Source organism: Spinacia oleracea, chromosome 4 (assembly GCF_020520425.1).
Source record: "Spinacia oleracea cultivar Varoflay chromosome 4, BTI_SOV_V1, whole genome shotgun sequence".
NCBI classification, from domain to species: Eukaryota; Viridiplantae; Streptophyta; class Magnoliopsida; order Caryophyllales; family Amaranthaceae; genus Spinacia; species Spinacia oleracea.
Genome location: NC_079490.1, coordinates 144,168,388 through 144,312,566, shown reverse-complemented (window position 1 = coordinate 144,312,566; position 144,179 = coordinate 144,168,388). Strand labels below are relative to the sequence as shown.

At 36.1% G+C, this 144,179-nt stretch overlaps 7 protein-coding genes, 5 long non-coding RNA genes, 2 other non-coding genes and 1 pseudogene across 17 annotated transcripts; 5 read left to right on the top strand and 10 right to left on the bottom strand.

The window, feature by feature from the left end:
- Positions 1-7,091: 7,091 nt before the first annotated feature.
- Positions 7,092-11,267, top strand: LOC110795725 (pectinesterase-like; annotated as a pseudogene).
- Positions 11,268-16,243: 4,976 nt separating this feature from the next.
- LOC130459254 (uncharacterized) lies at positions 16,244-21,773 on the bottom strand. Its single transcript, XR_008918523.1, has 3 exons — positions 19,298-21,773; positions 17,484-17,561; positions 16,244-16,587 (listed from the first exon to the last, which is right to left on the bottom strand). It is a non-coding gene; the product is annotated as an uncharacterized lncRNA (long non-coding RNA).
- Positions 21,774-30,915: 9,142 nt separating this feature from the next.
- LOC130460201 (small nucleolar RNA R71) lies at positions 30,916-31,022 on the bottom strand. The gene has a single exon (XR_008920142.1). It is a non-coding gene; the product is annotated as a small nucleolar RNA R71 (small nucleolar RNA).
- Positions 31,023-35,048: 4,026 nt separating this feature from the next.
- Positions 35,049-37,283, bottom strand: LOC130460013 (uncharacterized). Its single transcript, XR_008919809.1, has 5 exons — positions 37,212-37,283; positions 37,073-37,133; positions 36,871-36,996; positions 36,160-36,224; positions 35,049-35,164 (listed from the first exon to the last, which is right to left on the bottom strand). It is a non-coding gene; the product is annotated as an uncharacterized lncRNA (long non-coding RNA).
- A 4,272-nt stretch (positions 37,284-41,555) lies between these two features.
- Positions 41,556-43,790, bottom strand: LOC130460072 (uncharacterized). Its single transcript, XR_008919972.1, has 5 exons — positions 43,719-43,790; positions 43,580-43,640; positions 43,378-43,503; positions 42,667-42,731; positions 41,556-41,671 (listed from the first exon to the last, which is right to left on the bottom strand). It is a non-coding gene; the product is annotated as an uncharacterized lncRNA (long non-coding RNA).
- A 4,271-nt stretch (positions 43,791-48,061) lies between these two features.
- On the bottom strand, positions 48,062-50,296 carry LOC130460008 (uncharacterized). Its single transcript, XR_008919804.1, has 5 exons — positions 50,225-50,296; positions 50,086-50,146; positions 49,884-50,009; positions 49,173-49,237; positions 48,062-48,177 (listed from the first exon to the last, which is right to left on the bottom strand). It is a non-coding gene; the product is annotated as an uncharacterized lncRNA (long non-coding RNA).
- A 10,775-nt stretch (positions 50,297-61,071) lies between these two features.
- On the bottom strand, positions 61,072-63,306 carry LOC130460019 (uncharacterized). The gene is made up of 5 exons (XR_008919826.1): positions 63,235-63,306; positions 63,096-63,156; positions 62,894-63,019; positions 62,183-62,247; positions 61,072-61,187 (listed from the first exon to the last, which is right to left on the bottom strand). It is a non-coding gene; the product is annotated as an uncharacterized lncRNA (long non-coding RNA).
- A 5,598-nt stretch (positions 63,307-68,904) lies between these two features.
- LOC110795726 (DDRGK domain-containing protein 1) lies at positions 68,905-73,652 on the top strand. The gene is made up of 9 exons (XM_022000740.2): positions 68,905-69,070; positions 69,300-69,435; positions 69,708-69,810; positions 70,051-70,154; positions 70,904-71,005; positions 71,090-71,248; positions 71,564-71,620; positions 72,701-72,737; positions 73,183-73,652. Exons 2-9 carry the CDS (start codon positions 69,316-69,318, stop codon positions 73,383-73,385), a joined length of 885 nt encoding a protein of 294 aa, XP_021856432.2. The 5' UTR covers positions 68,905-69,070; positions 69,300-69,315; the 3' UTR covers positions 73,386-73,652.
- Positions 73,653-74,370: 718 nt separating this feature from the next.
- Positions 74,371-77,182, bottom strand: LOC110795746 (COBRA-like protein 10). Its single transcript, XM_022000766.2, has 3 exons — positions 76,242-77,182; positions 75,325-75,944; positions 74,371-75,236 (listed from the first exon to the last, which is right to left on the bottom strand). The coding sequence occupies exons 1-3, from the start codon at positions 76,924-76,926 to the stop codon at positions 74,442-74,444; spliced, it is 2,100 nt and encodes a 699-aa protein (XP_021856458.1). The 5' UTR covers positions 76,927-77,182; the 3' UTR covers positions 74,371-74,441.
- A 5,940-nt stretch (positions 77,183-83,122) lies between these two features.
- LOC110795727 (uncharacterized) lies at positions 83,123-92,318 on the bottom strand. The gene is made up of 11 exons (XM_022000741.2): positions 91,640-92,318; positions 91,003-91,098; positions 90,392-90,495; positions 88,307-88,581; positions 88,024-88,146; positions 87,129-87,217; positions 86,579-86,684; positions 86,291-86,388; positions 83,986-84,243; positions 83,610-83,693; positions 83,123-83,421 (listed from the first exon to the last, which is right to left on the bottom strand). Exons 1-11 carry the CDS (start codon positions 91,733-91,735, stop codon positions 83,407-83,409), a joined length of 1,344 nt encoding a protein of 447 aa, XP_021856433.2. The 5' UTR covers positions 91,736-92,318; the 3' UTR covers positions 83,123-83,406.
- Positions 92,319-110,726: 18,408 nt separating this feature from the next.
- LOC110795728 (PWWP domain-containing protein 3-like) lies at positions 110,727-112,769 on the top strand. 4 transcript variants are annotated; one of them, XM_022000744.2, is made up of 2 exons: positions 110,727-110,944; positions 111,519-112,769. In XM_022000744.2, the coding sequence occupies exon 2, from the start codon at positions 111,551-111,553 to the stop codon at positions 112,496-112,498; it is 948 nt and encodes a 315-aa protein (XP_021856436.2). In that variant the 5' UTR covers positions 110,727-110,944; positions 111,519-111,550; the 3' UTR covers positions 112,499-112,769. The 4 variants fall into 4 exon arrangements, with proteins under 4 accessions (XP_021856436.2, XP_021856437.2, XP_021856434.2 ...); XM_022000745.2 differs by having other exon boundaries at positions 111,509-112,769; XM_022000742.2 differs by having other exon boundaries at positions 110,727-110,955.
- Positions 112,770-113,567: 798 nt separating this feature from the next.
- Positions 113,568-114,923, bottom strand: LOC110795747 (uncharacterized). The gene is made up of 4 exons (XM_022000767.2): positions 114,630-114,923; positions 114,465-114,554; positions 114,216-114,312; positions 113,568-113,835 (listed from the first exon to the last, which is right to left on the bottom strand). Exons 1-4 carry the CDS (start codon positions 114,859-114,861, stop codon positions 113,697-113,699), a joined length of 558 nt encoding a protein of 185 aa, XP_021856459.1. The 5' UTR covers positions 114,862-114,923; the 3' UTR covers positions 113,568-113,696.
- Positions 114,924-119,303: 4,380 nt separating this feature from the next.
- Positions 119,304-120,432, top strand: LOC110795749 (early nodulin-like protein 9). The gene is made up of 2 exons (XM_022000768.2): positions 119,304-119,621; positions 119,752-120,432. Exons 1-2 carry the CDS (start codon positions 119,441-119,443, stop codon positions 120,207-120,209), a joined length of 639 nt encoding a protein of 212 aa, XP_021856460.1. The 5' UTR covers positions 119,304-119,440; the 3' UTR covers positions 120,210-120,432.
- Positions 120,433-120,838: 406 nt separating this feature from the next.
- TRNAK-CUU (transfer RNA lysine (anticodon CUU)) lies at positions 120,839-120,911 on the top strand. The gene has a single exon. It is a non-coding gene; the product is annotated as a tRNA-Lys (tRNA).
- A 6,288-nt stretch (positions 120,912-127,199) lies between these two features.
- LOC110795729 (protein disulfide isomerase-like 5-4) lies at positions 127,200-143,702 on the bottom strand. Its single transcript, XM_022000746.2, has 15 exons — positions 143,414-143,702; positions 142,300-142,390; positions 141,490-141,584; positions 139,264-139,321; positions 135,308-135,492; positions 134,419-134,476; positions 132,561-132,601; positions 132,341-132,415; positions 130,529-130,585; positions 129,536-129,602; positions 129,274-129,420; positions 128,765-128,989; positions 127,836-127,988; positions 127,672-127,749; positions 127,200-127,592 (listed from the first exon to the last, which is right to left on the bottom strand). The coding sequence occupies exons 1-15, from the start codon at positions 143,452-143,454 to the stop codon at positions 127,515-127,517; spliced, it is 1,449 nt and encodes a 482-aa protein (XP_021856438.1). The 5' UTR covers positions 143,455-143,702; the 3' UTR covers positions 127,200-127,514.
- Between the last annotated feature and the right edge of the window lie 477 nt (positions 143,703-144,179).

The following is a 144,179-nucleotide window of genomic DNA, read 5'->3' as shown; positions in this document are numbered from 1 at the left end:
ATATATGTCTGCCAATTTCTTCATGAGTGTGGGGGCAGCGATCTCACTAGGGCTACTCATAAGGTCGGTCTCCACGGTCCTATTGAAAATACCAAGAGCATCATCAAAGGCCGGTCCCGGACTATCAACACCTGAAAGCCGAAGAAGCGAATCCTACAAACCAGAAGACTGCAAACGGGATGCAAGAAAAGCATAATGCTGAACATCACCAGCTGAATAAACACCCAATCCTCCATAAGAATAAGGCAAGGTGGCAAGACGTCATTGTCAGTCACCGAACCCAGGTCCCGAAGCAGTCACGATACGCTCTAAAGAAGCCCGAAGAGCCACATCAAAAGATAATTGGCCTCTTCGAAGAGATGAGGCGGACAAGTGCGCATAGCAAAGTAGAGTTTAGAAACTCCAGTACACGCACGAAGAAGCAACAACTCACACTGGGGATCATTAAGCTTAGCTACAGCATCCATCAACACAACGGTCTTCGACACACGCTGCGAACCAACTCCTTACAAAAAGAGGAATCCGTACTGACTGGACCACCAAGAAACTTAACACCAAGCGCAGGACGAGCAATATCCGTAGGAAATACACCCTCTAGACGACTGCGTGGGTCCTCCGAAGGCCAGAAAACCTCTGTCTTCTCCACATTAACATGGAGACCTAAATGAGGATCCACCTCCAAAATCAACTCCAAGACCTTTCCAACCACCAAAGTGTCGCCAACGATAGTGCCATCGTCCAAGTACCAAGCCTGAAGAGATAGATCAAAAGAGTCTCTGATTCGACACACCAATGGATGTAGAACCAGAGAAAAAAGCAAAGGGCCGAGAGGATCCCCTTGCTGCACACCTTGACAAGACCACAAGGTATGCTCCCCATAATACAACCGCGCTGGAGAAGAGTAGCAGAATTCCACCCAACGCGAAAGAGCAGGACAATGTAGCCGAACCTCACGCAACAAAGCCGATCGATCAACTAAATTGAACGCATTCTGAAAATCCACCAATAACATAGAGAGGCCAACATCAGCCCCTCGAGCCTCAACCAAACGATTGACAGCATGGAGAATGGCCTCACCACCTGCTGGAACCCCAACTCTAAACTGAAGCCCTCCTAAGTAGTTTCCTAAACGCGGACCAATCAAAGCAACCCTGACCTTAGAAACAAGGCGCCTCCAAATAGTGCCCACAGCAATAGGCCGAATACCACCACCAGGCTTAATAAGTGGCGTAAGAGGAGCACTAGCAATATATCCTCCAAGCTCACGAGGACACTTTCCAGCAAGAAAGAGATTAACTACCCGAGTTATTATTATTATTATTATTATTATTATTATTATTATTATTATTATTATTATTATTATTATTATTATTATTATTATTGTTGTTGTTGTTGTTGTTGTTATTATTGTTATTGTTGTTGTTATTGTTGTTGTTATTGTTGTTGTTCTTGTTGTTGTTATTGTTATTGTTATTATGTCCAGATTATGACCGATATGTACAAATCATGTTCAGATCATAACCGATAGGTTCAGATTATAACTGATCTTTACATATCATGTCTAGGCTGAACCGATATGCCAAGATCAAAACCGGTATGATTAGGTCATGTCCATATCATGACTGATCTGTACAGATCATGTTTGATAATAATTATACTTCTACATCAAATCGATATGTACAGATCATGTGTAGATCAAAGCTAATATGTCCAGATCAGAACTGATATGTACAAATCATGTCAAGATCAGCACCGACCTATACAGATCATGTATAGAGAACCAATCTATCCAGATCAGAACCAGTATGATCAGATAATGTCCGAATCATAAATGATCTGTGCAGATCAACAGGGCCGTCTACGGTAATTTGGTGGCCTTGTGCTAAGTTTATAACTAAAGTCTATATGAGGCCCCTAAAATATCAAACAACAATCATTCATAAAACCAAAATCAGGAAAATACGCTTCCCGGCCCCTAAAATATCAAACAACAATCGTTCATAAAACCAGAAGTAAGATAAGTGCAGGATCTTCATTGAATGCTGTCAAACAAAAAAAACTTGAATGCTTCCAATAACGAATTTTCCCTCTTTGAATTGAACTTTTTTTTAAAGTGTGGATATTGATACTTGAGAGATCTTGATCCATATGACCATATATAAACATTTTTTTTTTTTGGTAAGCAAGTATTTGTATATATTATGCACAACAATTACATAATAGAATCAAGTGGAACAACCCTCCACTGAAACAAGAAAACAGGCAACAAGCCAAGCAAACTACCCTTCAACAAGGGTGCAAAACCAACTACTGTCCTTAGTGCTAAGAGCTTTAGGCAACACAGAATGTAACCTATGACAAGCATTACTCTTAATCATGCTACACACTTTATCTATGCAGCTAATCTGATTGTTCCACAAAGAATTGTTCCTTTCTTTCCATATATGATAGACAGTACACCAGACAAAGGTATAATACACCCCTTTTCTGAACTTGGAGATGTGCCTCCTGTGAATCCATCTAATCAACTGAGGCAAACTGCAATTAGTGAGACTAATGTGCAGAAAACTGGCAATGTGAGACCAACACTGATAGCTAAAGTGACATCCAAAGAACAGATGGTTATGGTTCTCAGTAGCAGCACCACACAGAAGACATAAATCATCCATAGACAGCCCAAACTGTCTTAATCTGTCTTTAGTGTTCAATCTTTCTAAAACAGCTATCCAGGTGATGAATCTATGTTTAGCTTGGCCTAATCGACACCAAACAGCATCAGCCTAGTAAACTTTTGCAGCAGTAGGAAGAATCAACTTACCATATGCTTTTTTGATTGAGTATTTCTGAATAGAACATAACTGAGCCTCAGACAGATGAGCTTTCATCAAATCTCTAACATAACAGATAGACTTCCAGTACCAGCTATCTGTGTTCTTGGGGGAATAATCCCACCACTGCTCCCCTTTGATGTATACACAGAGAATCCACCTAACCCAGATATTATCCTTCTGAGTAGCAATCATCCATACATGTTTTCCCATGGCAGCTAGGTTCCAAAGTTTTAAGTTAATAAGCCCCAACCCACCTTCATTATTTGGTCTGCACAGCTGTTTCCAAGCTACCTTACCAGGGCTACTAGAATCAGCAGCACCCTTCCAAAGAAAACATCTACAAATGTTATTGACAGATTTGAAGATACTCTTGGGAAGAATCATAATCTGAGCCCAATATGTTTGAATAGTCATCAAAACAGATTGCACCAAGGTTAGCCTGCCAGCAAAAGACAGATTTTTAGAACTCCATGCTTTGATTTTGATACATATTTTTTCCACAATTTTTTCACAATCAGCAATACAAATCTTCTTTGAACAGATTGGAATGCCTAGGTATCTAAAAGGAAAAGAATCCTTAGCAAAACCAGTCATGTCCAGAATTCTCTGCATTGTGGAATCACTCACACCAGAACCATATACTGAAGTTTTAGAAGGGCTTGCTTTTAAACCAGTGGAGAGAGAAAACAGCTGAAAGCCTTGCATCAACATGTGTACTGAGTTAAAATCTCCCTTGCAACACAGAATGATGTCATCTGCAAAACACAGGTGATTCAGTTTGATCTCAGTATATCTGGGATGAAATTTGAACTCCTTCTTCTCACCAACCAACACCAAAATTCTGGATAGATATTCAATACACAGAACAAAAAGTAAGGGAGAAAGAGGATCACCCTGCCTGAGCCCTCTTTTCCCTTCAAAGAAACCATGCAAAGAGCCATTAATGGACATAGAGAATTTAGGAGACCTCACACACTGCATCACCAATTGAGTGAACTGAACAGGAATTTTAAGGGAAGTCATCATTTCTTCAATGAAATCCCATTCAACAGAATCATAGGCCTTCTGAAGATCAAGCTTAATCAAACACCCTGCAGAGTTGACTCTCCTTTCATACCCCTTCACTAAATCTTGACAAACCATGATGTTATGTGCAATAAATCTGCTATGCACAAAGGCACCTTGGTTTTGAGAGATCAGATTAGGAAAAACATTTCTCAACCTATTGTATAGCACTTTAGAAATGCATTTGTACAAAGTATTGCAACAAGAAATAGGTCTGAACTCTTGAACACTCTCTGGACATTTCCCTTTAGGGATGAGGGTAACACTTGTAGCATTAATCTCCTTCAGTAATTTCCCTGTGTTCAAAAAATCCAGAATAGCCTTGCTTACATCATCACCAATTTCCCCCCACATACCTTTAAAGAAAGCACTCCCAAACCCATCAGGACCAGGAGCCTTCACACCATTAATATCCCACATTGCTGCTTTAATTTCATCCTTGGTGAAGGAATGATTGAGCAAACTAGCCATCTCATCAGACACCAATGGCCCTTTGTTCACTACTGCTTGTTTAACTGAGGTTCTAGCATCCCCTTGTGTGCCCAAAACCCATTTATAATATTCTAAAAATACATCAGGAACTTGACCAGGAGCAGAAGTCCAGTTACCATGCATGTCTTTAATAGAAAGAATTGCATTCTGCACTTGTCTTTGTCTAATAGACCTATGAAACACAGCAGTGTTCTCATCACCCTCCTTTATCCACACTGACTTGGCCTTGTGAGCAAGAAAACTCAACAAAGCTTTATGAGCAGCCAAATACTCCTGTTGAGCTTGTTTTTCTTTATTAGCCATCTCAACATCAGTAGGGTTTTTGTGTAATTCATCTTGCAGCTCCTGCAGAGCCTGAGCTGTTTTAGTTTCCTTGGCCTCAATATCACCAAACCCCTCCTTGTTCAACTTTTTCAAAGCAATTTTTACATTTTTCAGTTTCTGAACCACCTGATACATGGGAGTGCCAGTAACAGACATATTCCAAGCAGTCATCACAATGTCTTTGTATTGAGGAGCTTCTTGCCACATGGGAAAGAACTTGAAGGGCTTTTTCCCTGCTGCCAAATGAGGGTAAACAGAAACAATGCCAGGGCAATGGTCAAAGTAACCCTCATTTTTAAAACAAACCTCAGTATTTGGATAATGAGTGAGCCAAGCCTGATTTATCAAAACTCTATCCAGTTTAGAGAACACTCTCCTACTGCCTTGTTGTTTATTATTCCAGGTGAAAAAATTACCATTTAGTTTAGCATCCACCAAACCACAAGTATTAACACAGGACTGGAAATCCTGAATTTCATGTAATCTAACTGCACTACCCACTCTCTCATCTGTGTTGAGAACACAGTTAAAGTCACCCATCAAGATCCAAGCATCATTAACTGAACCAGCAATAGAGCAAAGATCTTTCCAAAGAGCAACTCTATCTTGTTGAGATTTATGAGCATATATAAGACCATATATAAACATAAGAAAATATATCTGTCGAAAATCTTAATTTTAGGTGGTTTTTTGAGAAAATGAACTAAATGGATTGAAAAAAATTGAATTCTTCACGAAAAAAAGTGAGATTTTCTGCAAATGACTTTTCGTAATTGCATAAAAGGGAGAAATAAATAAATAAAGGACTTATATATGAGAATTAATTATTTTGGAAATTGAATCATGGGAAGGAGAGAGAATTGGAAGAGTTTTATGTTTTGGGATTTGCTTTTGGATGTTACAGAGAATCAGAGTCACGGGGAAGCAAAGAAAGAAGAAGGGTTTGATTTTTTTTTAAAAAAACTTTATCCATCAGTTTATATATTTTTGGGCCTCTAAATTTTTGGGCCCTGTGCCATAGATCCGTCCAGACCTCCCTATGGCAGGGCCTGCAGATCAAAACCGATATGTGCATATCAGAATCGATCTATACAGATAATGTGCATAGCCGACATGTCTAGATTAGAACTGATCTGTACAGATCATGTCCATATATGTGCACTGTGCAGATCATGCTCATATTTGTGTAGATCATGTCAAGATCAGAACCGATTTATACAGTTCATGTCTAGAACTGAACCAATATGTCCAGATCAAAACCCATACGTCCAGACCAGAACCGGTTTCTCCAAATAATGCCTAGGTTAGAACCATTATGTCCATATCATAACCGGTATGTCCAGATCATGTCCAAATCAAAACCGATCTATTCAGATCATATCTAGGTCTATCTAACATATGTAATTGTTAAATACTGACTAAAGCCAAATAAATAATGTTTAATTTATAACAACAATATTATAAATTTGAATAAAACTTATATTATTGTATATCATTTTATACTACAAGAATTTGTATCTTTAACGACAACCTAATTACGACGGATCAAAAATCCCGTCGCAAAAGCCTTTTCCGACGGGGCTAACAATCAAACAAAGACGGAAAAACCATCGCAAATGTCTTTTACGACGGGTTAACGACGGAATTTTTCATTAACGACGACCCCCTTTTATGACGGGTTGACGACAGAAAATCCCGTCATTAATCAACGATTATTGGCCTTTAGCGACGGAATTTTCCGTCGTTAATGGTATAATTTTTTGTAGTGAATTATATTAATAATTGTAGTTTTTATTTAAATCTTAATTATGAAAAATCAGATCAGAACAATTTAGATCATATCAGAACAGATAAAATAACTTCATATCAGATTATAAAAAATAAGTTACATCAAATTAGATCAGATCTGTTCAGTTCAGTTCAAATCATATCAGATTAAATAAGGAAAAACAAGGTGAACTAAAGTAACTTTATTACATGATATTAAAGTAGCACCTAATCATCATTTTGTTATACGGAGTAATCACCTTCCCCTCCCTTTATTAGCTTTAATACTTATCTCCACGAATTCCAAAAGTAGTGAGTTATTGACTATTCAAATCCATCCATGTCTAAAGATACCGGTACGAGATAAATAAAAGCCCTTTCACCACCTACAAATATCTTGAAGAAATCAATGTAGGTTTATCTTCTTGTTTGGTACTCCGTATTGTTCATTTTATTTTATTACTTCAAGGATTATAAAACCAAAACTAAAAATTGACAATGATATGGAACACAACTTTAATCGTGTAAAATTAATGCAAGTTTTATGGTTACCCGTAATATCTTTTTTCACCTTTTTTAATTTAGAGATAGCCATAAATCATAAACATAAATCGATCTTAAAGTCATCGATACTAGTCATTATTCCGTCTCTTATAACTCTAACGAACAAAACTAGTGGACATCTAAAATGACCCGTTTCCTTCCTATTTAAGCTACACCCTCAATCCCCAATCACACAATCAAACGAAAATATCCTGAAAAAAATGGTTAGTTCGGATCACTACCAATCTCTTCTCAACCCTCCCAAAACCACTAAACAAATAAGCTACAAATCCTTCTTCTTTATTATCCTCTCAGTTGTTACCTTTGTTATCTCATTTGTATACCTTTGCTTATTGATAATCCCAACCACCACCCACCACACTAATCTTTGTGCTAATTCTCACGATCACGACTCTTGTTTTCTTTTGATCACTGAGGCAATCTCCGACAAGGCCGCGCGGTGGACGATACCGTCCACCCGCCGGGACATACTGGGGTACGTACTATCAGCACATGTACTACAAATAAACAAAGCCATTAGTGGAACTAGAAGCATCAATGTTGTAAAAGGAGCTCAAGTTGTAGGAGATTGCCTAGAGCTCATGGATTTGTCACGTGACCGAGTTCAAAACTCGATCGACGCATTGTCTAATTCTAATAAACTACTTAATGCTAATGATGTTACTACATGGTTAAGTGCCGTGTTAACTAATTATGTTACATGCTCGGACCAACTCGAAAATTATTCACATTTATTTGGACTAAAGTCTATAATAAATGAGTTAATTTCTAGTTCAAGGATAATATTGGCTATTCAAGCAAATGTGTTAGGGGGAAATAATTATAATCTTTTAGGAAGTGGTAGGAGAAAAATATTATTGTACCCGTCTTGGGTAAGGAGGAGTGACAAGAAGCTCCTTGGAGTGTCGGGGAGTGAAGTCACGGCAAATGTAGTGGTGGCGAAAGATGGGAGTGGGAACTTTACGACGGTGGCTGAGGCGGTGGCGAGTGCTCCGGATAAGGGGAAGAAGCGGTACGTTATATATGTGAAGGAAGGGGTGTATGAAGAGATTGTTGAGGTTGGGAAGAAAAAAAAGAATGTCATGATTGTTGGTGATGGGATGAACTCGACTGTCATCACTGGGAGTCTTAATGTTTTTGATGGCAATACTACTTTTAGATCCGCTACTCTTGGTAAGATCTCTTCATCTACTTTAATCTCTCAGTAGCTAGTTTTATATTACCCCCGTTTCAAAATGATCGTTTTAATCCGTTTTAAATATTCTTTACATGCTTTAGTCTATTTTTGATATGAAACTTTACTATCTTACCGTTCATACTATAATATTTATTTATTTATTTTTTACATTCATGCCCATTTTACAGTTTGTCACTTACTTCATCCATATTTTTATTATATTCACCTATTTTTTTACAATTTTTTCTGAATATTTGTGCAAAAAGTAACCATAAAGAAAATTGTAGAACCACTACAAGAAATTGTACTATTAATGACGGGAAATCCCGTCGCAAAAAGCCAATAATAGTTGATTAACGACGGGATTTCCTGTCGTGAACCCGTCATAAAAGGGGGCCGTCGTTAATAGAAAATCCCGTCGTAAAAGACATTTGCGACGGTTATTCCCGTCATTGTTTGGTTGTTAGCCCCGTCGCAAAAAGCTTTTGTGACGGGATTTTTGACCCGTCGTAATTAGGTTGTCGTTAAAGATACAAATTCTTGTAATGAACGGAGGTAGTACTTTTTAATTGAAAAAATGAATACATGTACTCCATATAAAAATTGAAGGTGTGGCATTAATTAAGCCCGATTTCAATCCGCTGAGTAAAAGATCAAGCAATAGCTAGGGGTGAAATCATCTCACTTGTTCTTTGGTCAATTTGTCAAGTTTCGTGTCGAATTTGTTTTTGGTTTATTAGGGTTGAAATAAGTGTTCTCAAGTACGGGGTATTAACTTCTATTGATTGACCTAAAAAGTTGTGTGGACATTTGGGAAGCATGAGCCTCGTACTCATTCATTTAAAATGAGAGAGATTTTGAGATTCATTGAAGATAACGGATATATTTAAATAACAATTAGATTTTTAGGTGAAGTTTACACTATTTAAGATTAACGGATATGATGAACTAGTGACTATAGCTATGGACTGTGGTTATCTAAAGATGAACATTTCCACTTTTCATAATTCAAAGATGAACTAGTTTTTCAGACTAGTATAGTAGCATACTAGCATGGGTGGGGTATTGTTGTCCAAACATGATTGAGAATGTAACTGTTTCTAATTGTTTATCATTTTCGTTGTAATTAATTTTACTTAGTTAATAATAATAAAAGCGTCAGTGGTCCGTGGGTCGTCTTCATTTTGATCAACTCCCCATTTATCATGACAAGATGTCCATTAAAGGCATTCCAGGCATCCCATGTTCAAGTTTTGACTAATGATAGAGATAAGAACAACTTTTTCTTTAATAATAGGTTCATAGGTCCAATTTATTCTAATTATTATCATGAGTGTGGAACCTGCATGTGGATGCTATAGCGCGCATGCTGTAGTAAAGAGAACTCTTGGAACATCAGTTAAGACTTAAGAGTGTAGTAGACCCTAAAATAGTGCAACCCTCTTTTTATAGATTGGCTGCATTATTGAACATTTTGAAGTTTTGAACTATGACTACATACGTTTTGCTCCATCCTAATCAAAATGAGAGAGTCATCAAATCCTCCGTCTCACAATATTCGTATCAATTGTACGGTACTCAATTGATAGTTAAGCAAAATTGTACGTACACAAATTGTTGGATAAATAAAGAATTCAAATGAGACTATGAGAGAACAAAAATGAAGCTTAGAAGATGAAGGTGTGTGAAGTTATTAGTTACTCATATAAATTATACGTTTATTAAAGAATTACGTAGTATATTATAAGTATATTAAGTATAAGTATTAGATCTATAACGTACGTTCAAATTAGATAAAACATTGCATAAATTTGGATTATAAAGTTTTGATGGTGATACCTACCTAAAACCTGAGACCGACATAAGTTATTTGTAGCTCTCTTTACCCCCAAAAACATGATACGTGAACGAACAAGTTGGGGTAATCGTATTCTACGGAAGAAACTTTCCATTTATTGTGGTACGTATGTTGATTGAATTGTTGAAAGAGATGTAATACTAGAAAGTAGAAACTTCCTAACTGATCGATTTGCTTTACATATAATTAATTTCCAACAAATTGCAGCGGCAGTTGGTGATGGATTTATACTCCAAGACATATGCATCCAAAACACCGCCGGGCCAGCGAAACACCAAGCAGTCGCCCTCCGTGTATTCGGTCATAAACCGGTGTAAAATCGACGCCTACCAAGACACCCTCTACGCCCATTCCCTAAGACAATTCTACACATACTCTTCTATTTCAGGCACTGTAGAGTGTAGACTTTATATTTGGTAACGCTGCTGTTGTGTTCCAAAATTGTGACATAGTAGCACGACTACCTATGGCATCCCAGAAAAACATGGTCACTGCCCAAGGAAGGACTGATCCTTTCCAAAACACGGGGACCTCGATTCAGTATTGTGACATTAAAGCTAGCCCGGACCTAGCACCGGTCCATGAAAAGTTCCCAACGTTCTTAGGTCGGCCTTGGAAGAACTTCTCAAGGACCGTTGTGATGCAATCGAACATCAGTGACCATATTCATCCTAGGGGTTGGTTTGAGTGGGATGGTGATTTTGCATTGGACACATTGTATTATGCTGAATACATGAACATTGGATCAGGTGCTGATACAAGTAAGAGAGTCAATTGGACTGGTTATAATGTTATTACTGACCCGAATGAGGCAAGGAGTTTTACTGTTGGTGTTTTTATTCAAGGACAAGAGTGGTTGGATTCTGCTGGAGTTACTTATGTTGAGGGGCTGTGATTAGTCAATGGAGAAAGGGCCAATTACTCCTTTGACCCCTCCATCTCAAACAAATTGTCACGTCAACCTTGTTATGATCGAGAATCCAAAACTAGTAATGCCGTGACAACTAAATAATTTGGATGGAGATCGATAGTACTATTTTTATTAAGAAATAACTTTCTTGTTGAGATATTAATTTATGTTTGGTGTATTGTATATTTGTATCGTATTGTAGTTTCAATTATTCTATGATAGTTAAATGGACAAGACAAGAAATCAAGGGAAAAAGAAAGACTTTGTCCGTGCTCTAAATTCTGGACTTATGGAGTATAAACTTTACTCTAAATTCACTATAAAATACTCCGTATAGTCCCCAACTTATTTGTGGACACAAAAAGCTACACTTAAAGATAGAAGTATAAACGTTATCCTAGAATCACTGTTACGTGCAGTCGATTTGTAACATTTAATCAACCTCTTAGTTGATTCTATAATTCTTTTCGATTTCTACACAAGTTTGTCCCCAACTTATTTGTGTCACAAAGTAGAAAAACTTTTGTGTAAGACCGCCTTGTTGACAGTCATGTGCCAGCATGTGCTGACATCAGCATGAAATTTTTTGAATTTTTTACGGAGTATTTTTTTTTGAATTTTTTTTTTTGGATTTTTTTTAAGGTTTAGCTAATTGGACTTCAAACTTAAGTAATTGGATTTCAAGCTTAACTAATTGGATTTCAGGCTCAATTTTTTTTTTCCGAAAAAATACAATTTCGAAAAAAAAAAATCGATTTTTTTTAATTAAAATTAAAATTTTCAAATGTTTTTGGTACTAACTAAATAGTGTAAAACATAACTAAAAGTAATAAAATCAAAACTAATTGAATAACAAAATCGTTAAGGTATAAAAACAAATAGTTATTATTTTTAAACAAAATTATTATTAACTAAAACTTATAAAATCTTAACTAATTGATTTCATTGCTTAACTAATTGGATTTATTGCTTAACTAATTGGTTCAGTGCTTAGCTAATTGATTCTGTTGCATAACTAATTGGTTTCGTTGCTTAACTAATTGAATTTCAAACTTAACTAATTGGTTTCAGTGGTTAACTTAATTAGTTCCAATGCATAACTAATTGCTTCTAGTGCTTCACTAATTCGTTTCATTGCTTCACTAATTGGTTGCATAATAGGTTACATTGAACTAATTGGTTCCAAAGCTTAACTTATTAGTTTCATTTTTTAACTAAATGATTCAATTGCTTAACTAAATGGTTTCAATGCTTAAAATTTTGTATCTTAAATAAAACTCTAAAATTCGTTAACTAAAACTCAAAAATACATAACTAAAACTCAAAATATCTTAACTAAAACCAAGAAAATCGTAACTTAAACTCCTGAAATCATAACTAAAACTAGAAAATTCTTAACTAATACTTCTAAAATTTTCTATACTAAAATCTATACAAAAACTCATAAAGTGATAACTAAAACCCATAAAATTGTAACTAAAGCCCTAAATTGAAACTAAAAAATAGGTAACCCAAAAAACCTTAACTAAAACCAAGAAAATCGTAACTAAAGCTTAAAAAATCTTAACTAAAACTTAAATTATATGCTTAACTAAAACAAAAGAATTATGAACTAATTATTTCAATCTAATATGAATTATAGCTAAAACGGAATTACTTTTAACTAAAATGAAATATTCTTAACTAAATATAACAAAAATGTAACTAAAATGAAATTATTCTTAACTAAAACCAATTTAATCATGACTAATATAAATGAATAAAATTGTTTACTTTTACGATACAGATTTGGAAACTAAATTACATTTATTTGCAATTTTGCCACCCTGCCCTGTCTCACTCCCCTCCATGCTCGCCTAGCAACACAGCAGCAGGAGCACCAGCAAAGCAACCACATAAACGTCAACATCACCGACCAACAACGTCAACACATCTCAAGCAACAGAAACCGGGGGCGGCCACCAACCACTAGACGAACAGCGGCAGAAAACAATCGAACCGGGATTACAACACCTTTGCTCCTCCGCGAACAACAAGAACAACAACAACACCGACCACCAGCCGCACCGAATAGCCACCTCTGCCGGCGACTCTCCTCCTTCCTTCGCCGCTCAATCTCTCCCCACCTCGAGATTTCCTAGACCACATAACAAATCAATCAAATACAGATAAACCTAAATTTTTAAATCAAACAAATTAATCAAAAAATTGAAAAATAAAAAACCTAAAAGAATTGAAAACATCAAAAACCTAAACGAATAGAATAATGGAGAGAGATGGAAGAGTTCACTTCACATTTGTATCGCCGCATCCCTTTCACCTTCGTACCGCCGCAGCCACAACCGCATCCATCTATGTACCTCCGCCTCCCCCTCGCCCCGTCCCGCGAAACGCAACCAACAAGCTCGACATCAAAGCGACCAAACTCTTATCATCACGGAAGGAACAGATCATGTGGTGGATGCTCCTTCACACCTTCGATCAACAAAATGAATCAAATACAAAAACTAAAATCAACAAAACTAATAAAATAAAAATCTAAAAAATAAAAAACCTGAATTAGAAGAAAGAGTGAGGTGGTTGGAGGCGCCGGCACAACTGCATCACCGACCTTCTGCAGCGCGCAGCCGCAGCTCCACCACCACCACCTCTTGTCAACCTCGATTCTCTAGAAACTGGCCTCCATCGTCAAGCTTGTTCTCGAATTCTCCCGAAACGTCGCCGTCAACCTCGATTCTCCAGAAAGGTTGCCGAATTCTTGTTCTCGAACCTTCTCCGGCGGAAATTTCGCCGGATTATTGTTCTGTTCTCGAACCTTCACCGTCGGAGAAGATCCTTTAGCTTATGGAGACGAGAGAGAGGGGGCATGGTTTAGGAGAGAGAGGGGGCAATGAATTAGGTATAGGAAAGTAAAAGAAAGTGAGTATATATATGTCTGACGTCAGCAATTATGTGGCATCTTGAGTGCCATCAAGGCGGTCTTTTATGTAAGACCGTCTTTTACAAAAGTTTGTACACAAAGTATACTAGATGAAAACTACACTTAAAGATAGGAATATAAATGTTATCCTAAAATCACAGCATGTAAAATAACTTCAATAGAATTTAGCCAATCTTTAAATTGATTCAACGGTTCTTTTAAGTTCCTACCAAGTTTGTCCAAAGGAATTAAACACAACTTAGTTAAGTCGAGAAGAATACGAAACGGGAATGGAGTCAAATATAAGTCTTATTTGTTTATTATTTAGTTTCATAGTTTATTTAGAACTGTAATTAGAAAACTAATAGTATTTTGTTATGTAATAATCTCTAGAAATATTTAGATTTGGGGAGTAAGTATAATTCTAGTAGACCAGGGTTTCTAGTATTACCTATAAAAGGGGGTCATACATTGGCGAGATGAATCATCAATTGAGGGGTTATTGTATTATTTTGCAGAAACTTAATAATACGATAATATTTGAGGGGAGAAAATCTAAATTTTCTCATAATTGCTTGTGTCTTTTATTATTGTTTTTGCCATTTGTTCTACATTCTATTTGTAGGATTTTTTCTTAGTCGTTCGTGGCACGCGTTTGATTATAACGGTCCCCAATTTAATTATTCATGTCGATGGCATGACAAAATAAGTTCGTTAAAATCTACACTTAAATAGAAGTATAAGAATATAACCTTAATCGAGAATCACTTTAAGCAAGTAAAGGTTGCAACATTTTAATCAACCTCTGATCGAAATGATTCTACAATTATTTTCACTTTCAACTCTAGTTTTTCCATAGTCTTATTTTTGTCACAAAATAAACTAGATGAAAGCCACATTTAGGCAAGTTTATCCCTCAGATTTACCACCAATCTTCAAACTATGTCACATCAACTTTCCACCAAATTTTGTTATTATTCAGAAGACTCTTCTCTGTTTTTACACATTATCCCCAGACTCGCCTCAGACTCAACTAAACTCCTAAAAACGATAATTAAATATGATAAAGTATGGTGATGTGGTATAATTTGATTTGATTGGAGAAAAAATAGAGTCTTAAGTGAGTCTTGGATATTTAAACTCACTTCATTTTAAACTCATTTCAAGACTTGCTGTAATCTTTTACCACATTATTCCAAGATTTAGACCCGAGACTCACCTCGAGATTCAATTTAAGATTTGGGATAAACTCACTCTTTAGAGATATGGAATTCTAATAGAACAAGATATCAAATCGGGGGGGGGGGGAAGACGTTGTCCCAATTCTATTATTGATACTCTCCGCAATTGACCAAACATTGTTTGTTTATGCAATATTTACAATTTCAGACCACAAATTTGATGAAATTTAACTAATATGAACTTATTTATGTTCCCTAAAAAAATGATCTTATTTATGTACATTTTTTTTTCCCGAACTTATCTAATGAACTTATTTATCTTGAAATGAGTTGAAATAATATGAACATGACATACATGTTCTTTAAGTTATGCCCTGTTTTTTAGAGTATGAACTGAAGTGAACTGAATGTTCATGAACTGAATTGAACCGAACTTAACTTAATTGAATAAATAATAAATAATAAATAAATAAAATAACAATTAATAAAATAATTATTATTTATTATTTATCAATTACTAAATCTATATAATTAAAGGAAAGTGACGTTTAATGAGAGGTGAGCAAACCCCCAATACTCTCTTCTCACCTATGCCACATCAATTGCCACATCATACCCACTTAAAAGACATTAATCAATTCACAACTTCAATCAAGCATTAAGCAAGCAAGAAAAAAAAGGAGAATTTAAACTAGCAATAAAAGGAAAATAACCATTCAAAAAAGGAAATAACAAATCTATCTCTATTGTATAAGTGAGGAGCTGAGGTATTTTAGTAAATCCACTTTTGGTGTCACCCTTGGTTTACTAAACTACCCTCTACATACAAATAATTAAATTCAATTACAAAAATTTATTATTAAATCATTTAAACAGCTACATAGTAATTAATTAAAAAAACCAGAAGAATAATTAATCTCTATTCTATAAAGGAACAGCTGAGGTTAAAATGGTAATCATGCTTTTCGTGTCCCCTAATAAAAAGACAAAAATACCCTCTGCTCTTACAATTACATATTACTGTAAATTTGATAATTTATTATTTTAAAATACTGATTAATTATTGGTTTTAAAACTGATAATCTATTTTTGTCTACTTAGATGTTTAATCGTCAATTTTGGTGTCAATCGATCACATTCAATCAGGCAAGAATCCTGTTATTCTGTAAATTTTCATAAACAGAAAATCTGTCAAAAAAGTCAAAATAAAGAGAAAATAAGGAAAGTCACGCATATACACAGCCAAGAAAATCATGCATAAACCCACAACCAAGAAAATCACGCATAAACCCAACCAAAAATCACGCATAAACCCAACCAAGAAGATCTTATTACAAATTATCACAGTTGCAAAAATTAAATCATATTGACATTCGACTGAATTAAATCAAAATCAGTCTACACCCAGAAAACTAAAACCGAAAAATCCCAGAAAAATTCCATCACCATTCCTCTTCAAGTTGCGCCAATACACGTAAGTAATATCTTCTTCTAATTCCTTGCAAGCAAATAAAAACAGAAATTAAACAATTTTTATTTTAATAATCATTTGTGAATTTCTATGCATAAACATAATGTTCTTTTTTTAAGATTGTTGCTGTGTAGATTGAATCTGTCTAACTAAAACACTTCCGTTTATTTTTTATGCAGATTTAAAAAATATAAGGTATTTAATATGCATTCTTTTATTAATTTAATTAATTAGTTTATATTTTAATTCTTGCTTTTAATTAAATAATCTCTTATTTGATTCTAATCTCCAATTGCAGATTTCAAAATAGGATTTTGGGAGTGTAATAGCTTTTGAAAAGACATAGCATAAATTTGTGTTATTGGAATTATAAATTGAAAAACACATGACTTGCATCGGTTTTATGCAGATTTTAAGTTGGGTTTTAAGTTCATAACAAAATATAATGATCAACAACATACGGTATGTGACCCATCAATCTCTTAAACAAAAAGAAGAGTAATATGTATGATTTTAGTTATTTTAATTAATTATTTCAGATTATTCATGCTTTTAATTAAATAATCTCTTATTTAATTAAAAGCATAGATTATATTTTGATTAAATATCAGAAATAATCTACAAAATAAATCCACTTCTAAATAAATCTAAAATCATGAATTAAAATCATAAAAATATGAAATAAATAATGATTTTTGCAGGTTTTATTTATTTTAATTAATTATTACATTTTAATTAATTAGTCATATGCATGATTTTATTTATTTTAATTAATTATTACAGATTTTACTATTTTAGTTCATGTTTTTAATTAAATAAATTGTGATTTGATTTTAATCTCTAATTTCATATTTTATTAGGTTCTAGGAATGCAATACACTAAAAAAAAAAATCCAGTAAAAATGACACATAAAAATACGGACCTTCTCATAGTTAATAGAGAGGAGGGGAGACTAATCCGTGCAGCAAATAGATGATAGAATAGTTTTGTTTTGTTGTACCTACATAAACATTAAAAAAACCATTAAATTTCTGCTTTGTAAACATAGACAAGCGAACAACTCTAAGAAAATATTTCACAAAACACACTACTGCAAAAATAATCGTAACATGCATGTTTCTTTTGAGCTTTATTCCTGGTTATATATTGTTTTATATATGTCATCTAAAATAATTCAAAATCTAACAAAAAAACACAGTTAATCTGTTAATGAATCAAACAAGAACCTCACCACCACAAACTAACCAAAACCCAAAATAAATTGCCAGAGATCAAGCATAAAAAACTATTAGATCTCTAGCTAAGGACATATCACTAAATTATGCATAGCGAGCATCAAAAACTATTACTGGACTAAAAAAACAACAAACATATACCTACAACATGGAGATCTTCCAATAAAATTGGTTTACACAATAGCTTCACTTTAGTCTTGATAGCTAATTCTAATTTTATCATTTATTTTCTACAATAAGCTTCTGATAATACATCTCAAGAATACTAACATCAAGAAGCCACTGTTGTAAAAAAAAAAACATCAAGAAGCACAAATGGGGCTTTTTTTTTGGTAGTTAAGAAAATATTATAAAGAAACCTAAAAGGAAAAAGTTATATACAACCTACCAAACTAAAACAAACAGACTACAATGAATTGCACCAAACTACCTAAAGAAACCTCCTAAAAAGACAAACACCTAGAAACAAACAAACCCACCACACACAAAAGAAATCACACCCTTCCAAACTAACATCAGGAAGCTGCAAAATAACATCAAGGAGAGTCTGCCACTGCAGTCTCCAATCACTCATTCAAACCATAACAGCCAAAACCCAAACAATAAGTTGCAGACTAAAACTTACAGATACCAAAACCAGCAGTATACCTGCAGCATTGCACCAACGTAACCGCTCCAAAAATAATTCCCACCAGTCAGACATCCGTCTACAAGAACTCTATCCCAGCGACATAAGCGTTTCATTAAAAGCAACTAAACGCTAATGAGACTCAGACTCAAACAAATCAAAAAAATAAAAAAAATGTCCAAAAATTATATTCCAGTCTAACGCAAATCGGACTCAATTCAAATCCAAAAAATTTGGTTCTTACTTCTTAAGCATAATTACTTGGTAGATGACAATTTGTGGATTCGGCAAAGCCTAGACCAAAAAAATAAAATCACCAATTAACCTATGAAATCACTAATTGGATCTCCAATTAACTTAGTTATCACATGCAAAATCACCAATTAACTTAGTTATCACAGGCAAAACCTCACCAAACTTAAACCACAACAAAAAGACAATAAATCAAAACCAAACAAAAAGATCTGGAAATTAGAATTAAACTACATAAAATTAAGCAATATTAAAATAAAGGTACAATAAATTGAACCTTTCCCATCGCCTCGCCATCGCCTCGCCCAACAAACCATAGTGGACACGACATGGGAACAAAAAGTGCAAAAATATATATATATAGTTAAGCGAAAAATAAGCACACGAACCCCAACTAAAATTAGTGAAATTAATCCTAAAATTAAACACTAAATAACCAACAATTTCCACAAACCAATATTTTGCATGAGGTAAAATTCGATTATAAACCCAAAAAAATCATTCAAACAAACCCTGTGAAAACCCAATAATTTCCCCCCAAACACTTGAAGATAATAGATATACACCAAGGAAAGATCAATAAATAAAACGCTAAATCAAGTTTAAACTATTTCTGCTCACCATTTCTGCTAAAGTGTGCGAGATCCAAGAGTTGGCGATGCATGCGAGATCCAAGAGTTTATAATCACCATTTTGGGTACAAATGGTTGATTGAACTTGATAAAACCCAGAATTATATAGATTATTTTTGTGAAATCCGAAAATAGAGGTGGTTTCCAACAATGGCGACGAAATATGAGGGGATAGAGAAGAGAGGAAGGGGAGAGACGAGAGATGGATCCAGAAAATATGAGGGAGTAGAGGAGAGAGAAAGAAGATAGACGAGATCCAGAATGGGATAGAGGATAGAGAAAGGAGATAGACGAGAAGAGAGAGAAAGAAAAATGGAAATATGAGGAGAGAGACAGGAGATATGGGAAGATAGAAACAAGAGAGGGATCTAGAAATATCCAGACTGAAAAATTGGATAAAAATAATTATCAAAATAAAATTAAAGCATTTTTTTTGGTTAACAAGCATAAAAAGAAAATATTTAACTTACTAGATTAGGTCCCGTGCACGCATGGATATTTAAAAAATATTATTTGACTATATTTTTTATAAAAAATTTTAATTGAATTATTTATTCCTTAAATCTATTGCGTAATTAATAATCTCGAATGTACTCATTTTATCATATAATATACAATTTTAACCTACTACGTATTATATATTTTATATGTTTAACATTATGATATGGCTAAAATATTTGATATATTTGATATATTTAATATGCTAATTTGACCAATATATTGATTAAGAATATTTTCTATTATAGATATGACAATTTGACTAAAATATTACCAAAATTTTCTAATAATGGCATATTCCATGATCCTATATTTTTTTTTTCCATATATTAACATTTATATAAAAGGAGAGAAAATAAAAAAAAGAATAAAGTAGATATGCATGTCTTTTTAGGAAAGAGTTTTTGGCGGGAAATTTTTTCACCAGAAGTGACATGTGTCATTCCTGGTGTCTCTTTTAGTATATAGTAATAGATTCTAAATTAAATTAAAGCCTTTATAAAAGGAAAAGAAAAAAATCCATTTTAATCTAAATAAAAGCTTTAAAGAATTTGCTACTCCTACTTCAATTTGGAAATTATAATCATGGATTTAGATAATGTTGTAACATTTCCTTGAAAGCCTTAATTAATTGACTTATTGATGGTAAGGGAGCAAAATTACATTTACAGTAGGTATTTTGGTACAAATATAATGCGATAATCATTTATGCATAGAGGGAGTAAAAGGGTATCCTATAGTGAATCAAATTCATGCAAATAACTGAAATATAATAGCCAGTTTTAGTCCCTTTAAAACCCCATGCACCCATTAGGCTTTCTTTGAGAGAGTTATCAAATCGGGTCTTATGATTAGGAAGTAGATTTAAAGTTTTATTTCTTATTAATGTTAGTTAATTCTTATTTTCCCTAAATATTTCATTACGAAATATTAGTCGTGTTTCTAAGTACTTCAATAAATTTTATTTTAAATACATACTTTACAATAATGTCGCGTGCAAATTGCTACTTTAGGGGCATTAGTTTTTTGTCATTACAATTAAATTTATTCAACTCCGTAACTTATTTTTATGTGATATGAATATTCATATATTTTGTAATTTTATGTAATATTTCTTTTATTCTAAAATATTGTTATATGATGATTTTTAATTATGATTTTTTCAATTTGGTAAATGTGGTAAATGTTTTTTGGATGTCGAAGTAAATGTTTTATATTAGCCAATTTTATTATGTTAGTCAATTTTATTATGTTATTTTTCTATGACACAACTTTTTTTTGTCTTTTTTGTATTTTTTCGTAGGGTGAGGGCGTAGAATGTACTATTTTCTCGGCTCATGTTGAAAACTTCATCAAAAGGTTTCAGGATGGTTCATTTATATACGGAAGTTTTTTCTTTTGATGATCAAACTTTGTATACTATTTTTCTTATTATTATTTGTGGTGATTAGTTGCAATAACACAATATTAATTTATTTATAATCTCGCACGCATCGCGTGCATATAAAACTAGTTAGACATAAAATAACACCAACACAAACCCACCAAATATATTTAACATTATTTCGAACATCATATCAGCAACAGAATGTATACAAACACTTTTTAGATCTATAAAATCACTAATAAATCAACATAAAATCTAAAAAAATCGATGCCAAAAAGAAAAGTGGAGAAAATAGATAAGGAAAAGATGGTATACATTGTCGTGAACGCCGAGAATAACAGCGGCAGAGGATGAGAGATGGATGGGAGTCCTCCAAATCGAAAATCAACAATGGGAGTGACACCGCCGATTAGAGGTGGTATACAACTAAAACACGGTGGTTTTGTTGGAGGGTTTTAAGTGGAAGAATCAGAATAAGGGAGGAAATGAAGAACAACTGCGGTTCTGGGAGGTGGAGTTGAGAGAAAAAATTCATTTGGGGTTTTTCTTTCTTATTTTACTTTTTTCAGAAATTAAATTTTTCTTTTACCAAATTATTTTAATTTCCCCCTTCAAATTAATTAATACGAAGTATTGTATTACCAACAAAATACTCCCTCTGTCCCTTAATACTCGAACCGTTTTGACTTTTTACACTATTCACATAATTCACTTTGACCCTATTTTATTTTTAGTATATAAAAATAAATGTTAGTATATAATATATTGTTGGATTCATCTTAATATATATTTTCAAAATATTAATAATTTTATAAATTTTTATAATATGTAATTAAAGATATTGGTGGTCAAAGTTGTACATTGACAAGCGTGTCCAGTCAAAACGGTGCGAGTATTAAGGGACGGAGGGAGTAAGCTCTTACTCCATATACTTTACTCCCTCTATCCCTTTTTATTCTTTACGTTTGACATCATGCACGTGATTTAACAACTAACTAAAGTTGATAAAGATTCCTCCCTTTTTTTGAACATTGCAAATTACGTTTAATAATAATGTTTTCACTTTTATCCAAAATATGACATTGAGAAAGTGTGAGAGATATAATGTCATAATGGGAGAATTTTAAAGGTTTAGTGTCCTAATTATTTTAACTAATTAAAAGTATCACTTACACGATTTTTGACAGAATATTGAGGACATATGATACACTATAAAAGGAAATATTATAAATACAATAATATGACTCATATTGTATTTAAAATAAAATACCACTTTTTACATTTATGCAGCCTAATGGACGCACTCGGATCTTGTGAAAAATAATTCAATATGTTTTAATACAATTTTTTTTGTGGGTGTTACTCCAAAAATTGAAATTTTAATCTGGGATATTCTTATAAAGTTAGTTCTTATGAATGGGTGGAGGATTGCATGTGGTTACGCAACATTGCAAGCAAAATAAACAAGTGATCGAAACACTGCAATGTTCAATATCTTTACTTTGCTATTACAATTTAGATTTTTTTTCCTTATCATGTAAGCGCATGAGTGTTACATAATTTCACTTTAGATACTTTTAATATAGATGAATAGATGATGCATAATACGAAGTATTTGTTTAGATAAACTTTGTAAACATTTTTTTATTACCTATTATCCGATGTAATAAAATTAACAAAAAAATTGGTTTTATACTCACGCACGCATCGCGTGCTTATAAGACTAGTATTATTAAAACAGGGTGGTGAGGAATGTGAGATCTCCAAAACACAAAACACAATCCCCCAATACTCTCTTCTCACCTATGCCACATCAACTGCCACACCATACCCACTTAAAAGACATCAAATCACAACTAGCATTAATCAAGCAAGAAGGAGAATTTAAACTAGCAATGAAGGAAAAAAAAAATCGATCTATATTATTAAAACAGAGTAGTGAGGAATGTGAGAGCTCCAAAACTTCAACCATCACCTCTCATGCAAAGTTATTTAAGGAAATTCAGACAATTAAAAAAATCAGCAAAAATCTTGGCACAAAATTAATTGAGAGACTAAATTGCAAATAAGAATAATTAAGATACTAGGCAAGAAATAATAAGGAAACAATTTTAAAATACACTTTCAAATTTCGTCAAAAACATTAGGTGCGAAATGGAAACATTATTGTTATTTATTTGATCAAGTAAAGTCTTTTTATCATGTACGTAGTACTCTTTTATAACCGATCCAAAATAACCTACACATCTCTTTTATGATTAATGACATAGCCTACACATTAATCGGTCTTTTATGATTAATGTATTATCTATAATCAATTTTTTATCAGAGTACATGTATGATAATTATCAGAAGACAATATTATTTTTTGTATTATTATTGTTTTGTTTTTTTTATGTGTAGGAGATGAATATAAAGTATACACCATATCGATCACTATGTTACACTCGCTATACAAAAAGTCAACTTGAGAGTTCGTTAATTAATTTGTTGTGGTTGGTCAATGCACATTCCAAAGATATGATAACGGTGGAAAAGTTCTACGTAGATGGAATTTGGTGTTCATGGATAATATATGTATGACTGAAATCCTAATATATATTCATATTTTTAAGGCCTTTTTTAGTTTTAGAACTAAATATTTAACTTTCAACTTTTGTAGGGTGGTGAGGTGCAAGTGATTTTGTTTGATAATATTATTGATAAATATGAAAATCATGAAAGAAGGAAAAATGTATTCTATTGCCGATTGATAATGTCATTAGATACGAGTTATAAATATGTTTCGGATAATTATAGATTGAAATTTGGTAAGAAACCTGAAATCTTGGAGGTACTTGATGATGTTGAGGATATACCGCGATACAATTTCAGATTCAAAGTCTTGATAGCGTGGCACAATACTTTAACAAGAAAAATCCACCACACATTGGTATGTACTCTTTTTTGAGTTTAAATAATGTTATATCCTTTTAATAATATAGATAATTGAGTTGGATTAGCATCAAAATTAATTAAAAAACATGTCAACAATGTGGAGCTTACTTTACAAAATTAAAAATTGTGTTTACGTTAGTGGGTTCATCCTCTCAAGCTGTCTAACCGAGATAATAAATTCATTAAGTTTGTGCATTTGCATATGAGTTTGTCTAATTAGACTAATTCCTAATCACTAACTGGTGAACGAGTCGTCGGAAAGTGAGTTAAATATTTATTGGTTTGGAAAATTACGAGCAGACCATTTAGTTAGTTTTGGTATTACCACACAATAAACATTGTAGTTAACATTGTCGATTAAGATATTTGTTATACTTTTTATAGGTACTCGTGCAATAGCATGGACACATACTAGTATTAATTAGTTACTAAATAATAATAATAAAATGATAAATAATAAATAATAAATTATAGGAATTAACAATAAATTAATAGTAAATTAACTTATACTTCATCCGTTTCTGAAAGTTCTTTACACTTTGGAATACGTATCCAAAATATGAAAACTTTTGCACCACATTCTCACTATTGTATATATCAAAATGTTACATGTAAGATTTTGTTAGATTGGTATAGGTATGTATTTTCGGAATATCAACTTTTTATAATTTTTTCACATACGAAATTGGATATATTAGTAGTTAAATATTGCATTGGAATCCGTACAAATAGTAACTGTAAAGAACTTTCTGAAACGGAGGTAGTATATGAAAATAATAATAATAATAATAATAAATAATAATAATAATAATAATAAGAACTTTCTGAAACGGAGGTAGTATATAATAATAATAATAAACGGCTTTGTTGCGTGAGGTTCGGCTACATTGTCCTGCTCTTTCGCGTTGGGTTGAATTCTGCTACTCTTCTCCAGCATGGTTGTATTATGGGGAGCATACCTTGTGGTCTTGTCAAGGTGTGCAGCAAGGGGATCCTCTCGGCCCTTTGCTATTTTCTTTGGTTCTACATCCATTGGTGTGTCGAATCAGGGACTCTTTTGATCTATCTCTGCAGGCGTGGTACTTGGATGATGGCACTATCGTTGGTGACAGTTTGGTGGTTGGAAAGGTCTTGGAGTTGATTTTGGAGGAGGGTCCTCATTTAGGTCTCCATGTTAATGTTGAGAAGACAGAGGTTTTCTGGCCTTCGGAGGACCCACGCAGTCGTCTAGAGGGTGTCTTTCCTACTGGTATTGCTCGTCCCACGCTTGGTGTTAAGTTGCTTGGTGGTCCAGTCAGTACGGATTCCTCTTTTTGTAAGGAGTTGGTTTCGCGACGGGTGTCGAAGACTGTTGTGTTGATGGATGCTGTAGCTAAGCTTAATGATTCCCAGTGTGAGTTGTTGCTTCTTCGTGCGTGCACTGGAGTTTCTAAACTCTATTTTGCTATGCGCACTTGTCCACCTCATCTTTTTGAAGCGGCCCAAGTATCTTTTGATGTGGCTCTTCGGGCTTCTTTAGAGCGTATCGTGACTGCTTCGGGACCTGGGTTCGGTGACTGGCAATGGCGTCTTGCTACCTTGCCTTATTCGTATGGAGGATTGGGTGTTTATTCAGCTGGTGATGTTCGGCATTATGCTTTTCTTGCATCCCGTTTGCAGTCTTCTGGTTTGCAGGATTCGCTTCTTCGGCTTTCAGGTGTTGATGGTCCGGGGTCGGCCTTTGATGATGCTCTTGGTCTTTTCAATAGGACCGTGGAGAGCGACCTTATGAGTAGCCCTAGTGAAATCGCTGCCCCCACTCTCATGAAGAAATTGGCAGACATATATTTCACGAAGGTTACTGCTGATGCGGTATCCGCCTACTCCTTATCTTCGCGTCATGTTGCCCTTTGGAAATCCCAGCAGGGGGATCACTCCTCAGCTTGGTTGCGGGCAGTCCCCATCTCGGGTTTAGGCCAGACTATGAACGGTAAGACTTATCGTTCGGTTCTTTGCTATCGGTTGGGTATTCCGTTGTTCTCTGATTCGACGTCGTGTTCTGCTTGCTCTCGGGTTTTCGATGGGGATATTTATGGGGATCATGCCGTGTCTTGTGCTGGGATCGTGGGTATCAAACATCGACATAATGTTGTTCGTGATACCCTTTTGGATATTTGCTATCGGTCGGGGATTTCTGCTCGAAAGGAGGTTGATGTTGGGCTGACTAGTGAGAGTGATGGAGCTCTTCGTCCTGCAGATATATTGCTTTATTCTTGGGATGGCGGTGTAGATGTGTGTGTTGACTTGACTGGGTCTTCACCTATGACGCAATTTGGGTTGTCAGACTTCGTTCCGGGTCGGGTTGTGGCGGTTGCTGCGCAGCGGAAGCAGGCTAAGTATGCGGCACGTTGTAGGGCTTTGGGTTACGGTTTCTTTCCTTTTTCCTTCTCTTCTTTTGGGGAGTTAGAGAAAGGGGCTGTTTCGTTGCTGAAGCGGGTCCAGACGTACTCCAGGGCTCAAGACATAGGGGCACGGGCAGCTGCCCACATTTTCAGCAGGATCGGGTTCGCCATAGCTAGAGGAGTGGGGGCCCAGATTGTATCTCGGCTCCCCACCAACTTCTTGTAGTTTACTTGATCTTTGTAGCTTGTTAAGCTTGTACGTTTTGGTGGTTTCCCATAATAATAATAATAATAATAATATTATTATTATTATTGAGAAAATTTGCATTGATGATCCGTTTGGAAAGAGCTATGAACAGGTGATTTTGTATGACTGGTTCCCACCGTTCTGTAAACATTGCAACGAGTCTGGCCATGACTGCGGGAAAGTTGTGCAACCTGTGAGAAGGGGTGTACAATAAAGGAAGCAATAGAGACCTAAAGTTGTGGCTAAGGGCATTCCTATTCTTGGTGAGCAGGCACCACAAGCTGCTGCTACTCAACCTTCCATGGCTCAAAATGCTGCTGCTCAAAGTGCTACTACTCAAAGTGCTACTGCTTCTATTCCTGCAACTGAAGGGCCTGCTGAAACTTGGGCAATGGTGGCACGGAAATCTGCTTCAAGACCTGTACAACAACAGAAGGATAAGACTCATGTGATTACTGGAAATGCATTCGAGTCCTTGAACACAAAGGCATCTGGAAGCTATCATGGTGCGGCTATGCTTGATAATGAGCAAACTTGGGGCGGGGACCCTTTTCCCTTTGGTGCATCATGAAATTTGTTACTTGGGATGTCAGGGGGTGTAATAAACCCCATAAGCAAAAAGAAATTAAATCTTTTTTGCTAAAGAATAGAGTTGATGTGTGTGCATTCTTAGAAACGAGAGTTAAGCTTGGTAAGTTTGATAGAATAAAATCCAAAATAATTCCTAGATGGAATGTTATCCATAATTATCAATACGCTAGTAATGGTAGGATTTGTTTTACCTGGAATCCTAAAGTGGTGAATGTTACTTTTATTGATAGTTGTGAGCAAGCAATCTGTGTCAAGACTGAGATTATTGGCACTGATATTTCATTCATTATTATTGTTGTGTATGTTTCTCTCAAAAATTGTACTACAGTGCAATGAGCCATTACTTATTAGTGGTGATTTCAATTCGGTCTTGCTTACTGATGACAGATTGAATGGAGGTGTTATTACTTCTACTCAGATTAGGGATTTTGAGCAGTGCATTCAGACTAACGAATTATTTCAAGTGCACACAGTTGGTGCTTATTATACTTGGTGTAATAATCAGCTTGGCTCTGACAGGATAGTTTCCAGAATTGATAGATGCTTCGCTAATCACCTCTGGTTAGACAAGTTTCACATGGTGACTGCTGAAGTCTTGGATAGGAATGTTTCCGACCATTGTCCTATTCTGATAACTTTGAAAACACTCAGGTGAAGGGGCATAATCTGTTCATATTTCTTAATGCGTTTACTGAGGCAGAGGAGTTTTATGAAATTGTTGATGCAAACTGGAAACTTCAGCAACATCGGCACGCTCTCTTGGACATTTGGTTTAAACTGAAGCACTTGAAACCTGATTTGCGGCAACTAAATGTCAAACACTTCAAGGGTGTGACTCACAAAGTTGAGAATCTGAGAGAAAAGTTAAAGCAGACCCAGTATGCTCTACAATTGGATAATTTTAGTGACCATCTCATTACTGAAGAGAAGGAAGTTTTAGAAAGTTTGGAGAAATGGAGTTTGATTGAGGAGAAAATCTGGCAGCAGAAGTCAAGAGTGGACTGGATTCAGCTCGGTGATTCCAACACCAAATACTTTCATGCTTTTATGAAGGAGAGAAGAAACATAGGGAAGATAGTAGTAGAGCTTGTTTGCAAAGTTCAATTAAAGAGGAAGTAGTAGGGTTCTATAGAAAGTTTATGGGTACGGCTGCTCAGAGTATACCTATGGTTGACAAAACTATTGTTGAGAAGGGGCCTTTCTGCAGGATCATCATCAGGCTGGTTTATGCGCTCCAGTTTCAATTTTGGAGGTTAAACAAGCGGTTTTTTTATATGGATAAGTGTAAAGCCCCGGGGATTGATGGGTTCACTGCTCACTTTTACCAAATTAAAGTACATGGCACATCACTGGTGGTAGTGTTGTTGTAGCCGCTCAGGACTTCTTCACCTACTGTCAGATGCCTGATATGTGCGTTTTATATATTGTTTTCACCCCCGTCCCTTAGTACTTTTATGCGTCAAATGAGCTCCTAGGAGCCATTTTAGTACTAATCTGTGTATTTAGTGTGCCTTGAGTTTCAGGATTACTTAGTGAGAAATTGGTCTTTTTAGGCCCGTTTCTTGATGATTTAGGCCACCACACGATCCCGAGGGAGTTCAGGACGACTTTTGTTGACTTACGGGAGCCCAAGATGTTCATGATCGAGCCCCAGAAGTTAGACTCGGTGTTGCGGACGAAGGGCGGATCATTTAGCGCTCCGCCCGGTGGATTGCCCCTCGCCCATCGGGCGAGCAAGCATAAAGGAGCAGGAGTAGGCGCCCGACGGGCGGATCTTCGCCCGGTGCCCGTCGGGCGCCCATCAAAGGCAGCAGCAAGGCATTTTCTCTCTTCGCCCGGCGGGCGAGAGCCGCCCGACCGGGCGCGTGCAGATGGATTCGAAGTGTCTCCCTACGCCCGTCGGGCAGACCTGCGCCCGTCGGGCGGATTTCGAGCTGGTCGCCCGACGGGCGGAAGGCTGCCCGACCGGGCAACGACAACCCTGGAGCCTTTAGCGCGCGGTTTTATTCCGGTTTTCTCTTATGTTTTTAGGCTAAACTATAAATATAGCCTTTGTTAATTTAGTGAAACACCTTATTATCTTATTTTCTAGTATTAAGCACTTAGACTATTTTCTTAAGCTTAGTTTTTCTCTCAAATTTAGTTCAAAACACTTAGTTTCAAATTCAATAAAAATTCAAGCTTCCAATTTCCTTTGCCATTCAATTAGGTATTGTTCCTTGCTTTCATTCATTGTGTTGCCTTAATAATGCTTTCGATTATGTTAATTGCTTTGGTTATTGTTAATATGCTTGAGTAAATCTATTTTCTAGGGTTTGGGGATCCATGAATAATATGAAGGGACATTGAATAATTGTGATTGTTGGCATTGTAATTAATTCCTATTGATTGGTTATTATTACTATACAATTAGATTTGCGCAGGTTTAATTATGGTAGTTTGGCAATATCAAGTTAAGATTCGAGAGATGCAATTTGATGTTTAGGCTTGTGTCAATAGGTGGAATTAGAGTTAATACGTAGCGAGAGCCCGTTAATTCTAAGTCTATGATTAGTATCGATTCGAGAGAGCATGCTAATCTAATTAATTGCTTTGTTGATTATTGTGATTGTTTATCGTCCTGGATTGTTATTTGTTGGTGAACCTATACCCTAGATCCTTTAATTCCTGAATTCTTAATTGCTTAATTATCGTTCGTAGTCTTAGCATACAAACCAACCAATTCTTGTTTCCCAATAGTCTAGTTTAGTTGATTAATAGTAGAAAGAACACTGTTTCCCTGTGGATTCGATCCTGACTTCCCTTGCTACCTAGCTAGTGGACCTTAGGTTATTTTTGATTAGGTGATACGACTTTAGCCTGTCAAATTTTGGCGCCGTTGCCGGGGAAACGGTTTTATTTTCTGTTGTTGATTACTTATCCTAGATTATTGTTTGTTACTACTCAAGGAACTCACGTTCCTTGAGACCGGATCTCACATTGTTTTGTAGTCTTTGTCTATGCCCAGGACCGTAGGTACTAGTAATCTTACTCCATTCGATCCTGAGCCCGAAAGAACCTTTCGTAGACGAAGAACTTTCATTGCACATTGTGGGAATTACTCTGATTCTGATCATAATATTGGCGATCTTTTTCCTTCAGATACAGATACAGTTTCAGAGATAGAGATGGGTGACGAAAATCTGATACCGCCACCTACCCCACGGCTTACAGACTATTCTAAGCCAAGTCTGTCCATACTACCAAAGGCGATCATGCCTTCTATTACAGCTGAGACCTTCAAGATTGAGCCTGTATTGATTAACATGATCGAGAGACGCCAGTACGGTGATGAACCAGGTGAAGATCCAAATCTTCACATTCAGTCCTTTATCCAATATTGTTCCACCATCAAGCAAAAGGGATTGACTCCGGAGCAGACCATAGAGATACTTTTTCCGTTCTCTTTGAGTGGGAAAGCTAAACTGTGGATTAATGGGTTGAATCGGGCGGCTTTGAAAATCAATAATTGGGAATCCTTGGCTCTTGCTTTTTATGTTAAATATTTTCCACCTGAGAAAACGGCTCGTCTGAGGGGTCAGATATTAGGTATCTCACAACAAGCGGATGAGAGTTTGTTCGAGGTCTGGGAGAGATTCAAGGATTTGCAAAGAGAGTGCCCGCACCATGGTTTGGAAGATTGGTTCTTGATTCAGCAGTTTATAATGGTCTGGGCAATGAGTCTAGATGTTTGTTGGATTCAGCTGCCAGTGGGAGGTTCATGCAACTTGAGGTGCCTAGAGCTATGGAGGTGATTGAGGAGATAGCCATTCACAATGCCCAGTATGGAAATCCTAGAGGTCTATCTAACAGGGGTGGTAAGCATGATTTAAATTCTATTGAACAATTAACTGCCCAATTGACTGCTTTACACTATAAGTTTGATAATATGCAAGCAGCCAATACTCAATCTGCCCAACCTGCTAGTGTAGCTGCTATGAGTGCCCAACCTGCTACTGTTTGTGAAAGTTGTGGAATGTCTGGTCATTATGCACCGGAATGTAGGAGCTCTGTTGAACAATGTCACGTATTTCAATCCTACAAGCAAAATAACCCATTCTCCAACTCTTACAATGAGGGCTACAAAAATAACCCTCTACTATCCTACAGGAGCAACAATATCCTGAACCCTCACCAAGTCCAACATCCACCACAACAACCATACCAACCCTACCAACCACGGAACAACTACAACCAACAGTCTAGTGGACCACCTGGGTTCCCTAGACAACACACATCACCTCCACCACCACCACCTCAAACCACACAGCCTGACCCTATGCTAGGAGAGATGAGAAACATGATGCAACAAATGCAAAAATCTCTAAGTGAAAAGGATGCAAAAATTGATGCTCTTACTGCTCACAACAAGATCATTGATACACAGTTGTCACAGATGGCTACTACTATTGCAGGGAGGCCACCAGGCCAACTTCCTTCACAACCCGAAAATAGGGAGACTGCTAATGCAATTACATTGAGGAGTGGTAGGGATTATGATGGTCCTTCTATGCCGGTTGAGGTTGATTCCGGGGTGTCTGCTAGTGATCTGGTCAGTGAGGAAATCCCGAAGATAGTTATGGATGGAAAGGAAGTTGAAAAGGTAGTCAATGAGAATGAGGCTACAATTGAGGTTAAGAAGGGGGCGGATATTCAAGTACCACCTATTGCACTCCCCTTCCCAAACCGACAACTCAAGAATAAGCTAGACAAGCAGTTTGGCAGATTCTTGGAAGTGGTAAAAAATTTGCAGGTAACGGTTCCTTTTACTGAATTAATTTTACAGGTTCCTGCTTATGCTAAATTCATGAAAGATATTTTGACCAGGAAACGTACTTTTTGTGAGGTAGAGACTGTAGCTTTCACTGAGGAATGTAGTGCTTATTTGCAAAACAAGTCTCCACCTAAACTTAAGGACCCCAGGAGTTTTTCCATCCCATGTAACATTGGCACCGTGTTTATTGATAAAGCTTTATGTGATCTAGGTGCTAGTGTGTCTGTCATGCCTTTGTCTGTCTGTACTAAACTGAATATGGGTGAGCTTAAGGTTACCAACATCACTCTACAAATGGCCGACCGTTCTGTCAAATACCCCTTAGGTGTTTTAGAGGACGTCCCTGTTAGAGTAGGTAAATTCTATATACCTGTAGACTTTGTAGTATTAGACAAGCAGGAGGATTCTCAAATTCCCTTAATCTTAGGTAGACCCTTCCTTCACACGGCGGGGGCGGTAATTGATGTTAAAAGTGGGAAATTGACATTGTCTGTTGGGGATGATAAGGTGACTTTTAATCTGAATAGTGCCTTAAAAAGTCCCATGCTAGAGGAGGAACAATGCTATCGCATAGATGTAGTTGATTTTATTACTCGTGATAACGTCTCCCAAGTTCTCGAAAGAGACCCTTTGGAGGCAGTGCTTTGTTGTGAGTCTTCTGCAGGTGATAGCAGTTTTTGGAGTGCTGAAGTGGATGCTCTGGAGTTGGCTCTTAATGGTGGAGAATCTGAGCCGGAGAGCACCAAATTGAAGAGGTTAGTTCGGCCGGTTTGTTCTGTTAAAGAGGTAAAGAAACCCGAACTTAAGCCTCTTCATGCTAACCTTTAGTATGCGTTTTTAGATAATGAACAACTTTGCCCTGTGATCGTCAGTACTGCACTTGATGCAGACCAGTTATCCCAACTTCTTATTGTGTTGAAAAGGCACAAAAAGGCCATTGGGTACAGTATTGATGATTTAAAGGGTATTAGTCCTGACTTTTGTATGCATAGGATACATCTAGATGAGAATCATAAACCATGCATCCAACCCCAGCGTCGTTTGAACCCTGTCATGCAAGATGTTGTAAAAGCTGAAGTTATGAAATTGCTTGATGCGGGTATTGTGTATGCTGTGTCTGATTCTAAGTGGGTGAGTCCTGTTCAGGTAGTGCCTAAGAAAGGGGGGACAACTGTGGTGAGAAATGAAAAAAATGAGTTGATACCAACTAGGGTAGTCACAGGTTGGCGCATGTGCATTGATTATAGGCGTCTTAATGTTGCTACTAAAAAGGACCATTTTCCCCTTCCCTTCATTGATCAAATGTTAGAAAGGCTAGCCTGTCACAAGTTTTTCTGTTATCTGGATGGTTATTCTGGTTTCTTTCAAATCCCCATACATCCAGACGACCAGGAAAAGACCACCTTCACCTGTCCCTATGGTACCTTTGCATATCGTAGGATGTCTTTTGGTCTGTGTAATGCACCTGCTACTTTCCAACGTTGCATGATGAGTATTTTTCTGATTTTATTGAATCTATCATGGAAGTGTTTATGGATGATTTTAGCGTCTATGGTACTTCTTTTGATTCTTGCTTGCTAAATCTGACTAAAGTCTTGAAAAGATGTGAAGAATGTAATTTAGTCATGAACTGGGAAAAGTGTCATTTCATGGTTACTGAAGGGGTGGTTTTGGGACATTTGATATCTGATAAGGGCATTCAGATGGATCGAGCTAAGGTCCAAGTGATTGAACAATTACCCCCTCCAGTTAATGTGAAGGGTGTTAGAAGTTTTCTTGGTCATGCGGGGTTTTATCGCCGCTTTATCAAGGATTTTTCTAAAATTGTTAAACCACTTACCCAGCTCCTCCTCAAGGATGCCCCGTTTGTGTTTACTGATGCTTGTCTTGAAGCCTTTGACAGGATTAAACAGGCACTGATTTCGGCTCCCATCATTCGTTCTCCCGAATGGGATCTCCCGTTTGAGATAATGTGTGATGCAAGTGATTATGCAGTTGGGGCAGTTCTGGGTCAGAGAAAGGAGAAGGTTTTACATGCCATCTATTATGCAAGTAAGACCTTAGATGAAGCTCAAGTTAATTATGCTACTACTGAGAAGGAGCTTCTAGCTATAGTCTACGCCTTGGATAAATTCCGCACCTATCTGATTGGATCCAAGGTGATAGTCTATACTGACCATGCGGCCCTTAAGTATCTGCTCTCTAAGAAGGAAGCCAAGCCTAGGCTTTTTCGATGGATACTACTGCTACAGGAGTTCGATCTAGAGATCCGCGACAAGAAAGGGGCTGAGAATGTGGTTGCAGATCACTTGTCTAGATTGAGGTATGACGATGGTAAGGGATCTACACCGATTGATGATTCATTTCCGGATGATCATTTACTTGCACTTGCCAGTCAGTCACCATGGTTCGCAGATTTTGCTAACTACATTGTAAGGAGAATTCTTCCGGCCGATCTTTCATATCAACAGAAGAAGAAATTCCTACATGATGTCCGGTTTTACTTTTGGGACGACCCTTATTTGTTTCGTGAGACTGCTGAAGGGTTGTACAAGCGTTGTATTCCAGAATGGGAAGTTCAAGGTGTTATCAGTAGGTGTCATTCTTCACCTTATGGTGGTCACCATGGACCGTCTATGTAACACCCCGACAATTCCCTCTTTTCTAAAATAACCTTTTAATATAAAACGTAGAGAATTATCAAGGCATTATCGCCCGTGTGAAAACGTATCGGCTTATTCAGAATTTTGCAGCGGAAAACATAATAACTAACTTTAATAATTTAAATAAGTCAACTACGGAATAAAATCTAAAATCAACCAACAAAACAAAGTCAACGTAATTAATTAAAACAAAGTTCGAGTCTCTTTAAAACAGGCCAAACAAATTCAACATCAAACTTAAAACAAAACAATTTAATAACTACACAGCTCTTCAATCCCGAACCCCATGATGCATCACCTTCAAACCTGTAATGGACGATGCTTATTGATCCCTAGAGACTGCTCACCAAGATTGGGTCATCACAGGATCAATAAGGCATAGCCATGATCAACATGCACAAGCAAAAGCACGTAATCAGCAAAGCTGAGTACTACATACTAAATCAATAATAATCCTAACATGATTCTATTAAACGAATAATCCTAACATGATACTAATAACGTAAGTAAGAATAACCAAGACACATTCACTTTCAAATCACAGTTGACTAGACTAGACTGGACTAGACTTTCATAACATCAATATTATTTTAGTTGAAATAGACAATGGACCGAGTTGTCCATCCAGAAGTCTTCACTAAGGAAGACGAGGTACGGGCGCGACTCCGTAACCTCAGTGACCTGCGATATCGAGGAACGTTTTAATAAAAATAGAACACGGTGATCAATCCGGTCCCAGAAAAGGCCATGGGCTACCACCATGAACCCCAACTCCTGTTTGTCCGTCACTTTAGACGTGCACAGTCTAAAGCTATTGCTACTCAGTTTCACTTTACATGATTTACAAATTGAGACTCTGTTATGACTCAATAATCACATAAGGCATACAATCCACATTCGTTCACAACTGTTTTTATCTTGGAATTAAGTAAGTGATCATAAAGGCATCAATCAAGACTCATTCCAAGTTACCCAACCTTTCCTTTAACCATGATCAACCTTGTATATGGGTATAAAGTTTCAACTTACTAAACAAGGTCCACCGCCCTCATAAAGTAGTGAAAAGCTAAAAAAGGAACAATAATCAATCGATCCAAACCAACATATAGAATAATCTAGTGTTCCCAACCAACATGTTTGTATCAATCATCCATACTAACATGTTACAGTTCTCATAGTGCAAAATAAGTTCAATAAGTTTGTCCAACAGTATTAAACATGCACATTCCATATAACCAAGTTCGTCCATAATATCAACATCACCAAGTTCAACAACAAATTCAACATGGTTTCAACAATTAGCACACATTCCAAGCACACAGGTATGTACGTACCTTGTGTAAACAAACTAATACGTCACTTTAACACTTTCAAAGGTCGCCTAAAGAGAATTCTCCGCCTAAAACAACCAACACATATTCCCAATCAATTTCTAATCATTCACGACTATAATAAAGCATTCTAAATACATCCTAAACATATTTAGAACCTTCCCCAATATCAAAACTTGAATATTTGATTTCCTAGAATCATAATTATTGAATTAGTGATTGAAATTCGTTGAAAACTCTTTGCAAACATCGTACTTTAAATTTTCAGCAATATGAACTCATTTAAAAACTTCACCAAGGCCAATTTACGTTCTTAGAACATCGAAACAATAAATTTAATAAACCACAATCGTCCTACCATGATTTACAACCATTAAAACCTTAAAATTCATACTTTAATAATTAAAACCATTATTTCAATCAAATCGCATAATCCGAATATTAATAATTTAATTATATAAAACATAAAATCTGAAATTTATAGTTAAACCATAAAACTATAATTTAATCCAATAAAACATTAATTTAATTTGTAAACATAATTGAAAATCTAACTTAAATATTATTAACAAACTGAAAATAAATTAGTTTATAATATATAATCTGAATTCTAAATATAAATTATCAAAACTAATAATTTAAATCATGAAAACCTTAATTAAATTATTAAAACATAAATATTACATTAATTAAATAAAAGGGTAAAGAATTAACCAAAAAAAGAGAGGAGAGGGGAGCTGCTGGCCGGCAGGCAGGGCGGCGCGGCAACAGTGGGCGGCGACGCTGGTCGGAGGAGTACGGCGGAGGGTGTCAGCGTCCGCGCGATGGTTGTTGGTGGTGCTGTGCAAGAAAACAATTAAGGAGGGCAACGAAAGGGGAGAACGAAGCAAGAGGTGAGAGGAAGGAGGTGCTTTACCGGCGGCGAACAATCGTTATGGGCGCGGCTGGTGGCGCGGTGGTGGTTGCTGCGAACGAAACTGCGAGTGAGGAGGAGGGATGAAACAACAGAGAAAGAAATAAGGGAGAAGGAGAAGAGGAGGAGGTCGAAACCTTACCAGTGGCGTGATGGTGGTCCGACGGCGAGGGAGGCTGCAGCAACGAAAGTGAAGGCGGGAGAGAGGAACGGCAGTGAGGAGGGTGTTTGATGATGTACGTGATTTTGAAGGAGGATGGAAGGGTTTTGGTTTGCCTTGTTTCCACGTGAATTTGAAAAGAGAAAGGGAGTATTGGTTTGGGTTTTTGTTTATTTTTGGTTTGGGCTTTTCCCACTTGGGCTAGGAGTAGGATTTAAGTTGTTAGAATCCAAATTATTTTGATTTCCTAAATCGTTAAAGAATTTAAAAATGTAATTAACTAAAATAAATATACGTTAATTATATATTTATTATTAAAATTCGTAAATTCTATTAAAATATAAATAATATACGTTAAAATATATTGATAAAATTTATAAATTTACGGGGGATTACAATCTACCCCTCTTAAAAGAAGTTTCGTCCCGAAACTTGACACGAAATTTCCCACATTTTTCCGAAAAGCTTTTAACTTATTCTTACTAGAGAAGTACTTGTGCCACCTACGTGCACTCTTTTGTCAACTCAAAGCTGTTTGTGTTACTCATGAACACCTTTTTTTATGCGGAGAGTCTATTTGCTTTGCCTAAACTCGTAAAATTTGCTAAAATAAGTAATAAAATGCATAAAAATTCCATAAATAGGTAAAAAAGCGCGAATTTCTATCGCATTCTACCCCCCTTAAAGAAAACGAGTTACGCCCTCGTAACTCACCTCAGGGAATATCTAACCAAAATTCTCTTTCGACGAATTCTATCCTCAAAATTCCTATTTCACTAAAACTACTCACTTTAGACTTTTCACAACAGATGACGAAACAAAAGAACAAGTTACCACGAATTAAATAATGCTTAACTTGCGCGGAGTTAATAGAAAAAGTACCAGAATCTATATCGGCAGATCGTTCATCCTCATTCTGATTCATCATGTACAACTTTCCTGGAGCCTTATTCGGGTTGTTGTTATCATTTGCAGGCTTATTATAGTTCTCTTGATTGTTTTGTGCCCCTCCAGGCTTTGAATTTTGACCTCCAGACTGGTTAAACCTCACTTGGTTTCCACCTTTATTACTATTTTGTTCCTTTCTGTGCTTAGTGAAGCACTCATACTCCCTATGTCCCCTTTTTTGACAATAGTTGCAGGTCACTAATTCTCCGTTGCAGTTCTTACCAGGGTGATTGCTACTGCACATCTTGCAATGATGCACTCTCTTAGATTGGTTCGAGTTGTTGTGGTGCCCCTGATTGCTTCTTCCTTGAAAATTTCCATTTCCACTCTCATTCCTATTCACGTTTCTATTCTTCTTGAAATTTTCTCGGTTTTTCCCAGCATCAAACTCTTTTATTTTCTCCCCAACAACATTTTTCTTGTCCCTTCTAGACTGTAAACCATGAATATGGGCGGTTCTCTCATACACATTCTCTAAAGGTGTAAAGGTTTCTCCACCTAATCCCAACTGGATCTCATCGGTCAATCTTTTCTCAAACATCTGTGCTTTTATCTCCTCTGTGGCTACAACCTCAGGTGCAAACTTCGACAGCGCTATAAATTTGTTATAATATTCAGCGATGGTCATACTCCCCATCCCAATGTTTATGAATTCCTGCGCTTTTCGTTTTGTTATAAAAGGAGGATAAAACTTTTCCCTCAATGCAACAACAAATGAGTCCCAATTAAATCCCTCGGCAGTACTTAGCCTAGTTTCATTCTCTCTCCACCACAGATCGGCTTCATCTTTTAGGTAAAGGACAGCTTGACCTACTCTCATACTCCTAGGGCAACTCACAGCCTCAAACAGTTTCTCAAACTCCCTAATCCAATTTTCTAAGAAGGTAGGGTCTGATTGCCCCTTGAAGTATGGTGGTTTAACCCTAGCAAGTCTTTCAAACATTTCCCCTGCAGAATTGGGGCGCTCAGTTCTTTCCTGAGTCAGCTTTTCCGCCAAGAGGCGAATAGCAACGGCTAGATCATTGTTGTTGGCCATTCTAGAACGTGACCTGCAATTAGTATACTCTACTTTAGGTTCGAAACATCACCTATACGTCATCCCATACAATTTAATACTTGAATTGACCATAAAGATTGCCTCAACCAACAATGTTCACATTAATACACATCATCTATGAAGGCACGACAATCGTTTACGAAGGTGCAACGATCGTCTACAAGATGCAATAATCATTGAAAAATAATCATCCTCAATAATTCACGAAAGACATTCACACACTGCACATAAGGCATAACATTTTGAATCATATTGGTCATGAGGGTCTAGATTGGCCCTCACTTCCTTTATGTACTCAAATCATTTAATATTATTGTGGCAATTAAATTGATTCACAATTCACACTGAGTATGCACCCAATAGAAAAATTAATCCATGACGTACTACCTAGAGGTTGGGGTATTATGGAATCCTCAAAATAGAATAAAGAACAATTCCTTGAAAACTTTAACTTTTATTGCTAACTCCATAGAGGTTTATTACATCCTTGAAAATAATAAAGAATATTTCAAACTTCAATAAACTTAAACCTTAAACAGTTGTAGCTTTGCTACTTATTCTTTAAAACATAAAAAAGAGCTAATTAACTATTTATGACTTCAAAATATTTGTGGCCTCTTGCCTATCCATCGCTCCTGAAAGCTTTAGGAGTGACTTTAGATCTCAAGATCATCGAACTCTTCTTCAGGGTCTTCATCGGGGTCTTCCTCAGGGTTTGCATCTTCTTCCATGTCTTCATCTTGATTAGGCTCACTTGCCATCTCCTGTTCACTTTCGAGCTCTTCATCTGAATCACTAGAAATCTCAATGGTTGGCTCATGGGCCACTGGGTTAGGATTCTCTGCCTCAACATCTACATTCTCATTCTCCACAGCTACATCATTTTCCTCTAGGTCATTATTTACACTTACTCCCATAGGTTCTTCTGTAACTGCATCTCCAACATGACTCCCTACGATTTTACCGTCTCTAAACCCACTTTCTGCCGCCTCAATAATGGTGGTCAGAATTTCTGAATCATATTTCCATCTACCATCCCAAGTCCCATACTTAGCCAAGTTTGGAGTTCCATTATCAGAATGCATGTCTTTAAACTTTTCCTTGAGTTCTAGGTATGGAAATTTGTTAGGTAAGCAATTAATGATAGTGGCTGCTATGGTATCCTTTCTCATTAAGATAGGTTGCCCTTGAACTTTAGCATGATATTCACATCCAAACACAATTTTCTTCACGTAAATGTCAGGGGTTCTATATTAAGTTTCTCGAAGGATCCTATGTTGGTATACTTGGAAAGAAACATTTTATTCCTGAAATAAACAATTACATGTCTCACTAACGATTTTCCAACCAAATCATAAACAAAGTTCAATAATGCAATAAGTTTGGTGGAAGCAAACAATTCTTTATTCACATTTAAATGTAACATTAAACAATTAGCACACGCACGTACATAACAATCAATTTCTTATTCTAGCATTGACTAGCTACTAATGCACATATAATTCTATCTTATATGCCCTTCTTATACTACCCATCTCACATAACTAAAGCATTGAAATAATTTAAATGACAAAGTAAAAGAACGATAATATAAGAAAATTATAACATAAAATAATAACATAAATATAAATATAAAATAGATAAAGTAAAATAAATTAAGGAAATGCGTATCGAATAAACTCGAAAATAAAGTTATTAATTCAAAAAAAGATTTATATTTCCTAAATAACGAATTCTAACTCTTGAAACAACATAAAGAAAAAAATTTGAACTTCTAAAAAAAATTGTACTCATTTTTTTTTTTTTTTTGAATAATTAATAATAAGAAAAAGAATAAAAATTTCGAAAGTCACTTTAATTCGAATAAATAATTTGATTTCGAACTTAAATAAGAAATATTATATACTTTCAAACAAGATAAAAGGAAATCGGCCTCCCCAAAAAAAAGTACCAATTTTTTTGAACACTATAATACGTAGAAGCTCGATTTTTAAGAAATTTATTTTAAATAACTAGATAGTTAGGCGCCTAAAATTTTATTAAAGTAAAACCTTAGCTTCTAGATACCACTTTGTAACACCCCGACAATTCCCTCTTTTCTAAAATAACCTTTTAATATAAAACGTAGAGAATTATCAAGGCATTATCGCCCGTGTGAAAACGTATCGGCTTATTCAGAATTTTGCAGCGGAAAACATAATAACTAACTTTAATAATTTAAATAAGTCAACTACGGAATAAAATCTAAAATCAACCAACAAAACAAAGTCAACGTAATTAATTAAAACAAAGTTCGAATCTCTTTAAAACAGGCCAAACAAATTCAACATCAAACTTAAAACAAAACAATTTAATAACTACACAGCTCTTCAATCCCGAACCCCATGATGCATCACCTTCAAACCTGTAATGGACGATGCTTATTGATCCCTAGAGACTGCTCACCAAGATTGGGTCATCACAGGATCAATAAGGCATAGCCATGATCAACATGCACAAGCAAAAGCACGTAATCAACAAAGCTGAGTACTACATACTAAATCAATAATAATCCTAACATGATTCTATTAAACGAATAATCCTAACATGATACTAATAACGTAAGTAAGAATAACCAAGACACATTCACTTTCAAATCACAGTTGACTAGACTAGACTGGACTAGACTTTCATAACATCAATATTATTTTAGTTGAAATAGACAATGGACCGAGTTGTCCATCCAGAAGTCTTCACTAAGGAAGACGAGGTACGGGCGCGACTCCGTAACCTCAGTGACCTGCGATATCGAGGAACGTTTTAATAAAAATAGAACACGGTGATCAATCCGGTCCCAGAAAAGGCCATGGGCTACCACCATGAACCCCAACTCCTGTTTGTCCGTCACTTTAGACGTGCACAGTCTAAAGCTATTGCTACTCAGTTTCACTTTACATGATTTACAAATTGAGACTCTGTTATGACTCAATAATCACATAAGGCATACAATCCACATTCGTTCACAACTGTTTTTATCTTGGAATTAAGTAAGTGATCATAAAGGCATCAATCAAGACTCATTCCAAGTTACCCAACCTTTCCTTTAACCATGATCAACCTTGTATATGGGTATAAAGTTTCAACTTACTAAACAAGGTCCACCGCCCTCATAAAGTAGTGAAAAGCTAAAAAAGGAACAATAATCAATCGATCCAAACCAACATATAGAATAATCTAGTGTTCCCAACCAACATGTTTGTATCAATCATCCATACTAACATGTTACAGTTCTCATAGTGCAAAATAAGTTCAATAAGTTTGTCCAACAGTATTAAACATGCACATTCCATATAACCAAGTTCGTCCATAATATCAACATCACCAAGTTCAACAACAAATTCAACATGGTTTCAACAATTAGCACACATTCCAAGCACACAGGTATGTACGTACCTTGTGTAAACAAACTAATACGTCACTTTAACACTTTCAAAGGTCGCCTAAAGAGAATTCTCCGCCTAAAACAACCAACACATATTCCCAATCAATTTCTAATCATTCACGACTATAATAAAGCATTCTAAATACATCCTAAACATATTTAGAACCTTCCCCAATATCAAAACTTGAATATTTGATTTCCTAGAATCATAATTATTGAATTAGTGATTGAAATTCGTTGAAAACTCTTTGCAAACATCGTACTTTAAATTTTCAGCAATATGAACTCATTTAAAAACTTCACCAAGGCCAATTTACGTTCTTAGAACATCGAAACAATAAATTTAATAAACCACAATCGTCCTACCATGATTTACAACCATTAAAACCTTAAAATTCATACTTTAATAATTAAAACCATTATTTCAATCAAATCGCATAATCCGAATATTAATAATTTAATTATATAAAACATAAAATCTGAAATTTATAGTTAAACCATAAAACTATAATTTAATCCAATAAAACATTAATTTAATTTGTAAACATAATTGAAAATCTAACTTAAATATTATTAACAAACTGAAAATAAATTAGTTTATAATATATAATCTGAATTCTAAATATAAATTATCAAAACTAATAATTTAAATCATGAAAACCTTCATTAAATTATTAAAACATAAATATTACATTAATTAAATAAAAGGGTAAAGAATTAACCAAAAAAAGAGAGGAGAGGGGAGCTGCTGGCCGGCAGGCAGGGCGGCGCGGCAACAGTGGGCGGCGACGCTGGTCGGAGGAGTACGGCGGAGGGTGTCAGCGTCCGCGCGATGGTTGTTGGTGGTGCTGTGCAAGAAAACAATTAAGGAGGGCAACGAAAGGGGAGAACGAAGCAAGAGGTGAGAGGAAGGAGGTGCTTTACCGGCGGCGAACAATCGTTATGGGCGCGGCTGGTGGCGCGGTGGTGGTTGCTGCGAACGAAACTGCGAGTGAGGAGGAGGGATGAAACAACAGAGAAAGAAATAAGGGAGAAGGAGAAGAGGAGGAGGTCGAAACCTTACCAGTGGCGTGATGGTGGTCCGACGGCGAGGGAGGCTGCAGCAACGAAAGTGAAGGCGGGAGAGAGGAACGGCAGTGAGGAGGGTGTTTGATGATGTACGTGATTTTGAAGGAGGATGGAAGGGTTTTGGTTTGCCTTGTTTCCACGTGAATTTGAAAAGAGAAAGGGAGTATTGGTTTGGGTTTTTGTTTATTTTTGGTTTGGGCTTTTCCCACTTGGGCTAGGAGTAGGATTTAAGTTGTTAGAATCCAAATTATTTTGATTTCCTAAATCGTTAAAGAATTTAAAAATGTAATTAACTAAAATAAATATACGTTAATTATATATTTATTATTAAAATTCGTAAATTCTATTAAAATATAAATAATATACGTTAAAATATATTGATAAAATTTATAAATTTACGGGGGATTACAATCTACCCCTCTTAAAAGAAGTTTCGTCCCGAAACTTGACACGAAATTTCCCACATTTTTCCGAAAAGCTTTTAACTTATTCTTACTAGAGAAGTACTTGTGCCACCTACGTGCACTCTTTTGTCAACTCAAAGCTGTTTGTGTTACTCATGAACACCTTTTTTTATGCGGAGAGTCTATTTGCTTTGCCTAAACTCGTAAAATTTGCTAAAATAAGTAATAAAATGCATAAAAATTCCATAAATAGGTAAAAAAGCGCGAATTTCTATCGCATTCTACCCCCCTTAAAGAAAACGAGTTACGCCCTCGTAACTCACCTCAGGGAATATCTAACCAAAATTCTCTTTCGACGAATTCTATCCTCAAAATTCCTATTTCACTAAAACTACTCACTTTAGACTTTTCACAACAGATGACGAAACAAAAGAACAAGTTACCACGAATTAAATAATGCTTAACTTGCGCGGAGTTAATAGAAAAAGTACCAGAATCTATATCGGCAGATCGTTCATCCTCATTCTGATTCATCATGTACAACTTTCCTGGAGCCTTATTCGGGTTGTTGTTATCATTTGCAGGCTTATTATAGTTCTCTTGATTGTTTTGTGCCCCTCCAGGCTTTGAATTTTGACCTCCAGACTGGTTAAACCTCACTTGGTTTCCACCTTTATTACTATTTTGTTCCTTTCTGTGCTTAGTGAAGCACTCATACTCCCTATGTCCCCTTTTTTGACAATAGTTGCAGGTCACTAATTCTCCGTTGCAGTTCTTACCAGGGTGATTGCTACTGCACATCTTGCAATGATGCACTCTCTTAGATTGGTTCGAGTTGTTGTGGTGCCCCTGATTGCTTCTTCCTTGAAAATTTCCATTTCCACTCTCATTCCTATTCACGTTTCTATTCTTCTTGAAATTTTCTCGGTTTTTCCCAGCATCAAACTCTTTTATTTTCTCCCCAACAACATTTTTCTTGTCCCTTCTAGACTGTAAACCATGAATATGGGCGGTTCTCTCATACACATTCTCTAAAGGTGTAAAGGTTTCTCCACCTAATCCCAACTGGATCTCATCGGTCAATCTTTTCTCAAACATCTGTGCTTTTATCTCCTCTGTGGCTACAACCTCAGGTGCAAACTTCGACAGCGCTATAAATTTGTTATAATATTCAGCGATGGTCATACTCCCCATCCCAATGTTTATGAATTCCTGCGCTTTTCGTTTTGTTATAAAAGGAGGATAAAACTTTTCCCTCAATGCAACAACAAATGAGTCCCAATTAAATCCCTCGGCAGTACTTAGCCTAGTTTCATTCTCTCTCCACCACAGATCGGCTTCATCTTTTAGGTAAAGGACAGCTTGACCTACTCTCATACTCCTAGGGCAACTCACAGCCTCAAACAGTTTCTCAAACTCCCTAATCCAATTTTCTAAGAAGGTAGGGTCTGATTGCCCCTTGAAGTATGGTGGTTTAACCCTAGCAAGTCTTTCAAACATTTCCCCTGCAGAATTGGGGCGCTCAGTTCTTTCCTGAGTCAGCTTTTCCGCCAAGAGGCGAATAGCAACGGCTAGATCATTGTTGTTGGCCATTCTAGAACGTGACCTGCAATTAGTATACTCTACTTTAGGTTCGAAACATCACCTATACGTCATCCCATACAATTTAATACTTGAATTGACCATAAAGATTGCCTCAACCAACAATGTTCACATTAATACACATCATCTATGAAGGCACGACAATCATTTACGAAGGTGCAACGATCGTCTACAAGATGCAATAATCATTGAAAAATAATCATCCTCAATAATTCACGAAAGACATTCACACACTGCACATAAGGCATAACATTTTGAATCATATTGGTCATGAGGGTCTAGATTGGCCCTCACTTCCTTTATGTACTCAAATCATTTAATATTATTGTGGCAATTAAATTGATCCACAATTCACACTGAGTATGCACCCAATAGAAAAATTAATCCATGACGTACTACCTAGAGGTTGGGGTATTATGGAATCCTCAAAATAGAATAAAGAACAATTCCTTGAAAACTTTAACTTTTATTGCTAACTCCATAGAGGTTTATTACATCCTTGAAAATAATAAAGAATATTTCAAACTTCAATAAACTTAAACCTTAAACAGTTGTAGCTTTGCTACTTATTCTTTAAAACATAAAAAAGAGCTAATTAACTATTTATGACTTCAAAATATTTGTGGCCTCTTGCCTATCCATCGCTCCTGAAAGCTTTAGGAGTGACTTTAGATCTCAAGATCATCGAACTCTTCTTCAGGGTCTTCATCGGGGTCTTCCTCAGGGTTTGCATCTTCTTCCATGTCTTCATCTTGATTAGGCTCACTTGCCATCTCCTGTTCACTTTCGAGCTCTTCATCTGAATCACTAGAAATCTCAATGGTTGGCTCATGGGCCACTGGGTTAGGATTCTCTGCCTCAACATCTACATTCTCATTCTCCACAGCTACATCATTTTCCTCTAGGTCATTATTTACACTTACTCCCATAGGTTCTTCTGTAACTGCATCTCCAACATGACTCCCTACGATTTTACCGTCTCTAAACCCACTTTCTGCCGCCTCAATAATGGTGGTCAGAATTTCTGAATCATATTTCCATCTACCATCCCAAGTCCCATACTTAGCCAAGTTTGGAGTTCCATTATCAGAATGCATGTCTTTAAACTTTTCCTTGAGTTCTAGGTATGGAAATTTGTTAGGTAAGCAATTAATGATAGTGGCTGCTATGGTATCCTTTCTCATTAAGATAGGTTGCCCTTGAACTTTAGCATGATATTCACATCCAAACACAATTTTCTTCACGTAAATGTCAGGGGTTCTATATTAAGTTTCTCGAAGGATCCTATGTTGGTATACTTGGAAAGAAACATTTTATTCCTGAAATAAACAATTACATGTCTCACTAACGATTTTCCAACCAAATCATAAACAAAGTTCAATAATGCAATAAGTTTGGTGGAAGCAAACAATTCTTTATGCACATTTAAATGTAACATTAAACAATTAGCACACGCACGTACATAACAATCAATTTCTTATTCTAGCATTGACTAGCTACTAATGCACATATAATTCTATCTTATATGCCCTTCTTATACTACCCATCTCACATAACTAAAGCATTGAAATAATTTAAATGACAAAGTAAAAGAACGATAATATAAGAAAATTATAACATAAAATAATAACATAAATATAAATATAAAATAGATAAAGTAAAATAAATTAAGGAAATGCGTATCGAATAAACTCGAAAATAAAGTTATTAATTCAAAAAAAGATTTATATTTCCTAAATAACGAATTCTAACTCTTGAAACAACATAAAGAAAAAAATTTGAACTTCTAAAAAAAATTGTACTCATTTTTTTTTTTTTTTGAATAATTAATAATAAGAAAAAGAATAAAAATTTCGAAAGTCACTTTAATTCGAATAAATAATTTGATTTCGAACTTCAATAAGAAATATTATATACTTTCAAACAAGATAAAAGGAAATCGGCCTCCCCAAAAAAAAGTACCAATTTTTTTGAACACTATAATACGTAGAAGCTCGATTTTTAAGAAATTTATTTTAAATAACTAGATAGTTAGGCGCCTAAAATTTTATTAAAGTAAAACCTTAGCTTCTAGATACCACTTTGTAACACCCCGACAATTCCCTCTTTTCTAAAATAACCTTTTAATATAAAACGTAGAGAATTATCAAGGCATTATCGCCCGTGTGAAAACGTATCGGCTTATTCAGAATTTTGCAGCGGAAAACATAATAACTAACTTTAATAATTTAAATAAGTCAACTACGGAATAAAATCTAAAATCAACCAACAAAACAAAGTCAACGTAATTAATTAAAACAAAGTTCGAGTCTCTTTAAAACAGGCCAAACAAATTCAACATCAAACTTAAAACAAAACAATTTAATAACTACACAGCTCTTCAATCCCGAACCCCATGATGCATCACCTTCAAACCTGTAATGGACGATGCTTATTGATCCCTAGAGACTGCTCACCAAGATTGGGTCATCACAGGATCAATAAGGCATAGCCATGATCAACATGCACAAGCAAAAGCACGTAATCAGCAAAGCTGAGTACTACATACTAAATCAATAATAATCCTAACATGATTCTATTAAACGAATAATCCTAACATGATACTAATAACGTAAGTAAGAATAACCAAGACACATTCACTTTCAAATCACAGTTGACTAGACTAGACTGGACTAGACTTTCATAACATCAATATTATTTTAGTTGAAATAGACAATGGACCGAGTTGTCCATCCAGAAGTCTTCACTAAGGAAGACGAGGTACGGGCGCGACTCCGTAACCTCAGTGACCTGCGATATCGAGGAACGTTTTAATAAAAATAGAACACGGTGATCAATCCGGTCCCAGAAAAGGCCATGGGCTACCACCATGAACCCCAACTCCTGTTTGTCCGTCACTTTAGACGTGCACAGTCTAAAGCTATTGCTACTCAGTTTCACTTTACATGATTTACAAATTGAGACTCTGTTATGACTCAATAATCACATAAGGCATACAATCCACATTCGTTCACAACTGTTTTTATCTTGGAATTAAGTAAGTGATCATAAAGGCATCAATCAAGACTCATTCCAAGTTACCCAACCTTTCCTTTAACCATGATCAACCTTGTATATGGGTATAAAGTTTCAACTTACTAAACAAGGTCCACCGCCCTCATAAAGTAGTGAAAAGCTAAAAAAGGAACAATAATCAATCGATCCAAACCAACATATAGAATAATCTAGTGTTCCCAACCAACATGTTTGTATCAATCATCCATACTAACATGTTACAGTTCTCATAGTGCAAAATAAGTTCAATAAGTTTGTCCAACAGTATTAAACATGCACATTCCATATAACCAAGTTCGTCCATAATATCAACATCACCAAGTTCAACAACAAATTCAACATGGTTTCAACAATTAGCACACATTCCAAGCACACAGGTATGTACGTACCTTGTGTAAACAAACTAATACGTCACTTTAACACTTTCAAAGGTCGCCTAAAGAGAATTCTCCGCCTAAAACAACCAACACATATTCCCAATCAATTTCTAATCATTCACGACTATAATAAAGCATTCTAAATACATCCTAAACATATTTAGAACCTTCCCCAATATCAAAACTTGAATATTTGATTTCCTAGAATCATAATTATTGAATTAGTGATTGAAATTCGTTGAAAACTCTTTGCAAACATCGTACTTTAAATTTTCAGCAATATGAACTCATTTAAAAACTTCACCAAGGCCAATTTACGTTCTTAGAACATCGAAACAATAAATTTAATAAACCACAATCGTCCTACCATGATTTACAACCATTAAAACCTTAAAATTCATACTTTAATAATTAAAACCATTATTTCAATCAAATCGCATAATCCGAATATTAATAATTTAATTATATAAAACATAAAATCTGAAATTTATAGTTAAACCATAAAACTATAATTTAATCCAATAAAACATTAATTTAATTTGTAAACATAATTGAAAATCTAACTTAAATATTATTAACAAACTGAAAATAAATTAGTTTATAATATATAATCTGAATTCTAAATATAAATTATCAAAACTAATAATTTAAATCATGAAAACCTTCATTAAATTATTAAAACATAAATATTACATTAATTAAATAAAAGGGTAAAGAATTAACCAAAAAAAGAGAGGAGAGGGGAGCTGCTGGCCGGCAGGCAGGGCGGCGCGGCAACAGTGGGCGGCGACGCTGGTCGGAGGAGTACGGCGGAGGGTGTCAGCGTCCGCGCGATGGTTGTTGGTGGTGCTGTGCAAGAAAACAATTAAGGAGGGCAACGAAAGGGGAGAACGAAGCAAGAGGTGAGAGGAAGGAGGTGCTTTACCGGCGGCGAACAATCGTTATGGGCGCGGCTGGTGGCGCGGTGGTGGTTGCTGCGAACGAAACTGCGAGTGAGGAGGAGGGATGAAACAACAGAGAAAGAAATAAGGGAGAAGGAGAAGAGGAGGAGGTCGAAACCTTACCAGTGGCGTGATGGTGGTCCGACGGCGAGGGAGGCTGCAGCAACGAAAGTGAAGGCGGGAGAGAGGAACGGCAGTGAGGAGGGTGTTTGATGATGTACGTGATTTTGAAGGAGGATGGAAGGGTTTTGGTTTGCCTTGTTTCCACGTGAATTTGAAAAGAGAAAGGGAGTATTGGTTTGGGTTTTTGTTTATTTTTGGTTTGGGCTTTTCCCACTTGGGCTAGGAGTAGGATTTAAGTTGTTAGAATCCAAATTATTTTGATTTCCTAAATCGTTAAAGAATTTAAAAATGTAATTAACTAAAATAAATATACGTTAATTATATATTTATTATTAAAATTCGTAAATTCTATTAAAATATAAATAATATACGTTAAAATATATTGATAAAATTTATAAATTTACGGGGGATTACAATCTACCCCTCTTAAAAGAAGTTTCGTCCCGAAACTTGACACGAAATTTCCCACATTTTTCCGAAAAGCTTTTAACTTATTCTTACTAGAGAAGTACTTGTGCCACCTACGTGCACTCTTTTGTCAACTCAAAGCTGTTTGTGTTACTCATGAACACCTTTTTTTATGCGGAGAGTCTATTTGCTTTGCCTAAACTCGTAAAATTTGCTAAAATAAGTAATAAAATGCATAAAAATTCCATAAATAGGTAAAAAAGCGCGAATTTCTATCGCATTCTACCCCCCTTAAAGAAAACGAGTTACGCCCTCGTAACTCACCTCAGGGAATATCTAACCAAAATTCTCTTTCGACGAATTCTATCCTCAAAATTCCTATTTCACTAAAACTACTCACTTTAGACTTTTCACAACAGATGACGAAACAAAAGAACAAGTTACCACGAATTAAATAATGCTTAACTTGCGCGGAGTTAATAGAAAAAGTACCAGAATCTATATCGGCAGATCGTTCATCCTCATTCTGATTCATCATGTACAACTTTCCTGGAGCCTTATTCGGGTTGTTGTTATCATTTGCAGGCTTATTATAGTTCTCTTGATTGTTTTGTGCCCCTCCAGGCTTTGAATTTTGACCTCCAGACTGGTTAAACCTCACTTGGTTTCCACCTTTATTACTATTTTGTTCCTTTCTGTGCTTAGTGAAGCACTCATACTCCCTATGTCCCCTTTTTTGACAATAGTTGCAGGTCACTAATTCTCCGTTGCAGTTCTTACCAGGGTGATTGCTACTGCACATCTTGCAATGATGCACTCTCTTAGATTGGTTCGAGTTGTTGTGGTGCCCCTGATTGCTTCTTCCTTGAAAATTTCCATTTCCACTCTCATTCCTATTCACGTTTCTATTCTTCTTGAAATTTTCTCGGTTTTTCCCAGCATCAAACTCTTTTATTTTCTCCCCAACAACATTTTTCTTGTCCCTTCTAGACTGTAAACCATGAATATGGGCGGTTCTCTCATACACATTCTCTAAAGGTGTAAAGGTTTCTCCACCTAATCCCAACTGGATCTCATCGGTCAATCTTTTCTCAAACATCTGTGCTTTTATCTCCTCTGTGGCTACAACCTCAGGTGCAAACTTCGACAGCGCTATAAATTTGCTATAATATTCAGCGATGGTCATACTCCCCATCCCAATGTTTATGAATTCCTGCGCTTTTCGTTTTGTTATAAAAGGAGGATAAAACTTTTCCCTCAATGCAACAACAAATGAGTCCCAATTAAATCCCTCGGCAGTACTTAGCCTAGTTTCATTCTCTCTCCACCACAGATCGGCTTCATCTTTTAGGTAAAGGACAGCTTGACCTACTCTCATACTCCTAGGGCAACTCACAGCCTCAAACAGTTTCTCAAACTCCCTAATCCAATTTTCTAAGAAGGTAGGGTCTGATTGCCCCTTGAAGTATGGTGGTTTAACCCTAGCAAGTCTTTCAAACATTTCCCCTGCAGAATTGGGGCGCTCAGTATTCCTGAGTCAGCTTTTCCGCCAAGAGGCGAATAGCAACGGCTAGATCATTGTTGTTGGCCATTCTAGAACGTGACCTGCAATTAGTATACTCTACTTTAGGTTCGAAACATCACCTATACGTCATCCCATACAATTTAATACTTGAATTGACCATAAAGATTGCCTCAACCAACAATGTTCACATTAATACACATCATCTATGAAGGCACGACAATCGTTTACGAAGGTGCAACGATCGTCTACAAGATGCAATAATCATTGAAAAATAATCATCCTCAATAATTCACGAAAGACATTCACACACTGCACATAAGGCATAACATTTTGAATCATATTGGTCATGAGGGTCTAGATTGGCCCTCACTTCCTTTATGTACTCAAATCATTTAATATTATTGTGGCAATTAAATTGATCCACAATTCACACTGAGTATGCACCCAATAGAAAAATTAATCCATGACGTACTACCTAGAGGTTGGGGTATTATGGAATCCTCAAAATAGAATAAAGAACAATTCCTTGAAAACTTTAACTTTTATTGCTAACTCCATAGAGGTTTATTACATCCTTGAAAATAATAAAGAATATTTCAAACTTCAATAAACTTAAACCTTAAACAGTTGTAGCTTTGCTACTTATTCTTTAAAACATAAAAAAGAGCTAATTAACTATTTATGACTTCAAAATATTTGTGGCCTCTTGCCTATCCATCGCTCCTGAAAGCTTTAGGAGTGACTTTAGATCTCAAGATCATCGAACTCTTCTTCAGGGTCTTCATCGGGGTCTTCCTCAGGGTTTGCATCTTCTTCCATGTCTTCATCTTGATTAGGCTCACTTGCCATCTCCTGTTCACTTTCGAGCTCTTCATCTGAATCACTAGAAATCTCAATGGTTGGCTCATGGGCCACTGGGTTAGGATTCTCTGCCTCAACATCTACATTCTCATTCTCCACAGCTACATCATTTTCCTCTAGGTCATTATTTACACTTACTCCCATAGGTTCTTCTGTAACTGCATCTCCAACATGACTCCCTACGATTTTACCGTCTCTAAACCCACTTTCTGCCGCCTCAATAATGGTGGTCAGAATTTCTGAATCATATTTCCATCTACCATCCCAAGTCCCATACTTAGCCAAGTTTGGAGTTCCATTATCAGAATGCATGTCTTTAAACTTTTCCTTGAGTTCTAGGTATGGAAATTTGTTAGGTAAGCAATTAATGATAGTGGCTGCTATGGTATCCTTTCTCATTAAGATAGGTTGCCCTTGAACTTTAGCATGATATTCACATCCAAACACAATTTTCTTCACGTAAATGTCAGGGGTTCTATATTAAGTTTCTCGAAGGATCCTATGTTGGTATACTTGGAAAGAAACATTTTATTCCTGAAATAAACAATTACATGTCTCACTAACGATTTTCCAACCAAATCATAAACAAAGTTCAATAATGCAATAAGTTTGGTGGAAGCAAACAATTCTTTATGCACATTTAAATGTAACATTAAACAATTAGCACACGCACGTACATAACAATCAATTTCTTATTCTAGCATTGACTAGCTACTAATGCACATATAATTCTATCTTATATGCCCTTCTTATACTACCCATCTCACATAACTAAAGCATTGAAATAATTTAAATGACAAAGTAAAAGAACGATAATATAAGAAAATTATAACATAAAATAATAACATAAATATAAATATAAAATAGATAAAGTAAAATAAATTAAGGAAATGCGTATCGAATAAACTCGAAAATAAAGTTATTAATTCAAAAAAAGATTTATATTTCCTAAATAACGAATTCTAACTCTTGAAACAACATAAAGAAAAAAATTTGAACTTCTAAAAAAAATTGTACTCATTTTTTTTTTTTTTTTTGAATAATTAATAATAAGAAAAAGAATAAAAATTTCGAAAGTCACTTTAATTCGAATAAATAATTTGATTTCGAACTTAAATAAGAAATATTATATACTTTCAAACAAGATAAAAGGAAATCGGCCTCCCCAAAAAAAAGTACCAATTTTTTTGAACACTATAATACGTAGAAGCTCGATTTTTAAGAAATTTATTTTAAATAACTAGATAGTTAGGCGCCTAAAATTTTATTAAAGTAAAACCTTAGCTTCTAGATACCACTTTGTAACACCCCGACAATTCCCTCTTTTCTAAAATAACCTTTTAATATAAAACGTAGAGAATTATCAAGGCATTATCGCCCGTGTGAAAACGTATCGGCTTATTCAGAATTTTGCAGCGGAAAACATAATAACTAACTTTAATAATTTAAATAAGTCAACTACGGAATAAAATCTAAAATCAACCAACAAAACAAAGTCAACGTAATTAATTAAAACAAAGTTCGAATCTCTTTAAAACAGGCCAAACAAATTCAACATCAAACTTAAAACAAAACAATTTAATAACTACACAGCTCTTCAATCCCGAACCCCATGATGCATCACCTTCAAACCTGTAATGGACGATGCTTATTGATCCCTAGAGACTGCTCACCAAGATTGGGTCATCACAGGATCAATAAGGCATAGCCATGATCAACATGCACAAGCAAAAGCACGTAATCAGCAAAGCTGAGTACTACATACTAAATCAATAATAATCCTAACATGATTCTATTAAACGAATAATCCTAACATGATACTAATAACGTAAGTAAGAATAACCAAGACACATTCACTTTCAAATCACAGTTGACTAGACTAGACTGGACTAGACTTTCATAACATCAATATTATTTTAGTTGAAATAGACAATGGACCGAGTTGTCCATCCAGAAGTCTTCACTAAGGAAGACGAGGTACGGGCGCGACTCCGTAACCTCAGTGACCTGCGATATCGAGGAACGTTTTAATAAAAATAGAACACGGTGATCAATCCGGTCCCAGAAAAGGCCATGGGCTACCACCATGAACCCCAACTCCTGTTTGTCCGTCACTTTAGACGTGCACAGTCTAAAGCTATTGCTACTCAGTTTCACTTTACATGATTTACAAATTGAGACTCTGTTATGACTCAATAATCACATAAGGCATACAATCCACATTCGTTCACAACTGTTTTTATCTTGGAATTAAGTAAGTGATCATAAAGGCATCAATCAAGACTCATTCCAAGTTACCCAACCTTTCCTTTAACCATGATCAACCTTGTATATGGGTATAAAGTTTCAACTTACTAAACAAGGTCCACCGCCCTCATAAAGTAGTGAAAAGCTAAAAAAGGAACAATAATCAATCGATCCAAACCAACATATAGAATAATCTAGTGTTCCCAACCAACATGTTTGTATCAATCATCCATACTAACATGTTACAGTTCTCATAGTGCAAAATAAGTTCAATAAGTTTGTCCAACAGTATTAAACATGCACATTCCATATAACCAAGTTCGTCCATAATATCAACATCACCAAGTTCAACAACAAATTCAACATGGTTTCAACAATTAGCACACATTCCAAGCACACAGGTATGTACGTACCTTGTGTAAACAAACTAATACGTCACTTTAACACTTTCAAAGGTCGCCTAAAGAGAATTCTCCGCCTAAAACAACCAACACATATTCCCAATCAATTTCTAATCATTCACGACTATAATAAAGCATTCTAAATACATCCTAAACATATTTAGAACCTTCCCCAATATCAAAACTTGAATATTTGATTTCCTAGAATCATAATTATTGAATTAGTGATTGAAATTCGTTGAAAACTCTTTGCAAACATCGTACTTTAAATTTTCAGCAATATGAACTCATTTAAAAACTTCACCAAGGCCAATTTACGTTCTTAGAACATCGAAACAATAAATTTAATAAACCACAATCGTCCTACCATGATTTACAACCATTAAAACCTTAAAATTCATACTTTAATAATTAAAACCATTATTTCAATCAAATCGCATAATCCGAATATTAATAATTTAATTATATAAAACATAAAATCTGAAATTTATAGTTAAACCATAAAACTATAATTTAATCCAATAAAACATTAATTTAATTTGTAAACATAATTGAAAATCTAACTTAAATATTATTAACAAACTGAAAATAAATTAGTTTATAATATATAATCTGAATTCTAAATATAAATTATCAAAACTAATAATTTAAATCATGAAAACCTTAATTAAATTATTAAAACATAAATATTACATTAATTAAATAAAAGGGTAAAGAATTAACCAAAAAAAGAGAGGAGAGGGGAGCTGCTGGCCGGCAGGCAGGGCGGCGCGGCAACAGTGGGCGGCGACGCTGGTCGGAGGAGTACGGCGGAGGGTGTCAGCGTCCGCGCGATGGTTGTTGGTGGTGCTGTGCAAGAAAACAATTAAGGAGGGCAACGAAAGGGGAGAACGAAGCAAGAGGTGAAAGGAAGGAGGTGCTTTACCGGCGGCGAACAATCGTTATGGGCGCGGCTGGTGGAGCGGTGGTGGTTGCTGCGAACGAAACTGCGAGTGAGGAGGAGGGATGAAACAACAGAGAAAGAAATAAGGGAGAAGGAGAAGAGGAGGAGGTCGAAACCTTACCAGTGGCGTGATGGTGGTCCGACGGCGAGGGAGGCTGCAGCAACGAAAGTGAAGGCGGGAGAGAGGAACGGCAGTGAGGAGGGTGTTTGATGATGTACGTGATTTTGAAGGAGGATGGAAGGGTTTTGGTTTGCCTTGTTTCCACGTGAATTTGAAAAGAGAAAGGGAGTATTGGTTTGGGTTTTTGTTTATTTTTGGTTTGGGCTTTTCCCACTTGGGCTAGGAGTAGGATTTAAGTTGTTAGAATCCAAATTATTTTGATTTCCTAAATCGTTAAAGAATTTAAAAATGTAATTAACTAAAATAAATATACGTTAATTATATATTTATTATTAAAATTCGTAAATTCTATTAAAATATAAATAATATACGTTAAAATATATTGATAAAATTTATAAATTTACGGGGGATTACAATCTACCCCTCTTAAAAGAAGTTTCGTCCCGAAACTTGACACGAAATTTCCCACATTTTTCCGAAAAGCTTTTAACTTATTCTTACTAGAGAAGTACTTGTGCCACCTACGTGCACTCTTTTGTCAACTCAAAGCTGTTTGTGTTACTCATGAACACCTTTTTTTATGCGGAGAGTCTATTTGCTTTGCCTAAACTCGTAAAATTTGCTAAAATAAGTAATAAAATGCATAAAAATTCCATAAATAGGTAAAAAAGCGCGAATTTCTATCGCATTCTACCCCCCTTAAAGAAAACGAGTTACCCCCTCGTAACTCACCTCAGGGAATATCTAACCAAAATTCTCTTTCGACGAATTCTATCCTCAAAATTCCTATTTCACTAAAACTACTCACTTTAGACTTTTCACAACAGATGACGAAACAAAAGAACAAGTTACCACGAATTAAATAATGCTTAACTTGCGCGGAGTTAATAGAAAAAGTACCAGAATCTATATCGGCAGATCGTTCATCCTCATTCTGATTCATCATGTACAACTTTCCTGGAGCCTTATTCGGGTTGTTGTTATCATTTGCAGGCTTATTATAGTTCTCTTGATTGTTTTGTGCCCCTCCAGGCTTTGAATTTTGACCTCCAGACTGGTTAAACCTCACTTGGTTTCCACCTTTATTACTATTTTGTTCCTTTCTGTGCTTAGTGAAGCACTCATACTCCCTATGTCCCCTTTTTTGACAATAGTTGCAGGTCACTAATTCTCCGTTGCAGTTCTTACCAGGGTGATTGCTACTGCACATCTTGCAATGATGCACTCTCTTAGATTGGTTCGAGTTGTTGTGGTGCCCCTGATTGCTTCTTCCTTGAAAATTTCCATTTCCACTCTCATTCCTATTCACGTTTCTATTCTTCTTGAAATTTTCTCGGTTTTTCCCAGCATCAAACTCTTTTATTTTCTCCCCAACAACATTTTTCTTGTCCCTTCTAGACTGTAAACCATGAACATGGGCGGTTCTCTCATACACATTCTCTAAAGGTGTAAAGGTTTCTCCACCTAATCCCAACTGGATCTCATCGGTCAATCTTTTCTCAAACATCTGTGCTTTTATCTCCTCTTTGGCTACAACCTCAGGTGCAAACTTCGACAGCGCTATAAATTTGCTATAATATTCAGCGATGGTCATACTCCCCATCCCAATGTTTATGAATTCCTGCGCTTTTCGTTTTGTTATAAAAGGAGGATAAAACTTTTCCCTCAATGCAACAACAAATGAGTCCCAATTAAATCCCTCGGCAGTACTTAGCCTAGTTTCATTCTCTCTCCACCACAGATCGGCTTCATCTTTTAGGTAAAGGACAGCTTGACCTACTCTCATACTCCTAGGGCAACTCACAGCCTCAAACAGTTTCTCAAACTCCCTAATCCAATTTTCTAAGAAGGTAGGGTCTGATTGCCCCTTGAAGTATGGTGGTTTAACCCTAGCAAGTCTTTCAAACATTTCCCCTGCAGAATTGGGGCGCTCAGTTCTTTCCTGAGTCAGCTTTTCCGCCAAGAGGCGAATAGCAACGGCTAGATCATTGTTGTTGGCCATTCTAGAACGTGACCTGCAATTAGTATACTCTACTTTAGGTTCGAAACATCACCTATACGTCATCCCATACAATTTAATACTTGAATTGACCATAAAGATTGCCTCAACCAACAATGTTCACATTAATACACATCATCTATGAAGGCACGACAATCGTTTACGAAGGTGCAACGATCATCTACAAGATGCAATAATCATTGAAAAATAATCATCCTCAATAATTCACGAAAGACATTCACACACTGCACATAAGGCATAACATTTTGAATCATATTGGTCATGAGGGTCTAGATTGGCCCTCACTTCCTTTATGTACTCAAATCATTTAATATTATTGTGGCAATTAAATTGATCCACAATTCACACTAAGTATGCACCCAATAGAAAAATTAATCCATGACGTACTACCTAGAGGTTGGGGTATTATGGAATCCTCAAAATAGAATAAAGAACAATTCCTTGAAAACTTTAACTTTTATTGCTAACTCCATAGAGGTTTATTACATCCTTGAAAATAATAAAGAATATTTCAAACTTCAATAAACTTAAACCTTAAACAGTTGTAGCTTTGCTACTTATTCTTTAAAACATAAAAAAGAGCTAATTAACTATTTATGACTTCAAAATATTTGTGGCCTCTTGCCTATCCATCGCTCCTGAAAGCTTTAGGAGTGACTTTAGATCTCAAGATCATCGAACTCTTCTTCAGGGTCTTCATCGGGGTCTTCCTCAGGGTTTGCATCTTCTTCCATGTCTTCATCTTGATTAGGCTCACTTGCCATCTCCTGTTCACTTTCGAGCTCTTCATCTGAATCACTAGAAATCTCAATGGTTGGCTCATGGGCCACTGGGTTAGGATTCTCTGCCTCAACATCTACATTCTCATTCTCCACAGCTACATCATTTTCCTCTAGGTCATTATTTACACTTACTCCCATAGGTTCTTCTGTAACTGCATCTCCAACATGACTCCCTACGATTTTACCGTCTCTAAACCCACTTTCTGCCGCCTCAATAATGGTGGTCAGAATTTCTGAATCATATTTCCATCTACCATCCCAAGTCCCATACTTAGCCAAGTTTGGAGTTCCATTATCAGAATGCATGTCTTTAAACTTTTCCTTGAGTTCTAGGTATGGAAATTTGTTAGGTAAGCAATTAATGATAGTGGCTGCTATGGTATCCTTTCTCATTAAGATAGGTTGCCCTTGAACTTTAGCATGATATTCACATCCAAACACAATTTTCTTCACGTAAATGTCAGGGGTTCTATATTAAGTTTCTCGAAGGATCCTATGTTGGTATACTTGGAAAGAAACATTTTATTCCTGAAATAAACAATTACATGTCTCACTAACGATTTTCCAACCAAATCATAAACAAAGTTCAATAATGCAATAAGTTTGGTGGAAGCAAACAATTCTTTATGCACATTTAAATGTAACATTAAACAATTAGCACACGCACGTACATAACAATCAATTTCTTATTCTAGCATTGACTAGCTACTAATGCACATATAATTCTATCTTATATGCCCTTCTTATACTACCCATCTCACATAACTAAAGCATTGAAATAATTTAAATGACAAAGTAAAAGAACGATAATATAAGAAAATTATAACATAAAATAATAACATAAATATAAATATAAAATAGATAAAGTAAAATAAATTAAGGAAATGCGTATCGAATAAACTCGAAAATAAAGTTATTAATTCAAAAAGAGATTTATATTTCCTAAATAACGAATTCTAACTCTTGAAACAACATAAAGAAAAAAATTTGAACTTCTAAAAAAAATTGTACTCATTTTTTTTTTTTTGAATAATTAATAATAAGAAAAAGAATAAAAATTTCGAAAGTCACTTTAATTCGAATAAATAATTTGATTTCGAACTTAAATAAGAAATATTATATACTTTCAAACAAGATAAAAGGAAATCGGCCTCCCCAAAAAAAAGTACCAATTTTTTTGAACACTATAATACGTAGAAGCTCGATTTTTAAGAAATTTATTTTAAATAACTAGATAGTTAGGCGCCTAAAATTTTATTAAAGTAAAACCTTAGCTTCTAGATACCACTTTGTAACACCCCGACAATTCCCTCTTTTCTAAAATAACCTTTTAATATAAAACGTAGAGAATTATCAAGGCATTATCGCCCGTGTGAAAACGTATCGGCTTATTCAGAATTTTGCAGCGGAAAACATAATAACTAACTTTAATAATTTAAATAAGTCAACTACGGAATAAAATCTAAAATCAACCAACAAAACAAAGTCAACGTAATTAATTAAAACAAAGTTCGAGTCTCTTTAAAACAGGCCAAACAAATTCAACATCAAACTTAAAACAAAACAATTTAATAACTACACAGCTCTTCAATCCCGAACCCCATGATGCATCACCTTCAAACCTGTAATGGACGATGCTTATTGATCCCTAGAGACTGCTCACCAAGATTGGGTCATCACAGGATCAATAAGGCATAGCCATGATCAACATGCACAAGCAAAAGCACGTAATCAGCAAAGCTGAGTACTACATACTAAATCAATAATAATCCTAACATGATTCTATTAAACGAATAATCCTAACATGATACTAATAACGTAAGTAAGAATAACCAAGACACATTCACTTTCAAATCACAGTTGACTAGACTAGACTGGACTAGACTTTCATAACATCAATATTATTTTAGTTGAAATAGACAATGGACCGAGTTGTCCATCCAGAAGTCTTCACTAAGGAAGACGAGGTACGGGCGCGACTCCGTAACCTCAGTGACCTGCGATATCGAGGAACGTTTTAATAAAAATAGAACACGGTGATCAATCCGGTCCCAGAAAAGGCCATGGGCTACCACCATGAACCCCAACTCCTGTTTGTCCGTCACTTTAGACGTGCACAGTCTAAAGCTATTGCTACTCAGTTTCACTTTACATGATTTACAAATTGAGACTCTGTTATGACTCAATAATCACATAAGGCATACAATCCACATTCGTTCACAACTGTTTTTATCTTGGAATTAAGTAAGTGATCATAAAGGCATCAATCAAGACTCATTCCAAGTTACCCAACCTTTCCTTTAACCATGATCAACCTTGTATATGGGTATAAAGTTTCAACTTACTAAACAAGGTCCACCGCCCTCATAAAGTAGTGAAAAGCTAAAAAAGGAACAATAATCAATCGATCCAAACCAACATATAGAATAATCTAGTGTTCCCAACCAACATGTTTGTATCAATCATCCATACTAACATGTTACAGTTCTCATAGTGCAAAATAAGTTCAATAAGTTTGTCCAACAGTATTAAACATGCACATTCCATATAACCAAGTTCGTCCATAATATCAACATCACCAAGTTCAACAACAAATTCAACATGGTTTCAACAATTAGCACACATTCCAAGCACACAGGTATGTACGTACCTTGTGTAAACAAACTAATACGTCACTTTAACACTTTCAAAGGTCGCCTAAAGAGAATTCTCCGCCTAAAACAACCAACACATATTCCCAATCAATTTCTAATCATTCACGACTATAATAAAGCATTCTAAATACATCCTAAACATATTTAGAACCTTCCCCAATATCAAAACTTGAATATTTGATTTCCTAGAATCATAATTATTGAATTAGTGATTGAAATTCGTTGAAAACTCTTTGCAAACATCGTACTTTAAATTTTCAGCAATATGAACTCATTTAAAAACTTCACCAAGGCCAATTTACGTTCTTAGAACATCGAAACAATAAATTTAATAAACCACAATCGTCCTACCATGATTTACAACCATTAAAACCTTAAAATTCATACTTTAATAATTAAAACCATTATTTCAATCAAATCGCATAATCCGAATATTAATAATTTAATTATATAAAACATAAAATCTGAAATTTATAGTTAAACCATAAAACTATAATTTAATCCAATAAAACATTAATTTAATTTGTAAACATAATTGAAAATCTAACTTAAATATTATTAACAAACTGAAAATAAATTAGTTTATAATATATAATCTGAATTCTAAATATAAATTATCAAAACTAATAATTTAAATCATGAAAACCTTAATTAAATTATTAAAACATAAATATTACATTAATTAAATAAAAGGGTAAAGAATTAACCAAAAAAAGAGAGGAGAGGGGAGCTGCTGGCCGGCAGGCAGGGCGGCGCGGCAACAGTGGGCGGCGACGCTGGTCGGAGGAGTACGGCGGAGGGTGTCAGCGTCCGCGCGATGGTTGTTGGTGGTGCTGTGCAAGAAAACAATTAAGGAGGGCAACGAAAGGGGAGAACGAAGCAAGAGGTGAGAGGAAGGAGGTGCTTTACCGGCGGCGAACAATCGTTATGGGCGCGGCTGGTGGCGCGGTGGTGGTTGCTGCGAACGAAACTGCGAGTGAGGAGGAGGGATGAAACAACAGAGAAAGAAATAAGGGAGAAGGAGAAGAGGAGGAGGTCGAAACCTTACCAGTGGCGTGATGGTGGTCCGACGGCGAGGGAGGCTGCAGCAACGAAAGTGAAGGCGGGAGAGAGGAACGGCAGTGAGGAGGGTGTTTGATGATGTACGTGATTTTGAAGGAGGATGGAAGGGTTTTGGTTTGCCTTGTTTCCACGTGAATTTGAAAAGAGAAAGGGAGTATTGGTTTGGGTTTTTGTTTAGTTTTGGTTTGGGCTTTTCCCACTTGGGCTAGGAGTAGGATTTAAGTTGTTAGAATCCAAATTATTTTGATTTCCTAAATCGTTAAAGAATTTAAAAATGTAATTAACTAAAATAAATATACGTTAATTATATATTTATTATTAAAATTCGTAAATTCTATTAAAATATAAATAATATACGTTAAAATATATTGATAAAATTTATATATTTACGGGGGATTACAGTCTAAAACAAACGCTAAGTTGTCACAATGTGGTTTTTACTGTCCTACTATGTTCAAGGATGCACAGGCTTTTATTATGGCTTGTGATGCGTGCCAGAGGGCCGGCACTATTTCAAGGAGGTATGAGATGCCACAGAACGGGATCCTTGAGGTTGAGATTTTTGATGTGTGGGGAATTGATTACATGGGACCATTCCCATCGTCCAAGGGTAACTTGTATATCCTTGTTGCTGTAGATTATGTGTCAAAGTGGGTGGAAGCCGTTGCCTCACCTACTAACGATGCTAAGACAGTCATCTCCATGTTCAAGAAGATCATTTTTCCTAGATTTGGGGTTCCACGCGCTTTGATCAGTGATGGAGGGTCACACTTCCATGAGAGGCATCTGGATGCGCTCCTGCGCAAGTATGGGGTTTATCACCGCACTGGGCTAGCCTACCACCCTCAGACGAGTGGTCAAGTTGAGGTCTCCAACTGAGAGATCAAATCTATCCTTGAGAAAGTGGTGGCAAAGTCTAGGAAGGATTGGAGCGATAAGCTAGATGATACTCTATGGGCATACAGAACCGCCTTTAAGACACCTATTGGTACCTCCCCGTATCGATTGGTGTATGGCAAGGCGTGTCACTTACCAGTAGAAATGGAGTACAAGGCTTATTGGGCAATCAAACAGCTCAACATGGATGCAAAGCTAGCCGGTGAGAAGCGGTTACTTCAATTGGGTGAGCTCGATGAATTCCGACTACAAGCCTATGATAGTGCCCGGATTTACAAGGAAAAGACCAAGAAGTGGCACGACAATCACATTTTTCATAGAGAGTTCGCGGTGGGCGACAAGGTTCTACTTTTTAACTCTAGGCTTAAGTTATTTCCTGGAAAACTTAAGTCTAGGTGGTCTGGGCCGTTCACCGTGACTATGGTAAGCAAGTTTGGGTCTATTGAAGTAGAGAATGAGAATGGTGAATGATTCAAGGTCAACGGACAACGTCTAAAGTTGTACCATGATGGGGCTACTGTAGGAGTGGTTGAGGTCCATCACCTCAACCCCTCCGCCTCATAGACTGCCCGACCGGGCGACGACAACCCTGGAGCCTTTAGCGCGCGGTTTTATTCCGGTTTTCTCTTATGTTTTTAGGCTAAACTATAAATATAGCCTTTGTTAATTTAGTGAAACACCTTATTATCTTATTTTCTAGTATTAAGCACTTAGACTATTTTCTTAAGCTTAGTTTTTCTCTCAAATTTAGTTCAAAACACTTAGTTTCAAATTCAATAAAAATTCAAGCTTCCAATTTCCTTTGCCATTCAATTAGGTATTGTTCCTTGCTTTCATTCATTGTGTTGCCTTAATAATGCTTTCGATTATGTTAATTGCTTTGGTTATTGTTAATATGCTTGAGTAAATCTATTTTCTAGGGTTTGGGGATCCATGAATAATATGAAGGGACATTGAATAATTGTGATTGTTGGCATTGTAATTAATTCCTATTGATTGGTTATTATTACTATACAATTAGATTTGCGCAGGTTTAATTGTGGTAGTTTGGCAATATCAAGTTAAGATTCGAAAGATGCAATTTGATGTTTAGGCTTGTGTCAATAGGTGGAATTAGAGTTAATACGTAGCGAGAGCCCGTTAATTCTAAGTCTATGATTAGTATCGATTCGAGAGAGCATGCTAATCTAATTAATTGCTTTGTTGATTATTGTGATTGTTTATCGTCCTGGATTGTTATTTGTTGGTGAACCTATACCCTAGATCCTTTAATTCCTGAATTCTTAATTGCTTAATTATCGTTCGTAGTCTTAGCATACAAACCAACCAATTCTTGTTTCCCAATAGTCTAGTTTAGTTGATTAATAGTAGAAAGAACACTGTTTCCCTGTGGATTCGATCCTGACTTCCCTTGCTACCTAGCTAGTGGACCTTAGGTTATTTTTGATTAGGTGATACGACTTTAGCCTGTCAATGCCAGCTCAGGTAAATGGTACCTTGGTCACTCTAGTTCGCAAAGTTGAAAATGCTATGCACGTGAGAGAGTTTAGGCCTATTGCTTGTTGTACCGTTCTTTATAAAATTATCATCTCTAAAGTGCTAGATAATAGGTTACAAAATATTTTGCCTAGTATTATTGATGGCAGCCAGTCAACTTTTGTTAAGGTTAGAGTTATTTCAGAGAACATTATCCTTAGTCATGAATTGGTGAAGGGGTACAATAGAAATCACATTACTCCTATATGATCAAGATTGATCTCCAAAAGGCGTATGGCTCAGTTGAGTGGCCTTTTGTAAAATATTTGCTTCTCTTTCTTGGTTTTCCTGGAAAATTTATTGACTGGATTATGGAATGTTTGAGCTCTGTTTCTTATATGTTTAATGTTAATGGTGAAGTCACAGAGCCTTTGAGAGCGAAGAAAGGGCTTAGACAAGGGGATCCAATCTCTCCATATTTGTTTGTCATCTGTATGGAGTATTTAAACAGGTGTCTTTCTTTGTTGAAGGACAATGCTCTGTTTCAGTATCATCCTCGATGTAAGAAATTGAACATCACTCATGTCTGCTTCGCTGACGATCTGCTTTTATTCTCGAAAGGTGATGTGAAGTCTGTGAGGGAACTTTATAAGGCCTTCCAACTTTTCTCCGGTCCTTCTGGTTTGAAGGCTAATCTGAACAAGAGTTCAGTTTATTTTGGTGGAGTTTGTCCAGAGGTGCAGAACCATATTCTTGAGGAGTTCCAATTTTTGAGAGGAGACTTCCCTTTCAAATATCTAGGAGTCCCTCTTTTTACAAAGAAGCTTTTAATACTGCAGTATCAACCTTTGATTCTTAAAGTTCTGCATCGAATCAATTCTTGGATTGCAAAACTGCTCAGTTACGCTGGAAGACTAGGATGTTCTGCTGAATATTCAAAGTTATTGGAGCCAGGTATTTCTCATCCCTAAAAAGGTTCTTCATATTATTCAGAGTGATTGCCGTTGCTACCTTTTGTCTGGTTCTGCAGATGTCACAAAAAGGGCTCTGGTTGCTTGGGATAAGTCTGTCTCTCTAAGGTGGCTGGGGGGGTTGAATATTACTGATTTAGTTGAATGGAATAAGGCATGCTTGTGCAAATTATTATGGAATTTGCATAACAAATAGGATAAGATGTGGATAAAGTGGATTCATTGTTATTATGTGAAAGGTCGAAATGTTTTGCAGATTGATACACCAAAGTAGGCTTCTTGGATGGTGAAGAAAATTGTTGGAGCTTCACGTTATCTTAATACTGTTAATCTGAGTGTTTTTGATCTTGCTCACTTTTCAACTAGGAAAACTTATAATTTGTTGCGGGGTAGTTTTGAGGATGTTAGTTGGAAACGGCTGATTTGTTATAACCCTTACCCTCCCAAATGTCTTTTTATTGGGTGGTTAGCGGTGCTGTGAAGGCTGACTACTTGTGACAGATTATTGAAGATTGGAGTCCAGTGTGATACTTTATGTTGTTTATGTAAGCAAGAGCAAGAAGACATTGATCATATATTCTTCTCGTGTTCTTGGTCTACTGCTCTTTGGAGTAGAGTTTTAAATTGGATTGGTTGTGATAAACAGGCTGGTAGTTGGACGTCTGAGATTAATTTTGTGTCTGCCCATGTTGCTGGGAACGTGGCTAAATACCAGGTTTATAGGATGACTTTATTCAGTTCTGTCTACTTTGTGTGGAGGGAGAGGAATCAACGGCGATTTCAGAACATCGAAGGTGATTTAGATAAAGTGTTTAAGGAGATTCAAATAATTGTTTATAGCAGATGTTTTTTTTATTTAAAAAGCTCAGAAATGTTGGGCAAGAGTTGTAAGTTGTTTGGGGTCTTAGCAAAAGGAGGCAATCCTAGATTGGTTGTCTTTGCTAAGGTGTTTTTTGCTCCCTCTTAGTTTGTTGGTGTTTTGTGTTTTCTTTTGGTGTTTAGCTTGTATTAAGTTTCCGATTGATCAATGAAATTAAATAGTTTCAAAAAAGAAAATTAATAATAATAATAATAATAATAATAATAATAATAATAATAAATAGTTTCGGCATTATGCTTTTCTTGCATCCCGTTTGCAGTCTTCTGGTTTGCAGGATTCGCTTCTTCGGCTTTCAGGTGTTGACGGTCCGGGGTCGGCCTTTGATGAGGCTCTTGGTCTTTTCAATAGGACCGTGGAGAGCGACCTTATGAGTAGCCCTAGTGAAATCGCTGCCCCCACTCTCATGAAGAAATTGGCAGACATATATTTCACGAAGGTTACTGCTGATGCGGTATCCGCCTACTCCTTATCTTCGCGTCATGTTGCCCTTTGGAAATCCCAGCAGGGGGATCACTCCTCAGCTTGGTTGCGGGCAGTCCCCATCTCGGGTTTAGGCCAGACTATGAACGGTAAGACTTATCGTTCGGTTCTTTGCTATCGGTTGGGTATTCCGTTGTTCTCTGATTCGACGCCATGTTCTGCTTGCTCTCGGGTTTTCGATGGGGATATTTATGGGGATCATGCCGTGTCTTGTGCTGGGATCGTGGGTATCAAACATCGACATAATGTTGTTCGTGATACCCTTTTGGATATTTGCTATCGGTCGGGGATTTCTGCTCGAAAGGAGGTTGATGTTGGGCTGACTAGTGAGAGTGATGGAGCTCTTCGTCCTGCAGATATATTGCTTTATTCTTGGGATGGCGGTGTAGATGTGTGTGTTGACTTGACTGGGTCTTCACCTATGACGCAATCTGGGTTGTCAGACTTCGTTCCGGGTCGGGTTGTGGCGGTTGCTGCGCAGCGGAAGCAGGTTAAGTATGCGGCACGTTGTAGGGCTTTGGGTTACGGTTTCTTTCCTTTTTCCTTCTCTTCTTTTGGGGAGTTAGAGAAAGGGGCTGTTTCGTTGCTGAAGCGGGTCCAGACGTACTCCAGGGCTCAAGACATAGGGGCACGGGCAGCTGCCCACATTTTCAGCAGGATCGGGTTCGCCATAGCTAGAGGAGTGGGGGCCCAGATTGTATCTCGGCTCCCCACCAACTTCTTGTAGTTTACTTGATCTTTGTAGCTTGTTAAGCTTGTAACGTTTTGGTGGTTTCCTAATAATAATAATAATAATAATAATTGAACTGAACTGAACTGAACTGAATGCTCCTAAATTGTCATATCAAACTGTAAGTAAACCAAATAGAACCTGGCGTTATTCGTACAGCCGTACCAACCCGAACACCCGATTTGGACTCGAGGAGAATTGCTCAGTCGAACAATTAAACACGTCGTTTCGCTTGATGTCCTTCCCAAATCCGGCATATTCTGCTTCTGATAGAAATCGCTCGAGCAAATAAGCTCCATATTTGCAAGAAAGAGAGAAACAGCACGGTTTTGACTCTTAAGCTCGTAATTCGATCACTCCACTTACCTAGCGTTCAGTGCAATTCCAGGTAATTCTTATTAAATTTCATTTTTTTTCAATCACTTTTTCAATACCTAACTTCGTTGAATCATCCAATCTCCCTAATTAATCCGAACAATTTATGTATTAAATCTCGAAATAACTAATTAATACATAAACCCTTTAAAATAATTGAACAATTTCCGACAATTTTGCTGTATATGAGCTGAAGTTTGATTGTTTTTATTGATGAAGTAATTGTAATTTTTGATGGGCAGTTAGTAGAACTGAAAGATGGATGATATTTTGGTTGCTGTACTTTCAATGCTGCTTATATTTGGTTTAGTTCCGTTGTTTTTGTGGAAACGTCGTCAGGATTCTAAAGCTGCTGATAGGCATGAAGAAGAGCGTCAGGTTCTCCCATCTCTCATCCTTTTAGATGAAAACTAGTAGGTCGTATTATACAATGGGTTTATTGCATATATAACATGTTTACTCGCCCTCGGTACATACAATGGCCTTTGCATAGTTCATTTTTCCGTTGATTTGGAGCGTCTGAGTCTATTGTATTACTCCAGTTGGACACGAATGAGTTTAGGTGTTGGAGAAAGAGGGGATTTTGTTGAATTTGGATTTGGAAGGTTATGAAAATTTGATGGTGAAATACTGAAATGCAAATATTTCAGGCTCCTCAGGGTGAAAATGTGGTTGGCGCTACTGGGGCTCGTCGTATGCGTAGGAGGCCAGCGGCTAGGGCTAGTACATCTTCAGCTGCAGCAGCTGTTGAAGGTTGGTTTTATTTCTGATCAAGGTTTATGTGAGGTGTTTTTATACTTTTGATGTTGCTCTTGATTGCTTATACTCCGTATGTGTTGTTAGTTTTGGAAATGATCTGTTTAGATTCATGTGAAGTTTCTATTTTGTACAAATTAAAGTTTTCTGTAATGTGCTACTTGAATGGGATGCTGTTTGAGGTTGTGAAGTACTCGTGATGGATAATGGTGTGGTTTTTATATGATGTAAATGCAGAGATAGGTGATGAGAGTGATGATGAGGACGCGGAGGTTGAGAATGAAGCTAGGGGAGCAAGGAAAAAAGATAAGAAACGACAAGAACGTGAAGCACAAAGACAGGTGAAATTAATTTTGCTCCCTCATATCTATACCTAGTCTATAAAAAGCGAAACCATAGCTTATTAGATGACACGTGTCATCTCCTCCTCTTATCCATCAAATTGGTTTTTGACTTTTTCTTTTTATTGTTTGGCTATATTTTACAACTTAAACGCATCTTCTACTTAGTCTTTCTCATTCAACATCAATTCACCAACAGTCCAATATATTTAGTCTCTTCCACTTCATCTCCCCCTTTTAACACTCAAAATTAATTAACCATTTAATTTAAATATTCTTTCCACCATCAAATTTCACCTCTATTTAAATGATATATTGTCACTAAAATCACAAGTCGTCAATAAAATTATAACTTTAAAAGATGGCTAAACAACCACAATATAATTGCCCGTTCTATGAACGGGCTCAAGAGCTAGTTTAAATTAAACGCCATAGAGTTGTTTTTCTTATTCTCAACGAGTGCCGACTACCGTTTACCTAAACAATAACTAATATTGATGAACTGTCACTATTGTTTTTTCCAGCTCTTTATTGCTAGTTGAATTTTCTTTTATATGCGCTACAACCTTTGTCTGTTTACCTATGTAGCTGAAATGTGATGTTTTTTACCAACTAAAAAACGGAAGAAGCTTTAGCGTTACTGTATTAGTGTTTGTTGATAATCTAGTATTGTTCAGCTATCTGTCAAAGTTACTGATATGTCCATTTCCACTTTTCTTCATTGTTTCTTACTGTGATCGTTCTTGAAGGCTGAACAAGCTTCACGCGACTCAAGGCTACACAAGCAAGATCGTTATGCAGAATCACGAAGAAGGAAAGACGAAGAACGTGAAGCAGAAGAGCAACGGCTGGTATGCTTCACTTTAACCATTTGGATTATTTTCTGAATCTCTTGTGGAATTACTTAGTTAAATAATATGGCTCTTCTTATCTAGGAAGAAGAAGCTAAGGCTCGACAAGCTAAGGAAGAGGCAGCTGCTGCATTAGAGTTTGATAAGTGGAAAGGGGCATTCTCAATTGATGCTGAGGGCACCACAGAAAATGAAGCGCAAGAGAGTCAGGATTTACTTTCTGACTTTGTGGAATACATTAAGGTAGCTCTGGATCTCTGATCCCTTCACGAATTTTTAAAATTTTTGTTGCATTCTGAAGGCTAATGTGTGAAAATATTGAAAATTCATTCTTAAAGGGTGCCTTTTTAAGCTTATCCTTATATTCCCTTTCCGTTTCTCATTTTTGCACAATTTGAGATCATAGTCTGAATGTTAATATGCAGATTATTGTAAGATGTTATATTAGATATTTTGGGAACATGTTTGCAAGTATGCAATCTAGTATTACAGCTATATCTCGCTATCCATGCTCTCATACTTCATTACAAATATTAATATTATTTCCCATCATTACAGAAGCAAAAGTGCGTACCCCTGGAAGACCTAGCTGCAGAGTTTAGGATGAGGACTCAGGTACATCAATCATCTTATTTTGCAATCAACACTTCACCACTCACTACTCACTACTCCCTCCGTTCCATAACGATGTTCCAATTTCTAATTTTCACATTTGTCAATGCACATTTTCTATTTACAAACTTTTATATAAGGCGGTCTTATACAAAAGACCGCTTTGGTGTCATATAAGTTAAACAATGGAACTAATTAGTTAAGTAATGAAACCAATTATTTAAGCACTGTAACTATTAGTTAAGAACTGTAACCAATTGGTTAAACAACAGAACTAATTTAGTTAAGCACTGAAACTAATTAATTAAACAAAGGAACCAATTAGTTAGGCAATCAAAGTGGTCTTTCCGGTAAAGGGGTCTTACACAAAAGTTGTCGTTTTCTATTATTTATATCTCTAATTATACATTAGCAAAATTTTAAATTTTGATTTTTATTAAAATACTCATTGAAACGAATCAAATAAGACCTCACATGAATATGTTTTTTCTTATGTATTGGAAATAATGGAGAAGATTTTCTTCAATTGTGTATAGTGTCAAAATTCTAAATACATCATTATGGAACGGAGGGAGTACTAAGCGTACTGGACTGGAGGAAAGAAAGTAATAAATAAAGAACAGAGTTGTCAACTGAAGTGTCAGATCCTAATTAGTCTCACTCAGTCACGCATACTTAGTGTCATGGCATAAAATTGTTTGAACAATAAAGTAGAGTTCGAACATAGATTAAACTTTTTTTTTTGTAATCATTTGGTAGCCGATTTTTTGTTTCTCAAACTCAGGTACTTGTGTCGGACGTGTGTAGTTATTAATGTGTCCAATTCGAACGTTTAATATAAAAGCTTCTTGTTTCTACTCTAAATACAAAGTGTCCTTGTCCGTCCTTGTCCATGTTAGAGTTGTGAGGATCTGGCACTCGTTATTGAGGTCAAATGAAGAGACCGAGTAATGTAGAACTATTTTTTATGCACGCATTCCCTGTTTTATCTGGGAATTCATCTGCTATCTTACTTTTGATTTGCTTCTAGCTCTTTATACCTGATGTTCCACTTGCTAATGTACTAACTTTTGTTCTACACAGGAATGCATTAATCGTATCACAGCCCTAGAAAAAATGGGTATGTATTATAATTATTTTCTTCTTTGATTTCCTCTTATCGATTTTCTTGGGATTTATTGATTGCATACCAGAAAGAAGGCTGAATCATCCAGTACCTTTTACGAGCCCTTTTGTTGTAGTAAATAGTAATTCATATGCTAGTTTTTGATTCCTTACTATGGTACTACACTGCTAGTCTTGCCTGTTATGCTCTGTATTAGGCCTTAATACTTCAATTTTGTCTGTTTAGAGAAATTTGGAGTATCCTCAGCTGATAGTTTTCATTACTTTTTATTGAGCTTATGCTTATAATTTCTTGCAGGTATGCTGTATGTTGGTTCAATCCACAAGGCACTTTTGTAGTTCTATGTGAAAGTTCTGAATTATGTCTGAGTTGAAGAAATTTAAATTATTATTTACGATGCAGTTTTCTCAATGAAAATATTATGTTCTGAAAATTGCAGGAAGGCTTTCAGGCGTCATGGACGATAGAGGAAAGTACATATATATCTCAATTGAAGAAATGAAAGCTGTTGCTGATTATATTAAGCGTGAAGGCAGGGTTAGCATATCACATTTGGCTAGCAAATCCAACCAGTTCATTGACTTGGAGCCTAAAGTTCAGTATGAGGAGATCGTCAGTGTAGATGAAATTGTAGCCGCTTGATTTTGCACCTAGTTCAGAGCGCTCGACTTACATGGTAGCAGAAGAAGAGCAGCAGGAAACATGAAAGAAAATAGGTGACTAACTTGTTTCACGTCTTTGTTCAGTTTTGCGTGTATGTAATTACACCAGTAAAAAGAGAGAAATAGGTTGGGAAAATGGGTTAAAAAAAAGAGAAAAGAAAAGGGCTTTAGTAAACTCCAACCTGTTAATGTAACATCAACTTAGATATTGCTTCTTCTTCTAATCAAGAATTACTCTTACTCGAAACGAGGGAAAGGTTCTGGTTTTTTGTGCTTATTGTATAGTCGTTTTGCAAGTCCAATATAATATCTGCTGGGTGGATAGTCTTTTGGTACTCAAGATTTTGCATCATTTTTATTGGTCTCTTTAGGATAAATAAATTTCGAAAGCAAGTAATCTGAACTTATTAGTGACTAGCCATTATACGAACCAAATTTTCTTTATCTAGAACTTATTGGCTCATATTTAAATGTGTCAGCACTTGTTGTGCCTTATCTGAATTTTTTTTTCCTCGAAACCTATTGCTTGGCTGCTTGCCACTTATTTTCGAGTTTTCCGATTGCTGTTGTAACCAGTAATCTATGAGGAAACATGTTTTCTTTCTCTTTGAGTAGAAAGAAAGAACTAGAAAAGGGGGTGGGGTAGAAGAAAGTATTTGCAGTTAGCTTGATATAATACGTTTTTCATCTTCAAGGCATAGAAAACTGAGAGGGGACGTAATTTGCCCCTATTACAAAATTTTGGAGGTGTTATGTGTTCTCTTTTTTTGGTGTGAAAATTTTGTGTTTTATATAGAAATCAAATAACTTAAAGTACAAAGTTTAAGAATTATCGACCTAATTCACCTCAAACACTCACCAACATCCACCACCACTCCGACTTGTAAAAAACAGACATTTTCCCTTGCATATTATAGCTTACTCTTGGTTGGAGTGGATGAGAACATTAGTTAGAGAATACCTCATTTTGATCTACTTACATTTTTCATTAAATTTGTCCAATCAATCAATCAAATAAAACGGAACCTATCTGCAATTATCTGATCAAGAACAAGGTGATGATAGAAGTGAAGAGGAAAGTAATGATTGTATTGGTCCGTTTTGATGGGATGGCTCCATTCTTTGCTGGAACGAAATTAGGCAGTGCACATTCTTCTCCATTGAAGAGTAGCTTTTTGGGGAAGCCATCACCTGCAGGAATGTTGAGATGCCAATTTAGCCTCTTGTGGAAGGAAATGACAGATTGTTGCTTCCCAGGCACCCTTGGGTCACTGGGTTTGGATCCATTTGTCTCAGCAATTAGGAAATTCAGCCCCTTCAATCCTTGCAAGAATATAGTATCATTCAGGTCCTTCAACATTGTCCCATTGAAAGAGTAGGCCTTATCGTACCCTTGTGATGCCTTACCCATCTGAACCGCAACAAACCAATCCTCAAAGGCAGTGTCACCCCAGTTGAAAATGGTCATGCGGGCAGTCCATCCGCTTTTATAATCTGCATCGACGTGCCAGTTGACACTGACCCCACAATTGTCAGGGCAGGGTAATGGGTCCCATGTCTGATAGTGCTTGATCTTTGACCATGCAACAGCTTTGTCAGTCCGATTATCAAAGGGCACAAGTAGAGACTCGGGGGGAAGGAGCATGGCCGGTGCTTTGGTGCTGCATTGTCTATCTTCTGGAAGGTTGTCACACCCACATGCACAGGTGTTGCATGGCACGACTGACTCGTTGTAGAAGGCTGAGAACGACACGCAACATCGGTTTTGTTTCTCCTTTGGACGAGTTATGTTGCATACCACTTGCCAGCTTGCTACTGCCAAAACCTTAGCCTACAAAACCCATTACATTACATATACGTTGTTAGAGCCACTGTCCAATAAACTTTGGGGATGCAAAATATGTTTGCTATTAAAGTACCTGCAATCCGCTGGGGTCTGGAAATTCCGAGGGTTCAACCCGCATAGGAGGGCCACACTTGTAGTTGGGGTTAAGAACACCGGTAGGCTTCCAGTTTTGGGGTGGGTAGAGGGCAGTACGGTTCATATCGGGAGGAATCTTGAAGACTTGCATCTGGAAAATAGATCTTGACTCGGTCTCATTCATAGTCTTGGGCAACACAGTGCCATTCCTACAACAATAGGGCAACTTCCCTATTTTCTCGTTATCCTTCATCTCAGCAGGCAAATCAGAGATTACTGGATTCCGCTCACAGTTCATCACTTGAGTGAAGTCCATATCCTGGTAGTATTGGCCTGCAGGCCCGTAGATGCACTGAGCTGGATCCTTGAGGTGGGTGAAGGCGCCCCTCATTGTGGAAATGAACTCTCCTCTCATCCACTCCCATGTTAAATTCCAATGGTCTAGGCGACCCAATGGGTGATCATTGTCCATTGTTACTTGCGCCATGTAGTTGTTACCACTGGTTTGCAAGACGTCGTACATAATGTTGAGGTCACCGAATTTCTTTCGTGTGTACTTGAGCCTGTTGTTCACCTTGAACTTCTTGTCCTTCCGACAACATACATAGATGTTGCTTTCTGTCCAAATACATTATAACACATGATAAATATGATGAAATATGATGAAATATCTCAAGTAATATTGAATTATGTAATGGTTTTGAAAAAAGGGTTACAGGGGCTAGGAGAGCTTTTCCCCCTGCATTTATGCAGACTGCAGTCTTGATTGCTTGATTGTTATTCATGAAGCTGTTAATGTTAATGGTCGAAAATGGACAAATGCATTCTTATTTCATATATGGAGAAAATGCAACGTATATATTGCAAAAAAATGCATTCTCATTTCATAAAAATACGACGTCGAATGTAACTTACTGCGTTTAGAGGGAGCAGGACACTTGAAACCATCATTTTGAAGCTTGATGGTCTTAGGCATTGGGATTCCAGGAGGCTTGACCCCAAATTGAGTGCCCTTAAGGCCAACCTGCACCGCAATCTGGGTAAAATCTCCAGCCGTGTCGATGGAGGTCTTGAGATCCGCTTGTGGATACCCTGCGATAGTGGTACCATTAATACCAACTTGGGCAGGAAAATCATCCCCGTCCACCAAAACAGCCCCATCAGTTGACACCAAAAGCTCTTTATGTTGGAAACCCACGAAAACCTTCCATGTCTTGAGCTCGGTATTCCCCATGTTCACGAGCTGTAGTTGGGACTTAAAAGCCCATGATTGGGCTGTCGTGTTCTTAACATGAGGGTACTCTTTCTCGCGTCCTAAGAAGTTGTAGGAGATGTAAATACCATCGCAACTTTGGGCTTCTTTGGGGATCTTTGGGGGTCCAGGGGGTCCTCCAGAGCCAGAGCTTCCTCCAAAGGCATCCGAACCTGTTTTCGGATCACCAAATTCATCCACGTCTTTGTCTTTGTCTTTGTCTTTGGCTTTTGGTTTGGGTTTGGCTTGACATACCTCAATTATCGGACATAGGAAAATAATTGCAATGACTAACAATAACGGTATCCTCCATGGTATTTTCGTGGAAGATCTAAGGCACGTTTTCATCGCCTTATCACCTCCTAGATAGCCTCCTCCTTGGATCTTTTCCTTTTATTTATCTATTTGATAATTCCTTGTCGTTGTTGTCAATGATCAACGCGAAGGGAGAATGCGATGGGGTGGTTTGCCGGAGGCAGGGCGCCTTACCGGGAGGACAACGAGGGGATGATATTGGGTGGGGGAGGTAAAAAAGGTGGGAAATGGGGAATTCAAAGGAAACCCCCCAAAGTGAAGGCGATGAAATGGGTTTTCTAAGGAGAGGAGGAGAGATAAGACACTTGGGAATTCTTGTAATGTCAAAATATAGTTAAGCTTTTTCTCTTCCTCTAATTTTTATCTAACTTTTCGGAGGGATATTGTTTTTACTAGTTTATAATTACCATTTACCTGGTAGGGAAATACAGGAAGATGCTAACAATGTTTTAAACTTGAAAATCTGTTGGTTATTATAAACATCATTTGCTGGTCTTTCAATATTCCAACTTGTAATCTTTGTGCAACTTTTCTGAGTTGGACGTTTATTAAGTGGCAATTTTTATTATATATATATATCCTAAACTTTTTAAAAATACTACTTATATTTTAATATGCATGAGCTATTATTTCTCTCACGATTCATGCATAATAAAGTGATATACTGAAATAAAAGGTCAATATATATGAAAAATGAGAAAATTTATTAAGGGTTCATTACTCCACAAAATTTGGTTAGCAATTGCAGATTGCCAATTATAAAGTGGTTCCTTGAAAAAAAAAAGTGAACAGGTCAAATTTAATTTTGATACATAGCAAACTAAATCCGGTTATAGTTTTCACATTACCTCCACGTTTATTTCCGGATGAAGAGATTTTTCTTTTTAATTCAGCTCATTGGAATTAAATAAAAAGAGTTTACAAAAATACTAAAAACAACTAAAATGATTGAAACCTACGTATAATCGTTATACCACCTATTTTTGCACTTTAAATCTCCAAATTAATCAAATTACAAACTTATACTGTATTATATAACATGCTTAAAATATTGTGAAATTTTATAAGGGATATGCTATACTAGCTGTTAAAGTGGGTTCAATAACGATTCCGTTAACTTTACTATTAAAGGTGGGTTAAACAAAATAATATTTTTTTTTAGGTGGTAAAATAAAAGTTTGAGATTTTTAGGTGGTAAAATACAAATTTAGATTTTCTGTAGGTGGTAAATCACAAAAATTCCAAAATATAAACATTGCATAAACCACTCTATTGAGCTTTAACAGCTTTTATCTATCAACAAACTACGTAGTAGTGTAGTACTCCGTAAAAAGGAATAAAAGCTTGAAATCTTCATTTTAGGGAGGTCGCGGTAGCTCGAAGAATCCTTCATGTGCCTTATTCGAATGTACAACCTAATTAGTAGACTATGGATAAGGGTTGCACAATAAGTATAGTACGTGCACTCAGAAGAACATATGTGCATAAGTAAAAAAACACGACATTGCGACAAATGAACATGTGATACATTATTTCACATTTTTGTTAATGAAAGATAATAATACTTTATTTCACTTTTTTATTAAAAGTATAAATATAAATATATTCTTTTTCACGTAAGCTAATGTTATTTTAGATATATACTTGTTTTCTTAATGTGCATAATATATACTCCGTATGTTCACTGTGCACCTGCTAAATTGTGCAAATATAGGTCATGTTTGGTAACTGGCTTTTTGCTGACTTTTCATTGGCTTTTGGCTTTTTAATGTGGACAAACAACCAAAAAACGTGTTTGGTAACTAGCTTGTTGGCTGACTTACAGGCTAAAGTCGTATCACCTAATCAAAAATTACCTAAGTCCACTAGCTAGGTAGCAAGGGAAGTCATGATAGAATCCACAGGGAAACAGTGTTCTTTCTACTATTAATCAATCAGACTAGACTATTGAGAACAAGAGTTAGTTTGATGGTTTGCTAAAACTACTACGATAATTAAACGAATAAGAATCAATAAACTAAGGAATCTAGGGTGTAAGTTCACCAACAAATATCAATCCAGGACAATAAACAATCGCGATAACCAACAAAGTAACCAATTAGTCTAGCATGCTCTCTCAAGTCGGTACTAATCATAGACTTAGAATTAACGGGCTCTCGCTACGTATTAACTCTAATTCCACCTATTGATACAAGCCTAAACATCAAATTGCATCTCTCGAATCTTAATTTGATATTGCATAACTACCACAATTAAACCTGCGCAAATCTAATTGTATAGTGAAATAAACCAATCAATAGGAATTAATTACAATGCCAACAATCACAATTATTCAATGTCCATTCATACTATTCAAGGATCCCCAAACCCTAGAAAATAAATTACTCAAGCATAATAACAAATAACAAGGTAATCAACATAATGGAAAACATGATCAAAAGTAATTAATAAAGCAAAATAGAAAGCAATACCTAAATGTAGAACAAAAGGATGAACTAAAAATTGGAGCTTTGATTGAAACTAAAAATAAGTGCTTGGAACAAATTTGAGAGAAAACTTGATTAAGAGAAAATAAACTAAGGGTCTAATACTAGAAAATGGGATGCCTCTCAAATTAACTAAGGCTTGTTTATATAGTTTGCCAAAATAAAGCCTAAAAAACGGAAAAGTAAATACGCGAAAACTGCTGGAGGTTGGCGTCGCCCGAGGCGACGCTTCGCCCGATCGGGCGAAGTGCTCGATAGTCGGCCCGATCGGGCCAAATTCCACCCGATCGGGCGGTTTGCGAATTCTTCACAGCTGCTCTTATTTGACCGCCCGATCCGGACCGGGCGAAGTGCGCCCGATCGGGCGCGCGTAGATGACTTTAATTTCCTCTTCTTTCCGCCCGATTGTTGCATTTCGCCCTCAGCTCACAGGGCGATTTGCAATCTTCAATATCCTTCGCCCATATCACCGAGTCTAACTCTCGGGGCTCGACCATAAGCATCCAAGGCTCCCGAAAGTCGACGAAAAAGGTCCCGAACTTCCTCGGGCTCGCGTAGTGGCCTAAATCACCATGAAACGGGTCTAAAAAGACCGATTTCTCATAATCAAACCTGAAACTCAAGGCACACTCAATAACGCATATTAGTACTAAAAATGGCTCCTAAGAGCTCATTTGACACATAAAAAGTACTAAGGGACGGGGGTGAAACACTATATAAAACGCACATATCACTGACTGAAAAGCCAGCTTTTCCGCCAAAAATGAAAATTTAGTGTTACTAGCTTTTTAGGGTTGGCTTTTGACTTCTCACTACCTAAGTTACTTTTCTATCCTTGTTTTTCACTAATTAACTAATAATTAATAATTTAATACTCTACAATTAAATAATTAATAGTTATTAATTAATAATTAATAGTTAATAGTTAATAGTTAATAGTTAATAGTTAATAATTAATAATTAATAATTAATAATTAATAGTTAATAATTAATAATTAATAGTTAATAATTAATAATTAATTATTAAGCTAGTAACAAGGACAAAAAAGTAATTTAGATAGTGAAAAGTCAAAAGCCAACTCCAAAAAGCTAGTGTTACTAGCTTTTCATTTTTGGCGGAAAAACTGGCTTTTCAGCAAGCTAAAAAGCCAGTTACCAAACATATTTTTTGGCTGTTTGACCAGATTAAAAAGTCAAAAGCCAACCAAAAAGCCAGCAAAAAGCCATTTGCCAAACAAGACCTTAGACTTTTCACGACTTGGACGTTTTCACTATTCCCGTGTTAACTCTAACTTGAATTTTTACTAATGTATAAAAATATACTTGTATGTTATTATAAAATATGATCCTCAATTAGTCACAACATATATTTTCATAATGTTAACTTCTTACGACTTTTACTAATAGACAATTTGTGGGTACTGATTAAGCTACTAATAATCTACTAATTACAGTATTAGTGAAGTTAACTATGTACAACTTCCACACACCATTAGAGATATTAGTGGTCAAAGTTATGTATTGACAAGTGTGTCAGTCATACTGATATATTGATATAATTCGTACTTCCTTCGTTTCTTTCTAGTTATAAGACTTTACTTTTTGCACTAATCACTTAATCTACTTTGTTTATTTGTTATGATCTACTTTTAAAGAAAAACATATTCATGACGATTGATCTTGTTAAATTCGTCTTGATGTATATTTTCCGTATATCAATATATTTTTTATAACTTTAATTAACGGTAATTAAAGATATTAATCGTTAAAGTTATGCATTGACAAAAATAAAAAAATAAAATAGTGTAAACTATAAAGAAACAGAGGAGTTGCAAATCACTACGTAATTACGTATGAGATACATAGAGGTCCTCTCAGTTTGGGACCGTGAACACTTAATGGCTAGAAATTTCCCACAAGCCAGGTTGAGGAAGTACAAGCGCATATCAGATATGCATGGGCAAATACATATCAGAATAAAAGACAAAATAGGAAAAAGGACAAAAAAGAAATTAAATGGTACTTTTTAAAACAAAAATGGTACTTTTTTTTTAACATGAATGGTACTTCCTTTTTTGTCTTTTAGTTATTTGTCTTTTAGTTGATATATGTGTTTCTGCGAAAAAACAACCTCAGTCAGGTTCACCCATTCCGAGTATGAAGTAATAAATGATCACCCTCTTATCAAAAATAATACGTAGTAATTAGAACAACTTAGCTTGATATGAACTGAACAATTTGCCGCGCCGTGGTCGAACCACTACTATAAAAGATAATTCTACGCAATCAGAATACTTGCCTAGAAAGAAAGAACAAAAAAGAGAAGTATTTATAGGGTAATCCCACACCACGCCCACGCCCGCAGATCGCATTCGCGAAGTACCAAGGCCCTTGGCTTGGCCAGCGCATGTTGTGTGTTCACCCATTCTCATGCTTTCTTAAACATATGTTTCCCTCAAATCCCCAAATATAAACAATAAATATAGTTGATATTTTTTCCGCGTAGAACTCTAGAACTATTCACCTTCTCATATTTTCATTTCCCACTCATTTTCGTTTGCACTTTCAGGACTTCCAACACACCACTCGATGATGAAGCCAACTTAGTCCAAGTGTCCAACCATCCTTCCTCTTGGGACGCCGCCATGTCCCTCCACAAATCAAACAATTCTCCAGCTTTGTTATCCTTAGCGCTTCCCTTTGGCGATGTCGTACCATATACGAAGTATAGCCCTTGGACTTGACTATGGAGATTGGGGAGGAGGTTCGTCTACTTTTTGCCAACAATGTTAGAACCAACTTTGAAAGTGGAGAGTAATTTTGAAAAGTGGATAGTAACTTTGATTAAAAGATAAATTAATTATGTACCATCAAATGGTAAAAAAATATTGGAGAGCTCAGTTTAGTAACCAATCAATGTTGGGTGTTTTTATGAATGAATTCGTGAGTGTGTCTTTAGTGGTAGAGAGAGAGTGGAGAATCCTTCAAGAGCTCTTTTGAAAAGTCAACCAATGTACATGCTCTTATAGTAACCAAAGACAGGATACCTTTTGCGATGCGGCAAACCTACGTGGTGTTGGACCTTAGGCGTTTAGGGTTCGCAAACGTGGATTTCGGGTGGGGAAAGCCCGTTTTCAGTGGACCAGTTACTAATGGGTTAGTAGCAGATCGATGCAAGCTTCTTTATTAATTTTAACAACAAGAAAGGACAAAGTATGTTCGTGTCTATGATGCACGAGACACTTTAAAAGTATAAAACTAACTGTTTGCAAAATGGGTCAGACACACCGACACTCGGACAGTCGATACTCGAAAAAACAGCCCTATTACCCTATGATACCAAATTTTGTTTTCTCGTATCTCCGTATCCGTTTCCAGCATCCGTGCAACCTATGTTCATGGTGCCCGTTTCCTTGCCTCCTGCACAAATGGACCCTCAATTCTCTATTTTGCATACTTGGATACTGCCTTGGAGCATGGTCGTTTATTTTTCATTTCTTGTATCATGGTAACCAACATAATATTAATAGGTGATTGATACTCTGTGACTGTACTATTCTTAGCAATCCCGAGCCTACTAGACTTCGTACTGTTATTAAAAAATCATATTAAACATTCTTAATAATTGATTGTCTATTCAACTGCTCGTGTGTGTCACTAATATGTGGCTAGAACACGTAGTATGGTAAATGTAGAAATCTCCGGTCAGCTGGAAGTGCAGAGAAGAAAAGGAGAAAGGAAAATAGAGCGAGCTCGAACAAAATTCCACTCATATGAAGAGCATTTACAATCAAAGTTACAACCCACAAGCAGTGGGTAGTATATTCATAAATTTCGCAAAATCGGTACAAAGAATGTTTAAGATGTACAACAAACATTAATCCTTTATAGATTACATGTGGATTAATGCTAAATTGACCATGGGATTTCTATGATACAATTATATTTGTTGTACACCCGGAAAGATATTACACCATATTGATAGGTTAGATCTCAATTGTGACAAAAACTTCTACATTTTTCGTGCCTATATCTTCTTTGCCTGAAAATGACACAAAACCTTACATCAACATCAACTCAGTTCCAACAACATATCTTTAACTTCAGGTGAAAACAACATACATCTTTCATTTACATTCCTTTTTCTGTTGTTTTCATCTACTAATTAAAACAACAAAAGCCCGGATTTTAATTCCAGGGAAAGGGAAAGGGAAAGGGAAAGAAAGCTACCTGTTTTAAGTACTTTTTATGTAGCTTCAATGCATTGGCACAAGCTTTCTTGGCATCCAGATCTCCAGCTATGTCGTTCAAAATCTGGAGAAAAAAAAATGCATCACAGAAGAGATCAGCAGGAAGAACAATTGAAAAGCAGCAGTTTACAACTTGTCTGTACATCAGTCACTTTTATATGGCTGCAGAATGTTTCAGTCATGAACAAATCAAACCAGTGTAATAGAGTATTTTAGGTTCTGAAACTTTCTTTACAATATTAATCCAAATACTTCTAGTTACAGCAAATGAAGATTCATGCTGGTCAATTGACAGTAACACTAAAATCCAACAAAGGTTACTGCTGCATAAAGTAGTCTTAAGGACAGGGACAAACCTTTACAACATCATCCAGACCACGAGCTTCCTTAAGTAGTTTAGGGCCCTTCTCTTTCAATACACTGGCAACAAGAAAGACAGAAATGGGAAGGGGTGCGTCTTCCTTTGCTCCACTCCTCAAAATTTCTCTTTCATACTTGCCATAATGGCGAATAGATTTCGGTTTTCCTTTAGATCCCTCAGCACTTTCATTAGCAGAATCAGGCTCTTCGTACACCAAGAAAAGTTCAGGGTCGTATTCTAAAGCCCACATCATCTGTTTTACCAGATACACACCAACAAATTTGAATTTGATTAGAGCTGTTTCAATTTACTAACAAAACGTCAAACTGTGAAATTATTAAAAATAAGAGGGGAAAAAACAGCAGCATTAATCCTCAGTTAAATTGTTATATCAGGAAAGTGGATAACAAAGCGAGACCGAAATCTCAAGAGTAAGAGTGTGCAGTGAATATGTGCTACAAATCTATGCTGATGTTTTCAACTTTATCCCACATAAATAACTTATCTAACCAACAGAAAGAGATTACAAACACATGTTAAAAAGAAGGGGGAAAAGGGAATAAAAATACTAGAAGTAGACGAATATACAGACATCAATGAAGCATACCGATGACACTGACACTCTATATAAGTTTCTCTTTTTCTCCCCATTAACATGTTAAGGCAAGAGACACCGAAATGCCAAAAACTAGGGAAGCCCTTGTACAAACAACACTAGAACCTCTGTGTAAAATTTGAGATCTGTGTCTAAATCTGCTCCTTTTCTAGCAAGAGCCCATGTATTTGAAAGAACTAGGTTCTTTAGTATGCAAATGAATTTCCAGGTTATTTATATAAATTCTTCAAAAAACAGCTGTTTGTGTGTTTTGTAAGTTAACTAATATTTTGACAACAAATAACAAAGAATTCCAGTCCTCCTAAATATACACAAACATAGGTGCTGTTTGGCCAAGCTCTTAAAAGAGTTTCTCCACTTGAGAAATAGAACTTAGGCCAAACAGCGGGTAAAACTAAAACTGTTTCTGATTCTCAAGAAGCCAAAAAGAGCTTTTAAGGGCTGAGAAACCGAAGCTCCACATTGGAGCTTCTCCAACTGTCTCTTGGGGAGCCCCTTTCATCCACTTAATGAAAAAATTTCATGTCCCATAATACCCTTGAATTTTTAGAAAATGACCCCATATCCCCCCTAAAAACCATCAGTAGACCCCTTTCCTACTTCACACCCTCCATTGTCACCGCCAAATTACTTAGGACCCTGCTTCGCCGCTACCACCACCTGGGCTTTCTATCTAAGTCTCTAATTAACAACCCTATTTGTCAATCCACTATGGATCTGAATCCTCTCATCTGATCTTCATTGAGTTCCAACTCAGGTGGTTCCTCTTCGTGATATTCAGGTTGATAATTAAAAGTAAATCGTTCTGGGTTTCCATGAATTGGAAAGTTTTGTTTGATGAGCGGATGGAGTGAGCTCAAGGTGGTGGTCGGTTGATGTGGTAATTTGGAGGAGACAAAAAATTAAAGAGATCATGTAGATGCTCACTCCTCCTAAGAAAAATCTAACACTTCTCCTGGAAGTAAATGCTAACTCAGTATTGGCATTACAGTTTATATCATCATTGATGAGCATAAAAATTAGGTAGCACCATTCCCATGATTATTTCAGGACCATAAACATGTAAGTACTCCCTCTGTCCCTAAAAGATTGTCCCATATACTATAAATGGATGTCCCTATTTGTTTGCCTCATACCTTATTTGGTTTGTGGTCCTCACATGTCTTTCCTCACACACTATTATTTAATCTAACTAAAAGACAAATCTACCTACCCATTTGCTTTTGGGGTATAACCAATTCTTAATAAAGTGAACAAAAGCATTTGGGGCAATCTTTTAGGGACAGAGCGAGAAGTTTATATGACGACAAGACCATGAAAATTGCAAAACATTTGATTTCAGAAGTTATCCAAGTGGAAGATTTGAAGCAGCAAAGTACCAAGTTCTTCTCAATTCCACCAAATAAATAGGGGGCAAAGGAAAATAATATTTTAACTCTAGCATCTTTCTGTGATAAGTCAAGCGAGGAAGTGATCGATCACAACAAAAACACTGATTACCAACCAATAGATCATCGAGCAAACTAGGAATAAAAACATGTTACAACAAATTTCACTTGAGAAATACCGAGTTGAGATTAAAACAGATTTCAATTTCGGAATTTGGTGCAATAGATTGGACTAAATTTCAAGTAAGCTCAGAGCATGAAGAAATCAAAAGATTAAAAATATGTTTCAATCATACCTCCCAAAGGTACAGAGAATCACCAAAGGAAAATTCTCGGCGAAACAAAACCATGAGCATTCGAATGGCAAAAAGATAGTCACCTCCACCAAGTGTCTCTGTTCACCAGAACCAAAAGATTTCATAAATGCATTTGAAATGGTAAAAGAATAAAATCTCAGAGAACAAGAGGACTTTCATAAATGCAACAAAAACAACTAACGTTAAATAGTTTAATATTCTTCTACACTTCCTTTGTGTGGGTTTAATTAAATAAGATAGAATAACAACAAAAACAATAATTAATACCTAAATGCTGATGAAGTTTTGGATCAACAACTTGAGTAATTGTTGCTAGGTTACTGAGTTGTGCCTCTACCCCAACAGATCTGCCAGTGCATCTGAAATTCCCTCGCTTTACAATTTCATATTACAGAACATTTGTAAGCAACTGCACCAAATATCATGACATTTGAAACGAAAAGGACATGGAAAAATGAAGAACATATGCCTGTGTGTTTCAGAGGGGGGGGGGGGGGGGGGGGAGGGGGGTCAGTTGGGGACAGTGTATTAAAAGGCACGCCTGAGCCGCAAGGCGTTTACAGCCAGCGCCTTTTATGGTCTGGGCGAGGCAATTTCGATGAGGCGCACTGAGGAGCACAACATTTTTTCACAAACTTTTTTACTTTTTTATTAGGGCTGCCTCATTTTGGGAGAAAGAAATAAGTGATAATTCCATCTACATATTAGGGTGCCAGATTTCTGATTGTATATATATATTGTCAGCATAAGATAATTCTTAGCGGTTTAGGCACATACAAATTGTTCAAATAGTAGACAGCAGAAGAAGTAAAGGTACCAATCTGCGCATAAGGCGTTCAAAGCACCAAAAGGCATCGGCTTCATTGTCAAGGAGAATTGTCATGGGGGAGCAAAGATCACTCATTCCTGCAATTAAATAAACAACATTTCAGTGCAACTTCTACTAGTGACAGGTATATATATCTATTAGTCCCTTCATTTCTTGTAAGATAAGTGTTATGCAGAGGCCGTACGGTATGCCCTGCTTCAGTTGTTTATTATTTGTCCGAGGACAGGGATTTTCCCATTGCGTGGTGAATGCAGGTGGTTACTAAAAGTTCCCCCCACCGACATATAGTTCAAGGTACACATATATTTAGAACCTTTTTTCATTCCCATCCTTCTTATTACATGGGGATAATTTGTCAAATAATCCTGTTAGATAAGAGTCATCAGACAAAGCTTACATGTGATTGGCTCTCATGCCCAACAAACCCCACACTCCAAACCCTCTAGTTTAGTATGATTAACTCTTCTGAATGAGAGTTTACATTGAAAACATAATAATAATTTTTAAGAGGTCTGACAAGCTTAAGTCAAACGACGACAAATGAAGAACATGCATAGACCATCATCAGCTCTTACGCCAAAGCACCTCAGCATGTGCCAAAGACGAATATTGGAGTGAAATTCAGCAAAACCAAGTCATTTTTAACAACAACAAAAAAAGGTGCATTCATCCACAAGATCCTTCTCTCGGTCATCAATTTTAACTTTTTAAGTACTTTTCCTTCTCACCATACTGTAGGAAATTTCTATTATGGGAAATGGATTTTGCACAGCTCAAGCAATCACAACAAATGACATAAAGCTATCTTAGCAAAAAAAAAAGTAAAAAGTTCAATATTCAATTCAACAAAAGTCAAGCAAAAGGGAGTTAGATGATAACTGACCTTGACAGTACCCAACATCTCCATCTATCCAGGCATAAATAGCCAATACATCCCAAAGTTTAGCAAGATTTTCTTGCTTCTCATAGAAGACAAGAGCCCTGTCAGTGCGTTTTACGTCGAGACCTAGCATGAATTTATGTCCAGGAATTATGACACATACAGACATAAGGTAAATGTTTATTGCAAAATTACATGCAAGGAATTCATCAAGCTAAAGAAAAGCTTTTCCAACACTAGGGCAGAAAATGAGAACATTTTAATTTCTATATGATGCAACACCGACCTATTTGATGTAAAGTGAGCTTCCATTGAATCTCTTTCTTGGACATGGGATCATTGTTCTTTGCTGCATTTTGCGTTCCTAAACCGTTGGAATTACCTGTACCATTAGCAGTGGTCCCAGGACCAGCAGCATCTCCTAAATTTGTTTCTAAGAGTACCAATGGATCCTGAATAGGCTCTCCACGATCATTAATTATGGGGGCTGTAATAAATCTGCCACTGCCAATAAGGGGAAACATCTCACGGCACTCCTCTTTCCATTGAGCATATTGCACCCTGCAAATGCACATAACTGGGTGATAAGTAAATAGAAATCCATTGATCTATGTTCCGCTTTACATTGCAGTAAGATAGAAGTATACTCCTATGTCTCAACCAAGAAGTAACATAAATTACATTTTGAAGTATGTGATTATGTATCCTCTAGGAAAAACATCACTATATGTTTGGAAGTTAGCAAATACTCCCTCCGTCTCTTTTTGTTCTTTACGTTTTCCTTTTTGGGTGTCCCAAAATGTTCTTTACATTTTCTTTTATATTATCACATAAATAATTTAATATTCTATCAAAATTTGTGTCCAACTATTATATTAACCAATTAAATCAACTGGGTCATTTAATCCCTCACACTTTCCCATAGGGACATTAATTTTTTCTCATTTTCCCAATATCAGAATTTTGATAAGAGTGAAAACATTATAAATAAACGTAATTTTCCTCGTTTACATGAAAAACTTAGAAGAATCTCAATGCACATTAATTAGTCGTTAAAACGCGTGCAAAATACCAAACGTAAAAAACAAAAAGAGACGGAGGGAGTAGCTATTAGCTTATTTCATTAGCTGTTAGTTGTTTCTATTAGTTAAGTTAGTTTGACCAGCTAATATATGTGGTAACATTTAATTAATAGCTAAAAGTTATTAGCTTGTTAATTGTATAGAATAGCATATAAGAAAATATAAAACAATATATAACTGAACACGGAGTATCTTTTTTCAAAAACTTCTGAATTTTTTTGGACAAAGTGACAAACTTGACATCTAAAACTCATAATTACAAGTATTTCTTGTGAAAAAACTCCTATTAGCTTCTTTTATAAGAACCTGAGGATTGAGCCCAAACCCTTCTTCGGTCCTTCCAATCAACTAGTTACCTAACACACATGTAAGAGGTTTGACATAAACCACTTAGACTAACAAATTGCAAGTCGGAAATTGAAATAGAGAAATACTTCAATGTTGAAAATAACAAATCAATTAAGCAGCCAGAAAAAGTAGCTGCAGCATTTATAGAATCATGCAATTAGTCATTGTTCTGAAGCTGCATACAGGATATGAGTTTTACGTAAAATGTTCACAGTAATGAATTTTCAAGAACCTCAACCAAGCAACGGCAAGAATTGTGAAGATTCAAAAAAAATCCCCAAATGTGGGACTTAGACATTTGTTGACACAACGGACCTATAGTACTGGAAGTGAACTAAAATAAGCCAAATTTATCATCAAGAACACGAAGAGGTTTCCACAAGAGCGAGAAAGACAAGTGCAACAAATAAAAAAGACAGTAAATTCAAATATGAACATTGATGGGACAATCAGAGAAGAACCAGAATCATAGAACTACAACAACAGGACTCGTAAATTGCACATAGAAACAGAAACAAGAACTGAACCAACAGTTAGGCCTAATTTCCATACGACCAGACAAAAGAGGATCAGTAGCAAGGAATTAGGCATATGCAACAACATGTTGTAAACATCTGTAATAGTGTAATCATTATGACATTGTTCGAAATCACATCTAGAGCATCAAACCAGATCGAAATCCTTGCATCTGGAATTCAAATAATTGATTTTGCAACATGTAGATCACATCTGATGATTCATTGTACTAAATAACTGTAGCCTATATATTCAGTTCTACCTCACTAGGAATTAAAAAAGCAGCAATCCAGGACTCGTAAAAGCACCAATTATTCTCTCCTGCAACAAACAAAAGCCTCCTTTTTCCTACTTTGCTCCAGAAACAATCAGATATAACTCAAATTTAGAAGAAGTGACTTCACAAACATGGGTGGAAAGACTACCTTCTCCGTTGCCGTATTTGTGACCGATCATCGAATGTACTCTTTGGATCAAAACATCCAAGCAGGAATTCCCAAACCTCTCCCCTAATTGATGGGTGGATCCCCTGATACAGTGGGTACACACATTAGATTCCCCGGGCTACATTAATCTTTCCAAAAATGAAAAATCTTCAAAACCCGAAATTAAAGCACCAAACATAGGATTCTCTAGGTCACATTGTCATATAATGTTTCTCTATTCCTGTTTGTTAAATGAATGATCACCAGCAGGAAAAAAGATGAGAAATATGGATCCATTCCAGGCAGCTCACACTCAAATTAAGTGGTTGATCCATAAGTCTTTTTTTTCTTAATACTGAATGGATGGAACAGTTATATGCCGAAATCAGTTTTCAAAAAAAAAAACATAATAACTGGTGATTTTTCAGATATGCAACAATGACGCACAACGAGCCTCAAATATACTTTTGAGTGCGAATGATCTAATAATTGCAAAGAATGAGATCAATGTTTAGAAAGCACTGCAAGTCTTGGGGATTAAACTCAAACCAGTTGATCAAAGTATGACAGCAGCATACATAGATTTGATGAAAGCTTATTATCAAACTTACCCCGCGATGTATTCTACCAAGTGTTTTGCTTATATCAAGTTCACCGTCTGGATTAAAAGCCGATTGCCATTTCCTTACACTCAATGTTTTACCAGCCTGAAAATGAAAAATGACATTAACACTCGTTTTCATTAATTAGTAGCAAGTCCTGCTGATATATTACTTCCTTCAAAAACCAAAGATCTCAGAAAAAACAGCATTCAACATACACTAAGTATTCCCTTTAGATGCAATGTAACTAAACAATAAGCTACAAAGTTTCCACTGCCTATTGCATTCAATAAAAATGCATCTCTTGAATAACGAAAATCCGTTCAAAAACCTCGTTCAAGAGTTTGTATAGAAAATGACAGGGAGAGCATGACAGTTGCCGATTCTATAGTTCATAAACATCAGATCCCACTAGTTGAAATGCATCCAACAAATCGAAAACCGACTCATAAGCAGATAAGCTAATACGTCAATTGAGCAAGACATAGGCAACGTTCAGCATTTGCCTCACAACTTTATGCAACCATTGCAATTGCAGGATCGCATAATATAAGTACAAAATAAAATTATAACACAAAATCAGCATTTTCAATAGCTAATAGCTGAAAATAAATGCGAAAAAATTAAAAAAAAAACCCCAACAAACCTTGATCCTGAACTTGGTCTTTGGAGCATCTGTAATATCAGGTCTGACTTCATAATAAGAGTCTGCCGGTTGTCCAGGGTCCCTCCACATCATCATGAATCAAAGCAGAAACAAAATTTGATCTTTTACACCCAAAAGGCAGAACTTCCAATACTTTTCACCCAAAATCAGAAGTTTTGCTGAAACAAATTGTGCTGAACCCAACAACAACCTGAGCTTGGAATGCCCAACAAACTTCAAATCCCACAAAAGTAGACAAAATTTGGGGAACCCAGATGAGGAATTGGGTGAAATGCACAAATTCCAGGGTAAAAGATTCAAAGAAAACTACTATATTTTTGGGGAAATTTTGGTTTTCGATTGAATTTTGTGAATGGGTATAATAATTGCTGGGATATTTCTTGTTAATTGGTTGTCAAAGAAATGGGAGGATGTCCTCGAATTCTCTCTCTTCGTCTGTGTGACTTTTCTTCTGTATCTATTATTGTTATTATTACAGGGTTTTTTTTTAGGTATTGGATTTTGGATTTTCAGAACTTAGTCAAATTTATGGTTATATTTTGGCTTATAACTAATTTTGTTGTTTAAATTTCATTTCTAAGATGACGAGGAAATATAATTTCAGTGGCGTTATTTTCGCGGGGATTTGCTTGTGTTTTTGTCCCCTTTTTTTAGGTTCTTTTGTAAATTCTCTAAATTTGGCAGAAGAGCTGATCGTAGGCTTATAGAGTTATAGCTCAGTCGAGCGACACAAAATAAGGCGACCCGTTTTAGCTATTCATCGAGTTGGGGTTTTCTTTTGATCTACTCTCTCCATCTCTTTTTATTTGCTCTAATTTTTTTTAGGGGCGTTTTTTTGATTTCTCCCTATCTTAAATGAAAAGTTTTCCCTCCTGGACTCTTGTAGTATATATATCTCTCTTCACGACACCACTTTATCAATTAATTTGTATATTACACCCAAATGTTAATAAAGTAAATTTACCTATACGACAAACATGAGGGACGGATGAAAGATTATCTAAGCTAGATAAATTAGAAACGAGAAAGAAAAAGTTTAAAATAGTATAGAAAGTGCATTATAGCCTCTAACTAGTATAGTACTCGTGCGATGCACGATTTATGATATGAATATTAAATTTGCATATCTAAACTATAGCTATAGACACTTATCATCAAAATAGAGATATAGATAAATTTCCTTTTAAAACTAATGATGGATAGATTTGTTACTATCCCATTTCGTGTCTTGTTTATTTAACAAATTGAAAATAAAATAAAATAAATAAGGCTAATAGATAAATTTTCGTTCTTCCCCTTTCATAACCCATGTCAAATATAAATTATTCTCATCCGCTCTTTACTTCCGTCGTACCTACTTAATGCTCTCCTATCATCTACATCATTACCCGATCATTTACACTTACTCCCGCCATATACTTTATTCAACTCGAAATAACTTCGAAGCGGGGTGGGGCTAGTACCTCAACACTTGTACCTGCCAAAAATTCTCATCCTCGTGCCCGTCACCACGATAGGTACGATATTCATCCCCGTCCTAATCCCCCTCCTCGCGAGTGGAAAATAAAATTAACCCCGTCTCAAACCAATCCCTGGACGGTTGGACCCGACATTAATTTATGTTAAGAGAGTTGTGAAATTTAAAACTCTAAGAGTACTTGACAATTTGGTTATCTGATTACATTTACTTTGGCCACATATATCTTATAGATATTCTCCTAATTAAGATTAATGATGGATAAATTTGTTATTACCTCATTCGATGTCTTATTTTATTAAAAAAAAGGAAACAAATAAAGGTACATAGACAACATTATTGTCATCCCCATCCATCACATGTGTCAAACCTAGCCCTATACAGTTGGACCCGACATTATTTTTTGGTCAGAGAGTTTTGAATTTTAAAACTTTATTCTATAGTATTTGACAATTTTGTTTTCTAATTACATTATACTTTGGACGCATGCATATAGATTATAGATATTCTCCTAGCTAATTAAAATTAATGATGGATATTTTTGTTATCACCCTGTTCGATGTCTTACTTATTAAAAAAGTAAAACAAATAAGTGTACATAAATAAAATTGTTTTCATCTTCATTCATCACATGTGTCAATAATAGTGTTGTTCTCATCCACCCTTCAATTCGATAGTCATACCTACTTAATCATTTTATATTTACATCATTACTCGATCACTAATTAGCACCTACTCTACTATTTACTTTATTCAGCTAGTCATATTTTGAGGCTGGCTGGGGTCTCCACACTCGTACTCGTCTAAAATTCTCATCCCTATCCCTGTCACCCACGATAGGAAAGATACTCACCCCGCCCAATTTCCTTCTTAACGGGTAAAAAATAAAAGTCATCCATGTCTATCACTTACCCATCTACACTCACCTCAATCCCACCCTGGACTCAGCATTTTTGTTTTTTTTGGTAAGAGAGTTTTGAATTTTTAAATTCTACTATAGAACTTCTACAATTTTAGTGTCTTGATAGTATAATTAACTAAATAAACAAAACATTAGAATATGTACTCTCTTCGTCCGAATTTAATCGTTGCAATAGACTTTTCACGGAGTTTTATGCGATAAGTTATTGTAAGTTTATCTATTATAATTTAATAGAAAAATAGAAATGATGGGAGATTGTGGGATCATTTATTTTAATATAGAATCAAGTATAGGAGAGGCAAATCAGAGAACGACATAGCTCCACATTGTTTTCAGTTGTTAGAAATTGTGCGCAAATATTTTTCATTATATTACAATGTAAACTTAAGGGAAATATATTACCCGTCAAATGACCAAAGACAACGAAACTAATAATTAATATAAAATAAAACTAAAGAAACTCTTAAAATTGTTTTTCATTTAAAAGATTAAGGAACTATTAAATAAAACGGATTTTTCATGAAATGACCCCGATGTTTGCCTTAATGCACCAAATACCCCTAATCTTTCCAGAATGCACCAAATACCCCTGAGGTTTAAAACAATAACACCAAATGCCCATGGTGAGCATTTTCTGTCCACTCCGTTAAGTCTCCGTTAGCGTGAATTTACTTTTTTGCCCTTAATCAACCATTTTCTATACTAATCCTAATAGTAACACTTAATTATATTAATTAAACCCAAAAAATTAATTAACTACTATTTTTTTTTTGGTTTGGGCTCATCTTCTTCCTTCACGACTTCACACCATCAATCATCATCATCATCTTCTTCATCCCATCAAATTTCTTCTCAATACCAAAACTCTCAGCAAATCCCTAAATGAGCAGCCAATTCACCAAATTCACCCCAAGGAAGGACAAACAAAGAAAAAAGAACCGACTTTGGTATTTTGGATCTAGCTTCATAATCTCTCCCATACAAAACCAGGAATTCTCTCATTCTCTCTCCCAGCAAGAAACCATGAAACTGATCGAAGATAAGATCATTAGATTCCAAAGAAACTCACAAAATCGAAGTACCCAATTCGTTTAATCTTCAACAACTTAAGGAATCCATCATCGTCCAACTCTTCTTTTGTTTGTCTCATCCTCTGCTCTGCAACAAAATCTATCTGGGCTTATCCCTCAACTGAAAGGAGGAGCTTTGCGGATCTTCTCCAGAAGATCTTATTCAATCTCTCGGCGTTACTTCAGGTGATCTTATCTATTATACTACAAAACGCCCCTTTTGCATTCTCATCTCAAATCCCTAATCTATCGCATTCCCAATTACAAAATTCCCCGGGAATTAGTACTCCACAAATTCCTCAAATTCCTTAAATTCCCACCTTCAAATTCACTTCCTCTTGTATAACCATTTCCAATTTCCCTGATTTGGAAAACTCATCTCTCAAATTGAGCGTGGTTCTCGCCTCGCAATTTCCCTAAACTCGCGAATCAGACTCCAACTTCTTCGTCGTCGCTGTCCCTCATTATTGTTTTTCGTCGTCGATATGATGTCCCTCATTATTGTTGTTATTGTTGTTAATTTTGTGGTTCTTATTGTAGTTGTTGTTGGTAATTGAAATTGGGGGCAAGGGATGGGTTGGGGTTTTATGAGAGGGGAGTAAGAGAGGGCTTGGATGATGGGAGGGGGTTGCAGTAGTGGTGGGTTGAGGTTTCGGTGGTGGTGGTGGTGGTGGTGGCGGTGGTGGCGGTAGGGGTGGTGTTTGGGGTTGAGGTTGGGGAGGAGAGGACTTTTGGGTTGTTGTGAAGGAATGGGAGAGGAGAGGAGAGAGATTGGGATAAAAAAAAGAGGTGGCAGTGAATAGTGTGGTGGTGTCACCAGTGGGGTTAACAATGGAGATTGAAAAAGGAAAGAGAAAGATAAAAAGGAAAAAAGTTTTAAAAAAAATTGTTAACGGAAAAGTTAAGAGGGAGTGGACGGAAAATGCTCACCATGGGCATTTGGTGTTATTGTTTTAAACCTCAGGGGTATTTGGTGCATTCTGGAAAGATTAAGGGTATTTGGTGCATTAAGGAAAACCTCGGGGTCATTTCATGAAAAATCCGTAAATAAAAAGGATAAGCATGTATGAATTATAAATTCGAGAAATAAAAGATACAAATTTATTAAATTATTTTTCTTTTTCCAATAAGCATGTTTTACACAAAGTTGATAAATACTACTTCGAATATAAAAGCAAAGTAAATATTTGTTATACATATCCGCAGTCAATATAAGACACATATTTTAAACAAAAATGATAATACAGACAATTAGTCATTAGTAAATTAAAGTTAAATATTTTAATACATGCTAAGAGATGTTAAAATATTTTAAACAAAAATATGTTTAAGACAACCTTATTAAAAAAATTATATATTTATTTTAAACGGATTATTGTCATATTGTAAATATTGTGATATTGAAGTAGATTCTTAGTATAATTTTTTTAGTCAATGATCTTGATGTATACATAGTATATCTCAACATGTTATTTTAGTACTTGATTCAAATTAAGAAATTTATTGCCATAAGTAATAAGTATTTTGTAGTGTAATTGATTTATTACCATAAGTAGTTAGAAGTTTTACGTAAAAATTATACGAGGTATGTATTATTTATTTTAAGTTTAATTATTTATATTAAAAGAGGTGGCGAATCATGGAGTAACATTTGTCATCACCACATTGATTTCATCTCTTTTAGTATATTATATAGATAGATGATAAAGATTTCCAAATAGTTGGTTAATGATGTGGTGTATTTCTATTTTTTTATTTTTGTATCTCCTCAACGGACTTGAACTTTGGTAAAGACTTTGTATTAGTTTGTTTACTTGTTTTGTACTTTGTGTTTCTCCCTTTACGACTTAATTGGGAGATGTAACAATGCCACTGGCCCACTTTCTAAGTTTCTATTTCTTGTTTGTTATGACTTTATGGTTTTCTTAATTCAAATTTAAGTATGTTGGAGTTTAAAGCTCCTATATTGTTTTATAATGAGTCAAGGTAATGACATAATCAGTATGCACTGTGCAGGGAAAAAAATTGAACTATGAAAACTAGCAGGCTCGATCAGCTAGACTAAGATGGGCTTTGGGTAGACTGTTTTGGCCCGCTACTTAGCCCGACCCGACCCGACCCGCTAAATGGAATTGAAAAAATGATACGAATAGGCCCGCTGTTTGATCAGGTCTACTTTATACTATACCAACCAAGGCAACCACCCCCACTTCCTCCCCTAACCAAAATAAGTTAATTGTATTCCTTAAATCTAGTCTAGGGATGTCAATGGGGTTGGGAGGATGTAAATGTAAGTCCCTCCATCCCACCTAAAATTTTCATCCCCATTCACGCCCCATTATTCATGGCGGGTACAAAATTAATCATCATCCTCGTCCCACCGAGTACAAACCAAAATCTATCCCACCCACCACCTCCCTGAATATTCACCCCGTCTTATCCCAATACCCTCTAGTTTTTCTTTAAAAAAAAATATGACAACTAAAAATAACATATAATGGAATAACATAACAACCATAACGAAAAATTCAAACAAATAAACTTGAAAGCCTCACCTAAATCAGTACTTAGTATGTTCGTATTATCACATACAAACAAATTCAAACCCATGCATAAAAAAATTAAACTTAAGATCTTCTATAGATTTTTAAATGTACATAGGAAGGGATACTCGACCCGTGTTGGTGGGTATGAAGCGGGGCGAGTCCAATACAAAATTCTTCCCCGCCCATCACCTATTGCAGGTAAGATGTTCATACCCATTCCCGTGTTAGGTTATGATACATATGACAATACATAAATCATGCGGAAAAACCATAAACCCAGGAAAGCATATTATTTACACATAATCATTTAGCATAGTATAGATGCATACACTTTGTAGCGTGCCTTCCCTAGCTGCGCCCGAACCGAACAAGAACAAGTCTTTAGGACTCCAAGTGTCGTCCCTCCGTAGATAGTCCACAGTACGTCCGGATCCGCCTCAAGATTGACCAACTAGAATCGCCCTTAAGGTGCTAGGAATTTTCGGCTATTGTTGTGCAAGTGTATGGCTGAATTTTCTTTCAAAAACTTACCCTTTTGAATACTTCAATTGTGCGTATAAATTATGACCCTAGGCCCTTATTTATAGAGGTTTGGAAAGGGAATTGGAATCCTAGTAGGATACGATTTAATTAAACTTAGAATCCTACAAGGACTCTAATTAATTAAATAATCCTAATAAGAATAGGAATTTAATCATACATCAAAACCTAATAGTTTTAGGAATTATGCATGGACACAAACACACACACGAGCATGACCAGCAAGCATGCAGGCCATGCCCGCGCACATCCCACACGCCCACAAAGCCCATGTGAGCTACCGCAGCCCACGAGGCTGCCATGGCCTTAGCTGCGCGCTGGGTCTGCCTTGCGGTAGGCCTACCGCAGCCTTGGGCTGTGTTGTGGTGCGCCATTGCTTGCTGGGCGATGGCCTGGCTTCGTGCTGGGCCTTCGTCCGGCAGACCTCGTCCGATGCTTATTCGTACGATACGCTTCCGATAAAATTCCCGGTTTCGGAATTCATTTCCGATACGAACAATATTTAATATTTCCGATTCCGTAATTAATTTCCGTTTCGAACAAATATTTAATATTTCCGTTTCCGGAATTATTTTCGGATTCCGATAATATTTCCGATTCTGACAATATTTCCGTTTCCGGCAATATTTCCGATTCCGACAATATTTCCATTTCCGATACGTACCATGTTTCCGTTTCCGGCAACATCTACGACTTGGATAATATTTATATTTCCGATACGATCCATATTTCCGTTTCCGGCAATATCATCGTTTCCGGAGTATTCATTTCTTGCTTGTGACGATCTTAGCTCCCACTGAAACCAAGATCCCACTGAAACCAAGATCCGTCGATTCCGAATATCCATAGATAGAGTATTTAATGCCATTAAATACTTGATCCGTTTACGTACTATTTGTGTGACCCTATGGGTTCAGTCAAGAGTAAGCTGTGGATTAATATCATTAATTCCACTTGAACTGAAGCAACCTCTAGCTAGGCATTCAGCTCACTTGATCTCACTGAATTATTAACTTGTTAATTAATACTGAACCGCATTTATTAGACTTAACATTGAATGCATACTTGGACCAAGGGCATTGTTTCCGAACTTATTCTTTAAGGACTTTAGAAGTGGCTTTTAAAGAATAGACTTCTCTTAGAAGACTTTACAAGTGCTTCAAGGAGAATAGAATATTCAAAGGACTTTCAAGTGGCTATTGATATTCTGTTGTTTGATGTTCTATACCCAAGTAGGCATAGAGTTCAAGTCACTGGAACTATGAGATTCTTATATTAGATAGTAAAGAAACATAGAGTTCTGGTCAATAAAACTATGAGATTCTTCTATTAGATAGTGAAGAAACCTACAACTTGCAGTCAAACTATTATCATGTAGATTAATGAGTTTGTGACTTGTAAGAAAGCTATGACGAAACCTAGATTCCCTAAAATGGTTAGAGGCCATATATAGACTCAAATGTTTTAAATGGTTAGAGGCCATAAAACATACTCAATGTTTTGATGACAAAATTGAAATTTTGTTGATTTGCAAGAATAGTTTCACACCTATTGGTTGCAAGTTTGTTTTAAGGATAAAAACCATCAAACATGAAATTGTGTTCACAACACAAAGCTAGATTAGTTGCTAAAAGGTTACAAGCAAATTCACGATGTTGATTGTGTTGAAACCTCATGCAAAATCGTAATGCTTCAAGTCTATAATTCAAGCAATGATTGCATATTGGTAAATATGGCAATTGGATGACAAAACGTATTCCTCAATCAAATGTTGGAATAAACTATGTACATGGCATGTCATAGGATTTGTGGATCCAAATAATGCTTGAAAAGGAAAGCTAGCTTATGAAATCTAAGTCCAGATTTAAGCAAGCAATTGGGAATTAGAACTGTATTTTAGTGAAGCTAATAAGTATTTTAGTTTCATAAAATGTACATGATTCTTATAGGTATATAAGAAGTTTAGTGGGAGTACGTAAAACTTATTTGGTCCTATGTGTATCACACATATCTCTCTATTGTGAAATAGCATTCAAATGCTAATGACTTAGATTTGAAATTATTCATCAATGATGGACCAAGGCGAAACTTAGTACATACTGGGTATTAAGATCTATTTACAAAGATTTTATATTAATGTTTTAGATTAAGTAATGGCATTTACTAAATCAAACACGAAAGACTCCATTGGAGATATTCGACCCATGTGAATAAATCTAAGTAAAGAATGTTTGAACTATGTATAAGCATTTACTAAGTTAAACATCAAAGGATCTAAGTAAGATTCTTAACCTATATTATATGTCAAAGAATTTAGCTGGATTTAGTATCTACTGAAACTAGATGAGCTAAACTTACATGAATAGAATTCAATTGGGAATTATTCTGCAAAAGAATTTATCATGTATGATATAATATGAGGATCGCCATCAAAAACGTATCGTATGACTTTAGGCATGACGAACATATACCAATCTCTATTGATCTAAGTGAAGATCAACTAGATTGAGATCAAGAATACTTATGGTACTTCAAAAGGTACATAGGAATAGTTCTTGATTCAAGGAAATAAAGATATGCTAAATATTGATGCTACACGCATAAACACTGGCAAAGGATCAAGCAAGACCCTTTGGAGTTAACCATTGATAAGGACGAGCTATAGAGCATCGTGTTTTGAAATGGCAACATGGATTGAAGACCATGAGTTGTTGCGTGGGAAATTAAAATAATAATTTCTATGTTCTAAGATATAGTTGGAGAGTCTTCCACATATCTATGAACTGCTTGGATAGGTAAATCCAAACAAAGCATCACTAGCAACCTATACAGTTGAAGTAAAAGTAATTATTGCCTAAGAAGCAATAAAACAGGGTTGTTTAAAGTTCTTCACTGAACTTGGGTAGATCACCTATCTGCTGGCTTGATAGTTCTTCATTGAAAAATGCGTAGAACTACTCTTGAAGCAAGAAAAACGTCTGCTAACTTGATGGTTCTATATTGCAAAATGAGTAAAACCACCATCAAAGTAAGAAAGACTAGATCACATAATAAACAAACTCGAAAAGATCTTATCATCATATCTCGAAAATCATTCGATGAAAAGGATATTAAGATTGGCAAAGCATGATAACTAAACCTATGCAACAAGTGAGAAGCAACACTCACGTTGTAGCACTGGAAATCAAGCATAGCTTTGAATTCCATGAACTATTTTAAAGATGGGTTTGAGGCCCATGGTTGTAAAACAATGGGGTTGAACATTTATCATATATGAAATATATTTTCATATTCCATTTAATCTTGGTTTAGTATTAAATGATGAGTCCCTTCAATTTGACGATATATTCAAGATAGACTGTCAGGACCAGTCCTGTGACTAAGAAATGTCTATCAAGTGAACTTGAATGTCAAAGGTTGAAAATGGTCCCTAGTCGGAGTTTTCTGTAAAATTGGACGCATAGAAAACGTTAGACGATTAGAATGCAAGATGACTAGTAGTTCTGTTTCTTGAACTATGTGGACATGGCAATGTCATAATCATTTGCATAGATACTTACTTGGGAAGACTAGTATCGGACAAGACCTATGAAACTTTACTGTAAGAGATGAAAATCTGTCATAAGTAAATTTCATTAAAATTAGTAGACACTAAATCCTCAATACCTGAGTGATTTGAGATTACTTGTTTGAGAACTGGTTGCTTTGACGTTGACCAACCGTCGCACCGTAAAAGGAGGCTATAAAGGCAACGCTCAGGTAATCACCTATCAAACGAAGTCTAATCTCAAGATCGCAAGATTGGGATTGTCCTCCCATAAATCGGGATGAGATGCTTAAAAGTTGTACAAGGCCACTCGGAGAGCTAGAAACTGTGAAATGCATGGCCGTGCTCGGATGAATCATAGGCTATGATTATCTGTTTATTTGATCAGTTGAACTCTGAAACCGAGAAACACCTCTGGACATAATAAGGATGACAACTCTTACCTTATGTACAAGAGCAAGCATCGAGCGACAAAGGAATTAGGAAATGCACACTTGTCCCTAAGGACAAGTGGGAGACTGAAGGAAATAATGCCCTTGGTCCAAGTATGCATTCAATGTTAAGTCTAATAAATGCGGTTCAGTATTAATTAACAAGTTAATAATTCAGTGAGATCAAGTGAGCTGAATGCCTAGCTAGAGGCCGCTTCAGTTCAAGTGGAATTAATGATATTAATCCACAGGTTACTCTTGACTGAACCCGTAGGGTCACACAAATAGTACGTAAACGGATCAAGTATTTAATGGCATTAAATACTCCATCTATGGATATTCGGTATCGACGGATCTTGGTTTCAGTGGGAGCTGAGATCGTCACATGCAAGAAATGAATACTCCGGAAACGATGATATTGCCGGAAACGGAAATATGGATCGTATCGGAAATATAAATATTATCCAAGTCGTAGATGTTGTCGGAAACGGAAACATGGTACGTATCGGAAAATATTATCGGAAATGGAAATATTGCCGGAATCGGAAATATTGCCGGAAACGGAAATATTGTCAGAATCGGAAATATTATTGGAATCGGAAAATAATTCCGGATACGGAAATATTAAATATTTGTTCGAAACGGAAATTGATTCCGGAATCGGAAATATTGAATATTGTTCGTATCGGAAATGAATTCCGGAATCGGGAAATTAATCGGAAGCGTATCGTACGAATTAGCATCGGACGAGGCCTGCCAGACGAAGGCCCAGCACGAAGCCGGGCCATCGCCCAGCAAGCCAGCGCGCCACAAACGCACCAGCCAAGGCTGCGCCAGGCCCACCACAAGGCAGGCCCAGCGCGCGCCAAGGCTACGGCAGCGTGTGGGCTTGCGGCAGTGGGCTGCGAGCTCGCGGGCTGCGCGCGCGCGCATGGCGCCCCTCGTGGGCTGCTGTGCGTGCGTGTGTGTTTGTGTGCTACTCGAATCCTAAAGCTACCGGGATTTGTCAAATGATTAAATCTAATCCTAAAAGATTTAGTTTATTTAATTAGAGTCCTAGTAGGATTATAATTAAATAAATTAGTATCCTAATAGGATTCCAAATCCTTTTCCATAACTCTATAAATAGGTGCCTAGGGTCACATATTTACTGAGAGGATTCAAGTATTCAAAGTGATTGTTGAGAGCAAAATTCAGTCATACAATTGCCTATAAAGTGCCGAAAATTCTAAGTACCTTAAGGGCGATTCTAGTTGGTCAATCTTAAGGCGGATCCGGACGTGCTGTGGACTATCTACGGAGGGACGACACTTGGAGTCCTAAAGACTTGTTCTTGTTCGGTTCGGGCGCAGCTAGGGAAGGCACACAACAAAGAGTATGCATCTAAACTATGCTAAATGATTATGTGTAAATAATATGTTTTCCTGGCTTTATGGTTTTTTCGCATGATTTATGAATTGTCATATGTATCATAACCTAACACATACATCTGTATGGATTAAACCCAATAGTTCAGTTGCTCTTTCTCCAACTTTAGAGAAAGGTTGCTTTGTCATTTTGCCAAGTAAACATGATTCGCATTTACCATAATCCTCTAAGTCAAATGGTTCTAGAATTCCTTCCTTTTGAAGTCTTTCCAAGCGTTTCAAGTTTATATGGCCTAATCGACAATGCCACAGATAGGTGAGATCTGAATCATCCTTTTTGGCCTTTTTGGTATTTATGTTATAAACTTGTTTGTCGTGATCTAATAAATAAAGTCCATTGACTAATCTAGCAGATCCATAAAACATCTCTTTAAAATAAAACGAACAACTATTGTCTTTTATTAAAAAGGAAAATCCCTTAGCATCTAAGCAAGAAATTGAAATGATGTTTTTAGTAAGACTTGGAACATGGAAACATTCTTCCAGTTCCAAAACTAGCCCAGAGGGCAACGACAAATAATAAGTTCCTACAGCTAATGCAGCAATCCGTGCTCCATTTCCCACTCGTAGGTCGACTTCACCCTTGCTTAACTTTCTACTTCTTCTTAGTCCCTGTGGATTGGAACATAAGTATGAGCCACAACCTGTATCTAATACCCAAGAAGTTGAATTAGCAAGTATACAGTCTATAACGAAAATACCTGAAGATGGAACGACTGTTCCGTTCTTCTGATCTTCCTTTAGCTCCAAGCAATCTCTCTTCCAATGCCCTTTCTTCTTGCAGTAGAAGCATTCGGATTCAGAAGTGGGTTGACTGACCTTCCTCTTTTCAGACTTGGCGCCAGTTTGCTTAGTTGGGCTGGCCTTGTTGCCACCTTTCTTAGCATTCCTCTTCTTTCCAGATTTCTTGAACTTGCCCCCACGCACCACAAGCACATCTTGCTTATCACTTTTGAGCGTCTTTTCAGCGGTTTTCAGCATACCGTGAAGCTCAGTGAGCGTTTTGTCCAGACTATTCATACTGTAGTTCAGTTTAAACTGATCATACCCGTTATGAAGAGAATGGAGGATGGTTTCTACAGCCATTTCCTGAGAGAATTGCTGATCCAGCCGACTCATATTCTCAATGAGTCCAATCATTTTGAGAACATGTGGACTTACGGGCTCGCCTTTCTTAAGCTTGGTCTCAAGAATTTGCCTATGAGTCTCGAATCTTTCGACTCGAGCCAGATCTTGGAACATGTTCTTTAACTCACTGATGATCGTGAAATCATCTGAGTTGATGAACGTTTTCTGCAGATCTGCACTCATGGTGGCGAGCATTAGACATTTTACATCCTTGTTGGCATCAATCCAACGATTGAGGGCTGCCTGAGTGACCCCGTCGCCTGCGGCTTCGGGCATCGCCTCTTCCAGGACATACTCCTTTTCTTCCTGCATAAGAACTATTTGCAAGTTCCTTTGCCAGTCAAGGAAGTTTTTCCCGCTCAACTTCTCCTTTTCGAGAATTGATCGAATGTTGAATGAATTGTTGTTTGCCATAATTAAAACTACAATTGAAAAGAATAAACAAATAAATAACCATTCACAGTTTCTCTTAATAAACTTAAATTCTAGCATACATGCATAATTCAATGTTCATTAAGCATTTTATTCATGTTATGTGTTCCGGCAGGTGTGAATAAAATGATTCCAAGATCCTAAAATCATTGAACAATTAAGCACAGTTTGTCGACTTAATCCTAAAACATCTTAGGTAAGCAAAAACCTTTTGCTAATAGTCTAGAAACTATTCTTGGTTGATAGGCAGGTCTAAGAACTTATTAGGTAAACCTATCGATTTTGCCACGACATAAAAGGATTCCTTACTTATATTGTTGAGTTTCACCAAAACTAACATGTACTCACAATTATTTGTGTACCTTGCCCCTTTAGGACCAATAAGTACCACCTCGCTGAGCGAAAACTATTACTAGATTGATGTAAAGGATATCCAAGCAAGTGTATATTTTGGCATGACACCTTTTAACTCAATTTTTAAGTTTGGAACTTAAGGCTCTTACTATGTTGGTTAGATTTTAAGTGAACTAAAATCCTTAATCATGCAACATAATCAAGCCACAATCTCATGCATAATTAAGACATATTTAAAGCAATAAATAACTTAAAGCATGCATAAGATAAATGTGATCTAGTATGACCCGACTTCATCTTGAAGCTTCAACTTCAAAGTCCGTCTCGAAAATCTCCGTGGGAGGCACCATTTTCTTCAAATAGGATAAGCTATAATTAAACTAATTACAACTATTTGATGGTACGCAGACCATATTTGAATTGAAAAACAATTTTGGTACTTTAGACCAATTACATTCAAATTAATGGTACGCAGACCATATTTTCTATCCTATTTGGGCCATACTAGTCACTTCATAACCTTCAAAACAGTACATATACAATATATACCATTCACCCATTCATTATCATGAATGGCCCACATAATTGGTTAGTTAAAACACATTGTATGCATCACATAAACATTTGCAGCAATTAATACAGGGCACCAATAATCTACCAATTATTCAGTCATTATTAATTCTAATCAAGTTGTTTTAACCTTAAAGGATTTGTAGACCTAATCAAGAGTTTATGACTAAAAAGGGCTCCCACTTAAACCAATAAATTCATATGCTTTACTAATTTAAACATAAAAATGTATTTCTAGTCTAACCGGAAAAATACAAATTTAATTAAAATTTAAAGCTCAAATAAATTTATAATTGAATCCGCTTATTTAATTTATTTTTCAGTCGTATTTAAATTAATTCATGATTTTAATTTTAGTAAAATAATTAGAATAAATGAAATTTATTATAATTATAATATTCAAAATTAAAATCCAAGAAAACAATTTAAATTATTAATTTTAAAATTAAAATTACGTAAACTGAAAATTTCAAATTACAATTTTAAAACTCGACAATCGTGACATGACGAGCACTTGGGCTTGCGCCCAAGCCCCGTCGAGTGCACGACCCATCGATGTCCATGGCACAACGTCGCAGCAGCCACGCGCAAGGCAGCAAGGCAAGCCACGCTTGCGCGCAGCCTGCCTGCCCCTAGCATCGCAGCAGCTACGATGCTCCTCGCTCGAGGCCACGCGTTGTGGTGCGCAGAGCAGCGATCGCTGGGCGACCAGCTCTCGCTCGCTCGCGCGCCCACAACGTGCCATTGCTTCGCCCATCGCCCATCGCGCACAGCGCTCGACACAAGGCAGGGCTGCTGCCTTGTGCTCGCGCGCCATCGCCTTGCTCGCTGCATTCGTACCGCGTCGGCGACGAGCTCCCTTGCTCGTCGTCGCACGCCCGCACTATACAACACCCCTTAAGGGTTACACGTAGCGTCCATTGCTTTGTGCGTGCAAGTTTTATGAGCGATTGCATAAAAATTAAAAAAAATTAATTAAAAATTAATGACGAATTAATAAAACATATTAATTTCATAATTTTAGGGCGAAAAATCAAAAATTTATTAATTAATTGATTTCCGATTAACATGGATTCAAGTCTAGGTCATAAAAATTTAAAATTTAACACAAACTTACAATTTTTATGGTGGTTTTTAATCATAGGTATCTAATTAAATTATTAACTAATTATGAAAATCAAATGAATTCTAAATTATTCCAATTTTCAACAAATTAATCATAATTACAAATTAGATTGCATAATTAACAAGGCTAGGCATTCAAACTTGTTAAACATATACAGTAGGTCAATCAAAAATTCAAGATTTAACAACAAGAATCGCAAATATTTAATTTAACATCTTAAATTTACGAAATTTTGCGTTCGAAAAACTAAAACCTCCGAAAAGTCATAGTTAGGCTTCGAATTTGAGAATTCTGGGTTCGGCCGAAAACTACTAATTTTGTCAAAGATTTAGAATGCCTTTTACATGCGAAATTGACACAAAAATCACTCGATTTGGATGAGTAACGAAGAAACTGCCGAAAAACTGCGTACGTATAATTAAATAAACGCAATTTGCAATTAATTAACAATTACGAAAATTAATCACCCCTTTTAATTCTTGCAAATTTGTAATATTTAACCATGTTTATGCAATTTAGATTATGAAAATAATAAGAGGCTCGTGATACCACTGTTAGGTTATGATACATATGACAATACATAAATCATGCGGAAAAACCATAAACCCAGGAAAGCATATTATTTACACATAATCATTTAGCACAGTATAGATGCATACACTTTGTAGCGTGCCTTCCCTAGCTACGCCCGAACCGAACAAGAACAAGTCTTTAGGACTCCAAGTGTCGTCCCTCCGTAGATAGTCCACAGTACGTCCGGATCCGCCTCAAGATTGACCAACTAGAATCGCCCTTAAGGTGCTAGGAATTTTCGGCTATTGTTGTGCAAGTGTATGGCTGAATTTTCTTTCAAAAACTTACCCTTTTGAATACTTCAATTGTGCGTATAAATTATGACCCTAGGCCCTTATTTATAGAGGTTTGGAAAGGGAATTGGAATCCTAGTAGGATACGATTTAATTAAACTTAGAATCCTACAAGGACTCTAATTAATTAAATAATCCTAATAGGAATAGGAATTTAATCATACATCAAATCCTAATAGTTTTAGGAATTATGAATGGACACAAACACACACACGAGCATGACCCGCAAGCATGCAGGCCATGCTCGCGCACAGCCCACACGCCCACGAAGCCCATGCGAGCTACCGCAGCCACGAGGCTGCCATGGCCTTAGCTGCGCGCTGGGCCTGCCTTGCGGTAGGCCTGCCGCAGCCTTGGGCTGTGTTGTGGCGCGCCATTGCTTGCTGGGCGATGGCTTGGCTTCGTGCTGGGCCTTCGTCCGGCAGGCCTCGTCCGATGCTTATTCGTACGATACGCTTCCGATTAAATTCCCGGTTCCGGAATTCATTTCCGATACGAACAATATTTAATATTTCCGATTCCGGAATTAATTTCCGTTTCGAACAAATATTTAATATTTCCGTTTCCGGAATTATTTTCCGATTCCGATAATATTTCCGATTCTGACAATATTTCCGTTTCCGGCAATATTTCCGATTCCGGCAATATTTCCATTTCCGATAATATTTTCCGATACGTACCATGTTTCCGTTTCCGACAACATCTACGACTTGGATAATATTTATATTTTCGATACGATCCATATTTCCGTTTCCGGCAATATCATCGTTTCCGGAGTATTCATTTCTTGCTTGTGACGATCTTAGCTCCCACTGAAACCAAGATCCGTCGATTCCGAATATCCATAGATAGATTATTTAATGCCATTAAATACTTGATCCGTTTACGTACTATTTGTGTGACCCTACGGGTTCAGTCAAGAGTAAGCTGTGGATTAATATCATTGATTCCACTTGAACTGAAGCGGCCTCTAGCTAGGCGGCATTCAGCGCACTTGATCTCACTGAATTATTAACTTGTTAATTAATACTGAACCGCATTTATTAGACTTAACATTGAATGCATACTTGGACCAAGGGCATTATTTCCTTCACCCCGCCCCATCACCCGCCAAACATTCCGACATCTCCGTCTACTTGGGGATATAGCTGGAAAAAGCCGACCCAACCCATCAACCCAACCCAGTAATAAAGGGTTGGGTCAAGAATTTTAACCCGTCTAATTAAATAGATCAACTCAACCTAGCTATTAAATTAAATGGGTTGCGCCGGGTTAAAATTTTCAACCTGAAAATAACCTACCTAACCCATATAACTATTTGGAACAGGTTAACCCACCAAGCTGTATAAAAAAAATTAATAATGGTATTTTTAGCTTTTACAAATCATAAAACACATAAACTAACTATTAACAACCATCACTACCTAATATTATCTCTAAATATCTATTTTCTCTGCATCATCTCAAAGATTCTCAACCTAGATTTGTTCTCTAGGTATTTTTTACATCAACAAACAAAACATTGGAACTATGGTTAATTGCTAAATAACGTTGAAGCTAAGCAATTCGAGAACAAACAAAATTTCTTAGCTTCGAGTAAATGTTGTCTCTTCTTAGACTTGGATAAACGATTTTACCCCTCTGTCGTTCCTTCATTCATTTATTAGAGAATACTATTGTTGAATCATTTCACCAATTATTCAAAATTCAAGCCAAGATGTAGTATAGATCTAGAATGTTATTTGAAAGATTTTATTTCTCATTTTCATACAACATTGAATAATTATACGAGGATTTCATATCGATTTTTTTTTCTACGAGATTTGTATCGAAACTATTGCCTATTACTTTTAAAGTCAAGTCAACTTGTCCTTAAAGAAGAAAAGAACCTTAATCGGGTCAACCTTCAAGTCAACCTGCTACAATCGGGTTGGATTGAGAGTCTTAACCCATTTAAGTAAACCGTCCAGGGTGGGTTGGGGAAATCTCAACCCGTTATAAATAAGTTGAGTAGATTTTGACCTAACCCAATCCATCGCCAGCTTTACTTGGGGCAGAACTCCCATAAAACCCGATCCACTGACATCCCTAGCTAGTCAAGTCGATCAGTCTAGTATGGTTTAGAAATTGGTTGCTCAAACTCGACCGAGTCAAGTTGGGTTAACGGTAGTCTGCACGCTATTCGAAAAACTAAATGATTTTATAGTTTGACTTGAATTGATTGACCCAATAACAATACTATTTCAAATTGAATAGTGCTTAATAGTTAAAATTACACCAGTCAATTTTAATATCACACAATAAGAAATTTTCCGATACAATGAACAACAAGTAAACATGTGCTAATATTTTAAAACAAAATGTTTTACATACTATGATCACGCATGTCAATTTTATTTTTTGTTTTTGTACAACCATTATTTATCATTTCCACTTCTCCTCCTAGTTAGATGTTTTTTCCTTCAAATTAATTTTATTTATTTTATATTATAATTTCAATTTCATTATACTCTAGATGTATCATATTTTATTATTTCAAAAAATTAGTATCCTTTAACTTTAACAATTTAATTAAGCTACTCACTAATTAACACACACATAGTACAAGCTATTTTCACCAAAAAAAAAGAAAGAAAAAAAAAAGAACATTGTACTCCGTAGAACATCGAAATCGGGCAAATCGTACAGTCACGTCTTCTCTGCATCCCCTCTCCCCTCCTCCCGCAATCGTATCCTCCTCCTCTTAAAACCCTAACAACGAAAGCAGCATCTTGTTGTAGACCCTAACCTCTGGTCGGCGGCGCCTCTACCAACCACCTCTCCTTCTCTGCTGCTGCTACTACTACTGGTAATTTATCTGTAAGTTTGTATCCATTTTTCTGCTGATTTTATTGGTATTTTTATTGATTCTAAAAATGTAATTTTCTAAATTGTTCGATATATTCTGTTGGGTTTTGTTTTAATATGATTCTCATAAGATTGATTAGGGTTATTGATTCGATTTTTCTGATATGATAGGTTTCAAATTGTTAAATATATCCTGCTGGGTTTGTTTTGGTGTTGTTTATGTCTAATTAGTCTATACCACTTCATAATTCTACTTCAAATTCTTATTATCCGTTTTGATGTCATTCACAATCACCATTCATCTCTCCTTGGGTGCTTTTTATACGAGCATCTTAAGTTGAATCTCTTTGCAGCTTTGGTTTAGCTGAAATGGGATTGCACTTTTTCCCCCTTAAGTTTGTTTAATGTAAATAATGTAATGTTTTAGATAAGAGTTTTGTTTGTTTTGATTCAAGTTAAAAGTCTTTGAATTTTCCTTTTAAAAAATAGGTTAAAAAGTCTTTGAATTTCGTCTTTTGAAATATTATTTGCACAAGTATTGCTCCTGATGTAAAACCATAATTAGTATTTTGCAGGGAGATAAAAGTTCTAGTTTTGTGTGTGTAAAATGAAATCGGTGTCGGGGGAAGTAGTGTCTTGTGAGACTTTCCCTCTTTCCAAAGCTGCTAGGGTCCTGTCGAATTTTGTGGCTGCAGACAATGGAGCATCCCCTGCATTTGCTGCGTACTTGAGGCGCGCTTCAGCCTCCTTCAATGAACTTGCTCAGCTTCATAAAGAGCATAAGAGGTCAGGAAGTCAAACCAAAGTCAAGAAGCAACATTCCCATGGCATTGTCACTGACAGAAATTTTGAGTCTGTTATAAACAGTAGCAAGAGGAGGGATCTTCATCTTCGAGGTGTGAATAACAGTGAAGAAGAAGCTGGAAGAATTGATGTTAGTTTGAATGTTGATGTGGAGACGAGGAGGCATAAAAGCAAGAATAGGAGAGATGGAGGTGAGGGGAAACATAATGCAGGGAGCAGTGCTGTGAGCATGGAAGTTGACAGGAATATGGAAGATGTAGGAGGGGCTGGGAAGAAGTCAAAGATAAAGAAGGAAAGCAGTGATGGTGTTAATGCAATTGAGGTCAAGAATGATACAGAAAGCTTTGACGGAAGTAAAGAAAAGAAGAAAAAGAAGAGAGTCAAGCTTGAAAAAGAAAGTAATGATGGTACTCAAACTGTGGAAAACAATGGTGATGAGCCAAAGAAACACAAGAAGAGAAAGAACAAAAGTGAAATAAAAGAAGAAAGTATCAGTGGTGGCGTTAAGGTGGAAGAACCAAGAAATGATAGCATGGGAGATCATATAGAGAATGTAGTTAAAGGTAGTAAAGCAAAGAAACATAAGAAGAAACGAAATCGTCAAGAGAAAGAAAGAGAAAGTGAGGGCAAGATTAAAATTGAGTCGTCCAACAACAAAGAAAGTAGAAAGAGGAAGCACGAGAGTGTCGCAGTGGGAGAATTACAAGGCTCACAGGAAAAACACAAATCAAAGAAAAAGAGAAGTAGCTGATAGATTAGAGTGATACTCAATTGTTAAGCCAATTTTGGTTTCAAAAGTGTAAGTTGGTGGCAATTTTTGGTTGATCCTGGAACATAACTTCATGTTATATTGCTGATTTTAGTTAAGTTATTTTATAAACTTGTACCAAGTATGTGTTACCACTTACCTCTCCCATTAGTACGGTAATACCTTTGTTTTATTGTTTGTAAAATTGGTCTGTTTTAGTTTTGTCAAGGGAAAATGGAGTCTCTTCCAATTGATGACGGTACATGCTTATCTATTTGCTCACTCTTGGAGCTAGTAGTCTTGCAGATGATATGCATATGTATTAATGTATTATGTGGTTGGATAGTTCATACTCTGTTAGTCTGCTCACTGCTGTGACATTTTGTGTTGTATAGACAATTTTGTGTTGTATGTTGTCTATCCGGAAATTCATGTTATACTTTAGAGATATAAGCTTCTGTTTCTATGATTCTTGAGGGCCGTTGAGGCAAGCTTCACAGATTCCTGCTGTTGAAGTATTTTCTTACTGGGTGGTTTCAGTCCATCATTTCTGCTAACTTGGGCTGATTACAGATTTACAGGTAAAAATGCCAATCCTAAATATCTTGATAATTCATGGTTCTGTTAATGGGATGTGGGAGTGGGAGTGGGAGATGCTAAACCCCATTAAGGATTTAAGGTTCTATTTTGTGCAAATTCTTGAGCATGTTTATGTACTATTCCGTACTCTGTATTTTGAATCGGCTATTGGCTAATTACTCTGTACTGAATCAATTTATTTCCAGGGTCATGTGATTCAGATTCAGATTCAGATTGGCAGTAGCAGGGTTGGCCAACCTTGTAATATTAATTCAAACCTTTTTAAAGAAAGTTTTCTTATAAAAATTAAGATTTTGTTTCGTATTTTTCCTCATAAAAATTGAATACAGCACATAAAATACTGTATTACTCAGTATGTTAAAATGTTAAAACCAAAAATCGAGGCATCTTTACTGGTAAAGGAACATGAATAAGCTTGGGACATGGTACTTGGGATGATTAAGCTTATAGGACTTATGCTAATACTGTAGTGTTTAAGATCCATGGAACAAGAGGAACGAAAAATAGATCAAAGTGTTTTACAATAGAACAGATCCTGTTCAAGTAAGGTTGAGTAATACTACATGGCTAGCTAATTAAAAAGAATTAAGCAGAAGAATGATCATTTGGTGCCAGTCTTTTGTTTTAAGGTTGCTATGAAAGTATCTCTCTCTTCTGGTGTCATCCCTTCTGTTGAGCAATCTCCTACTCCCCACTCTGCTCCACGTAAGCAGTACTTGTCCATTATTTCTTGCTTGTTCCTGTCAATTTTTCCATAACCAATCAACTTCCCATTGTGTCACTAGTTCAAATCTATTCATTCTTACAAGTGACATTGCACGGGCACTATTCTAGTACTTTCTCCGTTTCACAATAGATGCATCATTTCTCATTTACGCACTATTTATCAAGCAACTTTGACAATTATTTTTTCACTATTGTGTAAGAAAAAACACAGTCAAGTGAGATCTTGTTAAATTCGTATTAATGTAAGGATTCCAAATATCAACTTTTTATAATTTTTACTTATACGCATTTAGATATATTAATGTTCAAAGAAGCGTATTGGAATACGTGCAAATAGAATGGAGTAGTATTCAATAACATTATAAAACCAAGTAGTTGTATAATAAAATCTTACTTTTCCTTATTCATTTTGGACCGCTCAAGTAGTTCTTTGATGATAGGGGAGGATTTGATCCTCTCATCATTTTCAGCATACTTCTTTTGGTTCTCTCCTACAGTTAACATCAAACCATTAAGCAAGATCATAATTTATTTCCGTTCAAATTTAGTACTTCACATTATCGCTAATCAAACGACAACGTTACTTTTAAATTCAAGAGAAGTACACCCTCCGTCCAAATTCAGTACTGATTATGTAACATACCATTGAAACGATCGAGGAATTCAATAGTAGGCAGTTGAGGACCAGGAATAGATTCAATTCCAGTAGAGCCAGACAGAAATCCTGCTTGAGCTACAGAATTCCACCCAAAAAAAAACATAGAGTTAAAATCCCACATTCAGCTGAAAATTAATTAAATTAAATTACCTGGATTTGGATTTGAGCAGCAGAGTAGTAATGAAACAGCTAAAGGTACACAATACTTTTGCATTCCTTGCTTTGAGAGTTTATTAGGAGGAGGATTAACATAATTAGAATTATTTGAAGATAAGTTTTGAGATTTAATTTGGAATTTTTTTGGATGTTGAAAAGTGGAATTGGAGAGAGATAAATGAAGAGATGAGCCCTGAAAGGAAGATTGCAAAGTTGAAGAAATCATTGTTGTTTGTTTCTCCACTTTCTGCGCCCTCTCAAATTTCCTCTTAGAACAGAGTAGTGAAGATAACAAGGAAAATAAAATAAATGGTTGGTACAAGAGTTGGGCACGTGCTAGGCCTGCATGCCTCGTACCCCTACATGTCCGAAAATTTTCAAAACTATCCCCTTGATTATCAAGTGATACTCTCGTAATTATAATGAAAAAAATATAATAGTTGCACCACTTTGACTATCACGTTTGCCAACGCACAACTTTATCCATTAATATATTTAATTATCTATTAGTAAAAATAATTTTTTTGAATAATTTAAAAGTAGATAATGAGACTAATCCAACCATATTTTTCATATGATATCATTTATTTTTTATATGAGTAAAAAGATAGTAAAAATTAATATATGAACAGTGCATAAAGTGAAAGTGGTGCATCTATTTCTAAACGGAGGAAGTACAATCTAAAAATTGCGATGTACAATATATTTGATATTTTGAAAAAATAAAAGTAAAAGAAAATAATTTTAATATAAAAAGAGATTGAATATTTAACAATGTAGATTGTATATTTTGACAATTTATTTACGAAAAATACCACTAGATACTCCGTATGTTTTATTTGCAAATCATGAATATTGACTCGGAGGAGCTCCTACATGTCGTACTTAAAACAACCCAGGAAAAATTTAAAATGTAGTTCATGCATGGCTCATGACCTATCAACATGACACTTGTTGTCATGGCGGATTTACAACGGGTTCGCGTCATATCGGGCTCAAACAACTTAAGTGCCGACCCAACTCATTCCCAACTCTAGTTAGTACGTAATAGTTAATTGTTGCGCATTCGTATCCAATAAGAAATAGCTGCATATGCACCACAACCGGGCGTACAACATTGTAGCACTATATTCCACACCAATAAGATGTTCTCCCTACTTTATGTCTCCTCCTTCAATTTCCATTGTCTTCTTCATCGGTCATCAAACCGTCACCACCATCCTGTTGTGAATTAAACATGTGTTCAAACTAATTTGTGATAACAATCATTAACAAAACTGAAGAACTAAGCTAGCAAGAAAGCCAAGCAAGGAAAACAAGAAAGTTTATCATGGGAAACCCTCGAGGGGAAACCACCAATCCACAAGAAAATGTGATGAAGATTTACAAATAGATTATCAAGCTAAGCAAGTTTCACCTCACAACTGTCCCTCATGATCACTAAAACCTTAAGTGTATGAGCTTTTAATGAGGAATTTTTCTCTCTTAAATCAACAACCTCCTCTAAATATGGCATACAATGATTACATTAAGTGATAAGGTAAAAATATAATCCAATGGTCACAAACAGGCCACGTCGCTTAAAAAACAACCTAGGAACAAAAATAGAGATTCAGCTACGCAGAAACCCGCACCCTCGTGTTGGGGTGCGAGTTTTGCGGAGTTGAAACTGCAAGGGTGTGGGCAGTCCAGGACCACGCACCCACGAGCTTTTGTCGCGGCTTCAAGAAACCTCCTCCAATCATGGCTTCCCTTATGGCGTCTTTTGTTTGTTTACCTTGAACCAATCCTCCACACACACATCAAACCCCAACAATCTTCCACACACACATCAAACCCCAACAATCTTCCACCTGGAGATTATGTTCAAGTGTGAGACGACACAAGCCAATACAACTCATAACGACCTCCATTGACCACCACAATGGAGAGCCCAGTTCCTCTCCACCAAGGAAACACACAAAACCAATTTAGTTTATCTCCACTAAAGAAGCAAACAACACCTTGTACACCAAGGAAAAATAATACACCTCCTAAACAGAACAAAAAACACACCAACGCTTCCTCTCAACCGAGGAAGCAACAACCATACCTCATCTCAAGTCCAAACAAGGACGTACGCGCTTCTTGATCAACAAGGAAGTAAAACGGAGGCCTCAACCAACCTTGAATCATCAACATCACATAAACTAAGGGCCTTTACCTTTGTTCTCCGAGCACTCATATCATGTTCCTACCCTAACTTGAGACCCTTTGTGATACACCACAAGCTTTTAGCATTTTCACTTGTTTTCCGAACACCCCTATAATGCTCAAATCCAATAAACAAGTCACCTCTAGATTTTCTTTCACACACAACATTCTTGTGACTCACATCATGTGAGTGCGCCTTCGCTTCTTTCACTTTGATCGTTTCCGCAAACGACACCTTCTTTCAAGTATCATATTCCTTTCCGGCCACCCCTACTTGCATTTCCCATGGTGTACGTTGTTCCACTCAATGCCCCATGAGCTACAACTCTAGCTCTTTTGACAATCTTCCAAGAACCACCATCAAACACAACATTGTAACCCTCCTTGTCAAGTTTTGTCAACCGTTAAAATTTGTAGCGTTCAAAGATAACGAGTAGCGTTTAATAAATTAATAGTATAGTTTTAAACTGTTTCTATATCTTTTATTGCATTTTACAACATCAACCACTACTACCATAACTTTCCTATTAGTTACCCACTACTTTGACAGCTAACCGTTACCCACTACTATTCACCATACTTGCTATTATGACATCTATCCGCTACACAACCGTTAGTTTAGCCTAATAGGATCTAAGACAATCCAACATAAGTACACTTGTCACATGAATCTCAATTAAATGTGAGTAGAGTAGGAGAGAAATAACTAAGAGGTTTAATTGAGATAAAAGCTTACTTGACCATAAACATGTGACTCATTTGATTATTTATAAGTGTGTAATAATATAAAAAAAAATTCAAAAAAAATTAATAAAAAAGAACAATTTAATAAAAAAAGCCTAACATTAAAAAAAATGGAGGGAGTACTTCATATATATGGAGTACCTAGTACGTAACCTATTATTTCCAAATTTAACTAAAGAATTTTGCCGAGAGGAGTGTCTCTTCCATCTGACCTAAATAGCAAGATATGAATATTCTGGATGGCAGCCAAAGCAAAGTATTAACCTCCATCCAAAGTCATCACCCAAAATAAAAAAAAAAAAGAAAGGGAGGAAACAACTCAAGTAAAACTGCAAGTTTTAGCATAAAGTGGAAAGGGCTCTCCGGTCAGTACCTTTGATCGTCGAAAATCATGTACTCTACATAATAAATATCGGTAACTTTTATGTAAGATCACATTACTGCATGGAAAGACCACCTTATCGGTCATTGCTTAACTAATTAGTTCTAGTGTTTTACTAATTAGTTTCATTCTTTAACTAATTGATTTCAGCATTTAACTAATTAGTTCTAGTGGGTAACTAATTGATTTCATTGCTTAACTCATACCGCCTTATATAAAAGTTTGTAAATATAAATATAAAACGTTCTCTTAACTCATACCGCCTTATATAAAAGTTTGTAAATATAAATATAAAGCGTTCTCTTAGTTGACTTATTCAAACTTATTAAAGTTGATTAAATCTAATTGACTTGATATAACTTGATTGAAACTTATTGAATCTATACAGTAACTTGAGATAGTCAACCCATAAGACCTGATTTAAACTTATTAACTTGATATGATCTGATTGAAACTTATTAACCTGATTGCAATTATATGAACTCATTAGACTTGAAATTCATTTTTGTTGAGGTAACGAGAACTATGAGTGAGCAGAAATACTGGGTACCTGATCCCGGACCTGAAACCGTAAAGGACCCAGCGGGTCCGGACCTAGAGCCAATATTGGCAGGACCGGTTATGGTCCCAAATTTTAGGAACCAGTTATAATTCCAGATCTAGATTCTAGGACCTGGTACCCAATGGGTACTCGTTGGTACCAGTTTCGTGATCGGGTACCCAGTCGGACTGGTTCTGGGATCAGATACCCGGTACCAAACGAACCAAATAGGTAAAAAAATTTGATAATTAATTGTTATTTAGATTTAGAAGTCTAGAAAAAAGCAAATTTAAAATTGTCAAGTTGATAGTTTATTAAAAAAAAGAAAAAGTAGAATTATAAATTCAGGTTTAACTTAATTGTTAATTAAAACAAGCATGAAAAAAGTGAAGGCTAATTGGGTACCCGATTCCCAAAATAGGGACCCGATTATGGTCGATTTTGGTACCAGTTCCTTAGTTTTTGACTGGATATACGTTCCCGCTCACTTCTAAAGAGAACACCCCTCTAATTGATATACTTACTTATACTTATAGTGTATATTAACATGATTGTATATTTTCTAAAAATTTAGTCACGGAAATGGTAGTTGATATTGTTTTTTCGGTAATCAAGGAGATTGATTAGCAACGTATGTAAAGTGCATTCCCCCTTATACTTTGCTCAAAATGTTAAGAAACCAAAACAAGAATCAGAACAACAATGTGTAAAAGAAACAAAAGCTTCATTACCACAGCTGGTAAAGTGCACCCTTCCCATTTCTGATTTTCCCCCCCTACTTAAACCCATCCCACCACTCCAACTCTTCTCATCTCACCAACAATCAACCCTTCATCAATCAAATTCAAGCTCTCTCTCTCTCTCTCTCTCTCTCTATATATATATATATATATATATATACATTTTGTTTGAGCTCATTTAATTTCCATATATTAATAATTAAGAATGGCCAAGGTTAGCTTTATCAACGCGCTCGGGCTCGTTAGTCTTGTATTGCTAATACAGAGGGGTGAAGCAACTACATTTACAGTTGGTGGTTCTAAGGGTTGGTCTGTTCCTTCTGATAATGGTCAAGTTTTTAATCAATGGGCTGAAAAAATGCGTTTCCAAATTGGTGATTCTATATGTAAGTCTACTTGTTTTTTCCCTCTAAGCTAGCTCCTTTAATTTATATCTGTTTCTTATTACAAATTATTAATTCGACAACAACAAACAACATAAAAAACAATAATGGATGGGTTTGTTCTTGTTCCTAGTGTTTGTGTACCAATCAGCAAGCGATTCAGTGCTCCAAGTAACAAAAGAAGATTACAGCAGCTGTACCACAACCTCACCAATTGCAAAGTACACTGATGGTCACACAGAGTTCAAGTTCAGTAACTCAGGGCCTTACTATTTCATTAGTGGTAACAAAGACAACTGTAACAAAAATGAGAAGGTTACTGTTGTGGTTATGGCTGATAGAAGCAGCAAAAACTCACCACCTTCACCATCTCCCTCTGCATCACCACCTGCCCCAGGCACCGGCCATGATGAACAGCCACCTGTAGCCTCACCACCAATGGCCGCCTCTCCGCCAATGGACGACGGCACCACCTTAGCTCCCTCAGTTGAGTCTAACCCTCCTAATGACAATGGTGCTGCCTCTTTTGTCATTAGTTTTGTGGGCTCTCTTGGTGCTTTTGTGGCTTCTTCTCTATTCCTTGCTTTCTGATTGCTTCTCCATGGTTAAACATATATCATATGTGTATTATTTTTTATTTTTTCTTTTCATTATTTTCACCTTTTCTTTGTGATGATGAATGTATTTCTTGTGATTTTTGATATTGTTTGTTGTGTTGGATGAATAAAAGGGGTCACATTGGTCTTGTGATTCTCAATTTGAGGGTTAAATGTATATTATTGTGTGAATTGTCAAAGTACATTTTTACATTCAACTTTTCTTCCCATAAAGAGAAATGATTTATGTTTATTATCATAGCATATGTTACGCGCCACAATCACTACCACGTTTAGCAATGCACCAATGCCAAAGTATGAAAGTAGCAACCAATTAATGAAGAATAACATAACGATTAAGGTTGTGAGCCTATATACAACAGGTAACAAATTAAAGTAGCATAGACTTGTATACATTTATGTGGCTAAAATGGTTCATTCTATCTCACTATTGCGAGCACTTGTACGAGATCGTCAAAGCTAACAAAATTTGCCTTGTTTTACTATATCCGACCACTTAACTAACTCATCGATTTAACAAGTCTGTTTAGTAATTGCAGAAACAGTGTACGTAGTTTGTTGATATATAAAATTTATATTATAAAGTAATAATCTAACAACAAAGCCCGTCTAGCTCAGTTGGTAGAGCGCAAGGCTCTTAACCTTGTGGTCGTGAGTTCGAGCCCCACGGTGGGCGTTTTTTCAATCTTTTTTCAGCCACTAACTAGCAGCAAGCCTTTGAAATATGATGTTATGAAAAGCATGTCATTTTTTTTGGCTCTAATTGTAGGGTAACCGTCGTTGGCACATAAAATTCTAGTTCATATATTGGCATTTTGGCATCTCTAATGCAACACATTTAAGGTATACTTGAGCGCATTGCAGTGCCCCCGTATCGGTTATAAGGACCAGCACAGGGTCCCAAATTCTCTGGGGTCCCAAAAATATCAAATTCGATGGTAATTTATACTCCATCCGTCCCTGAATACTCGCACCGTTTTGACTTTTTGCATTATTCACAATTTGGCCCTATTTTATTTCTAGTATATGAAAACAAATGTTTGTATATAATATATTGTTGGCTTCATCTTAATTTTAAAATATAAATATTTTATAAGTTTTTATAATATGTAGTTAAAGATATTGGTGGCCAAAGTTGTCGGTTAAAACGGTGCGAGCATTTCGGGACTGATGGAGTATAACTAAATTATCGGTTAAATAGTCAATTACGCAAGGAGAAGATAATTAATTCTGGATCAATACGTTGTTATCTTCTCCAATTACTCAACAGGTAGGGGGGACGAGTCCTAGTTTTTACAGTTTCTTGTTTTGCTTTTTTCGATTTTTAGCCAAAACAAATACAACTTTTATTAAAAGTTACTCCATAATGCATACCTACCTCGTATTTTTGATAAATTATAAATATATTTTATTATATTTATAAAGCCTTTTTATGATTTTTATAATTTAAAATCGCATTTAAATATTATTTAAAGGTATTTAAATTAATTAAAATATTTATTATTTTAATTAATTACGAAACGAATTTAATATTCAAAGTCGGGAAATTAATTGGGATTCGATTTTTTAAAAAGGTTTGAATTAACTACAAAGTCCAACTCGTTTTCATGATTAAGCCAATCAAAGAATCCAATTAAAGTTCTAATTCAAACCCAATCCTTCAATGCAAGCCCAATAACTAACTCCCTAATCCTAGCCCACTAGGATTATAGAAGCCTATAAGTACCCCTTCTATTTCAATTAGATCACCACTTCATTAAACCCTCAAATTTATTTCTCTCTCTTTTCTCTCCTCTCATACTCGACTCCCTCTTCCCTTGTGTCGCGCCCAGCCAAGCACCCCCGCCCTGCTCGCCCCTACACTCGACGCCCATCGCCCCTTCTCATGTGCCTCGCACACTCGCACTCCCTTCACCCCTCCTCTCGTCGATGCACACTCACAACGCCCAGCTCCCCACGCGAGCCAGCGCTCGCTGTTTCTTCCCCTCGCACCCAACAGCCGAGCATTCGTGCTCTCCTTCTCGCCCTCCTGTCGCGCAAGGCTACCTCTTGTGGCCTCACTCCCCTGCTGCCCTCACCGCACACCCGCACTGCACGCAACAAGCAAAAACACCTCGTGTTGTGTTGATGTTGTGCCGCACGCACCATACTCCGTGTACTATGTTCCTTTTGCGCCCGATCACACTAATTCGTGATCATACCGTGCTATAGGCCGGTTTGGTATAATTCTCTTCTTCCTAATCTATTCTATTTCAAATAATGTTTTAAATTATGGATTTTTTATTATATAATTATGATTTATTATATTACCGGGATTGGTTATGAACACCAAATTTGAGGATTTATGTGTTTAGATTATTGAAGGATATTTTGATTTGGAGTAGTATAATTTTCAGATTTGAATTAGTAAATAAAGTGTTGATGTTTAAAGGTTTAAATTGGTTTTAATGATGATTTAGGGTTAGGGTTTAAATATTAACCTAATTACTAATTGATTATAATGATGATTTAGGGTTAGGGCTTAAATATTAACCTAATTACTAAATGATTAGCATAATTAGATGATGATTTTAATTATGATAACCAATTATATTTTTCAGATTGTTTTAAAAGACCTAAAGTGTTAATTTTTAATGGTTTTTAGTATGAAAAAAAATGAATTTCATGCTAGGGTTTTGGTTCTTCAAATGAGGCTATTATTAAATTAATAAACGGTTAATTTCTAATTAATCCAAGTGTTTTAAAAGTTAATAAAGTTGCTGAAAATTGAATGAACATGAATAATAATTGAATTTTATTATTTTAAGGGTAGGAGGAGATTTCTAATCTAGAGACTTGAATCACAAAGTGGCCCCCGTAGTTAGGTATTCAAGGTGCGTACATGTCTAGGGTGACCACCGTTTTCATGAGTATTCATATGATATGTTATTATTGTGATCCATGCGAATTGAATTGTTATTGATTCATGTTTGATGTTGTGAACGAACATGTTGTCTTATTATGAATTCATGTTTGATGCTGTGAACAATCATGTTTGGATTATTATCGAACTATGGTTTTTATTGAACAAGCTTGTTGTGCTAATCTATGATCATTGAATTTAATAACAAGCATATTGTTCAAGTATTATATGCATGTATGGGTTGTTTCACATGCAAGGGATTGTTTTGATGTTATGGTATGTATTGTCTAACATATTTTGAGCCAAATATTTGTGCCTCGTTGCACTATTTATTCTACCCCGTTTATAGGGTATGTTTGGGAAGTCTATGTGAATTGAATTAAGGATTATTCGTGCCTAGTGCACAACCTGCATGTTAACAGGCATGTCGTGGAATCTCAATAGTATATTGAGAAAGAACAATGTGAGTAATACACTTGAGTCTTGAATGTTTGAACACAAGTCCTAATGGATTAAAAAGGAGTATTGTTTGGTTGTCTGTTTATTAAATGTCTTGAGTTCACCTTGTAAATAAGATACTCCCTCCGTATTTATTTAAGAGATACACTTGGTCGGGCACGGGTATTAAGAAGAAGAATTGAATGAAATAAAGTAATAAAGCAAGTGGGTTGGGTAGATATTTTAATAAGTAAAACAAGTGGGGACCATGTCATTTTAGGGGATGGGGGTGGGGGTGGGGGTGGGTTGTAGATAGATTATTTAATTAGATGGTGGGGTTGATAAGTTACTAAAAATGGCAAGTGTATCTCTTAAATAAATACGGTCGGAAAAGGCAAGTGTATCCCTTAAATAAATACAGAGGGAGTATTAATAAACGTAAAGTGCAACCAGAACAAGCTTCAAAATTCTTGAAACGTATATACCTTGAGTATGAAAAATGGAGTCTTGCCGGAAAACATGTACTCCTACTAATGATACAAGACATTGTTTCATTTCATTTCTTTATTTTTATGCGCTGGAATTCCGTCGGTATGGTCTGACAAGTGGGTTGTTTTGTTTATTATTATTTATTTTCGTGTTTGTTGGGCTCCCAACACCCTTCATTTAATGAATATTTTCTTTTAGGCCCGTCCGAAGCTTATTCTTAATTAATCTATGAGTCAAGAGTCGTGTCAAGAGTCGAGGCTTGCCTTCATGATTAATTGTTTATTAAATGGCTTTTGCATGTGGATTATTTATTTTGAGTGAAACATGTTAGTACTAGGATTTCATTCTAGCTTGTTCGTACTCAGCTTTCGCTGACTTCGTACTTCATGTTTTTTTGGTCATGGTTTATGATGATCCACCCTTGCATTTGCGTTGTTGGGGAGTAGATTTTTAATAAGCAAGTTTGTAGAGATAACTTGCGGGAGAAGTTATCTAGCATGGGAATGTGTTTGAGCGATGTTTTCTCTTGCATTCTAAACTCTATTATTTTCTGTTAGTCTAGACTATTAAAATAATTAGTTATTGGATTTTTAACGGATTTGGTTTTGGGCCGTTATGGTTCCAATTTGTATGGAGGTCATTAACTATTATTAAATGTTTGAATGTTAGTTGTATTTCCGCTGCATAATTCTGGTACTAGCCTCAACCGTTATCACGGTGGCGGTAATAATTTAGTAATTCCTTTATATTAAGTTAGAAAATGGTTTTATAAAGGTAAGGAATTATTAGGGTGTTACAATACCAAATGAAACGACGACATTTCATATTAAAAGAAACACACTCCATTTCTTGATGTTATCCACTGCACTTTTCTCTGCCCATTTTCTATCTCCTCTAACCTCTCTGCATTTTCTCTCTCCTCTAACCTCTCGCCATTTTCTCTCTCCTCTAACCTTTCACTCTCTCACATCAAACAACCTTAATTTCTTCTTTATAACCTTCAATTACAGTTAAATAAATCACAATTTAGTGAAATTTTCTACAAACTAGAGGCGATTTTCAAGTTTTGAAAACCCTAAAAGTGGATGTGCGTGAAAAATTGAAACCCTAGAAAATGGTAGCGTGTAGAACGGCAATTTTATAACTCAAATTCTGCAATGGAGATCGAAGCAAAAGAAAATGTAATCACAACATTTTCTTTGTACTACGTAATTTTTTTCGCAAAAAATAATGATCAAATTAATATATGTAGATATTCAATTTTGCGAACAACAATTTATGCTACCATTTTAGATATATCACCATGCATGTTTAATTTATAATTTCGATGTTTTTAGAATGAACAAAATTGATCATGTTCAGATTTTATAAGCAGACATTCAATATTCTTTACTAAAAGATCTGAAGTGGCGCTGAATAAATATTGTCATGTTCAGTTTATAAAAGATGATGTTCAATTTATAAAAGATGAACTTCAAAAATAATAACACTTTTGTGTGATGTTAAGTATCTCAAGTCTCATGTTCAACTTATAAAAAATCATGTTCAACTAAATTGAACTTATAAAATTATGATATGTTCATAAATACTCCCTCTGTATTTTAATAAGAGATACACTTTTCTTAGACGGTTGTATTTTAAAAAGAGATATACTTTCCTTTTTTGACATGTTTTGGTCCTCAATTCCATTATATTAATATTTCTCTTTTTCTTGTAGTCACCATACTTCCTCACATCATCCTTTTACTATAATAAATAATTCACCCCTTACCCCACTTTCACCTTATTTTAATAAATTCAACTCACTCTCCTAAAACTATATGCCGGTCAAAGTATATTTCTTTTTAAAATATCGGAGGGAGTAAAAACACTTTTGTGTGATGTCCAGTTTCTCAAGTTTTATGTTCAATTTATACAGAATCATGTTCAACTAAAAACATTATGATTTTCCTGCAAGAAGGAAAAAGTTAATAAGAAAGCGGCAACAAAAGAGAAAAAACTGATTTAGAAAGGGAAGAGATGGTGTATTCAGAGGCTGCAAGAATTGAAGGCAAAAGCAACAAGAAAAGAATATGCAAATAAGGAAACAAGTAGAAAGAGAAACAAGACTGTTGTAGCGAAAAAAGTTACAACCGAATAGAAGGAAACAGAAAAATTAGAAGCATATAGAAAGAAAAAAGAGGCAGCAACAACTAAACAAGAGGCATCAACAACTAAAAAGACATGTTCATTATATTACTTTAAATGTCCATTTGTGTGTTCCTTATGTGTGCTTGCATACCTCAAATAAGGGGACTGATGAAGATTTTTTTATTTTTTTTTAAAACAAGCGTGATAAAAAAGCAAAAGGAAAAAATGATTTTTTAAGAAACAAGAAACAAAATAATGCACTAAATAAGGAAGGAAATATTCACGTTGAAGCTGCTAAAACGACGCAGTTGTAGCTCATATTGCATGCAGAACTGCATGCACACCTATGCAGCAAAAAAATCTGGGTGTATACTCTCACATTATTCTCTTTTTGTGTATAGCATGAAAACAGAAAATGTGTGAGAGACCATTAAAGGGCATAAAAACACCTTTGCACGATGCACAGTAGAATATTCATAACAAGCGGCCAAACTCATGCCCAAATAATCTCAATGGTTGCCGGACATTATCTGATTATCTCATTCTCTACCACATTTTTTACGCATCTAGTGAATTAAGATAAAAGACGGATCGATTTTTTTTTTTATTTTTTTTGCAAGGTAAGATGAATAGTCCTACCAGGTCGGACCCCGGGCGGGTTTCGCAAGGTAAGATGAATAGTCCTACCGGGTCGGAACCCGCACGGATCAACCCGCCCGGGTTAGCAGGCTAGACACTTTGAGAGCGGGGGAGAGTGATAAAGGGAACCCTCCCTCAAAGTGCCCCTAGTGGGGATAGAACCCCCAAGCTTTTGGTTGGAAGGTGGAATCCTTTCCACTCGGCCAAGACACACTTGGTTAAGACGGATCAAGTTGCTAATTCTGTATTAAGGACTTTGGAAGAAATCTCTTAAAGGTTCCAAATCTCCCAATGCAAGCCAAGCAAATCAGATCAGCAAGGGAAATTTAAAAAGCTTTTGCTTCTTCCTTTCCTTCCGCTAACAGATGAAGAGGTCCAATTCCACAAGACCATGCATACATTATTTTTCATTACCAATGAGGTAAAATCCGAATAATTCAAAAATCCCAGTGATCAAAGGAACTGTGCAAGTCTCAGGGAATTCATGAAATTTCTCAAAACAAAATAAGAAGAAAAAGAAGAGAAAGTTGTGTCGATCATTTCCTATACACATTGTGTGCAGCCTACTGCACAGTTAAGAGCTGAATTCCAAATATTCCGGCCATGAGGAAAATTGTGCACCTGCGACACTAGAGCCTACTCTGCCAAAGGGGTGAAAGGAGAGAAAATATCACTTTTCTATCAGTAGTTTTTGCCTAACTCCACTTTCTTCATCATCCGCATCGTGTTGTGCAGAATAGAGTCCAAGATCCCGGCAACCTGAAACAGAGCAAATAATCTCATGAATTGACAATCAAAAGTTTCGTTAATGAGGAAGGAAATGGACAAGAACACTAACCGTGAAAACACCCCCAATAATAGCACAAATGTTGGTTAGGAAGTGCGAAAAGGATCTGGAATTTTCTGTTATCAACACCTGGACATAAATGAAAAAAAAGGTTAAATATGCCAGGTTCAAAACATAGAGGCATGAAATTTCACTTGTATCTCCATAGTAAAGACCTGCATGGGAGAGAGCTCAAAGTGAAATTTGGTGACTGGGATGTAATGACTTTGAATCAAACTACTATGCGCAGTATATTCATACTCCTCCAACAATGTATGTTGATTTGACGATCGCACTTCTGTTTTTACCACTTGAAGATAATGCTCAATCTGCAATTATTTTAGAATCAGATATTTTCCAAGAAAAGCAGAAAAGAAAAAGCCACCTCAAGAATTAGAGCATTGAACCATATCACATTAAATTTCCAATTATATTTATCCTGTTACTCCCTCCTCATATTACTCATTACACTTACTTTTGCACAAAGTTTTAGGTGATAAGTAGTTGTTTGTTTATCAATTGTTATTTTACTGAAAAAGCAGATGTAACAGGAGTTAGTGGGGTATTTTTTAATTGAATGAGAGAGGAGTGTGGGGACCAAACTTTTGTTAGTGAGAAGAGAGATATAGTATAATAATTGTGGGTCATTCCTACAGTAATTTGTAACAAATAATGTAGGACAGATAAAAAAGCAAAGTGTTACAAGAAATGTGGGACGGAGGAGTAGCACATTCATTGACTTCTACTACGTACTTTCGTATTTTGTTTCCAATAGTGCAACCCTAATGTTATTAACTCAGGCTTAACAACACTAATCTACCAGAATAAACAAGCTTGAGTGTTCATTATGTTAAAGCCTGGGAATGCAAGGCCAAGTCAGGTTTGAGCTTCAGGCCCCAAAAACACTGACCAATATTCGCGCAAGTAGTTCTAGTTTGTCCTAGCTATACAATGAATGTCCAATCAATCTTTATGTTGCCGTAAACAGTGATTTTAAGCTCCCTGTATCACCCAATTTTTTCTATATATCTACATGCATGCCAGGAGCTGCAAGGAAATCGAAATTACAGACAGATAAGACAAACAGAGATGACCAAAAACTCACCGTAACGTTTGCGTTTGAGGCTTCGTCTTGGTTGATGTATGATCTACCACTCAATCGATCATGGCTTGCACCAAGATAAGGTATGATCCTCTTGACATTACTCATAACACTGGGCGAAACTTTCTTACCAAATGAAAGATGGGTAATGACATGAGACATGTTCATCTTAGATGCATCAAATGAATGTGATCCAGAATGAGCAGAGACGATGAGGTTGCCGGGAACCTGAAAGGCACAGCATTAACACCTCATTATATGAAGAAAAAAAGGTGAAAAGGAGAGAAACATATCCAGAAAAACAAATCTTTTGCATCTTAGAAAAAAATAAATGGTTCAAATTAAGTATAGAAACAAAGGCACAGCAATACATCAAAGATTCACATGAAGTACATATTGCAGATTTAGTCTATACATAATACATACAAGATGCAAGTCATGCAGCTATAAATTTGTGGGCTGAGCTGTTGGTGACCAAATGAAACTCAATGCACGTACAAAATTTTAATTACCTTCTTAACACGGACAAATCCTTCAATTCTACAGCCACCCGAGGGTGGCGCTGGCCTCTTTGTGTTCTGAGTCTTATTGCCAGACTTGTCTTCGAGAGCCAGAGTTTGGTTCCCCAATGGGATTGCTGTAAGCAGGGATTCCATAAACTACAAAAAAGAGAAGCCTTCAATAAAAGGGGAATAGAGGAAGAAATAAATGCAACGACTAGGCAACAAAACAAGTGAAAATGAGATTCCCATTTGGTAGACAAAATATTGTCACCTTAACAAGAGTATCAGTGTCACGATCCCCATAATAAGATTCGTGCTCGTGATGTCCATGGTCATTCCTGTTTGGAAAACAAATTTAATACAAAATGGGGAATTAAAATAAGCCAGATAACAAAGGAACTCAGCAGGGCATACAGTAGTGGTCAATAATGACACAGGTGGTCATTACAGATAGGTGAACAAGAAACAATTAGTACGAGTATTACATTGGGTGAGAATTATGAGAGCACCTAGTCGATTCCACAGATATCCAGAGAGGAAAAGATATAAACAGTTTTTAAGACTATCAGGGATTGTTTCTAAAAGGCCAAAAGAAGAAAAATATTCTGAGAAGTGGACGCAACAAGTAAGACAAATATTCAAACTATTGCCTAGCAGAGATGGTTTCATTTGTTAAACAACAATTGACACCATTTTTCTGGAGTTTATTAAGAGACCTCCAAGTCTCCAACCACTTGGGATACCTCACATCGGGTGGCAGGTAAGCAATATTCACCATATATCAAAGAGATTATTTCCTTTTCTGAAATAAGAAAGCTATCTTAGAGACAATACTTTAAAACGGGAGAAGTACAAACTTATTCATGGTGATCTAGTACCAACAAGCAGGTCAGCAACAAAAGGGCTTCTACAAGTTCTACCTGGCAGCTAACTAGCTCATTGCAGTGAACAGGTCAGCAGATCAATCCTTAATTCCACATATCCGGTTAGTTTGGGATTTGGGAACTTTAGGGAGCGTTAAGTCTGAAGTGAAAGGGGTTTAAGAAGCATGCAGAAACCTACTACTCCAGTGATAAATTGAACAAGTTAATCAAATTTGAGTATTTGACAAATTTTGGAATGAGAAAGGAAATTTAAATAGCACTTGTAACATGAGAACTTTCTTTGACACTATTTCACAGTTATTGTTGGTTTTCTCACTTTTCTGTGTGACAGCTTAGATTATGAAAATGACGAGAATAAATGAGAATCAAATTTGGCTTACTTCACATCGCTTCCTTTACGGAAAACTCTGATGGATGGATAGCCTTGTACATGATGCCTGAAAATTTTCCACAAAGACAATATTAATATCACAAAAAGCTGATCATAGGATTATAGGAGCAACAATTAAGTGTTAACAGTGATCAATAAAACATTTGGATAAATATGATATACGTTTGGCAACTCTGAGAACTTTTTGTAGAGAAAAATCACATAGAAGCGCTCAATTATCCAGATAAAACTCCAAAGCTATTGTTCTAGGTTTTATTCATCGCGCCAAATAGTCATGAAATCACAACAGTAAATTCCATGTCATTTTTCTTAAATAGATCTTGACTCCCCAAATCAACTTTTTGCAATGAATTATCATGTGATATGCCTCAAGCACATAAAACTGTCTGAATTCCTCGGACCAAGCATTTATTGCCAGCCCAAGCTCAATTTTCACAAGGATGCAAGCTGATTGTACTATATATGGAGGAAACCGATACTCCGACTGACCAAATGCACCTTTCTTGGTTTGATACCCCGACAGGGGGGGTGGTGTAACTGGTGTTATGAGCAGAATTAAAAGGAAGAGAGAGAAAGAGATGTAGATTGATATTAAGGAATTACAGAGAATAGAGGATAGATTATCAAGCATTCGAGTGGCCTGATTCACTCCCAAAAGCTAAACATAGCTAATATAGCACTTCTATATTCTGAACATCTTTCTCTTGCCTACACTCCCTTTCCTTCTCTAAGTCCACTTTCCCTCTAACCAACCAACTGTCTTCTTCAAGCTACCTTTAACAAACTAATTATGTAATAGCTAAACTATCCCTCCCTATCAGGCTTTTCCATTTCAGAGGGGCTTCAAGGGGATAGAAGCAGCATAGCTGTACATAACTACAGCAAGCATAAGAGAACACCTCCATGCCCTTAGCATAGCCACCATCCTCCAGATGACCTAAAACTTGGAGTAGAGAGAAAAAACCAACCTAAAACCATACTTGAGAACAACACTCATTTTATGGCCTATCAATCTCTTTGCATAGATGTTAGAGCATCCTCCACAAGGAATGCTACAAAGACCGTAAAACACTGCGAGCAGTCTTCTTAATATAGATTTGAAATTACTTTTCATAACAAATAATGATGGTCAGTTGGTCACCATCTTTTCTCTGGCATAGCTGTTTCAACACATTGAAGTATCTTATCTCCATGAAATTTTCTCCACCGGTCAAAGAATTAAAACGCCGATCCAATCATTATGGGACTAAGACCTGGTTGTTGTTGTTGTAGTCAAAGAATGAAAACACTTTCAGAATGTCTGAATGTTTTATTCTTTTTATTTCATCACCCCCAATGGAAATGGAATAAAATGATATTATCTCCCCCCCCACCCAACCCCTTGCCTGGGAGATTGCCCAACTTGCCCTTCCAAAGCTCATCTAACTGCACACTACCACAGCCTATCACCAGCAGGGATCACTGCCCTGTCATCAGTCTCTCCCTTTAATCAATTTTGACAACTTACACAACGTACGACTTCAACAATCCAATGGCTATCAGTCCGCAGCAAATTTATAAATATCATGCACGTCTCAACATTTCTAACAAACTCAAAATACAGGACTTGATCTACCAACTGCTTCACGTAAGCAGAGTGCTCGGATAAACATCCAATAATACACGAGGAGAATGCGAGAAATATTATTTGCTGGAAAAAACAGTCCCTCGGAAGATAAAGGTGCACTAAATATTTTCATGTCTGTTCAGACATCATTTCATCACAATGATATCCATAAAAAAGAAAGATGTAGTAAAATACCTCCTACACAAATCAACTTGTACAGTACAGTCTACTTTTCCCACAAGAATACGCCCATCAGCTTCAGGGTCATGTCTGAAACAAAATAACAGAACAAGACTTTAAAATGTTGAAAGCCATAACTAAGCATTGCCTATGGCCGAAATAATACTGAGGAATGTTCCATTGACCCATCATCATGCATCCAGATCAAAGAAAAAATAAAATAATATCAACGTACCTCTCCCTCATGATCATTGCTACCTTTTCCCATGAAGGTTTCTGCAAGAGAATAACAAAATATTCTATCAGAGATGTGTTCCGGCACTTAATATGGTTGAACAAGTGAAATACAGAACAAAATACATATAAAATGCAAAAGCATTCCAAAGAATTCAAATGCACAGTTATAGCCTCCATCAGTGATCAGGGGTAAAAGTGAATATTCATTTTTAAGATCCTCCAATTCAGGATTATTGGGAAATTTCAATGAAGATAATTACACCTAAAGCATGGTGCTTATATAGAGACTCTACGAGTGCCAGCATCATTGTTTCATTTTTGATCAATAGTATGTTCATCTGAAACCTGCAAGTTGTTAGTTCTAATCTTCTAGAGGTCTTAGTACAGACTGCAGAGCCTTTGGGTATTCTTGATGTCAGCCGTCAGCGATTAAAAGTTTTTTTATCTTTTATTTTAGAAATCGTACTTGATAACAAGCCCATGGTGTCTATCAATCATTCTTTTATTAGCAATTCCACAAGTTCAACTTGATAGTGAACCATTCTTTGATGCAAGTAGGCAGAAGCCGGCCTGTGAAACCAACATATAATGGTTTTTTAGATAATCTGGGGCCCCTCTACATATATTGGTTTTTAGATAATCTGGGGCCCCTCTAGCAGTTTTGATTTATCTGATATAAGGCTGTATACATCTTGACTTCCAGGACCCTGTCAGACACTAAGATATATACTGGGTTTCTTCTTTAGGTCAAACAGTCAAGAGTAACACTTTGAAGTTGGCAAACCAACATGCATCTGCATCTGCTGCAGCAGCAAAGTCCAAAACCCTAGCACTTCACTTATATGTATGTTAAACATGGGTGTCATGGCCTAAAGCCTGAGCACATTTGATTTGGTGCTCAAATGTCCAGAATCATCCAAGACGGGACAAAAGGACCAAACCGCCAAAGACTAACGACCTTTCATGTTTCCATCCAGAACAAGTTATAAATGGTGCAAAATTTGCTGTACTTTAGTCCCAACAATGATGTCAACTAGTGCTTCATCCGATTCCATAACAGTGATAGGATAAACAATTTCAAGTTATATGCAATGTTGCAGCTAAAATAAAAGCACTGCAAAGAAAATTTCACCCCCATTATCTAATGACTAACTCAAATTCAGCAAGTATATTAAAAGCACAACAACCTTATTAGACAACAGAAGGTGCATGATCCCTTGTAAAAAAGTATTTACAAGGCGAAGTTCCCGACTTTCAGGAAATTACAAATTAAGATCAATTTTCAGCCTTCACGTGGAATGATTTTTTTTGTAGAGCACACCCAAGCAACTGTTAAAAACTGGTCCCTCAGTAACCAAGACACCAAGTAGCCCAGTATTTGAATCAAACCCCATTCATAAAATTAGAGTATTTGGAACTACCTATGGCATTGCATGGTCTAAGCTTCAAATGTTTGGAACTACCCTTAGGCTTCAGCATCTTAACTTTTGAATCTATTAAACAAACATGTAAGAAAGGTAAATTGACAGCTCGGACAAATACTGCAGTCAATACTTCATCTAAACACTTAACACCAAAAGAGTTTCAAGAATAAAAGACGCTCCTCCACCTCAATAAATGTTGTTTTAGAGCATTATATATAAATTTAAAAGGTGAAAAAATAGGAATTAATGGTTAGAAGAGACTCTTGTGCCTTCAAATGTTTTTAATTTACTTGTAAGATGACATAGAGTATCAAGTGCATTATTGACAAGGAACGTTTGCCAAACTTTGCATCTGTATTGTAGAACAGCAATTAGTTTGAGGCAAGAAAAGAAATATCTAAAACAACACTAATTGCAAGATGGAGGGAGTACCAGTCTTTTGCTCCAGTAGCACCACGGAGCATAAAAGTTGACAACCAATATATCATGCCTGCAAAAGAAAAACTTTATGTCAATCAACTGAAATTCTCTTCTGTGTCATCAAGTGAGCAACAAGTCATGCCAGACATGAAAATTAATATTACTATTAGCACACAACTGTAGTGAAGTAGTGAACTAGTGAACTAGTGACATCAACAAAATAAGGGCCTTTTAGTTCCTGGAGGGAAAAGAGAAAGTAAAAGAGGGAGAGAAACAAAAGCCACTAACCCTTCTTTTGTTGGTATCAAAATTAGAATAAAAATTGTCTTGGGTAACTTTTGATTTTAGATATTAATGAAAGGAAAACAAATTCTTTCTGTAAGTATTCTCAAACCACACCATACTGCAATGGCTTTGTCTCCTTGGCTAGCTTCATATCTTAAACAACCAGAAGTTCACCACCTTCTTGACCAACTCCACTGCTGCACACTGACCTTGATGCAGGCTGCTTCACAGTAACTCCTACATTTTCTCCCTCCCTCACTTACAACCATGATGCTATAGATTGAGACCTTAATTTGTTCAACTAAACCACCAAAGTTTTAAGTGCGGAACCTTGGTGGTCCTATCTGACCACAACAAGGTCATTGAAGCACGGAGGTTAATAGAGAAGAACACGAGGATGAAGAGAATTAGTAAAAAGATCTTAAGGGTGAATTCATTGTGCTAATGAGCACAAAAAGGATGAACTTCATGAAATAAAACTCAGAGGAGTGAAGGCTCTTCATTCCCTCTCCCATTCTTGAATACCCCTATAACAAAACGACCTTTAAATAACACTGGAGGAATGAGCAGAACCTTAAAAGACAAAAATAATTAATCATCGTTGAATAGAACTCACTCCTGTGCAGCACGTTCAAAATTTTGCCCATTTAGAACAAGGGATCCTTCACCATAGTCTTCCTCACCATCATCGTCATGTTTAATGAGACCTGTAGTGGCTCCAGATACGAACTCAGGGCCTGTTGGTCTCAAATGTGAATCTATTGAAAACTTGCGGATTGTTTTTGTTATATTCAACCTGTTCTGCAAATTAAACATACAAACTTTAGACAACTCAATGCATTTGAATATGATAAAAAAAAAAATCAGAGTTAAAACAAATGCCGGACATAAAATAGGATTAGCAACTATCTGCCCAAATAAACTATACACAAGTCTTTAAAACAAACAATTAGATATAATCCCAAAGAGTAGAACAATTTTACAATTTTCACCACTACAATGATACTAATGAAGACATACTTGCAACTAAAAGACCTGCAAAATATATTGCACTTAGCATCAAAGGGAAATTATCTTTAGTGAGTTAGTGACACAAAAGATCGCAAAGAAATTTGTCCAAACAAATTCATAATATTTCTGTTTTTTGGCCATGTGATGGACTAAATCAAAATGGCTCTTAATACCTCTTCGCTTCCTTTCCATGAAGTAGAAGATGGTCGTCCCGTTGTTGTCCCGTTATCGCTTTTGGGTCAATTGGAAACAACCTCTCTGCAATTGTAGGGGTAAGGTTGCGTACGTCCGACCCCCCCTTACCCCGCTTCTTGCGGGAGCCTCTTTGAGGCAATGGGGTAATGATAATGATAATGATGACTTTTCTAGGTAGAAACAGATGCAATCACGAGATAACAGTTTATGAGGAAGGAGAATAGTGATTTCTACTCAGATACTTCGTATATCACACTATGGGAAAGAATTTACAAGTTTGTTGCGCTGATTCTGAATAGAGCAAAACTTAATGTAATCTAGTAACAAGATACTATTTACGTGCCAGTGGCAGATACACTAGCTAAAATCCAACACATCCAATTTTTAAATCTTTCTTTCTCACTTCTATTGTTGCTTACTGTCATATTCCTGGTCTTTCAGAAAAGCAAACCTCTAACAAGGAACTTCTAAAGCTGGTATCTAATGTTGCTCATACACATCTGCAGCAGCAAGGGAAGAGATTGTGGGAATTTGGAATCAACAGAGAGAAGCAGCAGAAACTACAACACTGGGGAATTTTACAGGAGCAATGCAAATCAGTAAGAGGGGGTACTACCTCGAGTAAATTAATATCACACGACGATACCTCTCAAAAATCTCCCGCCATGATGGAACAAAAGAAGTTTGATTATACACAACCTCACCCCTATCATCCTATGATGTAGACTGTACTATTCAACCATTAATCAACAGCCTTCTAATTAGAGGTTGTTGGAGGTACAAGGTTCGAACCTTGGCTCCCTCATTTTTATACAAATTTTTTTTTGTTTTTCATTGTTACAAAAATTAAAAGTTAAAATTTGCCCCCCCCCCCCCCCCCCCTATATATAATTTCTGGTTCCACCCCTGGTATGACACACGAGGTTTTTTCTTAATCTTGTTTGTTTATAGAGTTAAGCATACATTTGGGGACTAACGTTTGAGATTTTTCACCTTTAATGACCTCTCGTATTTTTTTTCACCTGTAAGTTGACTTTTCAAACCAAAAAACTTCCAAAATTTCTGAATTTTTATGACTAATTTGATTACTATTATTATTATATAATCCCATATACATGGTATACTAAACCAAACTCAAGTACAAAAAATAAGATAAACCTAGATGAAAAACAGCTCTGTATTTGTATACAAATCCCTCAAAATTATCATCATCTTAATTTTGTGCATCTACTAATTTCAATCAGAAAAACAGAGGATAAAACCAAAAGAAATCATATAATCTGATGATAAAAATCAAAACATTGAATTCAAAAGCAAACCCTGAGTTGGGCTGTGAAATTGTTATTTAAAAGTTGGGTTCTCTATTTTATTTCACTAATATGTAATTGAAAAAAAATATAGTACAAAAATTTGGGAGACCAATATGAGGAATAGACTTGAAATCGTGTTGTATAATAGAAGATGATAGAAAACTTGAATCTAAATGTATCTAAATGGAAGTTCGGCAAAAGAAAGAATCTATTACCAAAGTATATTGGTACCTAATACATCTTCACAACTTAGGTTTATGGCCAGTTTTAATGGGATGTTAACTAATCTCTGACTGAATGTAGAAACCAATTCCTCTGCTTTAGTTTTCAACTTCATATTTTCTGTTAACCGTACAAGATTACCAAATAAGGGAAAGAAAAAAGTTTACCGTAGAAATTACTACTAGATTATTAGAAAAGAAAAAATCAATTGTATAGCTCTTATCATCTATAACTATAACTGAAGGAAAAACCGTTGACGTCATCGTTTTACACATGTCATTTTTTCATAAAAAATTTCCCTCCAAAACTGCTTATGACATCATCTTTCTTCTTCATTTATTTTTTACTTCTTGTGGCCTTTCAAGTTCCAAGATTGTTAAATATATTTCTTTTGAAAAAAAAAACATTGTGACTATCCGTTTCCCAAAACGGAGCATGACTATCCGCTTCCCTAAAAGCTTTTTTTATGTGAGTTGTGTATTTGTTACAAAATCAATTAATTCACAATAATTTATTTAAAAGAAAGCTTTAATTTATTTTTTTTAAATCGTGCATGCACGAGTATTAACCAAATTTTATTAACTAAGAGCCAACCACTTGAGTAAAAGGTGTGGTTAACTCGATTGAAAAGTTGGTTGAGGTCCTTAAAGGTGAAAAAAAACATGTGGGGTCCTTAGAGGTGAAAAAACCAAAACGTTAGTCCCAAGTGTGTGCTTACAAAATACCTGAAACATGGTACGTTGCCTCGAACCGCGATCCTGGTTCGTTCGCTCCCGGTTCACCGTGGTACGCGACCCGGATTGCCGGAGGTGATGAACCCAATTTGAAAACCCTAGATCATTATTGGCCAATCTATTCATGAGAAGCAGAAGTAAACATCTAGGGATTTTGGTCGCACATGTGAGGTGACTTCCATAAAAATCTTACCACTTTTGTTATTTACTGTTTTCTTCTTTTTACCTTGTATATTATTTGCCTATTTATTACGGAGTACTAAAGTGTTCCCGGTTCTTTAGAGGTTGCATTCCGCGTTCCCCTTGAACTCATGTTACATGTATCAGTGTGCTTAACTCTTTGTTTATGTAATAGGAGAGAGGAAGGGTACAAAATGAATAATTAGAAACAATGAAAGACGATGACTTTGGACTTTGACGAAAACTATTAAAGTGAAAGTCAGGGGTGAAACTAATGAAAGTAATTGTTTGAGAAAGGTCAAAAGACATGGCAACAGAATGTTTGGGGAGGAGAAGGGGAAAAGATAAGGAAAAACACATTATTAAAAAAATGAGAAATGGAAATACAAGAGGACATCTAGCATGCAAAAGACCTGTTGTAAACACTAGTATAGAGTTATAGATATAGATTAGAAGCACATGCAGTTTCATGCACCACTTTTTTTTTTGTCCGTTAAAGAGTACGGAGTATAATCTAATGCCAAAGAAAAGTGAATATTTCAGATTCTAGAGAAGAAACTGCCTTTTCTCAAGGTACTAACTGGAAATCAACTAGAAATGCATGACAAAGGTAGACTTGACCTCAAAACTAGGAAACTGAACAATTAATGTTGAAAAAAATCCAATGCTGGATTGGTTGTGATGTAGCACTCTTTGGCATATTTTCATGCACAGCAAGAACACCCCCCCCCCCCCACCCCACACACACACAACAGATAAACATGCCAACAAAAATAGAAGCTAAAGATCTATAATTAGTATTGTCCATGCCCCATGGTTTGGTCACTCACTAAACAGTTTTCTTATCTACATTCATATAATTGCATATACTTGCATAAAGTATAAATATCAACGAAAAGCAATAGGATTATAGTAATTACCGTTCCCAACACGTCGCTCACATCCACAGAAGCAAATTCACAAGAGAGTGCTGGAAAGCTATATAAAGATTTACGGAATGTATTAGCATAAAGCATCACTAATAAAAAATATTAGAAGCATAGAAAGGGATGAAGAGAAAAGGATGTGTTGCAGCATTGACACTACAATTTAAGTTGCCAAAGTTAATAGGTGATCAGTGCTATGACTGTCATCCCATAAGAGCATGCTATAGCCTCTTGGTAGATAGTACCTTGAGTACCAGAAAATGACAAAAGCAACAAGAACAGGCAACCGACGTTGGAAAATGCACAGATAAATCTAGTAGCAGTGAACAGAGCCGTAAACAACCAGATTAAAGCAGAAAGTTTGAAACTGATATACTACACTTAAAAGGCTATAACGTCTGAAGACAACAAATACACTGCTGCTTTAGGATTTAACCACATTACTTAAAACAAGATAAACATCTTTCAAGCTATCTTTTAACACCAACTGACAATTTTTGTCATACAACGATGCACCAGCATAAATCATGGATATAAGAACGTCTACCTTGATTATACGAATCTTAGAAAAGCGAACTAATACTTCCAATAGCTTTCCTAAGACGACTATCCAAAAATCTGGCAATTGCCAGCCTCTACCCCGTGGCACACCCCACCCTCAGGAAAGGAAACTAATATAAGAAGCATGTGGCTCTTCTTTGGCTTAAAGACTATCCTTCACCTAATCACCACGGCATAAGTGTATCTGGCATAGACATTAGTAAACATGAGAGGAGGTTTCTCTTTCAACTGCCTACACCCATGCAAATTACATTCTTCTTTACTTAATTGTCATTTGTCCGACCAAAGTCAGAGGATTTATATACGCAATCCATAATTTTATTCTCTACGTGATGATCATCTGTTAAACGAAATTTAGAGATTAATTTCTTTCAACTTCTGCCTTTTTCAAGAACTAACCAAATATAAAATAAAAGTTCTAGTAAGCACCCATATGATTCCTGGTCACCAACTTCACCCTTGGCTTCATTTTACTCTCTGTTCACTGTCCTTGCTCGGCTGAGAGATAAAGCAAGATTGTCAACAACTTTCGACTTCTAAATGTTTCAAAGATGAAGAATCCTCCTTAACTACTTTTCCACGTGCCATCACATGTATCCCAATGCAGGCTAGACCTTTTACTCCATACGTGAATCAACCATTTCTCTTTCAATTTTGGGTTTTGTAAGACATCAAAATACTAAACAACATAGGGAAGGTTAGTCTTCACGAAACATCTTCAGTTCTTGACAAGCCAGCATGAACTACAGAGCTAGCCCTGAGGTAGGAGATTCATGGATCATTTTCACTAGTATATATTATATGCTTCATTTGTTATATAACACATAAAGCGTCGTCTCAGGTTAAAGCTTTTTAAGTCTGGCCCAACTCATAGCTCGATTGGTCATTTCAAGTCAAATAGGAAGAACTAGAAGAATTTTCCAATCTACACTCATCTCTAGTGATGAGTACCATTGCCACATGATTCTTAATTCTTCAGTGGATAACGGATGGGAAGCAGGCATGTGGTTGTCCTGCCAGATTATATCCACTGGCTTATCATAAAAGAACAAATTCCTATGAAAATATCCTAAATTTGAAAGTCTTCAGACTACTTTAGTCTGACAAAACTCCATAGAATTTTGAATATGGTCACAAACTCACAATTATGGACTTAAACCTTAAGGTCATATTGGATGTCATTGGCTAAGCTACAATACTTATCCTTATTAATTGGCTTAACGACAGCTTTCACAGAGTTTTAACATTTTAAAAAACCAACAGAAGACAGGTCATTAAACAAATTTCATGAGAGTAAAGCACATTTACTAAACATATATCTAAGATTCCTAATTAAGTGATCTTATCTTTAAGATATATAGATTTCCGAAATTACATAAATCATATGCCCTGATCAGGATATTGCCCATAAACCTTAAACAGCAACAGTGTGAAATGAGAATAAGAAGCAACCATGAAAAGAAGCAATTTAAATTCGGCTTGCAAGAGGAATGATATTCATCAATTTGAATGCTAGGCAAAATTAGAAGTGAATTCCATTTATTGACTAACAACCCACACCCACCCCACCCCAAATAAAAATGCAGTCAAGGAGAACAGGTCACAGGACCTCAAAATAAGATGAACTGGTTGATATAGTTGGTTTTGTTAATATCATACCTCATATCGAAATCAATGCGTAAGAACTCTCCATCAGGACTCTTGTCAACTACCACGGATGTTGAGGTGCTCAGGGACAAATAACTACTTAGCTCCTGCAAATTGATCGTATATCATTTATCCATTATCCAATATAGTCCTGTCGCTATCAGGTATCATTTGATAGATTATATAGTCATAGAAAATAACACAAAAAAAAACATGATAATTCCAGCGAATTATAAAAATAAATAAATTTAGATTCCTTTTATGTTAAAAGAGATGTAATTAATGTTGGCCCGGGGAAATGAGGAGAATACTTTGATTCATTCAAAGGTAGGGACTAGGGCATCAAGGCCCTGCATAGCTTGAGCCACTAGCATATCCATTGCTCATAGAAATGGCTCTGATGCAGCTTATTTCATTTGAAACACTAATCACACTACACCTAATCTGGGACAAAAGTCATGATATAATCATCGAGCAAGGCTCACAGAAATTTGGAAGCCTAACAATATTTTAAAGTAAGAGTCGCCCAGATCGCAGAAGTCATTCAAGTAATTAGACAAGCTAGGGTATCTGACTGAAGTACTGAGCTACTAGTTCCAAAAGGCCAGACACCTCAGTCCTCAACCATTCCGGATCTGAAGCTTTTCTGGGCCTCAAAAAGTCAAATTTGTGCAAGCAACTAGTCAGCTATAACCCAGACTTGTCTCATTCCACACATGCAGACCATACCGAATACCGGGGGGGTGGGGGGGAGTACGACTGTAAGATTAAAACTATAAAGAATGTTGCATAAACTAAGGATACTAGTCAATAGCTACCTACCATCCCAAACAAAAATATTATGGCGAGGGCAGCTACAATAGACAATCCTGCACCTGACAATGATGCCTCTGTTAAATCTCTAGGAATTTTTCTGCATGAGAAAGGAAAATATCGATTAACATAAATCAATCAACATAAGTAAATGTACCCACCAGGACTTGAAACCATTTCCAACCTAACTATTACCAGAAATCTATTTCTCCTTTGATAAATGAACCGACTGATACATCTCTCACACAGAAAAGCAACGGAAAACAAATCTTCAAACGCATTATCAGAATTCCCTTAGAAAAGATTTCACTAAGATATATTGATGTTTAGTACTTTAGTGTATTTTTATAGAGTAAAGAGGCAATTTTCACTTTGACACTACACTCTGATGTCCCTTAAACTTTAGCACACTTTCGAAGAGGTTCCTTCAAGCTATCACAAAACATATAACTATGAAAGCCAATATAATCCCAAACTTTTTTTTTTGTTTCATAAACGATAATAGCTATATAGTATATACACATCATAAATTGGTAATAAAGGGATGATTGGTGATATTGAATTATCTTATATTTTGGATAAAACTACTTATTTTTCATATGTGGATATGCCATGGCCAATTTGTGAAGCAACACGCGAAGCATGCCTCTTCACTGCTCACCAAGAATGAACCAGAACAACACTCAAGAAAATCCATGAAACTCGAATTGACAACTACAGACCATCAAACTTAGAATTTGAGGATAGTGATCAGATAATTGTGCAAATCCAATGTCCAAATCCAGCTAATTTCGTAATTTCCTGTCCAAAATGGTCTAAATTTTGAAATGTCAAACTACAACTCCATCAATTATATCCACAATGCATTCACTCTAATGCTCAACCATCCAATATTCATAAATAATTTCCTCTTCAATACTCCAAATTCTTACAAATATCATATAATCAATGTCAAATTCCTTTAATCAACACAATATCAATTATCAAACAACAACAACAATTGACGATGAAAATGCACATCAAACACATTACAAATTAGGTTGAATTCAAGGCGAAATCAAACAAATCGTAGCACAAAAAACATCGATTTTCAAATTTTAAAGAACATGATAAGTAATCTGACCGATAAAAATCGACGGATTTGAGCTTGCTGGAAGAAATCATGGCGTTCCAACAAAAAAATAGCGGGCAAAAGTCGGTGAACTGAGAAATAAAAATGGAGAACTAGGGATCTGCAGAGAGAGAATTGAGGAGCGATGAAGAGAGGAAGGGAGATCTCAAGAGGAATTTGGAAGCTTCGGTATCTCACTCTTGTGAGATGAATACTCCGTAATCCGTATAGTGTCAAACGTACGTCACTTTATTATAAATGCATTTAGCAGCAGCACTGCAATTTGCAGCAACGTTTTATCGTAATAAGGGACTATGGGAGGTTGGTCACTTGGTCTAAATAGTTGCACACCACTTCTTTCGACATTATTTTTGTTTAAATATGATAAATCTTTTGCCACTTCTTTACCACTAAATCCATTCAAATTATGATGTCCCTAAAAAAAACTAAATTATGATCAAGAGTCTTTTAATCTTCTATAAGTCATAGTTCGAGTAGAGAGGAGTATTGACTATTCGCTCCAATTATACTCCGTATTTTAATTGATATTTCGAATTTGATTGTTTTGTATTATGTCATGTGGAGTGTGTGGTAATGGATTTGATTTGGTTAGATTAAACTTTGTATACTTAATTCGTTCCTTAAATGTTACACGTTTTTCAACACACACTTTGACTCTTCATATCTCGACTTTTCAACACACACTTTGATATTTAGAAAATTTATATCGATAGCAAGATCCTACAGGACTACAATTTTTCTTAGGTATGAATTACAA

Excerpts from the sequence above, each read along its gene's own strand:
- LOC110795726 (XM_022000740.2), top strand. The coding sequence starts at position 69,316 with ATGGATGATATTTTGGTTGCTGTACTTTCAATGCTGCTTATATTTGGT. Across the intron at positions 71,249-71,563 it reads ACTTTGTGGAATACATTAAG|AAGCAAAAGTGCGTACCCCT; the intron begins GTAGCTCTGGAT and ends CCATCATTACAG. Across the intron at positions 71,621-72,700 it reads AGTTTAGGATGAGGACTCAG|GAATGCATTAATCGTATCAC; the intron begins GTACATCAATCA and ends TGTTCTACACAG.
- LOC110795746 (XM_022000766.2), bottom strand. The coding sequence starts at position 76,926 with ATGAAAACGTGCCTTAGATCTTCCACGAAAATACCATGGAGGATACCG. Across the intron at positions 75,945-76,241 it reads TCCTGCTCCCTCTAAACGCA|AAAGCAACATCTATGTATGT; the intron begins GTAAGTTACATT and ends GTATTTGGACAG. Across the intron at positions 75,237-75,324 it reads CAGACCCCAGCGGATTGCAG|GCTAAGGTTTTGGCAGTAGC; the intron begins GTACTTTAATAG and ends TGGGTTTTGTAG.
- LOC110795727 (XM_022000741.2), bottom strand. The coding sequence starts at position 91,735 with ATGATGATGTGGAGGGACCCTGGACAACCGGCAGACTCTTATTATGAA. Across the intron at positions 84,244-86,290 it reads ATTCTCTGTACCTTTGGGAG|ATGATGTGGGCTTTAGAATA; the intron begins GTATGATTGAAA and ends CTGGTAAAACAG. Across the intron at positions 83,694-83,985 it reads GTCTGGATGATGTTGTAAAG|ATTTTGAACGACATAGCTGG; the intron begins GTTTGTCCCTGT and ends TTTTTTCTCCAG.
- LOC110795728 (XM_022000744.2), top strand. The coding sequence starts at position 111,551 with ATGAAATCGGTGTCGGGGGAAGTAGTGTCTTGTGAGACTTTCCCTCTT.
- LOC110795747 (XM_022000767.2), bottom strand. The coding sequence starts at position 114,861 with ATGATTTCTTCAACTTTGCAATCTTCCTTTCAGGGCTCATCTCTTCAT. Across the intron at positions 114,555-114,629 it reads CTGCTCAAATCCAAATCCAG|CTCAAGCAGGATTTCTGTCT; the intron begins GTAATTTAATTT and ends GGAATTCTGTAG. Across the intron at positions 114,313-114,464 it reads ATTCCTCGATCGTTTCAATG|GAGAGAACCAAAAGAAGTAT; the intron begins GTATGTTACATA and ends TGTTAACTGTAG.
- LOC110795749 (XM_022000768.2), top strand. The coding sequence starts at position 119,441 with ATGGCCAAGGTTAGCTTTATCAACGCGCTCGGGCTCGTTAGTCTTGTA. Across the intron at positions 119,622-119,751 it reads CCAAATTGGTGATTCTATAT|TGTTTGTGTACCAATCAGCA; the intron begins GTAAGTCTACTT and ends TCTTGTTCCTAG.
- LOC110795729 (XM_022000746.2), bottom strand. The coding sequence starts at position 143,454 with ATGATTTCTTCCAGCAAGCTCAAATCCGTCGATTTTTATCG. Across the intron at positions 141,585-142,299 it reads TAATATTTTTGTTTGGGATG|GAGCTAAGTAGTTATTTGTC; the intron begins GTAGGTAGCTAT and ends ATCAATTTGCAG. Across the intron at positions 132,416-132,560 it reads GCAATGATCATGAGGGAGAG|ACATGACCCTGAAGCTGATG; the intron begins GTACGTTGATAT and ends ATTTTGTTTCAG.